The 144,179-nt window shown below is 44.9% G+C and overlaps 1 protein-coding gene across 1 annotated transcript; it reads left to right on the top strand.

Moving 5' to 3' along the window:
- The first annotated feature begins 69,254 nt into the window (after positions 1-69,254).
- CXCL12 (C-X-C motif chemokine ligand 12) lies at positions 69,255-86,778 on the top strand. The gene is made up of 5 exons (XM_032191062.1): positions 69,255-69,336; positions 73,477-73,594; positions 76,968-77,054; positions 80,721-80,818; positions 82,897-86,778. The coding sequence occupies exons 1-5, from the start codon at positions 69,276-69,278 to the stop codon at positions 82,926-82,928; spliced, it is 396 nt and encodes a 131-aa protein (XP_032046953.1). The 5' UTR covers positions 69,255-69,275; the 3' UTR covers positions 82,929-86,778.
- Positions 86,779-144,179: the final 57,401 nt, after the last annotated feature.

Genomic DNA, 144,179 nt, shown 5'->3' with positions numbered 1-144,179 from the left:
ATCATTTTATACACTGCAGTTGCCTGTTCAGTCAGTGCGTAGCTAATGATCAATCCTCTCTCCTGTTTCTGCACTTGATCTCTCCTTGTGATGGTGGTACAATATACCCGAACTTACTACGTTTCCTGTTGGTTAGGACCATCTCTCCAATTATCAGGGCTCTTTTTCTAGTTTGATCCTTTGAGGAGTGGCAGACTTTCATTTTGCAGTACTTTGCAGAGCTTATAACTGAGTTCTTTGGCTGATATTCAGAAAGCTAGGAGAGAGCTGTTTGTTCACTAGGGACTAGAAAAATGGCTGAGATTTATAATAGACAATAGATACATATATATAGACAATAGATACATTTTCCCCATTCACTTGCACATCAGCATTTAAGTAGCTCCCGGTTGTGGTGTCCTTTCATTCCTGAGTTATTAAAATCATTAGCTTATTTTTCCAGTTGTGTTGCAGTTGTTCACTAGACATCATGTAAAAATGAATGCTCATGTCTTATTGCTGTTTCTTCAAAGATTTATCTTTCCATTCCTTGTCTCATTGGTAGTATAGACATATTTTGGGGCTCAAAATTAGATCAGTTTTCCATGTTATTTCTATTTAGGGGAAAAGCTAATTTTTTATTTGAGAAGCAGCTACTATAAAGGAGTTCCTGAAGCCTTCGGAGAAGGTACTTAAGGACTGTGGTCTGAGACAAGAAGTCCATGCAGATCTTCAATTTGGTGTTCTTGTTTCTGTTGCACACTGTTCCATTCACAGTGAGTGTCTGCCCCAGGAAAATCCAGTTACCTGAAATTCCTCTTCCTATGTGTCACAGGATTTCCTCGTGTGCAGCCTCCTAGTATAATTTCTTCTTAATCTCTCTTGGTCCCATACTAAAAACATTCCTTCCCAGGCTGTGCATTTATTTAACAGATAATGGAATTCACAAAAATAGTGGGAAAGTAGGAAGTCATTTAATTTCAGATGATGGAAAAGGGATTTCCTTCTTCTCATCCTTACAAATTGCTCACTACAGGCTAAGTTGCTCCAGCAGGCTCTGTGAGCACCACGTGACGCAGACCCCATTCCTGCAACATATTCTCCTGGCAGTGTGCTGACTGACACTGCTCTGGCCTGCAATTGCAGCAAGGTCCCTGTCTGTCCAGCTGTCGAAGGAGTATTTGAGCGTTTTCAGTGAATCAGCTTTAATAGCCCCACCATTTCATCTGTGCAAGGTCATTAGTCCCCAGGTAACTATTGAGAAAAGCTAATCACCTCCTGTCTGCTGAGCCATATATCCTCATTTTCAGTCTCATGTCTGTGCTGGAGTCAGTCTGCAGCTTTCCCATGATGTGGTCATCAGATCACGTGGGGAATGCTGTCAGCTCTCCAGTGCTTCTAAGATGATGATGTTGTTTTTTTTTTATTATTTATTTTTTTCTTTTCTGAAAGGTGCTCCCTCCCACCTAGATTTTATCTGCCTGCACATAGAAGCTTCTGGGAAAAATCCTCTGACCAGGATGTCAGTGTAGTGTAAGGAGCAGAGTGGTTCTGGATGGCATTATGGACATTATGATCCCATTACACTTTGACCTAGATTATGAGGGTCTGTGTTCAGGGTCTGCCCAGATGTTGACAGCAAGCTCTGGTTTCCCAGCTTTCTGCCACACCACAGACAGGGTGCAGGCAGCTGAGGGTGTCAAGGAGTGGTCGGGGTGATTCCCAGGGCAGCAAGAAACCCCAGAGCATCTCCAGCTGCTTAGGGCAGAGGCAGTTTTCCTGGATCTCTGCTTGCACAGGGGTAAAACTGCAGTGTACCATGGAGGCACAGAGACAATTTTTTGTCCCTTGGATTAGCAGCTAGATGTGAAGGGATTACCATTCAAAAGGATGAAGGAAACACTGGTGGAATAGAGTCAGAGGCTGCCCTGTAAATTTAGGAGATCTGCATGCCATCAGAGGGCCCATGTGCTGCCCTCATCTCAAATATTTCTCTTCCACTTTCTCTGCTGTTTGGGAGTTTCTAAACATCCTTTCCCATGGGGGGGACTCACTTGCTCCTCTGCTGTGGCAGAGCACAAGGAGGTTTCGTGACTTGTCTCTGGGTCATGGCTGAATGTCTGATACCCAATTTGGTGGCAGTCATCTTTACATATAAATAGTCTATCTCTGGAGCACTTTCCTGATAGAGTGTCATCTGCACAGCTTTTGTTCCTCCCTTCTGGTCCTATGGATCTCAGATTTTTCCTGCTCTGTGGCAGCCTTCATCAGAAATGATGAGTGCCTTGACTCATCCCTTGTATGTTTACACACTTGCCAGCCTAAGAAGCACATGGATCCCTCAAGTGATCCTGTGCAATATATCTGGCTTTCTGCCTTGTCTGGTTTTGCCTTCTCAAGCAGCAGTGGAGTTTGGTCATCCACTGGATTTGATCGACAAGTGGAAGGAACACAGTCCAGGATGGTGTGGCTTTTGTTACTCTCATGTCTAAAGATGTCTCAGCTTGTGCATAGCTGAGACAGCTCATGTTGCCCCAGTAACTGAGCTACTCCATCTTGGCTCCTCTTCCTCCTTCAGGGGCAGAGCAATGCAAGCAGCTCCCTTTCCCTGCCAAGGGACATCCATCCTGGGATTTGTATGTGTAAAGCAATTGTTATCTGTCCTGCCTAATCGCTGCAAACCACACGGGCACTGGGGTGGGGAGCCTGTTGTACTTGTCAAGATGAATTAGGAGGATGTCAGGAAGATCTCTGTTCATAATAAGGAGAAAGAGGCAGACTGGGAAACATTGGACAAAAAAAAAAAAAAAAAAAAAAAAAGGAACAATCAAGGAGAAAAACTAGTTTTGGGCAGGGATACTCAGCTTGGCTGCCTTCCCTGTGGGCTTGTTCCATTAACATTTGGATGTTCAACAAAAGCTGTCTTTGCAGAGGTAAGGAGATAAGCAGAAATGCACTGATGTTTAGTTTAAAAGTAGCAAAGCTCCAGGTTTCAAGTACTTTCTGGCTGTTTGCTTCCTCCCCTCTCTAAGAAATGTTCTGGCTTTGCTGTATCAAAATATGTGAGTGAGCCTGGGACAAGCCTGTGTTCCTGGTGCACACGTGGTACTGCTCCCCTCGTCTGATCTCATCCAGATGTTTTTTTACAAGTTATTATTATTAGTATTGAACTATGCTACTATTAATAACTTGGAAGTAGTCTTGCTCCTCTGAAGAGCAACTGGATGCAAAATGAACACCTCCTTTATTTTCTAGTGCTGGCTTCTTTCTTCACCTATTTACCTTCCTAATATTAAAAGACTGTTCTCAAAGCAAGGATGATATATCTGAGCCCTTTGTCTATCTGAGCTGACTCTTGAAGGTTGCTGCATGCTCAGTCAACTGAAATCAGTGTGTTGATTTCTTTGAGTTGATGTCAGTGTTCAACATCTCACAGAAGTGAACCTTCTCTTTGGTTATCCTGCCTGGTTTGCAGTATGCACAGTAGCTTGGCTTCACTCAGTGTGCAGAGATCCATTGTCTGGTCCTCAGCACAAGCAGGGAATGTGCTTACATGATTCTTCTTAAATACAGGTTTCACCGACTGCAAAAGGCTGCTGCTGAGCTTTTGTTGCAAGATTTGGGACGTGTCTGGAGGGATATTGCTTCTTCCAAAGAGACTAGCTACCACTGGAAGGTTTGCTGCAGAGGAAATGCTGCTGGATTTATTGCTTTGCAAAGACCAATTGTGGCATCGTGTCTGAAGTCACGAGGGGAGGCAGGATGCAAATGTCAGTCTGATTTTGCAGATTAGGCCTCTCCATGGCAGAGCTGAGATGGGTCCAGTGCTTAGCATTGATCAAGTTATCATTTTCAAACTTTTGGAAATGTATTTCAACACTTAAATTAATGACCTGACTATTCAGTTTTACAGAGCATTGGCAACTCCTTTTGACTAAAGGCTGGTACCTTGAAGTTGAGTGCCTATATGACTGCAACCATCTGCTACCAATCTTTATGGAGAAACCAAACATGAGCCAAGCCTTTAGAGACCGTTCTACGTGGTGCTATGAGAAGTGGACTTGATGATCTGGCAAGTCCTTTCCAGGCCTGCATTCCTCTGGTTTTGAAGCTGGAAACATGAAACTGGGTGATTCCTGAGGACCCTATTAGTTTTGGCTTTACATGGTAGCACGTATCTCCTGAGAACCATTCACAACATGAGAAATCTTTCCTTTTTCTTAATGATAAAACCTAAACACTTTTCTCAGCAGTGATTTAATGAGTAGAATATTCCCATTGTCAAGGTCTGATGCTAATAATAGACAGGCAGCTGGCAGTTTGAAAAGCAGTCAGCACAATATTTGTTATATAAAAGCTAAATCATTTTAACTTGGAAAAAAAAGTGCTCATTACAGGGTCAGGTTGTAAGTATTGGCAGTAAATGCAACCTACTTACAAGATGTTTTCAACGCTATTGTGATATAAACATGTAGTATAAAATGGTGCACCTGATGTGAAATGAATTTATATGCACAAAAAACAGAGGTAGGAAGAGAGAACTTGATGGAGGGTAGGAGCAAATTAGTGATGGGAAAAAGGAGTAACAAAAAAGGGGGAAAGGGGGATTTTTTAGTAAGAGATAGTTCTGCAAGTTTAGAATAAGGTAGCAGTTATATTTGGTGCTTTGTATTATTAATTTAAAAATTCACTAAGAACAAGGTCCTTACAGGTGGTTTGGCTGGCTCAGAGGGCCAGGTGCACAACTGAGTAGTGTTATATGTCCATTAATATCCTTGTTATTTGTTCTTTGGAGTAATCAACTCAGCCAGATTGATAACAGTCACATCCCAGAGTCTGGGGAAGCTGAGAAGTTACATCTTGAGGTATTTCTTAATTACCATGGCCACCCTTGGGTCATTTATATTCCAGTAGTTTCTCAGGGCTAATTCTCAGTGCTCAGTTCATTCCTGGCAACCCCAAATCCCAGATTTGTTTCCATTCTGTTATCTCTAGCCTCTCAGGTTCTGAGACGTAAGAGCACAGTCTCCATGGGGAGCCCAGTAACTCCAGTGCATGGGATCTAGACTAGAAAGAATTTCCACCAGAGCAGGAAGTTCCCTGGCATTTTCCACTGCTACTTACTGCCTGAAATAAAACAAGAAAAGCAGATAGAGTCTGCACAGCATCCCTTCTTCAAAGATGTGTCCTGCTGTCTAATAGTCATGCTAAAGCAGTCCCAGGTGGGGATTCGTTCATTAAACCATTCTCCAGATGAGCACTAGAGAAAGGCTCAGCAATTCAAAGACCCATTCTGTTCTTGCAAATGGGCAAAGGACAGGAGCCACAGAAAGCTCAAAGTGTAAAAATGCAATACATTAGAACAACAATAGGGCTACTGTTAGGGTTAAGAATTATTGACTAGTCCCAAATTAAACAATCCCGCCCCACCCTCCAAATCCCCACATTGGGAAAGAAACAGTGGAAAATATCATATTGGAAAAGGCTGTTTGAGGCAGAACAAGAAATATAGATATCTGTCTGGATTTATTAACAGGAAAACTGTTTGTGCAACAGCACTGTCTTGTTTACAAACATATGAGAATCGGAGGGAATGTTTAGACAGACACAACAAAAGCAACCTCTGGAAAGACTGTACGTAATCTCTTACAAAGGGTAGTTTTGCAGTAGAATAATTTTCAGCACTTAATAAATCTTTCTATTTTGAAAATAATAGTAATGATCAATCCTTAAAAGGAACAAGTTTCAAATTTAGCCAATGCAAAAGATATAAGTGATTCTTCATTCTAGAGAGGATCATAGAAAGGCTTGGGGTGTGAAGGGACATTAAAGGTCACCTAGTTCCAAACCATAGCCCTATCAGCAGAGGCATTTCCACCTTGGACATGTGTTATGCAGTAATACAGTGCATCTCTAAGGCTTCCTTGTGCCCATTTGTATCTCTGGAGTGGTAACACCGCACTTACCATCACTGGGAACAGGCTTTTTTTAGCTGCTGTATGTGCACACATTTCCAGAGTTTAGTTGTACAGTTCGGAAGTGAAACATAAATTACAGCAGAGGCAGAGAGCAATTGACAGGTATGGGGAAAAGGGAGAAAGGACCTATTGTGTGAGAAGCAGACAGCTCTGCTGACCTGAAAATATATAATTCTGTGGAAGCACAAACCAGAGGGGCTGTGGAATTTGTTCTCAATTCACCATGAAAACCCTGGGCTGGGGCGACCATCCATTTGATGCGGGTGGTCCATAATGCGTGTCATAATTTACACTTAAGGCATATGCGATCCCTTGAAATTCCCTTCTTAGGAGGACCATAAAAACAGTGCTGCATATGGAGCTCACTGGAGGTTTCTGCAAAGCTCCCCCATTGTCAGACATAAACACATCCTATTATTCTAGTTTAGGTCAGAGTTCAATGACTCCCCAAGCTTAGTTCAGTTCTGAGCTGATCCCACTGCAGTCCGGGTGGGCAAAAGAGAAGCATTTCTAACGCAGCTACTTTTCCTTTGGCTGCTCTGCTTAGCAATCGGAAGCAAACCTGACTCCTCAGGCTGCAGGTTAATGCACAGCTTATCAGTGAAATCATCCTTGCTCATCCTCAGGCTGTTTTCTGTAGGATTTTGCAGGCATTAATGAAGATTCCTGTTTCTGTATAGGAGATCCTAGGACTATCGTTAGCCTCATCTTTAAGAACAGGAATCGGAAGTGAAAGGACTTCATGTGGGGAATCCTTGTTAGCACAAGAAATAGATCACAGATGTGCCGTTGCCTGTCTGCTGCCAAGGCAGAGCCCGGCCCCTCACTGCACCCTGTGGAGCTTGGCCCCCCGCTTGGGCCCAGATGTCAGCACCATGCTGCTGCTGCTCTAATTGTCCTCTGCTCCTGCACAGCCACTGCCCCAGGGGCTCCTCAGGGGGCTGGGTGGGCCTGTCCCCTTTCCCCTGGTCCTTGCTCCCATCTCTAGTGAGCAATTGGGGTGAACAGTAATGCACCTGGTTGGTGCAGCATGGCAGCTCCTTAAGGCTGAGGTACTGCTTGCTCCCTGAACACCAAATATGCTTTCCCTGCTGTTTGTTTCTTGCTTGTGAGAGTGGGAGAGGAGACACCTGGCTTGGGGAGCTCTACAAAGGGCGTTCTGCAAAAATGTCCTCCCTCCACACTTACACCCCTTGGGGACTGTGTCTTCAGGGACAATGGCCTGAGGGCTGTTGGTGCCCAGCGCCAGAGGGTTATGGATGGATATGGAGGAATCCATTTTCTGCTGATATGAATGAGATGAAAGTGCAGAGAGGCCTTGGCCATATGAGGTGGGGAGGAGGCACAGTGTCCTGCCCCTGGGAAACGAATGCTGAAGTACATTTACTTAGTGCCTTGGCTCAGCTGACAGGAGGTATTGCCACTACTTTGGTCTTTGTGGCTATGCGGAGAGAGGGATTTCCCCACAAGAACAGGTGAGAAACAGTTTGGCCTGGTTTGGAAACAGCTGCAGTTTGAATACTTCAGTGCTAAACAAAGCAGTAAAGAAAAAATTAAAAAAAAAAAAAAGACCACCTATTTGTTTAACCTGAACTCCCAATGTGCATCAGTAAGCTTGACTGCTTGAGGACTGAATTATTTGCATAACTTGAGCATCAAGTCTGTGGTGGCCTGCCTTCTTCGTGGGAGTGCCATCCATTACACCTCTAAGAGTAAGCCCATCATTATTAGCAATGTCTGCTGTTTATTTGTAGTTGAAGCAGGGGGATGTGTGCCTCCCCACCTACAGCACAGCCCATCCATGGGGTTCTCCAGCCCCTTTTGTGTTTTTAGGGACCTTTTCCTGCCCAGCTGCCTACTAACAGTCTGCTTTTGCTGTCTGAAATATTGCCCCATCCTTTACTAGAAGGTTCCTGTGTTGACTGAAATATTAAGGAGTCCAAACAACATGCGTGGAAGTTTGTTTATTTGTAGGGTCACATATTCATGCCTGGTTTAGGCTCTTCATTCTGAGGAATTTCAACTATTTTCCTGAAAAAACTGGGGACATTTATGGCCCTGGTGGGAAGAGAAGGCCTGCAGTGGAGATCAGGCTCATCTGCCTGGTGCAACATGACCAAGGGGCCATAAGGGCTATTGTCTGTGTGACACCTAAATACATAGTGGCACAAAGTGCTGTATCCTGGTAACACATACAGAGGTCTACAGGGAAGAGAAAATGAGTGGAAACTGGGATGGACCCTCAAGAGCTTAATGCGAAAGGGGGTGAAATGGCACATGGTCACTAGAGGGGTTAGTGGAGAAGCACATGGGAGAGTTGTAAGACAGTACATGCAGAGGAAAGTGAGCCTCTTGCATCGTGAGGTTGTTATATTTAAACCCATTGTGGCAGTGATTAATGTTCAGCTTAGACCTCAGTGGCAGCTGGGCCTCTCTCAGGAAGCCGGCCTGGTCGGTGTGGCAGAGGAGGAGCAGGGGCACCAGGGCCGCCAGAGGCTGGTGCTGTGGGGCACCTCCTCGTGTCCTTCCTCTGTGGTTAGCAGCGGTGGCTCCCTGACAGCAACCACAGCACAGCCACTGCCCACAGCACGGGGAATGGTAGCAGCAGCCCTGGTGCCAGTGCTTGCCGTTAGGAAGCTTCCATCTAGATCTTGGGAAGCATCTGGGCTTCCTGTAACTGTGGGGTTTCAGCACCATCATGTCAGGCAATGAGTCTGCAGTCAGGCTGCAAACTTCATACCTGCTACCAGGAGCACGGAAGTGGAGACGCTCAGCACGGGCTAAGCATCAGTTTCTGAAGCCCTTAGTCTCTATGAGCAGCTGGTACAACAAGCTGTATCAATCTGTTTCAAAGAACCAGATCCAGAGGAAATATATTGTTTTGAAACAGACAAATAAATTGGTAGCAGCAGAAAACTGTGGTGTTCATTGAGATTATGAAGACTGGAGCCCAGGACCCGGCAAAGATCAACATCCCCTCATGCTGAGGACTGTAGGGGCCCAAATAAACTCAGAACTGTTTCCTCTTGAAGCTGTGGAGAGATGACTGAAGCTCATTATCCAGTGTAGTTCATTATTTGGTACAGAACTGAAGTAGGATAAAGGGCTTGTTCTGTTTGGTGCTGTGAAGTCACGGTCCTGCTGTAGGCAGGACACTGCAGATGTGCACTAGGAAGAGTGGCTCATGATGCTGCCAACTGTTCAGTTCCATCCTGCATCTGGTATCCCTTGTCTAGGTGCTGAGGGTGTTGGTTTTGCAAGTTCTTTGCTGTTAACGTTATTTCAGTGTTGTTTTATTTTGTTGATATTTTCTACCACTCCCCCCTCCCCCTCCCAAAAAAAAGTTTTCATTAGAAAATGCCATAACCTTTCCCAAATTTGTAGTGTTGAATCATGTTTGAGTTTGTGTGCTTTGCAATCAAAACTTTAAGAGGGTACAGTTACTAAATAAAATAAAATAAAATAAAATAAAAAGAAAGAATAGAAAAAGGAAAAGAAAAGCCAACAACTAATATTGGAGAGGGTGTAGATGTTTTCAGAAGAAAGATTAGCTATTGCTTCTGAAAATTGATTTTCTGGCAAGTGATTATATTACAGCCATTTTTCATTAAAAAATAATCTACTGACCAGCTGTAGCACACTCATGTACTGAGAGGAGGAAGGAGGAGACCTCCATGTGCTGCAGTTTGCCTGGGATAGTCAGAAGGTGGGAGGGGAAACCATAGTCCAGAGTCTTTCCTGAGCGCTGGTGCAGGCAGCGCGTGCAGCAGTAGGGGGATCAGACACTGGGGGTGTCCCACCAGATTAACCATGTGGCCACATGATGAGCAACTACATTGGCCCCTGGGCCCCCAACAGCATGCTTGGTGCCCCTGGAAGGCTGCAGGGACACAAACCCCACAGCCCCTGGTCTGCTGGGCTGAAGTTTAGATGTTTGTCTCTCTTGGGGGGAAAATCTGGGGAAGTGCTTAAAAAACATTGAACTATGGAGAGCATACCTGCAGCCCCTGAGCCCTCCAGTGACCCTTTGGAAATCACTATGACCATGCACAGGCTTGAAATTATGGCGCAACCTGCAGACACATGATGGAAGGTAATGTAGAGGTGACTTATGATACACAGTAGCATCAAAATAACTGCTGGCTAATGCTGCAGAGCACAGTTGCACAGCTGTGAAAGCTCCTGATCTGTGTGCGATACCCAGGCACTAAAAAGCAGCTGCAATCCCTGTAGCATGCTGCCAGAGCTAAGCCACTGGATCTCATGATCCAGCCTGGAGGCTTGTCAGGTCAGGATCAGCATTACAGCAATGGGACTGAATAAATGGTAGCTTTCTGTTTTCTGAAGTCGTTGCTTTACATTTGATTTCTTTTTCTATAGCCCTTTCTCCTTGTCTCTCCAAATTAAAGTGAGCACATGTAGCTAAGGGTGCTAAGATAATCATCTGCTCCTCTGATCATCCCAGAGCTAGGGGATACTCCATCCCATTTTTCTACGCAGGAGTTTTCCTTGTTACATGCAGTGGTGTTTTATCTTACGCTGTAAGCAACTGGAGCTCTTTGGGCTCAGAAGAGAGGCAACAGGCTTGCAGGAGAAACTTTAAAAACAAAAACAAAACAGCTTAAACACTGCAGTGTTTCCAGCTCTGCTACTCTATGTTTGTAAGCTAACTGGTGTTTGCCTAGTGTATGTAGCAATTGCTGTGTTAACAGGCTACTGCTGTCACAGAGCCCGTGACTATGCCATGATTATTAGAAAGAGAGAACTGAAGAGGGCAGTTTGTAAACTCACTCTTTATTTGCTATCCTCTCTTAGAAATCAGAAGGGTATGAATTTCTGCTGCCTCTTTGTCTGTAAGGCATGGGCATGGGCGGCCCATTCTAACAGCATGGGAGGTTGAGCCAGCCTTGCTGTGGTGACTGGTGCTAAACCTTGGCAAGCAGCCGGTTTGAGAGCTGGGGTTAAGGCAGCTGGACCCTGCCTTGCAACTAATAGCAAACTGTGCTAGGCTTTAGCCTTACATTGCAGTGTCAGTGTGTGCAAAGTCTCAGCCTACTACAGAAGGTACCACTTAATTCCACTGTTGCACATGTGGGGTACTGTAGTAGTGGTACCAGCATAATAATAAACACTTGTATTGCTGGTTTACATTTTGCAACTGGGAAAATATTCCACTGCTTCTTTGTGACATCTTTATCAGACTGGTGAATCTATTAAAGGAGGGAAATACTGAAATTTGAGTGTGACAAAAGCTGAGAAGCCACGTTCGTGCTATTCCCCACACTCAGATGCTCTCCACAAATATTCCTGCGAGTAAAACTCTGGCCACAAGAATGCTTGCAGAAAGCTGAGAGCTTCCTATCAGCACTCCAGGAGCTTGTACCATGGCCAGCTGCCCCCTGTGCTGTTTGCTTCATTGAGGGTGGATGGGTGCAAAGAAGGGGAGCTGAATCCAGCAATGTCATGGTAAGAATTATTTTGCTTCCATATACTGTTATGCTCCATCAATCTTCTTGGTGTTGTTGGCAGAGCATGCCGAGTGAATGTGTGTCCTTTGGCTATACGCAGTGGTTGAATGTTGGCATTGCACTACCAGCATGTAATCAGGTAATTGACTTGCAGCCCACCTCCCACTACAGAGGCACGCTGCCAGCCACCCTTACTGGGTTACAGGAGGTGCGGGCTGGGCACCCGAATTTCCCTGGGATGGCTTTAACCATGCAGCTCCAAAGCTGGAGGTGCAAGCTGGATCCCGGTGGGACAACCTGGTTCTCCCCTGCCCGAGCTGCCCCTGCCACATGCCAAGGTGGGTGGGTGCACACCGCACAGCCTCAGTGTGCAGACCCAGGCGGTTCAAAAGCAGGCTGAGCGATGCCTGTGGGTGATCGTGGTGAGCAGCTGGGAGCAGCGTGCTGGCTGCCCTCACCTGAGACATCCCCCTTCTGCTGTGTTTTATTTACAGTGACTTAGATAAAATAATCCTCTAATAAAACTAAATCAAAGCACATGTGGGACAGTAAACTGGAAGAAATGGAGATAAGCCTATGTGATTTACTGAACTAGAAGGTACAGCTAATGAATAGCAAGATCCAGCATAAAATGGGAGTGAAATTTCATTTATAAAAGGAGAGGACTAAGGTGGTGCAGGGAAGTAGGACCAATCCTTTGAACAATGTGTTTGGAGTCATTCAGGGCAAGAATCTGATTTTCTCCATAGCACACCTGGCTACTGAGTTCAGCTCTGCTCTACAGTTTCCTACAAACATTCTGGTGGTGAAGCTGATTTCAGATTTGCTAGCACTTGGTGCATTTCAAATTTGGCCAGACTCTTGAGATGGCTTTGCTAGTCAGTGCATCTGAAACTACCAGGTGTCTCTTCTAGTGTGGGTGACCTGCAGGGGATCCCTGTGGCTGGCAGCTTTCTGTGTAGGAGTCAGCGCTTCGTTCCGGGAGGTGTCAGCACCCCAGAGCACTCCTGCCTCCTCTGGGGCTCTCACTTGTGTTTGCTGTCATAACCTTGTGAAGCAGTGGCTTTGTCTTTCTGCACCTGTACAGTGTCAAGCACAAAAGGGGTCCTGGTGTGTGGCTGGTGTGCCTATCTGCCATCATAGTAAGAATAAGCATAGGAAAGAAGCTTGTGATATTTGTCAGGGAAAAACACAATAATCTGCTCTGATTTTTGGCATTTGGCTATATACATCACTGGAAATTTTGCAAAAAGCCAGCCAAAGGAGTTGTATAAACTGCCATAAATGTAAACCAGATACTGTCAGTTTAGGGCATTTGTAGTGGTGATGTAAACTGAGCCAGAAATGCTGAGCCTTGGGTCCAGGAGACAGCCAAAATGCAGCCAAAAGCTTTTTCCCCGTGTTTAATTTAGTACAGGTGTGACTGGATAGGTACCAAGCCATGGTCCTGGTCACGCTCTGTGCAAGGAAAACTTAGAGGAAAGTGACTGGAGACTCCTGGTGAGAAGTCACAGTACTTTAACTAAGCTTTATGAAGAGAAGACAAAAGCGGGTGAACGGATGGTTTCTGGAAAGCCTGCCCCATGGCCTCATGCATTATGCTTATCCAGGTGTATGCCTGTGAAGCATTGTGCAAGTAGATGTGAGTTCAACCTGCCCAAGCAGACAGGAACCCATGCAAACATGAGGTGATAAACCTCTCCAAGGTTCGGCTTGATGCCTCCAGGTCCCTGGGCAGTGACACTGGGGAGGTGCCCCAGGTAAGGGGTCACTCTGCCTCTCTGGGGTTTTATATTTTTACTTAAATATTATGTCTGAACGCCCTCAGAGATCAGGCTGGAATGGGCTTTGGGCCTGATTTATGCATTTGCCTTGCACTGTGGTTGGTGCAGTGCATGTGGCTGGGTGGGGTTTAAGTTCCTTTATTAAAAGGCTTTGCAGATGTGCTTCATGCAGAGCATAAAGGTGACCAGATCCTGGTTTACAGGAGCTGCCAAGGGAGAAAGCTGGATGCTAGAGTGCTTCTCTTGGAGGTGTGGTCCAAGCAGATCCAGGGGCTGGAAGCTGCAGACAGACAAATCCAGCATGGAAATAAGGTGCAGATTTTTTGACAGTTAAGAGAATTAACTACTGAAATAATTTACTGGAGGCTGTACAGGGTTCTCCATCACATGTAGTCTTTAAATCAAGACCAGGTGTCTCTAAATTGCATCTTTCCTCAGCAGAAGGATGGGTTTGTCCCACCACAGGGGATGATAATCTCTGACCAGTGCGATGCCAGGTACTAGATTGTAACATTTCCTTCTGGACTTGAAGACCCATGGATCCTGTGGACAGAAAGAGCTGTGTATTCCTTAACAGGGAATGGCACTCACATACACTGAGAACATCTGGGAAAACCTGGCAGATCTATGAGAAAAAGGGACTGGAGTTACCTCTAGCAGTTTGTGGGAGAAGAATATCTTCCTACGTGTAAAACCTAGAGGCTGGATAGAGGCCAGGCAGGGCAGCTGCCTCCTGGGGTCTAACTCTGTTAACAGCCTAAAGAAGGACAGAGTTGAGGAATAATGGTGTACGCTGAGTGCCTGCTGCTCTGGTACTGGATGGGATTGGGAGAAGTGATAGATTTTAAATGTGGGCTCCTGTACTGGCATTTGTGCCAGGAGCTGCTGTGGTGCTGCAAGGCGATGGGGTGAAAAACACGGCTCCTTCTGGAAAATGTGTGTGTGACAGTGTGGGTGGGGAAGGGAAAAGAGGAAAGGAAGCAGAGCTCCGAGGTGCACTCAGCTGAGGATGGAGTTTACATGTAGGGTTTCACTTTCATCAGTGGTGTCCAAACCAGCTTGGAAGATAGGCATTCAGGAAAGTGTGTGTATATGTGTTCCCCTAGACTGCAAAGGAGCTTGGATGCTGCAGGAAATTTATTAAATTCAGACACACTAAGTGAAGCAGTTTTGGAGAGAAAATAAAAACAGCAAAGACAAAAAAGAACCCATCCCTGCCAGAAGATGAGGCTTTTCAGGGCAATCTAATGTGAGCTGCAAAAGCCACTTAGTCAGCAGTCCTGGTTCCAGTGGCACTGTGTCCTGGAGAGGTGACACCATGCAAACAGAGCTGCGCGGCAGGTGTGAGGTGTCGGTGCACAAATAGCTGCCATGCTCACCAGCAGTGGCAAACCTCTGCAGCTCACACTGTGCAGCCAGCACTGTAGCTATGGTGCTCTTGTTCATCCCTACAAATTGTGCATGTCCTTCCAAGCTGATTGTTTCTTCCTTGGCTGGCTGGGGATGTCCATAAAACCCAAGATAAATCAGTCTGATTTAGTGAGCAATCTCTCACCTAACTACCTCTCCCCATCGCAGCCATCACGCTGGCAGGCTTTGTTGACAGATGATGCTGTATTTAGCAGACAGATTCCTGACATTTACAGCCTCTGCCTTGGTTCCACTAGAGACAGCGTGCATGGCAACACAACCCGACCCCACCAGGTTTCTGGCTCGGCTCATCACCATTAGCAGAGGCAGCCGCCAAAATCTCTGCACCTCGCAGAGCACCTTGCAGTGTGAATGCTGCAGCATGCTTACAGATGGGGAAACTGAGTCACAGCAAAACGCAGCCTGGTTCTGGGATGCTTCTTCAGAAACACTCATGTTGCATATGTGTCCACAAGCTCTCTGCAACTGGGGCTGTGTTGGAGAGCACATGTTGTCCCCATGTTGCCCTTGCACATGAAGGGAAGCAAGTGCTTTGCCAGCATGGCTGGGGGCCAGCAGGCAGAGAACTGCCAAGCATCTGCAAGTGCTGTTCTGGAGATGCTGCAGTTCCCCTCACCCCATGGGCAGTGGATGTGTGCTGCTCACTACAGCTGGTTGTTGATCCCCCTTCTGTGTTCATGCAGGGAAGCCACCTGTGGTTTCCCCCGGTACTCACACCTTCCACGTGGGGACCTTCCTTTGGCTGGGGGTCAGGACAGGTGGAAATAGCAGGAAGGATGCCTGGGGGTTCATTCAAGGGACCCTCTGCGTTAAGGACATGAATGCTCTTTCCTCCTCCAAGGAGACTGTGGCAGCTCAAGTGCAGTGTGGCAATGAGCAACATTGCACAGAATTTTCTAATGTATATAGGCCAAAACCAATTGACTTGAGAATAGATTTTTATATGACTTGTCTCAAGAGCAGGACTCATAATATTTTAAAATGGCAGATGTGTTATAGTGTTTTCATTCTGTTTACATGGCTGGGAAAGTGACCCATCTTACTTTTCATAGCTACCATCTGTTGGTCGAATTCATTCCAGCGCAATCAACCAAGACATAGGCTTTTTAAATGTTGTTTTTTTTTTTTTTCTTCTTTTTTCATTTGTTTTGTTCTGGTTTTAATTATTATTGTCTCTGGGAATTTAATTCCAAGCTTTCGGATCAGTGAGTAGGACAAATGTTTCTCTCGTTCTTACAGTGGTTGCTTGAAAGGGCTAAATGACAGTACAAAATATTCCATCTTTCTGCTTGCTTGCATGTTTTTCAAAAAAATAAACCAACCAAAACCGAACCTTTGAACAGGTGAGCACTCAGTCAAAGTGGTGGAATGATTGATTTGAAGCCTTCTCACAATGCTTTGTCCAGGTCAACAGAGGACACTAATTAAAAGATCCATATCAACATGGCTCAGGTTTCAGGCAAATTGAGAACTGAAGAACGCCAAGAGCCTCTTGAAAAAGAGAGAGAGCGCATATTATTGCCTAAAGTAAAGCTTCTTCCACAAATTCCCCAACAATAAGATCGTATCCAGCCCATTCTTTTTAAGTAATGATTTGTTTTGCTTATTTTTATCAACAGTTCCTGCTTCTGAACTGTAATCTTGTTTTGAAGGGAGCAGAAACAGAGCAGATTTCCAGGGCTGGCAGCAGAGAGGTGGGCTGTGCTGCTTCTGCATGTCTTTGCACCTTCTGCATTTAATGCAAGTCCAGCTCTGATGCAATGGCTCTTGCTATTGGGAGAGCACCTTTCTCCAAGGACAGACTGCTCTCCTGCAGCTCCCCAGTGGTGCTGGTGGCCCAAGGCCCTTAGCCCCTAGCTAGTGCTGCAGCTGCTGCTGGGGTTTCTTCAGCATTTTCCCATCTGCGGACAGCCTGTTCCTGAGTAGCAAGCTGTGCACTTTCAGGATCACATGTCCCAGGCTCAGCTTTGGAGCCAGCAGGGCATGCTGGAGCCTTTATTCTGTTAACAGCGGGTACTCGGGGAGGGTGGCAACAAAGTGAGTCAAATCCCCAGAGTGATACTGGGGACTTCTAGAGAAGAGCAAATGACTGCATGTGAAGAAGAGTGTAACTCTCTTTTTGTAGTGTTAAGAATTTAGGAATGATTCTAGGGCAATGGGGCTGCTCTGATAGTCACAAGAAGCAAATCAATGCCTCTCTTTTCTCAGTATAGGCAACAGGAATGTGCTTTCCCTCCCTCTGGCATTGAGGAATGGGATAGAGAGAATTCGTCTTTGTTTGAGAGCATTGGAAATCAGAGACTTTCAAAGCATCTGCAGAAAAATGCCGATAATTTAAGAAGATTGTAGGAGAGTTCCAGTTACTGTAACTGTTCAATTACTTATAGAAAATGGAATTTATCATGTAGCAAAATGGATGAAGAAGAAAAAAGAACTTCTTAAGAGAAGCTGAAGATGGTGTTACTCAATTGGTTTCAGAGTGATCTTATTTTTAACCTCCACTGAGAAATTTTGCCTATCTCTGTATTTTTAAAAAGTCCTTTGGGATCCTCTGTAAGTTTCTTGTACTTCTGGGGATGTGTGTGGTTGTTATTTTCTAAACCAGAAACCCATCATATACTGTTTATTAGTTTTTACCTGCATTTAAATTTCCATCAAAGTTCTGATAATCACTGTAATAAGAGCTGTGTTTATTTAGCTACATAAATTTTCTCGATATAAAACATCTCACAGGAAAAACATCTGTTTGAAAAAAAGCATTTTCCTCTGACAAAAAAAAAAAAAGCAAAAAACGCAAAAAAAACACCATCCACTGTTTGTTTAAAAGTGTTTAGCTTATTTCAGTGCAGGTCAGGAAAGAGAAAATGAAATGAAAAAAATGTGGGCAGCTGGGAATAAAGGCAGCAATCTCTTAGACTGGCTACATGTGTGGGTGGTGGTGGTAGTGACTCTGCTCTTTCTTTATAAGTACAAATGAAATTTCATCTTTATGATCTTTGTTAAGGCGGACCAATTCTTCAACAGCAACCTGCCCAAAATACCCAAGCACTTTTCTTCCACCTTAAAACAAACGTTCAGTGAAGCGAAGCTGAATTTCAGGCAACCAGGCACAGGCCAGTGGCGAGTTCACCCTCCAGAAATGGAGGTCAGGGTAACATGGCTTTGTCTCGCATTTCACCTAGCTCCTCTGGCCATAGCTGGCAGAGGTGGGCACTGGATGAAAGGTGGGGAGAGGAGGTGGTGAAAGGGGTGATGACAGATGGGTCCCACCATACATTCCTTCCCAGATGTGTTTTCACATCTGTTTGGCATTTCAAGGGTTATTTTCTACTGAGCATCACTCAGAGACATGCAGGCAGGTGAGATCGTGCACTTGAAAGGCCAGGAAGGAGAATATACCAGGGAGGTACATCTTACACGTGTGGTAAAGTGTGGCTGTATAAATTAAAGAGCTGACTGAGCCTCCAAAGAAATATGGGCTATCCAGCCTCTATCCCGAAATCACTGGGGTCTCTGGGTTTTCCTTTTCCTCCCAGGGAGAAGGTATTTTTCCAATGGTCTGAACTCCTGACCCAAACTTTTGCAGATCCATAAGTGGATGTATTTTGTTACTCCCCAGATGCCATTATTTTAAGGTCTGAATCATCTATAGAAAATAGGACTCAGATGCTCAAAAGTCTTTGAAGGAACCCTTCCTGGGGAACAAACTGTTCTCTGCCTTTTTAAAGCTCCTTTCACTGTGTGGGTGTTGCTGAGCTGTGTCCTCACAAGCAAAGCCATGGCCCTATAAATGCTTCTATTGCTTGCCAGCAGTGCAGTATGCCAGGGCATGAAGCCTCCAGCCCCAGAAATACCAGTGGGTACTGTATGCTGCAGAGTTCTTCCTCTGCAGCCCTGGGCAGAAGAGCACAACCATCACATCCTCTGTCTGCTAGTGTCTGTAAGGTGGATGGACAGAGGCATTAGTTTGGAAATTGAGCTTTTAAAGTGCTTTTAAATACTTTAGTTGAAAATCTTTGCTCTCTGAGTTACCAGTCCTGCTGCAAATACAAGAAGCAGAAAAATATATTTTTATGAGAGCATTCAGTGAATTTTATGAAGGAATAAACATATATGTGCAAAATTCAGTAAGCCCAGCAGTGTGACTACTGCTATAACTTCACTTAGGTAACACAACAGCCAAATCGGTGTCATAATTCAGTCTGAGGCAATGAGCTGCCACGAAGCATCAAGGACCTCAAGTAGCAGGTGTATGTTTCAAACCGTGGGATTCCAACACCAGTGAACCTGTGTACAGGTGCCCAGAGGAGATGCTTTCCTTCAAAGAGTCATCTCAAATATTTTTATGCTCTTTGTAGGCCCAGGGTCTAATGGCCTGTAGTGATTTTGGATCCTGTACCCACGGCAGAAGCCCCAAGTGTGAAAATCAGGTTGGCTCTGGCTAAGGCACAAGAGAAGACAGTGACAGCCTGATCAAGGACAGAGGCAACTTCTGCTTTGGCTCATCTGGTGATTCAGTAGAACAGGATCTTCTGTTCTGTCTTGGATTAAAGGAAACCAGCTGCTCAGATTCACAAAGCACCTATAAGCTTTGGGATCAACAAGGTGGCCTAGTGTTTTTGGAAACAGATTTGTTCTATTCCACTTACTAAAGGGAGATGAGAGGTCACTACTGAAGGCCCACTCACTCCTGGCAGTTTCCCTGCAAAATTTTCTATTGAGATGCCATAGACAATATTCCTTCTTTATGATGAGTGCTGAACATGAGTTTGGTCTGTGGGGGAAAAAAAAAAAAAAGGAAGAAAAAAACCTTCAGTCTGGAACAGCACATAAGATTTTTGACTTATTATTGGATTTTCTGTCATTATCTCATTAACTCTTGAAAAATATTGCCTGATGGTAGATTAGGAAAGAAGGCAAGTTTAGAATTTTTTCCCATGATGTTTAACGTGTAGACAACGCTACCTTTTCATTTTTGTCAGGACAAGAGCCACTTAGGATACAGAAATTCAAGGCTGCGGCACACCAGACACAGGCCATATTTGGGTAACTTTCCTCATGAGAATCAAGTACAAGTTTCAGACTAAATCTTCAAGGCACGCTGTGGCATGGATCCAGCCTATCTAAAAGATTGTCTGTAGCTCTGGAATGAGGATAGTGAAGGAAAATGCTTTCCCAAACCACAGTGAGACTTTCTGGTTCCCAGCTCAAACTCCTCTGTGTGGTAAGACCTCCTCAGGACTGGATGCCTGTGCTCTCCTCCATGGTGACAGGGCCCCAAATACTGATACATTGCTGCTGGGTGCTGCTGAGCTTTGGGAGGTCACCATCAAGCACCACTGTCCCTGTTGTTCTTCTTTACATAGGAGATATGTCTCTCCCAGGTCCTTCTGTCTGGGTGCTCATAAAGGAGCACAGCTTTCCAGCCAAGCAGTGAGATTTTTGCATTATTTCTCAATCAAAAATGTGCTTTCTCCACTGCGTACCTATTAGCCAAGCTCTTACAGAGGGCAATGGGAAGCCTCAATGAGAGTGATGGGACTAGCGGCCAAACTAGATTGCTACTTCATTGGTCAGCATCATGACCAGGGACACGTCAAGAGTCTGTTTTGAAGGAGGATGTTGCATATGATCTTTTTTCTATTACATTTTTTATTTCTTTTACTAAGGCGGTCTCTGCTAGGTAGTAGTAGTGGCCTCAGTGTCCTATCAGGGAAGAAGGGCAGAGCTGCATGGGAAGGGCAGTAGCTAAGGTGCCTCACTGCTATTTGAAGGCAGTGCCACTTGTGTCTGACAGGTGAGGTCTAGGGGGACTCTCACCAAAAATGTTGAAGTTCTCACAAGGGTTTTAGTTCATAGCTAGTCAATGACTAACATAAACCCTGGGCTCAGAAAATAATATGTAATAAAGGTGATCAGGGATTTACAGCCTGCATTCCTAAAACTCTAGAGGGCAAGGTATTAGGTGGAGGCTAGAACCATTTATTTTAGTTATATTAAATGGAAACTCTAGACACTGTCTGAGTCTGCCTATTCCTACCGCTGACACCACCTGGCAGAAAGGTTATATTATCTGCTGTTTACTTTTCTTCTTTTAAAAATCTTTCAGCCTTCCAATCAGGAATAGGCACAATGCCATGGGCTCTATGAGACCAGGCTCAAATGAGGAAAGGCATTAGATACAGAAAAGTGGTTGCAAACATTTTTCATCGGGCTATCTGGGCAATCCTCAGGAATGCCAAAAGGATCCGGATGAAAACAGTCTGCTATCTGTGAGAAGGGATGACAAGTCATATTTTTCACCAAGATACAGAGCAGCTGTACTTGTGAATCTGTAGTTCATGTTAGCTGCCTCACCGATTCCCCCAGCAGCTAACCAGGACCATTGGAAGGACCATTCCTGGGTGGTGGGCACCAGGCCTCCTGGCCTCTGCCAGCAGGTCTGCAGTCTTCTTCAGGGCAAAGCAGGCTCACTGAGCTCTGTACCCTTTGTGATATACTTAGTAGTAGTAGTTCTCTGTTGTGTGGGGTTTTCCCCGGTATGTGGCAGTTGCAATGGGTGAGAATGGCAAGGGCTCAGTAGGGCTGCTCTTAGCATTGTGTGGAATAGGTGAGAGCTGGTAGAGCACAAGGTTACTCTGAAACCTCTCCTAGGGCCCCCAAGCCCTGCCAGTTCCTTGCACTTCTCCTGCCTCACCCTGCTCAGGACCCTTGTGCTGCTTCTGTAAAATTTGCCACCCCAAAAATGAAGATGAAAGGGGAATTTTCCCCATCCTATTGGAAAGCATTGAGCCAATTTGCAAGCACCTTGGGAGAAAAGTTCCATGCAAGTGAATAGTTCTCTCTACTTTTACAGCAGTACAAAGCGAAAATCTTTCAGGAACATTTGATGCTCCCTTTTGGACATGGTGGAGTGAAAGCCTGCTCAGGGATGGCCACTTCAACCCCATGTGACTGTGCAGAAAATAGCTATGCTGTTTCCAGGCTCTGTTGCTCTGTCTGTGCAAGGTACATCCAAGCTACAGACCTCCACCCACTTAGTAAACCAAGGAAACCAAATCCCTTTTTCTCCCTGGCTTCTCCCATAAGAGTATGATGCTCACAACAGCTCTTTTAGCATGGCAACTGCAGCAAACCCACAAGGAAGAATAAATTAATCCTTAAAAATAAACAGCTGGCCATAAAAGAGGCCAGCAAAACCCTGGCCTCTGCTCTTCTGATAGCCTAGGGGTCTCAAAGACAAATCACCCTTGCTACCTACCCCCAGTGAATATTCCCAGCTTGTCAGCCCAGCTAATTGTTTTGGAGTGGGTGTAATACATCTCCTGCCAGCAGAGGTTTGTGAGGCACATGATGCTGTAAATGATCTTCTGTTTATCTAATCTCTTCTCTTGCTGCTATCATTGCACATATATACAAACTCCCTTTATAGCTTCCCTCCAGCCACTGCTCTGGTTACAAGTTTAAACAAGTACTTGCTCATTTTAGAGCTACAGGCTTATTTAAGGAAATTAATGCAATAGCACCAGGCTGTTGTGCCCGGCAGGTAAGGTTGTGTGCTGGCTATGCTCAGCCTGCTTTCAATAGCAAAGTCATGATCTCTGCAGAAATTTCTTTCCACTTAAGTGTTGCTTAGATGTGATACGGCTCTGTTGCTTTTTGCTCATTTCACATGTCCATAGATTATGTAACATATGGAAACAAGACATAAAAACAGATCAACATACCCCAGGCAGAGGAAAGTGCAAGAAGTATGTCACCAGGAGCTGGATCCTGATTTTTACTGGTGGGATGGCAATGCAGCTCCCTAGAAAACACACAGGCAAAAATGAAGAAAGAGGGGACTTAAACACACTATCCGGCACTCAATGCACATTCTTAAAACAAGTGCTTAAGCCACAAGCATAAACTTAAGCTACAATCTGCAATAAAAGTGTGGCTTAGCATGTAGGCTAGTACCATAACTGACCTTTTCTCTGTGTTGCCATAGAGAAATATGAGAGCAGAGAATGTTTTATGATAGCCTATAATCTCCCTATCAGTTTAGCACTGAGTGATTGGGCAGGCAATTAAGTTTTAATTGAAAAATTGGAGCAAATGGGGAGAAAAAATCAGAAAAAATGAATGTTCAAGCCAGCTAGTCACATTAGTGACAGCAGCTAATGTTTCTAACATGGGCTTTAAATCCTTAGCCTCCCTCCAAAGCAAACATATTATGCATTGTTCATAACACCCATCATTGGAAATATTTAGCCATCCAAATAGTAGAAGTACATTCATTTATTTGCTCAGTTACTGGGTGAATATTAATAGGTCATCCTAGGGGAGATGTATATAGCTCTCATTTTAGAGATCACCTGCACAAAACTTTTTGAGCTCGTAAACTGTGTATCTTGGTTTCCTCTGAAAGCAAGAAGCTGGCTGAAGGGATTCAGGCTTGTGAAGGTGAGGAAAATGAACCAGGGCTTTCCTGCTTCAGCAGACAAGGTCAGCCTGAAGTCACATAAGACCTGGTCTCAGGTGAACCAGCACCTGCAGGAGTGATGGATTTGCTCCCTCACAGTCTGCAGCTCTGTGTCTGTGTCATTTGCTTCTTCAAGTCCCTCACTCCACCTGCCTCAGGTGAGGCCCCAGGAGCAGCACCCAGAGCACCCTGGGTGTGAGGAGACTCTCTCAGTGGCGTTGATCCACCAGCTGGCTGAGTGGACCAAATCACATCTACATCCCCATCTACAGCTATTACGGTGGGCGAGGTTGCTAAGAATAGAATGATGTTCAAGAGGGGGAAGGCTCTCTTTAAAGCATTGCCAAGAATTGCTGGCAGTGGTGATGACAGGAAATCACTTTTTCTGTGTAAAAGGAAAATTATGCATTTGGGCATTGTCATCCCTGGGAGAAGGAAGGTGAGTTAATGAGGGCATGTTGAAATACATCCACTGCCAGTGAGGACGCACTAGAAGAAAATCCAAACACAGGGAGCAAGCAGCTTAATTTCATTTCTAGGAACCAGCTCAAATCTAGCTCATGCCAGTGACCCTTTGCCATCTGAAAGCAGCCTGTGTGAGATCCCAGCCCTGTCCCAACGGCAGGTGCTGGCAGCACAAACCTCCCACCTGCATTCCTTGCAGTCCTTCGGGCTCCAGGGGAGCCCACTGTGGTGGAAGCTGGTTTCTCTGCATGGCTGACGTGTGGTGAGGGTGGTATGGCTGGGGCTAGAGGCTGAGAAGAGAAAATACTGAGGTTGTCATAGGCTGTAGCCCCCTGATAGTCAAGGACTTAACACATTTTTTAAGGCTTTTGTGTTTGGTGAATTTAACATTATGAAATTACTGAGGAATTTAATAGGACGGCTGCTTTTGCGCTGAAAGTATACATGGAAAAAACCTTAAGCTTGTCTTTTTAGCTTTGTATTACAAGCTCATTTTTTACTGCAAATGGTCTTTTTTCCACTCACTCATTCAGGAAACATAGTGATTTTTCCCACCATCCTGGGGAATGAACAGGAAAAAAAATGGATATTTCTATGTTCATAAAGAACAGAATATGACATGCACTTTCAAGCCATTTCAACCTTTGCTGTGAATACTTTCCCACTGTCCCCCTGAGTGCCCCAGATCCAGATGGGGTTTGCACACTGCTGCCGGGGCTCCTCAACCTGGGAAATACCATGGTAGGAGATGTATTTGCCATCGCAGCAGTTGTAAAGAGGACAGAGCCTGTCTTGGGCAGAGACTGGCCTGTGATTCTCTGCTGATAAATAAACATCTCTGTTTCCCTTTTGTACTATGCAACTTGATGGTAAAGGTTTCAAAGAAATGTTGAGCTGACATCAAAAAAACAGACTCTCCAAGGCAAATAAAGGGAGATTTATTTTCTTATTCAGGTTTCTCAAAGGCTCCTTCTCTGTGCCCTTTCTGTACACAATGGTTTTCACCATTCAGGAATGCTTTCATTTAATGTCTCAAATAGCTTTTTGTGTCTCCTGGTATCTTTCTTTAACCATAAAATAAACATCCTTTCCCTAACAGGTCTAACAATGTGGGTTTGGGGGCACCATGGCAATAATCGATCCAGAATATAACTTTTTCACTCATTGGAACCTAAGACTTTGTTTTTCAGCAGATGTCCCTGTTTCCAGGGACACTCTCAGTGTCCCTGTTTCCTCATAAAAGTTTGCTCAGTATAATGCTGCAAATGTGTAATTTGTTTTAAGCCAAAGTAGATATATCAACTCAGTTTTAGTGTGGAGGATGTGACAGCTTTTGTGTTGGCACAGCCCCTGGCTGTGCAGGAACAGAAATGGCAGCAGGCGTCCCTGTACACTGGTGGCAGGGCATCTGCAGGGGCCAGGGCTGTATTTGTGTGTCTGCTGGACAGCCATGGGGACAGGTAGAGAAATCCCTCTGATGGAGTGAGATCTGCAAAACGGTTATCTCACGGCTGCTTTGCCAGCCCTGCGCTGTTCTCCAGAGCAAGCTGCTGGGCAAGAAGGACCACAGGGCAGGACTAGTCTGATTGCAAATTTACAGCCTTCTCTGAAGTCTATTTTTTTTTTCTGAGAAAAAGAACAAACCATTCCCAGCCCTCCGGCACAAGCAGCTGCTGCTAGAGTTATTGAACCAGGCAGCACATGCTTCATGCTGCTGATGATTTTCTCTTTTAACTGGATAAATAAGATGCAACTATAATGATGATGAGACTTCAGTGTATTAAGCTGCAGACACTGGTAGGCAGGGATGCCTGGCTGCGAGATGAATTCCTGCACAGTGATAATGGGTTATGGGGATTTCCTGCGTGGCTGCCTGAATTGGGGCCATCTGTCAGCAGCTTTCTGTGGTGACAGGCCAATGCCGAAAAGACGGATGGAGGGAATCTGAAGAGAGAGACCTTCCCAGCTGCAGGGGAGGCTGAGCCATGGGCTGAGCTGGACAGATTTACAGTCTGCCTCGTTCTCTTTAGGAGTGATGCTTTCCTGAAATGTTTGTGTTGATGTGGTGTTTTTTTGTTTGTTTGTTTGTTTTTGTTTTGTTTTGTTTTTTGTTTGTTTTGCTTTGTTTTTGTTTTGTTTCTGTGCATGTGATATTCTGGTACTAGGGTGCTCCCCAGGTACTGCATGAGCTGCTGGGGGAAGAGGACTGGTGGGTCTCAGCTGAGGGAACTGCTGGACATCCTGGGTAGCTGTACCTCAAAGCCTGCCTGAAGGTGGGAGGATGTTTTACCCCAGTCCTGACTTTCAAAGGCCAAGGAGAAGACAAATCAGGAAGAGGCTGAGAGAGCTCAGCCATTATCTGTAGCAAGACAGAGATAAAAGGTATAGCTTAGAAGTAGCTCCCTTGTGCTCTGACAACAGCTTATCAAAACATTTACTGTATCCCCTTTGACTTAATGTACTTTTTGGTGATTCTCTGTGCTATCATGGGTAACCAATTTATTGCAGTTCAGGCATGCCATTGTTGGTTTTGAACTCAAACAAGTGGTTTTAGTGGTGATTTATGTTTAAGTAATAGGAGCTATCAAGTACTGGTGAGCTATCCTGCAACAACAAACCAGCCCAGGCAGTGCAGTTGTTGTAATAATGCTGTTTTGTGGCAGTACAGATTAAATGTCCAGCCTGTCTAAGATTTCTGTGCTTTCTTTGTGGTACTGAAATTGCTGAAGCTAAGGCAGTTTAAGGCTTACAAGCAAGGCAGGGACGCCAGAGAAAAGTGGTATCTTTCATTAGGCAAAAGCCTTCAGTAACTGAAGACTTGCCTAGCTTTTCCAGCTATATCATTTAGACTAATAAAAGATAATACACCCCCTTCCAAACCTTGTTGTGGACATGTTAAAATAGGGCATACTTTTAAAGAAGCAGAAAAATTAGAGAGGATGCAGTAGAAAGTCACACACACTCACTCCAAAAAAAAAAAAAAAAAAAGATTGGAGAGTTTCTGATTGCTTTTTATGCAGCATGAGAATTAGAGAGCTAAGAAGGCTCATCAGGAAGAAACAAAAGAAGCCATGCTCAGAGTGGTAGGTGCTTTCGTGGGAAGAGCTTACCCAGTTACGAAGGGGTTTTTGCTGTGGTGGTGTCACAGCAAGAACCACAGCTGTGACAGTGGAGATTAAATATGAACTATAAATAAGGCATTATCATACTGTTGCAGTAGGTTGCTCTCTGTAAGCTTTTCTTTGCATTCAGCTTGCAGGCCCAATATGACAGCAACAGAGTGAAAATATAGGCCCTGTAGATCATATTGACTGATCCTTTCCCCTCTTAGAAAGAGTAATTCTGCAAGTGAGTTAAAAGAGCACAGGATTAGCTCCAAAGAGTCTGAAGTCCTGCAGAGTCTCGGAGGCTAAGGACGCAGAGCATGGGACTCTTGCGTTTGCTGTCCTCCTCCAGAGCTAATGAAACACCATACAGCCAGACACATGCTATAAATAATGAATGGCCAAAAGAGCCAGTTGGAGACCACTAAGCATGGGAGGGATTTAACAGTTAGCTGAGGATTTAAGAGGCCGGCTCTGTCCAAGAGCTACTCTCTCCCCTTCCCTCACGTTTATCTCTGAAGATAGATGTGTAAAGGCTTGCAGGAAGCTCTCATGCTGCAAAGTGAAGGCCAGGTGCTTAAGAATTAATCAAAAGATGTGTGCGTACAATAAACAGGTTGGTGACTGACGGGGTAGGCTTTCAAGAGGCCTTTCCAAAGCCTTTCTGCTGCAAAAAGCAGAGTGAACTCTCACTGACTGTTCCACACTGTTCCAGCAGCCCTGGTTTGCTGAGGACCAGGAGAGCATCGGCTCGTCTCCCTGCCCATGGGGGCGTGAGGCACAGTTCCTGCTGCATAAAGATTTTGTCTGTGTGAGGGGGCTGGCAGGAGACCTCACCCAGGGAAGGATGCTTTTGCAATGTTGGCTTGTACATTTGCAGAGAGCAGAAGCAGCAGGCAGGAGGGTGGGATACTTAACGGGAATTGCTGTTGGCAGCACACAGCTGCAGCAAAGCAGCCCATGGCAGTGGCTGCAGCTCAGCCCAAGGCTCAGCTCTCTGGGGCTGTTATTTCCAGCCTGTGCAGTAAAGGTCTGCCCCCCAGGCTGATTAAATCCTTGGGGTTGTGCATCGGGCTCGTGCTCACAGGTGCTGCCTCTGGTGCCCCTCCAGCACAGGCGGGGGAGCTTGGAGAAAGAGGGACTGATAAAGCCAGCCACAGAAGTTTGCTTCCCACTGGCCCTCTCCTGCTAGGCAGAGGCCCCTCCGCTGCTGGCCTTCTGTCAAAGGGTGTCAGGTGCCTGCTAATTACAGCTAATGAGGAACTTAATTGCCCTGCAGCACATGGCTGGCTGTTCAGGCTGCTGTGTGGTTGGGGCAGGGGGTTGTCTGTCTGTCTCCTTGCTCTGCTCTGGCCCACACACATGGTGGGAAGGGGCAGGAGGCTCCCCCTGCCCTCAGTGTGTGGGGCTCTTTGGGGAGGGGTTGTCCCAGACCCACAGCCCCGAGCACGTGCATTTGCCCTCCTGATCTGCTGTGCTTGCATCTGGAGGCTCCTGGATATGGTAGCCCTTCCTGCTGGCCTCTGCTCAACTGGCAGGGCTTGTGAAGGCTCCCTGGCAAGGTATGTCCTTCTAGAGGGGGCTCTGGGTTTGTGCAGTGGCTGCAGGTATGGGGAGTGCTGGGCTGGCAGGAATTGGGATGCTAGCGTGCTTCAGTGCTGGTGAGCCCCTGCTGACAGGCTGAGTCCCCCTGCCTCGTCATACTCCACATTTGCTTTGATCTAAGTGGGCCTGTTTGGTCTGTGTGTTTGTGGGGTGGAGCTAGGTGGGAAGGAAGTGTTTGTGGAGCATGCACAGGAGGACAGACCTTGCACTGGGCCTCTTACAGACAGACTGCCAATGTGGCAGCCAGGTCCTAACCCCATCTCTCATGTCTGTGTCACATGTAACTATAATTTTATAAAAAGACTGGCCTAATGGGGGATAACGTGTTTGTGTGTGTGCACTAGGTTGTGTGACTCCAGAATAGCTCTGCTGGCTGGGGAGCACAGTTGTGTGTTAGAGCCAGGCATGTTTTACCTGCAGCAAAACTGGCTGGCTCCAGCACAGTGTCCTTGTCTGTTTGATTGCATATCAATTGAATGTGTTTTCAGAGACTTTTTGAAAACTGATGAGGCTTGGATTTGGCTTGACAGGACACAGCCAAGAACCTTGTAGCATTTTTAGTAGCATTTTTTGACTGCTAGGAAGTTCTCCGAGCCACCTCATCTGACTAGATGACTAGCATTCTTTTCTTTAAAAAAAAAAAAAGTGAATAGCAAGTAATAAATGTAAGGAGATAGGATTGTTTCCACAGCTACCAGGTGGAGGTTTACCAGAAGTCCAAATACCCCTGTGTTAGTCCAATGTACAGCAGACAGCTTGTCTGGCCCTGAGGGGAAAAGGGTACAGGCCAAATTATGATTACAGTCATGCTTGTGTAAGCCTAGAAGAAGCCTTCCATCCTGGACATGTTTAGAGAAATGCCTTTGTTTTGAGCAAGTCAAATACACTGTTTCCAGAGCTTTTTTGCAGGCAAGATGTTGTGAATGACACAGGATAAAGCCTGCGTTGGGCTGTTGGTGCGGTGTAGAGGTGCCCCATTTGGCCATGTTTTTAGGCTTCCCTTCAGTGGCTGGCAGGCCGGGGCTGTGTAGGGGCCTTGTTGCAGCTCATGTCCGTGTGGTGACATGGGCTGACACTGTTGTGACACATGGGCACAGGGGGAGGCATGAGCTTTTATCTGCTCTGAATGCAAGGCTCTGGGACAAGTCTCAGCTGAGTGCACCTGCAAAATGCAGGAGCAGCTGAGCACCGCGGTACAGAAAAGAAAGGGAAAATGTTCCCCACCACAGAGACGACCCATGCTGGAAAGCAGGACTGGCGGGGCAGTTTCCCGAGCCCTGTAGTCCAGATGGAGTTGGATCACCTGCTTCAGTCCCTTGTGTTATTCCTCCACCCTGATAACTCCTTTGATGTTGTTCTGCAGACAGGCCTTGGCCAGCCCCCTGTGCTGGGGTCGGTTCAGTTCATTTTTAGCATTTCCACTAATGCAGGAAGCCTGTGGTTTCTGGCTTTGGTGTGTGCAGTTGGTGGAGGTAGCACTGGCAACGTACAGGACAGGGCTGGAGGCTGTGAAGGCAGGCAGGTCTCCCTGGGGCATCGAGTCGTGTCCCAGAATTGTTTGGTGCCTTGGATTTCCCATCTGTGGGATGGAATTAGATAAAGTGAGAGAATTTATGCTGGAGGTCATGAAATACACAGCTTTCTTCAGACAATATGCAGTCAGTGCAGCCTAAACTAGTACTTAGGCTGTTGCTTCTATGGAAGCATAGGTGGAAGTAACCCCTTGCATGTGGGTCAGCCTCTCTCAGCAGATCTCTGCCAACACACTGCAAAACGAGGAGAGAAACCACCCCAGTAAGGGCAGTTCGGATGCTGCTGCCAAGGCCAATGGCAGGGATGGAGAGTACTCAGTGTGTGGCAGAGAAGGCTGCAGACCTTCATTTCTGAAGGCTCTTGGATACCAAACTGCTAATAATTTTAATAGGAGAAGGATCCTTATCTGGATAATGAGGATTCTTCCTTTTCTGCCTGAGAGAGAAGCCTTAACCCTGCATATTGCAGGAAAAGAGAAAGACCACAGCTTTCTTCAGCATCACCGTTGGCACTGGTGCTGGCCTGTACCAGCTCTGCCCTAGTGACTTGCAGATAAGAATGAGTTTTTAGTGACTGCCATGTCCCACAGCAAATTGAGGTCTTGTGTACTCCCTGGCACGCTTGCAGGCCCTGAGAATCACGGGACAGAGACAAAGACACATCTCTTGGAAGTGCTGTGTGGCTATCCTGGCCCTCTGGCTGTGCTGGCTATTAATGGAAGAACAAACAATTTAACAAGATGAAGTCAAAACTCTGCTTTGGTTGCAGGCAGGAACTTGACAGGACATGTTATTTGCGTGTCACCTAGGTGACAAGTGTGCAGCTGCCCGTGGACATCTGATCTGACCGGCATGGGCCTCTCTTTCTGCGTTGCCCTGGGGCTTTGCACCCTGTCGTTGATGATTATGTCATGTTACATGTGGATCTAGAGGCTGACCCTGTATAACATGATATAAAGCAATGCAAGCAATATATTGGGACAACAGGGTGGATCCTAATCAGAAACATGTGTGGAATATATTTGCTCTAGTCAAAACTGTCCTGTCTGGAGACATACTTGTCAAAGGAGAAGGCAGCTCATTAAATGCTGAAGTTGGTGGGTCCCAGAGCCTGAGAAATGCAGGACTTGAATTTCCCTGGCTTACTGCTATGTAAGATGGTGCAGAACAAAAGACTAGTACGGGGTAAAGCTGCAGGGAAGGGTGGTGGTGGAAATGGGGTGCCAAGATGAAGGACCTCTGATTGACTGCACACTGCTGTCAGTACTCGCAGTGTGGCTGTGGAAGGATTTTAATTTTTTCCCTTCTGCTAGCTGGAGTGGGGCAATGGTGAGATTAAGAGCATGCCCTTGCTGCGTGGACTGCCAGTGCACTGTGACCTGGATTTGAGCATCTGCAGGTCTATCTGTTAGAACGCACGGCCTTTATCAGGTACAGAGGGTGCCTTTGGTCGCAGGGATCTGTGCTGGCCATGCTTCCTTTTCTTCATCTGATATAACTCTAGCATGCCCCAGGGGGGTGTACGAGTTGTTTAGGCATGTTTCTTCCTCTGAATGACTCCTGGCGAAAAGGTTCAGGGGATTTTCAGTCAACATCATTCTGTTTAAGAAACAGTAATTAGCAGTAAAAGCTTAACACCACTGTCCTGTAAAACAGGAGCTTTCTCAGCTGTTTCCATTTTGCTGTAACATCTAGAATACATACTGTGAAGAAGGATTGCTACAGTAGAGCAGTGCTTACACTTCGCTATCCCACCAGCCATGAGCGCAATGATGGGCAGAGCTGAGACCTAGCAGTGCTTTAAGAGAAGGATGTCCTCTCAGCATGAGAAATGGGTCTCTTGGGAAGTATGCCAGTGCAAGATCTTCATGTCTTGGAAACTGCATAGGAAGCTCTGGGTTAAGATGCTGAAGGTATTCATCCTGGTTGTGTTTTCTGCCTCCCTTGAGGGCCCTACACTAGAAGCACAACCTGCTCTTTGAGTTGTTTTGATAGCCAAAATGTTGATGCCACCTGCTCCAAGTGATGGACTCTGTATTAGCAATGGGTTCAACTCTGCCCACAAACAGCTGTTTGGAAGTTTGCTCCTTTGAGAGCTCAAGCTTCTCCATAGCAACTCCTGGGCAAAATGCAAAGTTCTTGTAATTCAGCAAGTCCTAAAAATCAAGCCACAGAAGCCAGTGTTACGCATGCTAAGGATGTCAAGTTTATAGATAAAATGGCATAATTGTATTCATTCACTTGACATAGTGATTTATCATACATTTAATCTGAGATAAGCAGACCTCAAATGCAGGGGTGACAACGTTGGATTACTTATTGTATGAGGAGATTAAAAGCTTTGTTTTGGAAAATATTGCATCTAAAAAGTGGCTTGATTGTAGAATTGGGTTTTAGGGTCTGCTTTCAGAGGTGACTGTTTTTAAATTGAAGTATATCACAGAACCATGGAAATGCAGGTACACTGTGTGTGTGTGTATGCTCTGTATGTTATTTATTTAAATAGGATTCAGGGATTTAATTTCTTGAGCAAAAGAGCTGCATGTATGTTCAGGGGAGTTGCTACTGAGTTGATTCACATGTGTGTAGAGGATTTCTGGCTGCATAGGTAGCCCTGCATGAGTTCCTGTACTTTCAAGGAAGCATTTGACCTACAGGTATATCAGATGTCTGCACAGCCTGGGCAGTATTCACCCTGATAAAGAATCTGACTAGAAAAACAGTTCATTTCCAAGGAAACCCAGCTGCCTAGTAGTCTTACCTGTAATAAGTACCATTTTCATGGAGCTTTAAAGAATTAAATTAGGGTATTATTTTATTTTAGAATGATTTCAAAATTAAACCCTTTATAAGGAAGGATATAAAATTGGTGTCTAACGAAGGATATAGAATTGGTGTCTAACTGTATTTACTCAAGAACAAAATCCTTTTCGTTGTCTCCAAGGTTTTTCCTATGTTCAAGTGAAAGCATTTTGCAGCTAATCAGTTTAGGTTCCTTAGACCTGGAAGTGCTTTGCCACTGTTAGTCATTGCTTCATGGCTAACTTGTCCTTTTTAAACTCATAACACTTTTATTCCATTTCTCATGATTTTTATGTTCATGCATTTCCTCATATCATTAATACAGAAGGGGACATCGTGAAACACATGTTACTAATGTACTGCTCAATATTATGTAATCAGATAAGATTAAAATAATTCTGACATTACACATGTCGTACAAGGATGTACATAAACCATATGTTAGCCATATGTTTCAGCCATTTCAAAGATGATTGAAATAATTGTTAAGGAGTAAATAATGTAATGAAATTAGCTTACAATGTTCTGAAATGTATATGCAAGTACGGATAACGACATTTCTCAGATGTTCTTAGAACTGAGCATAGGTTTCAATTTTATATTCAGGGTATCGAATATGACTTTGCTGTTTGAATAGCATTAATACAGCAATTCATCTTGAGTTTTGTTTCTTCACTCTTATGGATTTATATATATTTTTTTAAAGTAGTAAGTCTTAACTAATCTAATTAATGCTTTCTGATTTGGATGTATTTGCTTGGAGTGTCCTAGACCTCTCCAAAAGTCTCAGCTCAGCACAAAGCCATAGTGTGTTGTGTTAAGAGACAATCAGGTGAGACTGGTCTATGGGAGCTGTGGATGTGAACCAATGCAAAGAGTAAGGGCAGAGATCTACTCTTGAGAGGAGTAGAGCTGGGAATTGAGGTTGGTTGTCCTAAAGGCTGCATGCTTTAAGCCCCAAAGTACCCTTTCTTGTAACAGGGTCTCCTGTCTCATACCTCCTTGTGGGAGGGACACAGCGTCACCAGCCTGAGCTGAACAGCTGCATGTCTTTACTTCTTGTACAGGAGTGGGAGCAAATCTGTGAGGCAGGTCTCTGAGATGAACTACCAACCTCTGCAAGCAATCACAAACATGCTGTAGGGTTTAGGTCATTCCTGCCTGCCATCATGTCCCCCAGCAGCTACATCTGCCAGATGGATAACGCACAGTGGTGGTGGGTGGGTGCAGAAAGGGGGATTGATGCTGGGGATTTGCAGGTATTTGCTATCCCCCTCGGCTCATAGCTCAGTGTGCTCCGTGTCCTCCCCATGTGCTGGGGGATTGTCAGGGCAGGGACAACACGGGGACAGGGAGTGGCTGGCAGTGGGTGATGTATCATAGCGCTGTCTCAGCAGGGTGATAAGGGTGAACAAAGTAATCTCACCCCCTCCTAGGGTGTCAGGGAGAGAATATAACGTGCAAGACTGATGAAGGTTTTGGCAGTATTGCTGACAGGTGGAGATTTCAGCAGCCTCTCTTCCTTGTGTATCTTCCCCAAGCGACATGAAACAGAGCAAAAGGATCATACGCAGAGAAATACCTCTTCTTACTCAGTCATCTCTGGCCATAAAACATCTGTTCCCTTTCTAACTTCTTTGCTGTTTCCCCTTTCCATGGCTAGTTTGATTCCTTGTGGACACTGGATCTGACCTTTGTTTTTTCTAGCATTGCCAATGCTCAATCCTTCGCATGGTCCCCCTGCTACTGTTTGCCACTCCTTCCTACGCTTTGTTTCCTTGCTGTCCCTTGCATTCACCCTTACATAGAATCATAGAATATCCTGAGTTGGAAGGGACCCTTAAGGATCATCAAGTCCAACTCTTCTTTTCTAAAGTGCCCTGATGACAGAAGACAGAAGACAAGGCCTATGGAAATAAACACCTACTAGCACAAAGACTGAAGATTACAAATCCAAAAAAAAGATATTGTAGTTCTGAAACAGTGTTGGCTATTTCCATGCCACCACACACACAAAGGAGTGAAGAATCCTTGTTAGCTTTTTACTGTTTGGTTGGGTTTTGACTTTGCTGTAATTCAGCCATTTCAGCTGCCTTGGACACTAGTGTACATCTTACTTGCATGCCAATAAGCTTGTGGGATGAACTTACGTTGATGCAAAATGGAGAGCTGGGAGCTTGTGGTGATACATGTACAACTTAGCATTAAACCCCAACATGTAGATCAATTGTGGGAGTCAGCTGCAGAGCAGAGAAAGGACTTTCTTCATTACTAGTTTTATCTACAGAACTGCTCAAGCCAACCTACCTTTCAGTGTACAACCCCCATTTTCACTTTTCAAACAAAGTATGTATCTTTTTTCCTTGTGGAAAAAACATATCTGTAACAAAAAGATAATTTTTAACTAGGAACATGGTCTGAACTTTTGGGTAGACCTGTGCGGTGTCAAGAGTTGGACTTGATGATCCTTAAGGGTCCCTTCCAACTCAGGATATTCTATGATTCTATGATTCTAGGAGAATGAGTCCTGCTATGATATCTATATCCTACAGAGGGGGGAAAAAAAGGAGGGCACGAAGAAGCTGACTTAAAGAGAAAATGCTGAAATCTTCAGTCCCTGCTGAGTGCTAGGTGAACTGCTTTGCCTCACAGAACTTGTATTTTTGAGTGTTTACTTTTCTTTGAGGAAGAACTCTTCTGTTTAAATAACCAGAAGTATAGAGATGTTCTTGCAGTTGGAAAGGCGTTGAGCTTGAGGCTTTGTGTCAGCTCTTTATGCATCTTCTATAGCTGCTCAAATATTTTTTTCTTCATAAAAGTTTAATACAGAAAATTAATGAGGAGCTGGCTGCTTAGTGAAATGGTGCGGTAACTGCAGCCAGGCTATAAGTAAGTTGTCAGCTCTGGACCTTCCCAGTCCAATAGGTAATTGCAGAACTGTGTGAGTGAGATACAAAGGGAGGCTCTGAAAGGTTCAAAGAGATTTATAGAATATTTCAGACCACAAAAACACATAAAACAAAGTCCAAAAGGCTGCAGGAACAGGACAAGAGGGACATGCTGTCAGAAGCAGCTTGTCATATAGTTATGATTTACTGTCCTCTCCCAAGCGATCTGTACAATCTCTGTCAGCAACATGGCAAGCAAATAGCATTCAGGGGGCTTGAGATGAGTGTTTGGGAGAGAAGGCAGCATGACAATGACCACCGCAGACTTTGTCAAGGAAGCCTTTGCACAGCTCTTTTTGAACAGAAAGCACAGAACACTCCTTTCACCTCTTTCTTTTCACTGTGAAAGGACAAACCTAGGTCAAGTAAAGGAAATATCCCCAAATAATAAGAACTTAACTTTGAGGTTATTCAAAGCCTACTGGGGAATTTAGATATCCATTGAAATTAATGGAATGGTGTACCGAAGTCTCCACTGTAAGGTCAAAAATCCCAGCCTAAAATTTTCAAAACCATCATCTTCCCTATTTTCAGGTGTCGCTTGTTCTTTCTGCTAGCCAGACATAGACCTGTGCTCTAACACGATTTGTATATGAAGCAAAAGTCAGGTCTGTTTAGGTTCAGTGCCAGCTGGCCCAACCCCTCCATTTCTGCAGCATTCAAAGCAACAAGAGGCAGTAAAACAATTTTCCTTCCTCATCTTCCTATTTAAGCTTGGGGAAGGGTGGGGGGTGAGGTGTTGTGAACCCAGGTTTAGAAACTAGGGACTAAAACTTAAATTTTGAAAAAATCCACTTTATGCCCAGAGAGCTTGTGCTGTATGCTTTGCCAGGAGACCCTGGTCTTGCAATAGCTCAGCTCACTTAAGAACTGATGTTAATCATGACATTAAAAATAATCTAGCAAAACATCCCCTTTTATGGTTCATCCACAGGCATGTTTCCACTGGTAGATGGCTTGACCCAGGTGGCAGTGATGAGGTTTAGGGAGGCTTCTGCATTTGGGCATCAGTGTCTGAAAGGCATCCTTGTCACATTACCAGCAGGACTGCTGTGCTTCATGTGCGCTTGTCCATACAAGCGCTACCTTTCTCATTGGTTGATGCTGACCTATCTCCCCAAACCTTCCCCATTTTCCTTTCTCTCTGTCCTTCCCCTTCATCCTGTTCTTTCCTTTTGTCTCTCCATGCTTTGCTATACTTTCCTCAAGCATCCTATTCCAAGTCCTTTAATCCCAACCCTTCTTTCTAAATCCTAGACTTCTTGTCTCTGCCTTCTTAGATCTGTCATCACCCTCTTTTTATCAGGAAACCTTTCTTCCAGCCAGCTTCATTCTGCAGGCAGGCAGCTTCATTCTGCTCCCATCTGCACCCATGAATGAGTTGTGTGCTCAGATTCATGCTCCTAGCTAATCCTGCCTGGCCAGCACTTTGCTCCTGGCCTGCTGTTGTTCTGTCCATCTCTACTCCTTGTCAGTGCTGCCAGCCATGCTCCACATCAAGGGGCAGGTATTGCTTGTCTGTAGGCTTGGCTGGATCATGATCAGCAACAGTGCAAGGAGAAGAATGGGGAATTTAGGATGTAGGTAATGTTATGACTTGACTGTCATCTTTATAAGGGACTCTGTGGATGTTTCCAAGGGAGAAAACCTACTTCTAAAAAAATTCTAGGAGAGCCCAAGGTGGATGCATCACTGATGTCTTTGCTTCCTCACTGCCATGCAGCACATAGCCCTCTTACAGCAGGAAATGAGGCTCAGCAATCCTGCTTTGGTCGGACTGGCCTTCTGGTACACAAAGCCTTTGTGGGGAGAGAGCTAGGGCTGCCAATCTGTTCTGGAAGTAGGTTTGGTAGGTACAGGCTTGGCATCCCAGGAGCCCCTCTGCTTGTCAGCAGCTGGAGGTGAGGGCAGGGACTGAGCAGCCAGCAGGACCCACGCCAACTGATTAGCAGCACAGCATGCATGAGATTCCTTGGCACGTTGTGAGGTTATTGAGAAGCTGGGCTGAATCCCAAACTTGCCCCTGGCAGAATTGGCAGATCACGTAGCTAGTGTTGCTTTCAAGCACTTGGCTAAGCGAAACCTGCCCCTTCTGCATTCCCAGCTCCCCTCTGCTTGGCTGCGGAGTGGATTTGCATAGTGGGTTGGCTGCCTCTCCACCCGTGTGTTTGCAGCATTTGAGGCGTGGTGGAGTGTGTATCTCTGCAGTAATCCAATTCCATCTTTACAAAGATGTGTGATGGTATCAGAAGCTGCAGCTTCTTTCACGTTGGCTTTTGGCTATGGCTATTGTATGAAATATGTATTGCAAGGCTTAATTCCGGTAGACTTGTAACAACCTTAAAGTTAGTAAAGTTTATTTTAATTTGCTAGTAGAAATTAGAGCTGGAAGAATTCCAGGTAACACTTGCAGTGGCTGTGTAACGGTTGGGGCAGGACTGCTCCTGGTGCCACAGTGCAGCTCCGTCCTCTCCAGTGCACGGCTTCAACACAGGGCTGGTGTTACTCCCCAGGCTGTGCTGTCAGGAAGAGAAGGTCCTTGGCAGAGCTGGCTTTGATAACACCAGTGGTGTTTAGCTAGGGAGGCCTATTTTTTTTGTGTGTGTGTTTTTGTGTGTGGGAGAAGGTGCTCAGGTGATGTTATCATTCTCCCCCTCCTAGATAAGAAAAAATGCAAGCAACTGCTTGCTGGTGACTAGCAGATAGATGCTTAAAAGGCTCCTTTCTAAGGATGAAAAGAGTTTGTAATTAGCCACTTACATTTGCATTTCAACTACAGAAGAGGAGCAACTCCAGCCTAGTGGTAATTCTTGTGAGCCCTTTGATTCAGGGTCACAGTAGGTAGCAGGCTGTTACAGTCTGTCACCAAGAGCATCTGAAGAGCTAGACCTGGGGCAGTCAACATACAGCAACGCTGCTGAGCAAACCGTGGTCATGGGGTACAATCAGGTGGCTGGCAGACTTCTGTCTTCCTCAGAAGGGACAGAAACCTTTCTGTTTTGAGGAGCAAACAGTCAATGACTTGGCTCTGCTATTACTTTTTCTGGATGTTTGCTCTACATTTTCCTTTGAATTACCTACTGAGGTAAAGGGACAAGACATCAGCCACACCACTTGGGAGCGCATGGGTTTTATCTAAGAGGCTGTGTGGGAGTCCTGGCTGCACACAGTGAGGATACAAGGGATTGGGGAGGGAGATGCTTGTTCCCCTCTCTCCTTGCTGGCATGGTCACCAGCACAAGCCTCAGCATCTTCCCACAAGCCTGGTAATGCCTGCCAGCTAACCAGGCTTTGGGGCATTAAGGTCTTCTCTTAGGAAAATTATCTTCCCCTTTCCCCTCACCCGCAGCCCTGAGCATGGCCTTGTTTTGATTGTTGTGCTCCCTTGAGCATCTGGTTCTGGCTTGTGACTCAGGGGGCTATTTTTCTGCCACATGCTCTTGAATAGAGTTGTTTAGCACAATTTTAGCCACTTGTGGCTGTGAGCCCAATTGAAAACATGTGTGCTGGTTAAAGGCAGGTGAAGGGATTTCTTTTGTTAATTAGGCTTCAAATTCCATTGTGTTCCCAGTAACCAGTGGCCCAGGCTCAGATTTTGGTAACACCAGACAAACCCCATTAGTGAAGGAATAACCCTGGATTTGCACTGCTTATAAACCTCATAAGCCTTTCTTTCTTTTGCTTTTTTTTTTTTTTTTTTTTTTGTCTTTGCTTAAAACAGACGCATATGGCACTGATTTTTTTTTTTTCTTTTTTCTAAAAATAAAAGCCTCTTCAAGCCTGGAGGGGTTAAAGATGCTTTCTGGGGCTGCATGGCCAAGGCTGAGGTGCTAGGATCGGACAGGAAAAGCAAGGGCTTCTTTCCCACCAGCATGCTGTCCAGTCCCCCACCACCCTCATGCCCAGCCTGTTTTCCCTTCTGCTCTACACCCAATTGCTAATCTGATCTCTGAAGCAGGGGACTGCTGTTTTGCACTGGGCTGTGAGCTGCTATCCACCCCCTGCGGGCTCCGCTAGTAATTAGAGTAACACCTTGTGTAATGGTTTAAGCAACAAATGCCTGTAGCTTCAGCCCACCCCTGATGCATCTCAGGTTCATTATCAGCTTAGGAACTCAGACAACTGGGGGGGCAGTTCTGTTGTCAACAAAACGTCTATGCTTATAGCATAAATGGCACAGAAATCAAAACTAAAAGTTCATAGAAACCAGAATTCAAAGGGAAGTGGAGACTTAGATCTATTGGCAGCTTGGGGGCTGGGGGAAAGCACAAATGAGCTACCTATGGTGCAGCTACCTTAGCTGTCTCTTTTTGGTGGACAGAAGACTTCAGGCTTAACTCCTCAATGGCACAAATTCCCTGTGGCACAAGGGTTCTCGATGTGAGTTAGACACCTTAAATACACTTACATATTGCTATCGGGTACTTGCTGCCTATTTAAATCAGCACATCTGAAGAATGCAAACACCTCTGAGGCTTTGGTCTTCTGTCTTGTGGATTTTCACCATGATGTTATTTGCCAAAGTTGTTGAATTTTACAAAGAAGCTGCTGCGGTGTTGAGCCTTGCTCCATCTCGCTACTTTCATATTATTTTCAGACTTTATAAGGAAGATACCTATTCTATCATTTAAAAAAAATGAATAGTGCCAGAGCTAGAACAGACCGTTGAGTAATCCTTCTCAATATATCTTTCTAGGGTGAGTCTAAGTAATTGATAACTCTGAGGGTTTTTTTTGATCATTTTGGCGTTGAGTCTTGAGTAGTTTCACTTAGCCTTTGTTTCTTTCATTGTTAATGAAAATGTCTTATGGGGTAGTGTCAGTAAGCCTTACTGAAGTAAAGATATGCCATCTGCTGCTTCACCTCAAGGTCTGAGGAGAGGTGATCATGCACCACAGGAGATCAGCCCAAGGTAGGAACATGCCCAGAGGACAATGGGAGCATGAAGCACATAATTCGAGACAAATATTTTTCAAGTCTCAAAATTTTAGCATTAAACAAAAAAAGCACAAGGAACACTAAGTGGCTATAATGCACCCCCAGGCCCTGTATGTACATGGCAAAAAAAAAAAAAAAAGGCCCTGTTCTAGAATGAAAAGTTAATTAGGCCTCTGATGCTCTTGGTCCTTGGTGTCTAGTAAAGTGAAGTATGTATTGGTGCAGAAAACCATACTGAGAGCTCAAATGCATTGTAACAGAAGGTTTCGATGACGGGTGTTTTCAAATTTTTTCACCCTGTGAAACTGCTAATGTGCATGAACTTTCTGGTAATTTTTGGCTATATCTGGGGCCTGATATTCTAATCCTATGGTGGACTATCAGGTTGAAATTTATACTCAAGTCCCTCACATCCTTATTTAATGAATTCAGGTGACTCTCAAAGCCAGTTGCTCTATCACTGAAAAGAAGGGATCTATACACTTCTATAGCTATATGCTATAGGGAATGTAGTCAATCAACATATTCTGCCCAGCAAGCAGTGTAATGACTCTTCAGAAGTGCAGCAAAAGTTCTGGTCATCGTATGTGCTCCTGTTACTCAGTGTCTAGTTGCTCTGTCCTGAATTTAACTGAGAAGTAGGCACAGTGGACTCTGCAAGATTCAATTTTCCATATTCAGGGGAAGGAAAAAGGGCAGGAAATGGTCCTCTCAGCTTGAATGCAGTATTTCTATTTAAAGAAAACAGCTAAGGAAGAAAAAACATGAAAGCTCCATGTCAGTATTACAGCATGTTATTTCCCATCTTTGATCTACTAGCCTTAAACAGAGGTGACACAGGTGAGGAACAGGGTTGATATGATAGCTTTTACAGTATGTGCTGTATTCAGTCAATGACCTTTCAGAGTGACTTCGTGTAACATGTGAAGGTACAGAAGATACAGCTCAAAGGTGAGTGCTCTTGACTTTAGTCTTTGTTTTGACTGTATGGGGATAAAAACAGTGTTTGGAGAGGAGTGCTCCTATCTCTGTCTCCTAAGAACAGGCAACTGCTCACTGCAGACTGAAACCTTCGGTTTCTTATTTTTCAAATAAACCTGCAAGGGAAATGACCTGCACTTGAGAGCATGAGTGGAGGGGGATGCTTCCATCTGAGTTTATTTTGCTTAGCGGGTAAGATCAGAGGAGGCCTAAACAAGGCTCTTTATTTTCGGCAACCCCGATCATCTGTTTTGAAGTAAGATCCAAAGAAAACATACTCCCTCCTTTATCCCAATTAAAAAGCAATAAAGGCTATTTTCATTTTTTTTTTTTTTTTTTTTTTTAAATATTGAAGGTAGGAGATGTGCCAAGAAATCCTTTGCCTTCATTGAGGGGCAGATGTCAAATATTGTGAGGCTGTATCCTCATGTGGTGTCATCCAACATCACTCCACTGAAGTTAATCCAAGCAGTTCTGAGCTGTGCTGCCGAAATGCCTGGCTCTTCATCTTGCAGTGCCATTCTTAGGCACAGCTCCTCTGAGCTTAGTTGGCGAGGGAATATGCAAACATGGTATTTAGAGATAGAGGACCAAACTCATTCCAGGAGTTTTACACAACAAGTTCTGTGTCCTGCTGCTTTTGGATGATGTCCTTTTTCATCCTGAAGATCCAGCAGCACAACATCAGCTCTCTGCAGATCACTTATATGTCAGTAAGGGGTAGTCACTCCTCAGGCAGGTCACTGAATTTTTTTTCTGGTGACTGGCACAGGTCAGAAAAGACAGGCCCTATATCCACCTAAAACAGAGCAGTTTGTAGAGGCAAAAAGCAGTTTCCACACTGGGATCTAGCAGAGAAATTGAAGCTGGCACACAATTTACAAAAAGCCCAGATATGGTTAGGGGCTCAGTTTTAGTTGAAGCGATGGATTCAGTTTACTTTTGTGTTCAAGGCAATTGCTTCTTTCTGTCTTGCAGTGTGTCTAATCTTGTATCTGAGCTGTAGCTGTTCTTCTTTCCTGCTGAATGTATTAGACTGACCTGTGGGGTGTATAAAGGATTTATTTGAATAAGAGAGTGGAGAATACAATGGGCATAAGGAGAAATAGGTGATAGGAACAATCTACTCTATTGTCATGAAAGGCTACAGTTTGTTGGATTTTGTTTTTTGTCTTCTAGTTTCTGTGACTTCATAATTAACCACAGATGGATATGTAACACAGGCTTTGATATAGGAATGGGTCCCAAAGTAAGTGAACCACTCTCCTACTGTTTCTTCCTTTGCATCTCCTGCCCTCTCTTTCTGGGGGAAGAAGAGGGTAATACAGCTGCCCACAGTGGGAGTGATAAGGCTCTGCTAGCACAGGATTGAGTCAGTAGGGTGGAGGCACACAAAAAGCCAGGACTCTGTGTTACTCTTACAGGTGTTTGTAAATGTTCTTCGTGCTTATCCTCATGTATATCAGTAATAAATCCATTGAATTCAGTGGAAGAGAACTGTTAAAATTAATGTGGGAGGAGATGCCAAACAAGATTGCTGCTCCAGTCCCAAACTAATTCCTAAAAAGGAGAAAAAAAAATCCAATTTGAACCTTAAACCTTGATCTAAAATCCAAAATGAAACACTTTTTTTTTTTTCCTGAGCCCTATGGGGTTTTTCCTAGAGAGCTTGGATGCTTGCTGCTTCATCGGGTGTTCTGAACTCAGTGAAGAGTAAAGTTCTAAAATAAGCCTATTTGACTTCACATCACATGTTGAACATGGATATGGGTAGATCAATGCGCACACAAAGCTTGCCAGTTTCTAAAAATCGGACTCAAACTCTGTTCTTCCACTTAGAGACAGATGCCATGCTAGCGAGAGACAGTGGCACTCAATGGTTTCAATGGCATTTGCAGCCTGATTCAGTAGGCTCAAGTAGTATAAATACAATCATAGAATCACAGATTTTATATCAGAAGGTACCTCTGGTGCTCATCTAGTCTGTCTGCTCAAAGAAGTCCCAGCTTCAATGTCAGATCAGATTGCTCAGGGTCTCATGTAAGGAAGTTTTGGAAAGTCTCCAAGGATGGATATTCTATGTTTGTGTTTTTTTTGTTTGTTAGTTTTTATTATATGCTGTTTTATTCTATGTTCTATATTCTATCTTTTGCCAACTTGTTCTAATGCTTACATGTTCTGTCTTTAAAGGATGTTTTCCATATATCCATTTGGAATTATTCTTGTTGCAACCTTTTTCCATTGTCATGTCTTTTCACTATGTACTCCTGAAAAGAGTCTGGTTTCATCTCTACAAGCCCTTTCAAGTAGAAGATGCAATCAGTTCCTCCCCTCCCTAGCCTTCTTTTACCCAGATCAGAAAAACTCAGAAAAAATCCTTCAGCCTATCCTCACACTTCATGTGCTATAGACCCTTGACGGTCTTTGCAGTGTTCTTTGGGACTTTCTACAAGTTGTGTCTCTCTCATAAAGGGTGGTGCAAAAGTGAACTTCAGTGTTATTTCAGGTACTGATCCAGACATCTACATTTTGTAAAGCTCATGCATCACTTGCTGCATAGCCTGTTGTCTTCCTTGCCTTATTTTCCTTTATGTTCTTTTGATAACGTTTAGGAAACCTAAAAAAGCAAGATCTGTGTGATCTTTAAGCTACCAATGACCTCTGCGCTGATAGCAACACTTGCATATCTCTATTCAGTCTGGATGGAGGTGTACCCTGGTGTTGCCCTGAGATAAGGAAGAAGAGTATCAGACCCATAAACTGCATGGGAGACCAGGAAGCTGTTTGGTCCAGGCATTCCTTCTTCCCCCAGGCTACTTCTTTCTGGAGGAAGCCATTGATCTCTGGCAGGCGGACATGGTCAGGCATTCAGTCAATCTATCAGTGACAAGCTAACATAAAGCAGCGGTAAACAGCCTCCAGCAGTCTTGGGGATGGGCTCCCTGGCTGGAGAAGCACAGATTCAGCATTCGTTCAAACTAATCTTTGAGGATTTTTTTTTTTTATTGCAGGAAACAACAATGCTAATAATAATCTGGGGAATCTCTGTCAAGAAAGAGTCTTGGATAATCTCAACACAAAGACATCCAGGCAGGAAGTCCCTCTTGGTTTTGTTCATTTAACAAGACCTTACAGGTCTCTAGGAATATCTTTTTTTTCTTTCTGAATGCAATTTATGGTGGAATACACAGTAGTAGACAAATGTTACTGAATTCTCCTTTTCATAATTTTGAAGGAGCATTCCCAGAAGATCCTGAATTTCAGAGAAACCTGGAGATGATAGAAAGAGCTTCCTGGGATCTCAGAATCCACACTAGGAAGTTGAGTCCAGTTTGCTTTTTCTACTCTATATTTTTTTAGTAATTCTTACCAGTCTAGTTTTATGTGTTTGAAGCAGGGATGAGATTATTCCTCTGAGTAATATCAGCAAATTCCTCCTGATAGCCTTGCTGTTTTGTTCATTTCCTTTCTGTATCCCTTCTTATCCATCCTTCTAGCACCTCAGTAAATGTGTCTGTCCTCCATAGGGCTCACACACAGGCTTTCAATATCTGTAAATAATTGCAGTAACTCCACACCTTCCCTAGATCATGCTATCAAGCTGCGTGGCCCCAACCCAAACACTACTGCACATCAACACTCTAGCAGTCCCCCATAGCCAACCCTAAGCAATTGCAAGGTGAGGGGCTTTACTAATGTGTGCTATTCCCTCCGCTTTGTGATTGCTTTTATTGAAGTTGAGATCCGTGTTTCAGGGGAAATCTTTGGCACTGAGTTGTTTGTGGCCATACGTTGTCCCACAGCTTTGAATGGACCATATGCAAAGACACAGCTATGCCTTTAGGGACTTGTTTCTAGGTTTGGCCTGACCCAGTGAGGTTGTGTTCTGCCTTCAGATAGCACAGAACATGACTCACATCCCAGGAGGGTGGTTTTAAAACCACCTTTACACCTGCCCAGTGTTTGATCACTCCAGAAGCTGGAGAGAACCCTACTGCAGCTGTGATGATGCTGTCTTCTGGACTGATGTGCAGCTCTGAAACTCCTCAGCGCTGCAGACAGAATTTGCATACCCATATATACCAGTTATCCATGACCTGAAACCCTGCACAGCAGATGCAAGGAGGCAGCAGGGGTCCTGGGAATTTTCTCACTAGTGGCCCTGTCATAGTGCTCTGATCCTCTCTGGGGTGTAGGGACTAATGCAGGAAGATCTCACTCTGTTACTCCTGGATTGAGCAGACCCTAGAAAATATCTGCATGGGACCCACTATCTTCTAACCTGGGTGAAATTAGTATTGCTTAACATGGTCTCCATTTTTCCCCAGTAGGAGGCTTGCTACCTTATTCCACTGAACTCTCCTTAGCTCTCTTGATTAGAAGTAAAGGTCATAAACTGTGTAAGGGAAGGGTGGGTCAAGGACATCTGAGTAATTACCAGTGCCCAGCACTCAGTTCTGACATCACCAAGCACATCTGGGAGGTCTCCACTGCAGGAGCAAGGCATCTGGGGGCTTAGCCTGGCTGTGTAAGTGAGAACACAATAGAGCTGAGTGTCTTGTGGTACTTTCTGGGCTAGAAAGCGTCTGTATTCTTGTGAATAGCTGAGGTGGCTCTAATGTAACTCATATGGCACAGGATGAAGAGAGCTGTAGGAATTTGAGCAAGTTGTATGAGCTGCACCAGATTTTCTCTCAGCAGGTAAGGGTGGGTGGGGGTTCAGCAGGATGGAGGCTGAGGGGTGCCCGGTGTTCCCTCAGCCCTGCTCCCTTAATTTATGAGCAGAGTAAAGACAGAACTCTGTGAACTGGTGGTTAGAAGGGCCCTTTTTTTTTTTTTGTGTGTGGTTTTGAGGAATAGATTAATCAGGATACGGACTGCTAACAACCAGCAAGGAGTACATTCATGGATGGTTTCAGCTGGTGATACTGATATGTCGTCAACACCTCTGCATTTTTTCACCTTTTAACTGATACAGTCATGCTCTGTATTCCTGATTACTCTTCTCTATCAGTTCAGAGGCCAGTCAATTGCCTGTGCCTATGATCTAAGATCAGAAAGAAAATGGTGTTATGTTCTCATTGCACATTTGCAGGGGAGAAGCTGGTTACGTTACACAGACCTATGGGATCAGACTCCTTGGAACATGAGACGTGTGTGGGTGAACTTGGCCAATGAGGCAGCCAAGAAGACAATTTACTAGCCCACCCCTGAAGAACATGATGGGACTCCAGAGGACAAAATCAGGGGCCCATACAAATACTTAGAGAAGTTAATAACTTTTCTTTGTATGTCGGTGCTAGAATTTTAAGCCTCATATCAATTATCCTTCAGCAAAGTGTGTTTTACTATGGAAAAACAATTACATGCATAGTGGGAGCTCTCCCAACTCTCAACTGAAGCAGCAAGGGTGTTGAAATTTTAATGAAGACCTTCTTTTCATGCAGGATTTCTCAGGTGTTGAGTTAAACCACTGCTAATAAAAGAGAAACAAAACCAAATACAAGATTAAAAATATAATCCAAAACCTCTGTTCACACTAATTTCAGCATGAGTCTAAAGATTATTGTCTTCAGGTATCATAATTTTACTAGTTCTGAAAGTATCCATGAAGTTCTATGTTGGAAAAGGCGTGCCACTTTCACAAGTAGTAGAACAGGCATCCCTTTTATCTAACTAGGCAGCTAAGCTCTAACTAACGGTCAAGCTCCTACTCAACCTGGTTGTCTTAATCCCCAGTTAATGCAGAGAGAGACTGACAGGGCCAAGAAACAACCTAAACCGGGTGAAATAAGTCACTTTCTAGGGCAGTGTCAACCTCCATCAGCTGGTGTCATCTGGATACAGGCTGCTTAGGAAAATTTTCTTCATCTGGATGTCTCATTGTTAGAAACCTAAGTTTTGACTGGCTGAATCTCAAACTGAGTGTGGTGTAGGTCTTTCATTCACCAACAGTTAACTTGTGTTGGAGCTTTGACTCTCTTTGTTTTCTATAGAGTCCAGGAAATGTTGCCTGCCCGCATTACCTCAGTTCTGCTTAGGATCTAGGGTTGTAGGAAAATATCCACTTGTAAAAATGTCTTTTAGGCCCTGCAGTGCCTGGTGGAGCCTTTCAGAATCTGGACTGGCAATCTCTGCTTGCATGTTCTTGAAATTCTTATCTAGAATTTGTATTTCTGGAGTGCAGTCTTAGTCCTCTTGAAAAAAAGGAGAGGTTTTGCCTTTGGCTCCAGCAAGGTGTGTGTATCATTCCTTATATAGAGCCACAATGGAGAATTACCTTTTTAAGCTAGTAGTAAACATTTCAGATCGACTGTATCCATAGCAAAGAACCAAAAAGGAATATATGGTGATTTTTTTTCATCTTATTCCCAAGCAATGGGATTCTCTAACATGCTTTAAAGATATTACCTGCTTCAGGCAGAAGAGTTGGTTTCCAGGACATGGAAAGCTGATGAGTTTTTACAATGTGCTCTTGGGCGCCAGATCACAGGAGTCCCAAAGGAAAGAGCAGCTGCTTAAAAGAGATAATACAGAAATAACTCATTGAAATCAGGGCCGAACTCACACACTTCAGATGCATTCAAACAAAACATTTCCCTTTCTGTTTCCTCTCTAATTCTAAATGAGGATTCATGTAAGTTTGGAACTGAGGGCAGCATTTGTCAAACAAATCTCTGCACTCTTCTCTAGCCACTGTGCATTTAGTATTTTTAGATTCTGCTCTAACCAAAAAATATTGGCCCATTAAATCTAATTATCCACCTCTGGGAAATGGTCTGTACCTTGAGGCTTTTGAGGAAGGGAAAATTCTTCAGTTGCACCTGGTCAACTGGTTACACGTGAAGGAAGTGACCCCTTGACCCTTTTAGGTGCTCTGAACATAAAACTTGTTTAACTCTCTCTTACCCACACTGCTACGAACAGCATTACTGCTCACAAATCTATGCAGCCTATATATATATATATATATATATATATATATATATATTTGTGTGTGTGTGTGCGTATATATATATATATAATGTATTTGACTGACCTTCAGAAGCAGGGATTCTTCTGGGTGGCATGGGGCAGAGATGTAGAAAATAAAATTTTCTTTAACCTGAAAGTCATAAGGTTAGGATCTGTTAAAGTCTGTGTGTGGGTGCAGACCTCAATACAGTAGTATCCAGGTCCGTTCTGGAAGCCTCTGGGCTGAATGCAATGCACACAGTACAAAATCAGAAAAGTTGTGACCCAGCCATGCTAGCTGTCATGATGAGAGGGCTGTTGCTACTTTTTCTGATATGATGCCTTATTGTCAGGACATATTGTCTTTATATGTCTGTAGGTGGCAAATCAAATATTTTCATTCTGAATAATTTCATCAGTAATTGGTGGCAAAAGTAAAACCATTGCAAAGCCGTTGTATGAGAGTGTTGTCCTTGCTTTGTCTATTGAGAGGCATCACAAAACTGTATTGGTGAAGGAAGGCCTGGTGTCATAGAGAAAGTCCAAATTCTCATCAGTCACGGCATCCTCCTGGCCTGTTGGAGTATGTAAGGTGGGAGAGGGTTGCTCTGGGACTTCTATTTTTAGTCCTTCCATATTGATTCCCTTATATCATCTCTGGTTTGACCTAAATTGTTTATGTAGCTAAGGGTATGTCAGAGTAGTGTCCAGTCATAGGTTGGTGTAATTAATTACCTGAGTGGTAAAGAACAACAAAAATATAAAATAAGAGGAGCATGTAAGATGCCAGTCAGACACAAGTTTTGTAACTGAAAAGATGCTAGTTTCTGCTCCAGGTACATAATTAGACTGTTTGGTGTATCTGCCTGGGGCTGTAGTTAGGTGATTAAAAAAAAAAAGCATAAAAAGTTCATCTTACACTAACTCACACATAAGTCTTTGAGTTAGGTCTATGGAAGATATAGGAGCTCTGGTCACTGGCTAGAAAGAAAAAAAAAAAAAAAAAACTGAAGGAAAAGCAATATTCTCCCACCCAACCAGAATATATACCTCAGAATAACCATGAGTAATGAGGTATGAAAGCGCAGCAGTCAGGAGAGAAGCTGTAAAGATGTGTCAGGCAGTCACAACCCGTCCATAAGGCAGGGCACTCGCACGTCAGGGTTACAGGTCTGTGCTTTCCCATGAGACGCGCTCTGTTCTCAGGCTGCAGGAGAAGGGCCCATCGCTCCGGCAGTGTCCGTCCTGCCTGCTAGATGAAGGCGCTGTCATTATTTCCATTATTTCTATTTCATGGCACTCTGCATTTGCTGAGATGGTTTGTCCAGGCATAGGGGATCTTGAGCCAGAAGCAATTCTTCCCTTCTGGTAGAGTTTTATGTAAAATGGATTTTTAAAAATAGCAGCATCCATTCCCACAGCAGAGCTCTACAAATCCAACCTGCTGTGACAGCAGTTGTTGCATCTAAGAGCTTACACTAGAGCATAAAAAGAGCATCAAAACTGATGGGGAACAAAGTGTCCTCTCTTGAACATAGCAGGGCTTGCCACGGCAGGTGGCACCTGCTGGGATCTCAATGCTTTAGTAGCTAATTACCAAATCCTTTTGATGCTCTGTCAGCTGGATGTGAGCTTGCCAAGCGAACCTGGAGTGGCCATGGTGCAATGGGCACAATAACACAGGCTGCTGCTGAGCACCAAGTTGTGACCTGGCTGGTCCTGACCAAGTACGGTGTCAAGGGTGTAAAGAGCACTTCTCTAGTCACCTGCATCCATAAAAGCTACTCCCTTGGGTACATACTTAGTTTTGGGATGTTTAAGGCAGTTCACACAGTGTAAGAAAAGAAAAGGAGAGTGTGATTGTGGTAGAGATGGTTTCACCTGGCTGTCAGGTGAAGACCACCACATGTCCCAGGGCTGAACAATGTCAAATGGCTGTAGAAGATTCATCTTTGCCCTGACACACCATTAAAGGCCATATACAAGAGTCCACAAAGACAACTAGTTGGCCAGGGAAATCAAGAGCTATGCTATGAAGTGAGTACTTTTTTAGTTTGGTAAATTGATGTGTACCGTCATGATTGTTCTGTTATACCAAGGGCTCCCCTTCACTTCTTAGGGGCTGCTGGGGCTCAGTGCCAGGCCTGCTTCAGCTCATGGGCACTTATTACAGGGCACTGGAGAAATGGTGTGAGATTGAAGTGCACTACAGTGTTGATAACATCATTTCTGCACAGCCCTAATCAGATTTGAGTCCAATATTGCAGATTTGGAGGAGGCTGGAAGATTTGGAAGGCCTTGTGAGGTGCCTTCCCAAAATTAGTTCTACATTAGGATGTAGGGAGGAAGCCTAAACTCTACCTCCTGTTTGCTATTATTATACATCTCTTCCCTTTGAAAGCCAGTTTCAGAGGTGAAGGGATATCTTTCTTGAAACAAAAAAGGACACAGAAAAAGAGCAACCTGAGGTTGGTACTTTGTATTTAAATGGGCCCAGAGTATCTCAGCCTTCATGCTCCCCAATCTTCGTGCAAGAAAAATCAGCAGCAGAAAATTACATCCCTCAAATCCATAGAAGATTTAGCTGTCTTGAAAGTAAAATTTAAAGTCAAAAGTTCCCATTTTCAGCAGGAGATGCTAGCTGAAGGAAATAACTCCAACAGAGAGAACACACATGCTTCTTCACAGCCCCAGCAGCATCATCTTTTGCTGACCAAGGATCTTTCCTAGCCTATCTGACTAGCACATGGACGCACCAGCTGCCTGAACTACCACCATGAGTAAATACATTTGGAAATGGATGTGCTAGTGCAACACCATACACATACATCAAAGTGTGCTATGTGCACAGCTGGGATTTGTCTCCCTGCCTGCTGCCAAGTGCATGTAAAGGTTCCAGCTTCTTCCCCTTGGTCTCTTCAACCTTATATATTCTTAGTCCTTCCTCCACCATTCAAAAGCAAGCTAAATGACATATTATTAATGATGTTTTAGCTTAATAGTCACAGTATTATGGAAAGTCTGAGAAGAGATCATCGTTCCACATGCCAATAATCTGCCCACCAATGCTTCTTAGTGTCAGATGAGCATGTAAAGCATCTTTATTACTACTTCAGTTAAATTTAGTTCTCAGGCAAATAGGAGGCCCTGACTAGAGCTGGGGGATAGTGTTGGCAAGCAAGATGAGAAAGAACAAGGCATTTCAATCCCAAACTTCATAGTTAGCAAGTGATATCACCTTGGGCTGCTGGCTGTGTTAGGATTGGTCCAGCAGCCAAGCCTGGGGAAGAACAGGATAGCCAAGCACCAGGGGATTCTGTTCTGGATCAGGCATGGAAATTTTCAGATCTCCTGCAAAAAATGTTAACGCTACATTGCAGACAACTTCCTGTAATCTGTGTGACACGGTTTGTGCACTAGGCCCTTGAGAATCTGTGTGTCCAAAAAGCTTCCCTTGGTGGCTTTCCAACGATGCAGCTGGGGGGACAAAGCTGGGTTCATCTCATTTGTAGCAAGGATTATTGCAGTCTCCGTTAATTCTCCTTTCCTGTGTTAATGGTTTCTTTCCGACAAAGCTCCGAGAATTTTTTCTTGCAGCACGAAGGGATAAAAGCCCACCCCCCGCTGCCTTGGGTCAGCCACCCATTTCAGCTGAGCCAGAGTGAAGATAGAAGCAGAAGGTTTTTGTCATTCTGAATTTCTTGGACAGTGCTTTTTATTTGTTTGTTTTGCTTCTCCCTTTGTGGTTCGTGGATACCTTTTACCCATTTGGAACTCAAGTCTCTGTTTCGTATGCCGGGTGATCCCAGCCAGGATTCTGCATGCAGAGTGCTTACAGAAGTGAAGGCTGGGATCAGGAGCCTTTAGCTGCCTGCAGAAACATCTTCACCCACCTTGAAGCTTTAGATAAATAACTGAGCTATGCAAGCTGGTGCCAACTTTAGATTTATCTTAGGAACCTGCATAGACCCACCTGATGCTAATTTTTGGCTGGTTTCAAACTAGTGAGAGCAGTTCTCTGCCCTCTGATATCCCGTCAACATCAGCCACAGTGAGTTTTGGTGCAGGTGAGCCCTGGGGTAGAAGGGCATTTCCTCAGGAACTGAAAGGAGAAGATTGCTGCAAACACACAGGGTTATCTGTCACTCGTAAGGAGCATCTTACCATTGATGACCAGGGGCCATTCTCACAGATTATAAGATTGATTATAACCACAGTCACTAAGGGCAGTGCTCATCAGTTTTCTGTCCTATAACTGAGGTTGGCACTGATGCAAAAGCCCCTTCAGAGCTGCCAGGTCAGGACTGCCTTCAGACTGCTCTCTGAGTAAACAGATATCAGCACGGGATACGCTGCAGTAACTTTGCCGTGGGTTGCTCAGAAAAGTTGTAAAGTTCACATTTCTCAGTCATTCGCTGCAGTGGTGCCCATCTGTTAAGCACTGGTAACAACTGCAGTGTTTCAGAGCAGATGTTCCTCTCCCTGAACAACTGCCCACACGGGGTTTGCTGATTTCCTGGATCACAACTGTTTATCCCAAATAACTCTGCAAGTAATTGCCTGAGGTCAGTTCAGAGTAAATGCCCCTGTCTTCTGGATTTACACTGGTATGAGCAGCGTTACTCTCTAGCCCTGTTCTCAAACGCTGGTGCAAATCAAGAGGGGAGTCAGTGAAGTGTAAAACAGATGGAAGTGAGATCAAAATAAATCCCTCCACTTTTTCCTTGCAACACTTCAGATCACAGATGGGAGAGCTGGGATGCAGACAGAATATGACAGGAGGTTACTTGAACATCTGGAGTCCAAACAAATGCTTCTTTATGTACAATAATGTTTAGCAGAGAATGCCTAGGAAATGTGAATACTGGACCCAGTCCTGGTCCCATGGAAGTTGCTGCCAACACCGTTATTCACGTCAGCAGTCCTGCTCTGATGACATTACAAATGTCGTGTCTGAGTTACATCCGAGGGTAAACACAATCCTAAAAGCTTTCTCTGAATCTTTTTGGCAGAATTGGCTTTGCCCAAAAAAAAAAAAAAAAAAAAAAAAAAAAAGGCAAGGATATTTCAGGCAAGAGCCAAATGACTGGTATTTGGATTCTCTCTTCAAGGCCACAGATATCCGTGAAGTGCCCAGCTCCTCTGAAGAGCTTCTAAGAAACATGCCCTTAATCCTGCTTTCTGCCCTTGGAAACGTCCCATCTGATTAAGATTTTGATATAGTTGTTAAAATGCCATGGCAGTTTAAGATAATACAGTTGTCCAACTGTTTGTCGTTGAGCCTCTTTCACTGGGAAGAGATTACCGCACAACAGTCCAGCTGTGAATCAGATTTGGATCAGCACTCTTCATGGCTTTCAGTGCAATACCAAGCTGCAGTTTGGAGATGGTACATGCTAGTCTGATGGGGAGCAACAACATGGACTGTTGTTGCATTAGAATACTGCAAGAAGAGGCAGCCATGCAGACCCACGGAGTATGAATTTCTTAAATCAATGCAGCTTTTTTGGCTGTGAGTGATTGATGCCAAACTTACCCTGTACTGCTCTCTGACAAAAAGCTTCGAGAAGCTTTTCCTAGGTAATTCTGTGTGCAAGGAGATGAATCTTAGCGATGTGGCAACTCTCTCAGGGTACAGGCCTGTCCCCTCTACTGTCATTAGCCCCCTGAATCACAAAAGGCTGCTTGGAACAAATCATTTAGATCAGTTAGTTGATACCTTTGTCTAAGAACAAGAGGATACAGATTCAACTTTTGCTGTCAAAAAGCCAGTGAGTGGATAACATTACTTGTGTTCTCATGTTCAAATCCAGCATCAGACCTTGGAGGGGGAAAAAATATGCTTTTCTGTTCTGGAAAACCAAAGCTCAGAATCAAGTTTACTAAACATTAAGATCTCTGCAAGTTATACTTCTGTACTTACCCAAATGACAATGTCTACGTGCAGCCTCAAAAGCAGCTTCTCTGGGAACCTGGTATTTTCATTTCTTCAGCAAAAAGAAGAGAATGGGATGAGAACAGAAGTTAGTTTGTAAACATTTTCAGGGAAGGATGTGATAATAAAGAAGGTCTTGGTTTGCAGTGGAGGAATCTGGAATTCTTGATAGATGTTTAGGATGGATGAGCTCTGTGTGTCTGAATGTGTGTTTATGGTTTGTATAATGAAGGACAAATAGGCAGCCCAGCCTCTTCCCAACTGGAAATCTGTGTGTGATTAAGGAAGGGAGATGTGTTCCCCTCACTACCATTAAGCAAGGTTCTCTCTTATATCACTGTCATGGACCAGAATCTGATTTAAACCACGTGCTGGAGCCAGTAACCTCAGATAAATCAACACTTTGTGCCTTTCTAAGGTATTGTCTCTCATTGTAGGACACTTAACAAACTGCCTGTGTGGGAATTACTTGTTTAATGTAAAGCAGAAATACAGCCATCCTGGGGTGGGAAGACAGAATTAAGACCAACAGGACTCATAACAATTAAGTGGAAGGTATTAAAGTGTCTGAGACCCTCCACTGCAGGTGGCATTCTGCATGCAGACAGAGGGGGGAAGTCTTCCGTGCTGCAGGTCAGACTTGCACAGGCAGGCATGCACAACCAAACATAAGCGGAGCTAAGACTTGTCTGCTGGGTAAGGAGCATAGTGACAGAGCTTCCCCTAGGTCTGCACCTCTGTAAGGTGCCTTGCTGACACCTGGAAATGGGAGCCTGATCAGAAGAATTACCTCAGCTGTGATGCTAGTCACATTAGTCTTTTGGGTGCTTGGTAGGTTTTAGTAAGGCTGTGCTGATCTTGTAGACCCATTAGGCTTGAGTGGTTGTCTGAGCTTTTGGTAAGACTGTCTGGGAGTTTATAGGCTTAAAATTAGCAGGTATTTTTCTCATTTTGCTGCAAACTTTTAAATGAGGAAATTAGATGAAAAGTAGATTTTCAGGCAGCTCTAGCTGAACAGTGTTCCCAGCTGGGATGATCATACAGCTCCTGAGAAAGTCAGGAATGAGAAATCACTGGAAGAGAACTGTTTTGTTTTTTTTTGTCTGTTGCCCCTTCAAACGTGAAGTCCTCAGCTGTTGTTCAATGGGGAGTTCCCATTTAGTGTTCAGATGCGGCCTAGAGGAGATACGTACCTGCACCTCGGATTGTTCTGTGGTAGTTCGTGCAGGCTCAGATATAACTGCAATTTCATTTTGCATTTCATCTGCCATTTAAAGCAACCGAAGTGGGAGTCACTAGAACAGACATGTTACATACAGTGAATGGCTGTTGTTAAATGCTGTTAATTGCATTGGCTGGGCAGCCTGCTGTTCTCTGCTTGCTTTCTGCTGTGATCCCAGCCTTTGTTCCTCTTCTGCAATGGAAACATTTCTCCCTTATTTATTTTTGCGTGAGAAAACATGTTTCCATTCCGAGCCTCTAGATACCACTTGGGTGCCCCCCTGACCTCTCCTCGTGGGCCTGGCCCATGTAAATGACCAGACGAAGGAATGTGGATGAAGGAAGTGCCATAAAGCAGAAATATTGCTGGCTCGTAAATTCCCTCCACCACAGAAAGATTTCAAAATAAACAGAGCTACAGCCACATAGGACAGCATAACTCAGCGGTGCAAAATTCATCACTGGCTCTCGTAAAGGAGAGAAGCCTGACATCAAAATGAAACTCCTCCAAGAGTCCCTTCTCTGCATGGTCTTCTGCCTCTGAGCCCTCACACCAGGTTTGCATTGCTTTTCCATACAGACCTTACCTGGTTTTGCTCTTTGCGCTATTCCTATCTTCACAACACATGTCAAGCTCAATGCATGGTGGTGGAAAGCTGAACTGCAGTTCTCATTCAGGTCACTGGGATTCGGTGGCCCTCTTATCATCCTGGTGGTTTTTATTGAAACAAAACAAAAACAAAGCAAACAAACAAAGCTTCTAATTTAGCTGTGTTCCTCCAGCTTGTGGCATCTGTGTGTCTGTACCTCCAGTACCTGGGAGTCTGGACGTAAGCACTACTGGGTATCAGAATTGCTTAGGCAGGTTCAAATGTCTTCTCAGGGCTGGATCTGCTCAACCACACTCTTTCTTCTGCTCTGGGGACACTTCTGTCTCTCTTCACAGGTGCTCAGGACCTCTTATTTCTGAAATAAGGTTATCCAGATACCAGAGAGCTTCCAGGCAGTTGAAAAAGAGGCAGAGTTTATGTACAACACTGTCAGCCATCCATGAAAAGAGGGAAGTTTCTCCTTGGACCAGGAACTTTTTAAACAGAAGGGAGCTTTCTTCTGATATTACACATGACCACTCTGCTAGGGAAAGAGTAGAGGCCCTCTTAACAATTTCCAAAAATCCCACAGAGTTTCAAGAAGTATGATCAAATTGGGAATACTTGAAATGAAATTTCTACTCTGGACCACTGGTACATGCATGTATTTCAACTTCAGATGCAAGTCCCCACTCAGATTCATGTTTGGGAGTTAACAGCAATGGAGTCAACAAACCAGCAAGCAGAGACCAGTTGTTAGTTGTCAACACTTCCTGGGATTGACATTAGAGATTTTCAAAAGCTGAAATTAAGGAACATGTGATGATCTCCTCCAGCTCGTTGAAAACTATTCCATTTTGACACAAAATATATTGCCTTTCCACTGAGACCCGGTATCCTCCCTCTCTTCTCCCCTGGCTGCTGTTGTTCTCTAAAAATAATGTGATTTGTTTACTTAGTGAAAAACTGAATGTTTCCAAAGACACTGAGACCTTTTTTTTTTTTGCTTCATCAAGAGCCCAAATGTACATTGAAAAAGCTTTGATGAAAAAATTTCAATCAAATCCAATTTAAAAAGGAGAAGAGTTAGGGGAGGAAAACACGACTTTTTATTGTTGTCATTGAGGCACACAACAGAGTTCCTTAACATCATTTGTGGGAACGAAGAGGAAAGTGCCTGCCTTTGATCTGAAGGGAATCCTATAGTTTTCTTGAATTCTGCCAGCTGCTCCAATTTTGCACTTCCACTCAGACAAAACCCTACATTATGATTGAGCCTTAAACCAACATAAACATTCCTGTGCCCTTTTAGCCTCGCTGTTAGAAGATGGAGTATCAGTGGAGCTGAGAATTTACTGAATACATCTAAATGAAGTGTAACCTTCCAGAGCTAGATAGCACCAGCTAGATAACCCCATTCATGTGGAAATATGATGAAGAAGGACATGGAAGATTGTATGACAGGACCATAGCTGATAGTCCTTCTTGTGACTTCTGTACTAACTGTGCTGGACATGTAAGCACCAAAACATTGGTGATTGCTAAATCTGTAAAAACTGTGCCCAGAAAACAGCTAAAATATCTGCCCTTCAGTGAGATAGAAGGGATTCCTTATGCCATAGGTTTTATCATGCAAGAACAAATTAGGAATAAATGAATGAAGGATAAACTGAAGCAACAATTAAGAGAAAATTCTTAACTATTCAAGCAGCCTGGCTTTGGAAAACTCTGCCAACAGAAGTGGATGAAGGAGGTGCAAAATCAGAAGAGTTTTTGTAGTGAATCTTCTGGTTTCAGCCCAGAAGATCCTTTCCTGGACTTTGTAGCCTTACAGTCTAAAAACCTTGAAACACTTTTTAACCCTAGAATGTTATTGCTCTTACAAATTATATGTTTTCTAAGAGAATGCGAGAGAGCTCGTATTGTCTGAAGGTCTCACAGGGATGCTGAAAGCACTGTCCCTTCAGACAGAGACACTCCCACAGATCACAAGACATGGATGGCAGATATTTCTGAGCCTTCCTTCCTGAATGCAGGGCCATTGCTTGGGAAGGACCTCAAAGGGTGTCATGGGCGGCATCTCAGAAGGGTGCAGGCTCTACGTGCCCAAGGACAACGCTGCTGCTTACACGTCTCCAGCAGCCCATGCGTGAGCTACTCTTCTCAAGTCAGTGTTTCCAAGGGAGTGGAGCACCTTGGAAGGGCAGGCTGTGGATGAGAAAGATGACAAGCAGAACAGAGTCTGAGCAGGACAAAGAAAGGGTAAAGGCAAGAAAAGGCAGGGAGAAACAAAGGACTGAAGCAGCAAAAAGAAAAAGGAAGAAATAAAAAAAAAAAAAAAGCCACAGAGTATAAATGGGTGAAACAGGCTAAGGGGTGAGAAGGAATAAGAGGGGGTTGCAGACATATGAAAAAGAAGACTGGCCAAAAAAGTCAGCTGTCAGGCTTGTCCTAGGCAACCTCTGGGCTTGCTGGCAATGGAAATTAATGAAAATGATATCTTTGAGTCAGGACCCAGGGCAGGTACTCGGTAGCTCTTGCTCATCTGTCTGTGCCCCTGCAGTCTCCTACCTTGCTGCTGTTTCCCCTGTTGAGCATGATCCTCCCACTCTCTCGTCCAGCCTCACAAGCCTGACAGAGTAAATGTTTGGGAAATTCCTGTTCCTCTTGTTTTGTAGCATCTGGAGTTAGGGCTGAATAAAGCCCTTCAGGCTGGGAGGTTTTGGAAGGAAGCCCCACACTCACTGGGCCCTTTGCCAGCGAGTTAATCCTTGCTGTATTGACCCTTCTAGAGGCAGCAGTCCCAGGCCACCAAGGATCTGATAGCCTTGAACTCTCCGTGCCTGGAACTGTGCTTGCTGCTTCTCAGCGCTGATCTCTTCCCAGCAATTTCCTCTGGAGGCCCCAGGCAGCAAAGCAGGGGCAGCACAGATCAGTGATAATCAATGCTCTGGTGCAATTGCCATCGTGTCAGTCAAGACAGGAGACACCATGCCATGTGCTTCAGCTGCTTTTGTTTATGTTGCTGCTGCCTTGCATATGTGCAGGCCAGAAACTTTAGGTTTCCCTGTAGACACCCAAGATACTTTCCCAGGGCCATTGGATGTAAACTGCATAGATCATTGCAACATGCTTTGCCCTGCTCCCCAAGCATGGAACTAAAACGAAATTGGGCTTAGGCAGAGCTGAAGGTGCATAGCAGTTAAATGGTACTTGCTGAGCTGTATGAGTAAATGTGTGTGTGTTTGTGGGGGTTAAATGTATGGTGGACCTGATCAGGGCAAGTCAGTGCAGTAGGCAAGAGCATGCATGCTCTATGTGTTTTTGTGGGGGGCTTGGGGTCAGTTTCATCATTTGTAGTAGGTAAATGGAAGACAGAATATTAATTACCTCTGGCAACGTCTGCAAGTCTCCCAGCTTTCACAAGAAGATACTGTAGCTCCAGATCACTGCAGCTATTGCAGTAAACTGTACCGCATGAGAGCACGGGCTTTAATACAGGCTTTCTGTGTAATCTCAAATTCCATAAATAGCTTTTGGTGCCATAGCACTCCTCCAGCAGCTGTTTGCAAAAAGCTGGAACACTTGTACCAAAACCTGAGGTCAGCTGGAGCTAGCAGCTCTCAGCATCTTTAGAAAGCAAGGCTCAGTGTCCCAGGCACTGCTTCCGCCAGAACAAGAGGACGCTCCTGCAGCCATTGTCCAGAATAGCGACCTGCCTTGGTTCCTCCATCCTTCAAATAGGAATAGGAAGCAAGGACAGAGTCCTTTGGGTGAGTTTTCAGTGCTTAGATATAGGCTTCTAGTGCCACACAGGCCTACAGTGACCAGATGTCCACGTGCAGGGAACCGACCCCTTCTTCTAAGGTCTATGAGGTGCTAAGACATTCCCATAAGGAACCCCACTGTGGTAATGTCTAAATAAAGATACATTTTATACAGCCAGCCCAGCTGATTTCTTCTTCACCTGTAGTGTAGACACGTCTCAGGCAGGTTTGCTCTCACTGGCACCTGTAGGAGTAGTGCAGAGAAGCATCTGCTACCACTTTTTTTTTTCTTTTTTTTTTTTTTTTCCTTTTTTTTTCTTCACAAATAAAAGCTGGGCCCAAGGGTTTTTATGACCTTTAAACAACTCAGTCTTGCTCCTGCATCCCAGCTGCAGGCAGTCCACCTGGTCAGGGTGTTTGCTTGGGAGGAAGAAGCTGCCTTCTGTAGGAGATCTGAGAGGCTTTTGTTTCCCCATTTCTGTATCAGATCTGCTGTTTGAGAGCACATGCAACACCTCCACAAAATGTAAAAGGGAAAACTACAGCCCCCCACAGAATGAATGAGGCTGTAAATCCAGGGAAAATCTTCCCGTGTCATTTACGAGCCTGCACATCAGATACTGGCCTCTTGTGCAGAATTGCTTGGTCCAGACACATTCCTTCCTCTCCTTCCCCCAGTTATAGGAGCAGAGAAAATTTTCTGTGTTGTTGTTCTGGGAAAGGAGATTGCAAAAAATAGCATTTATGTCCTTAGATGGTCACACTGCAGAAATTCTGTTTGTTCTTTGCAGGAAAAACTGATTAACTATAATCTGCCATCTAGTCATAGGAAGAAACTCCATCATAATGCTCTGGATTTAGTATTTTTAGGACCAATTCTGCAAACCTAAAGCCTTTCTCTGATGTGAATTCCCTGTCTTTCTGGTGTATGCTGTCCAGGTAACTCTACTATTTTAGCTTTCCCCATGAGATTATCAATAAGTATTTTATTGCATAGGGATACTGTAGTCAACTTCTGCTGGAAAAGCAAAGTTCAATATCATTCTTATCTCCAGGTATTCCTGACTTTATCTTCCAGACAAATATTTAAAATGTCCATAAATGCCTTCTGTGGTTTTTCAGATAATGCAGGAGTTCAAAAAATTATTTAAAAGTGTTTGTGTGTGTGTGTGGGGGGGGGGGGGGGGGGAAGAAGGGGGGAATGAAGCTTTGAGTTGTTTTTCAGAGACAGTGGAGCAGTCTTCAACAGTCTTTGTCATAGAGTTCCTTATTTTTTATTGAAGTTTCTGATGCTGTACAGAAATCAAATGATGTGACACCTGCTCAGAACTGCCAAAATCCATGGCAAGTCAGGACCTCCACATCCTCATTGAGGCTGAGCCTAGACTCTTGGCCACGTGCCAAGCAGGCACACTGCAGGCAGTTTCAGCCATGCTTGCCCTCCACCCTTGAACAACTGCTGTTGACCATTGCTGGAGGCAGGCTTCTGGGCTACGCAGACCTTTGATCTGAAATAGTGTGGCCTTTGTGCTGCTCTCATGCATCTTCCTCTGGGTTCTTCGTAACCGTTGTAGTGCGAGTTAGCTGGTTGTGCTGTCACTGATGTCCTGCCCCCTGAAGGCTGTAACACAGCCAGCCTGGGGCCAGCACCAGTCCTGCCCAAACCACCACTGAGGGAGCTGCAACAGGGCAGGATGAGAGCTAAGGCACCAGGTAGACTAGCACTGGGTTCCTCATTGCATGGGGGAAATTCCTGCTGCAGAGCTCAAACAAATGTTGACGCCTCTGTGCTGTGTTTGCTGTGTGGAGGCAGAGCAGAGCCATGGATTGGGCCCTCAGCCTGGAATACACAGGCAGAGCTTCGTGTACATGCTAAGTTAACACACACCAAGCAAGCTGTAAGTCAACTGTGATACAGATGTCGGGGAACTGATTGTATACATGTGTGAAGGGGGTGGCCATGCCAAATTTAAACACCTACTTTACTCCCTCGTGGGAGGCTGATGTTAGCGTTTAACTTAAGGTATATGTCATGAAACAAGACAACTCTCACATTTCTCGTAAGAGCGAAGGTGCAAGGGTGAACGTACATATGAGCACTTTGAGCTGTCTCCTTCCTGAAAGTGTGAACAACAGCGTAAATGAAGAGTAAGGTGAAACTGAAGTATTTTCTTCCAAATTGCCTTGTTTTCATTTCAGTGTTTTTTACCGAATGACGGAAGTCTGGAGGAACCAATTCCTGTACTCATATTGTTGTGAATATGCTGGGTTTTTTTCTGAGGTCAGTGATTTTGAATTGACTGCAACCCCTACAACTGAGATTACAAGAGCTCATCAAACGTTCGTCATTTGCACAACTGTATTGCAGTCTGGTTAATTAAAATCATAGGTGAACTTCTTGGCATGAAATTCAGACTGGATGAGTTCCTTACCTTAATGCTCTTTGCCTAGTTGAAAATAGCATGCCAAACTGCCTTTGGTGAGCTAACAAAGACACAAGTGCTTACCGCCTGCATATCAATAACTGTCGGTCCCTGTTTGAGAAATGAGATCAACAAAAACATTTTGTGGACTCACGATATAAGATAATGAAATGACACTGACAGTTATGATTTGGTTGTGTGAGTAAAAGAGGAAATAGAAAGCATCTCCAGAGACAGATTTTGTAAGGTAGTAAATGAGTGTAAGCAGAATTTATACACTCCAGGAGGGAGGAGTGAAAAATAGAGACATTGGGAAAAAAAAAAAAAAAAAAAAAAAAAAAAAAAAAGAGGTACAGTCTGTGGGACTATAGAAAGGACTCCCAAGGGAAGAAATAGAAGCTGTATCTATAAAAACTTTTAAGAACAGATTGAACACAATGCCAATAAATATTCTAGCAGAAACAACCCTGCGCCGAGACAAGTTGGTTAGATGGCTTTACTGTACTTCTCTAGGTCTTGTAACCGAGAGACTCTTTGATGTTATTTGTGGATGGTTGAAGTTTTATAAGCACCTGGGGATCCATTAGGATGAAAGATCTGTAGAAGCACCAACCGGTCCCATTCCCTCTGTGTTCCAGGATGTATGGTGATAATCTCTTGAACCCAGATTCTGAAGTAGTGAGGAAGAATAGCTGCAGCCACAAGACCAGACCTACTCAAAAGGGGAGGAACGAGGAGCTGATATTTCTAATATACTGGAAGAGAGTCAGGTCAGGGGTTTGTACTTCAAGGACTTATTTCTGACCAACTATTTCCCTCCAAGTGAAGAAAAGGTTTAGGAGATGGCTTTGAAAACCTGGGTTTACACTGTCTGCTGTTGGTTATGAGATCCGGTAAGGCTCGGAGCAAAGCGCACATCCAGTGAGTGATCAAACGATCAGGATTTGACACATCACAGCCACACCCTGGTTAGCTCTGGTCCTGCATGACACATGTCCTTGTCCTGTGAATGACACATATGTTAAGTGATGTTAATGAATGTTTATTACAAACTAAACATGTTTACCATCTGGCAACTCTAGACGACGAGTGTCAGAACAGTTCCAGCAAGTGAGAGGTTTCCATCACCACAAACAAGCCACTTGCTGGACCTCACTTCAGTGCAGGAGTAATTCAGCTGCCTGTAGCCCAGAGAACAACTCTGTAAATGCAGTATGGATTTAGTTACAATATCTGCCTCCTCAGCCCTCCCTGTACCTGCTGCCTGAGCACTACGCCCAGCTGCTGGCACACAGCGTGCCTTCCTTCCCCTTCCCCAGACAAAGCCTCCTACCTGATTTATTTTTTTTTCCCTCACTTTTATCTTACCTACTAATCTGGGCTTTTATGTGATATAATTCCATGGTTACTCTTTTCTCGGATGGCTATTATTCAGTTTTAATAGCTGATAATATTTTTTAAAACACCACTAAAATAATGGACTTCTTAAATGATAAGAACGCATTTAAAAGGAAAAAAAAAAAAAGATTAATTTTTCGACATTTCCTGAATATTAATCGAAAGAAAAAAAAAATCAAAAACAAAAGCGAAATAGAACGAAAGTTTGAGTCTGTCTCCAGATGCTGCCAGGCTTTGTATGATGGGTTTTCAAGCAGTGCCTGGTGTCCAGTCGCTAGAGGGCACCAAAATACACCTAAACCGCCGGCCCCCGCCTCCCCGCGCCGCTGCGGCAGCTCCGGGCGGGTGCCCTGGGGATGCAGGTGGGTGATGGACCTCGGCTTTCTTGGCCCTGGGGTTGCACTCACGTTAGGACTTTAAATGGGATCAGGTATGTGCCCTTGGAGTGGACGTCCTGAAGCTATATCCCTACTTACTTTGCATCGCAGAGTTGTCTCTGTGTCTTCAGTGTGAACTGCTTTGCGTTGGGATGAAACAAAATTGGGAAAGCTGCTGCAGAAGGGCACGTCCTATAGTCACTGAGCAGGCCTTCAGTCTGGGACCAGACTACAACTATGCTGAAATAAACCATTGAAATGGGCTGGAGTGACTGCTTTGCTCTCTAAGTCTGTTCTTACTACACCACACAAGTTGCTAATGTAGACAAAGTCGTGAGGCCCCTAGACCTTGCTGAGGGAGAAGGCAGCTGGAAAGTTTGTTTCAGAGCCTGAAAATCCCTGTGGTGTATAGATATTTGGGTTATGGCTTTTTGTTCATGCCTATCTTAAATTAAAAACAAACTTTAAAAGTCCCAAGAGACAGACGACTTGTATTTGTGCAGTCAAGGGAAATCCTAAACGAAATGAGATGGGTGCCATAGGACCTCTGACCATTTTGACCTGGCAGTTGGGCTTAGATCTTTTCCCTTCAGACACAAGTCTGTTCTGTTGTGATGCTTTGGTCTTCTCTGCACCAGTTTCCCATGGAGAGAGCATAAAGGCAGCACTGAGCTTGGCCCTGGCCAAGCATCCCAGGTGCCTCTTCTTGCTGGGAACAGCGAACCTTTATTGCTGAGGTCTAGGTTCCTCGAAGTGGCCTGCAAGCTCAGTGAACCTGAAAACTCCAAGCGAAACCCAAGCAAAGCCACACAGTTTTAGGCACTCTTGGAACCAAATCCCCTCCGCAGCGTCGGGGAGAGGCAGAGCACGCCAAACTTGGCTCTGCTCTACCCCAAGCTTTCAGGAAACTCCTCATAGTGAGGCCAAGAACGATGTTTGTAACAAAACCTAAAACCAAGCAAAATTTATCACGTTTTGAGTTTCTTCATGAAAGGTTAGACCATCTTGGGATGTGCTCTGCTGGGATGAGAGGAGGGATGAATTTTGCCCTTAAGGGCCAATTTCACATGCACTGGAATCACATGCAAAGCTCCCAGGGAAGCAACTTTAAACCTTTTAAACTGTTAGAAAAGCAGCTACCACAGTTCTCTGTCACTCTAGTTAACCATCTATAAACAGTTATTCACTTGACCTCTATTTGATCTCTCCCTCTGCCCTCCAAGGAATCTTTTGGGGCCAACACGTGTTATGGATCTCTCTGCATACATGAATATTTGAGGCTGTTCTACTGCAATGAGAGCAGACCTCTTGCGATTCTGTTTGAAAATTGGTGATCTGGGGAGATTATTTTTTTTTTCCTTCTGCAGGGCAGACAGATCCAACAAATCACTTCTTGTAGTTCATGCTACTTTGCTGCAAATACTTAATACTAAAAGCTCTGTTCACATTTGTAAAAGAGGAGGCTGGAACCTTGACAGGACAATAGGGAGGGAAATAATCTTTATTTTAAGCACTTCAAACAAGAAGGTCAAAGACAGGAGTCAGGAAAGATCTTCAAGCTACTCCAGAGTTGTCCTCTTATGGCTGCTGCTTGAGTGCTCAGCAATACTGGAAAGCTTTCAAGCTTTCACCTGGTTACTAGTGCAGACAAAAAATATCACCCATGTAGGAAAGTTGCAAAAACAAGGCTTATTTAAAAAAACAAAAGAAAACAAAACTCTTAAGCAAACAAGAACGACAGTAAGCAGTAAGACGGAGGTAAATGTAAAGATACATAGTGAGTAACTAAAGAAAGAAGAGCTTTGTGTGGATGCTTTTTTATTATTATTGCTTGAAAGTATGATAACACAAGGAATTTCAGTGTTAGATTGAGTTAGAAAAGAATATAAACACACAGAAATATCAGAACGCTGAAATTCTCCAAAAACTCTCAGCTCTGCACTCTAAGGATGCCATGCAATAGTTAAACAATTTCGATGTTAACATTTTAGCTTCTTTCATTTCTTTTCTGTCACAGCTTCGTAGCATGTGGAAATAAGCAGTTTAAGCATTCTTTAAAAAATCGTGCCTTGAAAAGAATCTGCATCAAAGATACTAATCTGTGCTAGTTGTTATCGTCAGGGCTCTTGCATGATGTTACAGCAAAGCAGAGATAAGGTTGATTTGGTATCTTAATTGTGCAGTCCCACAGCCTAATACATAGAGATTTCTAAATGTAAATTACCTTAACTCTAGATCACTGAATTTCCTGGGATTTACATGCTTGATTTGTAATGTATTTTATTCTCAATTGCTGAGATGCACAGTGAATCTTAACTCCATTTAAACAGAAATCCTTCATGAAAACTGTGGCCATCCAAAAAATGATACGTTTAGTTACAGATAATAAGCCCAGGAAATATTATGGGAGATCACAGTCAAATAGCATTAGTGAGAACAAGATGAAATCAGGGATACTATTTTCCTAACTCAAGGACACTTAGCTTAATCCTTAACTCACAAAAACAAAACAAAACAAAACAAAAAAACTTAATAATACTGAGTGGTGTTGTACTGGCCAGAAATGGCTTACTGTAGATATAATCTGTGGGGATCTAAAGCAAGCTCAGACGATAATGATTTCAGTGCTGAGTTATGCCAGTCTAAAATTCTAAGCAGCAGAAATGTTATCATCTTCCCGTTTAAGAAGAAATGTAATTTGATGCAAATAGGCTAAAAATTTGTAATATGGTATTATTAGAAAAGGCTCTTAAGCTGCATTGAAATCACCAGCAGGTCTATTTTTAAGATTTCTGAATTCATCCTTTCTTTGTTAGTGTTCAGATAAGAGATTAAAGTTAGTGGCCGCCAGGAAGCTCTGGCTGCCGTTGGTTTGGGAGTGGGGTGGGATTCGGCTCACCGAGGGCTCAGGCTGCCTGTTCTGAGCCTTCAGAAGAGCATGAGGTACTTCTGTGGGGGTTAACATGAAGTTAAAATGAACTTTTTGTGGGATTTAACCCTTACCAAGTCACTCAACTTTCTTTTCAGTGTATAAATCGTTTAGATTTCCCTGAGATCATAGTTTTAGATTGGGGGGCAAATGACAAGACCCTCATTGAGTTTCTTTTTTCACTTTTTGATTTGTTTTGCTTTGTGTTTGTTGCTTTCCTGCTGCTTAAATCTTAAACACAGAATCGTTGTGCTGTAGGTAACGATTTGTTCTCAGTGGAAAAAGTATCGCAGCTTGCACAAATCTCTCGTTGTTCGGGTGAGCTCAGTTCTTTTATGAAGATTTTTTCTTCATCCTAGCAGCAGGACTGCATCAGCAAAGCAATGCAGGCAGCGCTGGGTGCGGGTCAGCTACCCCAGCTTGCCCCTGCAGCCCCTCTGGGGGAGCTGTTTGAAGCTGACCGTGTGTGGAGGTGTAGGGGACCCCTGTATCTGCATGCTGCAGCTCTGAAGGGCACCAGGCACCTCCTAGGGTCCCAGCAGTTTTCTGCTTCGGCTGCAGCACATGTGTGTGTTCGGGGGAGCAGGGGGAAGGGGGAACACTACTCAGATGTAACTCTGAGCTCACTCTGTGTCCATCCAGCCCCTTCGATGAGATCCTGGGGCTGTGTGTTTTCGCCGTGCCGGTAGCAGCTGCAGCAGACACTCGTTTATGGCATGGTGGACGTCCCCGTGTGCCAGGCGGAGCGCTGGCGGGACAGCAGTGCTCCTAGCAGTGTTTGCGCTGGGATTAAGCCTGCACTTCTCCCATCCCTGCAGAATGTCACAACTGTCAGAGCACCCGCAGCGAGCACCAGTGGCAATTATTGGCCCCTTCAGTGCTTCGGGTTCCTACGCTACTGTGCTGTCTCGCCTAGGGAGAGGGGGAGAGCAAGGATCAGCCTGAGAAAATTCAGGGCTCCTTGGCAAACAGAGCCAAGGAAATACAAATAGCTAGGTTTAGGGGAGCTGGGTGTGAGAATTGCCTTTCAGCTTGTGTCCCGGTGGAGGAAACCAGCCCGGTGTCAGTGCAGGCGTTTCCCTCGGGCCAATGCCTCCAGCCTGCTGTGCTGTGGCAGAGAGAGCTTTACCCGGGGTAAAATCTGGCTGTGCTGCTGGCTTTGGTGCCTTCGTGGACCTGTCCTTTGAACACCTCTAGGCCAGGATTAGCTTTACCCAGTGGTCCCCTCCCCATCCCAACCTTTCTGAGGGCGCCTGTTTTAAATGCAGCTGAGGGGTCCCAGCTCAACCAAAGCCTCGATGTTTATTTGAAGTATTGAATGCCAACAAACAGGGCCCCATGGTCTCGGACTGCAGGCAGCGAGGACATGCTTAGGTCAATTACACTTGACAATGCTGCGATAGCTCAGGGGAAGCGCACCCTTGGGACCTCGGGGCTCTCGATGCTCTGGGGGTTTTCAGCCGAGGTGCCAGGGAGCCCAGCAGCATCTGCAACACAAAGGGGGCGAAATGGGGCAGCAGATGGAGAACTGGGACCAGCTAATACGGTGAAAAGGTGGTATTTAGAGCTAAGCATGCAGAAGCAAAACTGAAAGCTTCCTTCTCTTTGCCCCCCCCCCCCCCCAAAAAAAAAAAAAAAAAAATCCCCGAGAAAAACTTCTTCGAGGATACTTCATATGAGGCGCTGGATGTGATGTCCGGGGCGCCGGTGTAAGCCTAGATTCTCGCCCACGGGAGCGAAGGGGGATTTTTCTCCTCCGGCTGCGGAGGCCGAGCCGTGGCAGGATGCGTCCCCGGGGGAGCCTGGCGGCTCGGGGCCGGGACCTGCGGGGTCGGGACGCCCGGAGCCGGCCGAGGCTGGGGTTTTGGAGCAGCAGTTTTCTGCCCCGGCCCGGGCTGGCTGCAGTGCCCGAGATCCCAGCCCCATCGGCCGGGATGGGGTGGGGGGGAGCGGGGAAGGCTCTTTGCTTCCCGGGGAGGGGGGAGACCGCGGTGCTGGCGGAGCGAGAAAGCCCTCGCTCTTTTTTTGGTCCCTTTCCAAGCATTTTTTAACAGAGGAAGGATGTAATAACATGCCACGGGCAATAAATCATAGGCTGGCTACTCCCCCTGCTCCCCTCCCCCGGCCCCTCTATAGAGGCAGGGGAGGAGGGGACTCGCTCAGAGCGCGGCCGCCGCCGGGACGAGCAGCATAGCGCCCAGCATGGAGCTCCGCGCCCTCGCCCTGCTCGCCTTCGCCCTGGCCCTCGTCTCCCTCTCGGAGGGTAAGTGGGATGCCGCCGGGACCCCCCTGCCCGCCGGAAAGCCCCAGGCAGAGCAGGAGGGCGAGGGTATGCGGGGGGTGCTGGAGCTGAGAGCCTCCGACAGCGCTCGCTCCGCAGGGAGGCGTTTGGGCTGCAAAATGTGCGCCTTGATTTCCACTAAAGAGAGCGAAAAAAAAAAAAAGTTGCAAGAAATGAGAACCAGGCGGCCGGTCCCGTGCCTCGTCTGTTCCCGTTCCCTCGATCGGGGCAGGGCTGAGCAGCAGCGGGCGCTCGGAGGGCATCCCCTGCTCGCTCCCGCAGCCCCGCGGGGAGGTTTTGGGGGGCTCTGAGAACGAGGAGCAAAAAGGGGACCCCGAACTGCACCGGGACTATACGGGCAGCACACCGACGAGCGCCACAGGGCACTGCCACCGCGGCCGCCTGTCCCCGCTGGGTCCCCGGACCGGGCGGGGGCTTCTGAGCCGCGGGTCCCCTTCCCGCAGCCTCCGAGGGTCTCTCGGCCTCGGAAACTCCGGTCCTCCCTTGGTACAGGTGTGCCACGTTTGTCCCCTCTTCGGCACCGAGCGTCCCCAGCAGCCGCCGGTCCCGTCGCGTTGGCCCGTTCCGGGGACCGAAACTTGGGTGTTCTCCCCCCCCGGGGCGGGGAAGGGTCCCCTCCCACTGCCCCTTTGTTTAGCCGGAGCGAAATAATTGCTCCCGATGATCCCAATAGCTCGGTGCCGAAGGCGGGGGCAGGCCGTGTGGCCGGGGCGCTCCGCTGCGGTGTCTTCATGGCAGGGCAAGCGCTGGGGGCCCGGCTGCTCGGGCGAGGAACGGCTTAGAGCTGTCGGAGAAAAACTGGTGTAAGGGGACTGACACCACAGGCTTGTGGTGCTAACAGCTTTTTGCCTGTTTCTTTGCACATCAAGTAGTGCTCTCAACCCTGATCCAGATGCAGGGCTGTCTTGTCCTGGAGGGCAGGTGAGCTCCAAGTTCTCGGCCGTCCTGGTAAAGCTGGTTTTGCCTATCCCCATCTTATACCCCAGGGAACTGGAGCAGTTATGGACTTAAAAAGTTGTCAGTCCTCTCCTGATACCACCAAATGTAGTCTTGGATGAACAGGAGTAAAATGATGTTTGCATCATTTCAAATGGTTTGTCTTCTCGTGCCCAGCCTGCTTTCCTGGTCAGAGCTTCCCTCGCTCTGACCGGCCAGCCTTGATAAGCGTCCATCCTGCGGGGCAGATTTCAGTGAGCACATTGGGTTAGAGAGAATTTGTCAGCAGGGGTGGGTGTTCAGAGCCAGCAAAACTCAGCTCTGGGTCAGAAAACAGTCAAACTATTAAAAACATAAGTCCTGCTAGTCAAGAGCCAAAAAAGTTGCTTTCTTTTTCTTTTTGTCTAAGGATGTGTGGCTGCAGGAGTGACAGTGAGGTGTCTGAATAGCGTCTAGCTCTTCTGTCACCCGTTTCAACCAAATGTGCTAGACAGATAAAGTTCCCAAAAGCTTTATGCACAATCAGTTTCATGAAAGCTAAGCTGGTGTTTTCATGTAACAGTACAATTAACAGACCATACGAGAGAGTAGCCTCACCTTGTGCTCAGTGTTCATTAGACATCGGGGAACCCATGGAGCATCCACTCCTGCAGTACAAGCCCATAGAGTTACTGGCTTAGTCAGCTTTACTACATGTGGAACAATTTGTTTCAAATTTTGAAATGTGATAAAGAAATATGCGCTTGTCAGCCACGGGGCAGGACCAGCAGTGTCCTGTCTGCTTCTTGCTGTAGGGGTTCCCGTGTCGGGGAGCACTGTGTGTGCTGGGTTTCCCTGGCAGGAGGTTTGCTGTGAGCTCGGTGAGCCACAGCCACACTCCGAGAGCCGGGCAGGGGCAGGGGATGTCGGTTCCCTGGGAATGGTGCTGAGAACTGCCCCGGTGCTTGTGCTGCCATCCCTGCTGATCCATGCCTCTTGCTGGTCAGCGAGCAAGGAACATAGAAATGCCAAAGGGATTCTTGTGCTGGCATGGGAACTGTCACTGCGCCTTGCATTGGGTGACAGAGCACCCAGTGCTGGGCACCCCCTCTGCCTCGCGGTGCTGGATGCCTTTTCCTGGGCAGGAAACAGCTTCGGGATTTAGAGACATGTTGGTCATGGTTAAGCTTTCTCTCCTGATTTCAAGTGAGTGGGATGGGATCGAAAGTCGCTCTCCTGGTCTCAGAGAAGATGGGATTGCATTCGCAAGTCACAGATCTGAATGCTGTTTAGGGTAAAGCTTAAACTCACTTTGTCAGTATGAGCCTGCAGAGGTGCTTCCTCTTCAGTTGTGCTGAGAGTTGCTATATGACTGCATGCAGTTTCAGCCTCCCTTTCCTATATAAGTGCACTTATGCATAGCTCTCAGGCACAGATAAGCAGTGAGAAATCCTAGTGCGCTTTTCCCTCCCTTCCTCACTAGCACTAGTCCGTATAGCACATGTTTGGGGGCTCACCCTGCAGCCCTCCTGCTCCCTTCACATGACAGATGGGAGCTCCTTCTCCCATTTATTCACTCATAAATTATATCGTTATTTGGACTGATGTATTGCCATGAAACTGGTGGAAAATGTCCTCCAATTTTGTTAACTTCTAGTCCTGATTCAGGTGTGAATCTGGAAGAACCCCACTGATGAATTTCTCTGTGTTTGCCTGTCTGTCAATGGGATCAAACCCTGGCTCTTCTCTCATTAGAAGTGCTCAGGAGAAAAAAAGGATTTTCCTTCCTGAGGACAGGGTAATGTCACCAGGTTGTCTGTGGTTATGTGTGCTAGGGACAGGTGTTAGTAAATATGCAATATGTGCAGATCAGCTGCACTTTGAAAAGCTGTGTCATTTCTCACCTTCCTAGAAGAGAGCTTAGGGATTCCAGGCCTTTTCCTGCTCTTTAGCTCTTCATCTAACTTTAAGGGAGCAGGGCTTGGATGCTGCTAGTGCTCCCGTGTGGCTACATACACAGGATGGCAGATTGCTGTGTGGGATCTAAAGCCCTGTCAGATACAGATCTGACCATCAACACCATGAGCCAGGCCTCGTGGCTTAGGACCTTCTCTATGAATTCACTTCTTCCCAGAGGCTGAAAATGTTAGGCAGCTCCTTCTAGACTCCCAGGCAAAGGTGCTGTGTTTGTGTTGTATTGCGCATGGGGCTTCGAAGCTTCCACACAGAGCAAGGACTTCATTTACGTGCACTTGGTTGCCAGTGATTAAGTCCTTCCATGGAGAAATCATCTAGCAGGGCTGCATCATCAGATGCTGTGTTGAAAGCCAGGCAGCTTTCCTCAGTTCTGCATGTATATATATTGCTGACTTTTAGCCCAGGGGATAAACTTAATTCTGAGCCTCGTGATGCTGCTGATGAGACTCTCCTCCAGCCCGGTGGTCCCTGATGAGTGCCCGGGGAACTCAGCGCCAGATAGCTGTCTCCTAGAGTTGCTGTTACTTTGCCATGGGCTGGAGGAAGTTCAAAAGACCCCAAATCTCTCCTGCAAAACCACTGTGATCTCACGTCTCCTGCTCGCATCTCCTTGTGCGAGCATCTCCGAAAGTAAGGGTTGGCTGCGGTGGGGAAAGGTCAGCCACCGGGCCCTGGGAAAGGCTGAAGGACTCGGGGCTTTTCTGTAGCAAGTCCCTCCTGAAAGCCTGCACCTGAGCTGAGCTGGTTTGATCTGATCTCTTTGGAATTCATTGCTTTCTTCTGGCTACCTTCTAATTTGGCCTCGGGTCAAAATCATTTGGCAAGAACAACACTGAGGACAAGTGCCCCCTCTTTTGGCCTTTATCTTGTCTAATTACCAGGAGCATCCCCGCACAATGGAGGGGCTCCTTATTCTAATCTCTTCTTCTTTTCTTATCTCCATTTTCTCTCCCTCTTCTTTTGTCTTCCAAAATCCCACGCACCAGGATTAAAAGGCTGGGTAGTGGGGTGAAAGAATTGAGCTGTGAGCTGTGGACAAATGCTCTTCCAAAGCTACAGCTTTTCTACTTTTTTTTTTTTTTTTTTTTTCTTTTCCACCTGCATATTTGGGAGGCAAGAGAGGACTTTGTCGTGCCTGGTCTGTGTGTCTGTGCTGCTGCCCCGGAGCAGGAGGCAGTAACATGTCTTTTCTCTCCCTGTGTCCCACAGAGAAACCCGTCAGCCTGACTTACCGATGTCCCTGTCGATTCTACGAGAGCAACGTGGCCAGAGCCAACATTAAGCACCTCAAAATCCTCTCCACCCCCAACTGCTCACTTCAGATTGTGTAAGTCTCTCACTCTTTCCAGCTGGGTGCAAATCTAGGGGGTCAAAAGGGAGAATCACAGAGCTGGTTCCTGCTCTGCTTGCTGGTCAGCTCTTCCCCTTGCTGCAGTTAGGTCAGTGTCTCATGCCATGATTCCCAGCTCACCTCTTTACCCTGTACACTGCTTAACCCCCCAACCTGTCCCCAGAACCCAGCTCTGGATGTGTCTAGTGGTGTTCCATCTCTGAGCTCCCTGTGATCTCATGTTTCTCCCACAGGTATGTGAGTAGGAACATCAGGCAGGAAGTCCCTTGCCTTGTACATACAGCTTCACACCTTAACTGAAAAATTTTTACAGTGATCTGAGTCTGGTCACACTTAGCAGGCAGTGTCTGGCTCCAGTACGTCACAGATCACAGCAGGAGAGAAAAGGTGCATTCCCAATGGAAAATCACCTCTCCGTTTTTGCTAAAAAGAAACACTGGTTTTCAGAAAAATGGGGTTGTTGATTTTTATTTTCTGTGTGTGATTTTAAGGGGGTAATTTGAGTTCATTTTTTCATGGGTGACTCCCTCCTTCAGAGGGACAAAAATCAGCATTCATCTTTTCATTGCAAGGGAGCATTACTACCATCAACTTCTACTGACCTTGGAAGGGGGGTCTCAGTGACTGCACTGGGTTTCTGTGCAGTGCTCCCAGCACTGGCTCTGTATGGATTCACGTTGAGCTGTTCCAGTTGTAACTTAAATGCTGTAAAAATCCATTCTTTGTCATCCAAAACATTTCTGCATTAAGAAAACTGATGTGGTATTTTTCAGGAATATACAGATGTATTTAAGGGCATGCATCAATTCATGAACAATTTGTTATTCATATGATTTATTTTTTTTTAAACCACTCTTGTGTAGATCATCTACATTTTCATGTGTGGTTCTGCCTTAGGACTTGGTGGAGGACAGTGAGAAAAAATGTAAAACCCAGCTGAGAAATAATTTCCATTCAGAAAAATGGCAAAACCAGCTGTGACTAAGTCTGATCTATACCTATAAACAATTTTGGAGGCAAGCATCCAAAAGGCAAATAGTGTATGGATTTGTGTTCTGGGACTGTCAGTCGGTGTCATAAGGGTCCCAATGCTAAGGCTTTGTAGAAGATCTGGAATTTTCTCGAGTAGATTCAAGAAAACAGCAGGCACTTAATATTGGATACAGTATATAGTTCTTCTCTTAATTAATGTGGGATCATAGTCATTAGAGAATGGTTAAGAGCATGAAATACAGAAACACAGTGTGTGTTCTTGCCCCATTCCTGATCCAAGTGTGTCTGTTTGGAACAGGATCCAGTAGCACACAGAATACATGAACCTACAGGTCACCATCTTTCTGTTACTTACAGATGTGAGGTACTTAAACCAAAAACTTCCCTCCAAATGCTCCTGAAAGTCTGAGTTTTGCTAAAAGAGGAGTTGAAATGGAATCAAAACTAATTTATCATTTTGATGCTTGAAATGGTTTCTCAGCTCAACCGCACTCTGAATTCATTAGATACATGTTACACAGTGAAAGTCTGAGTGACTTAAAAGCTGTTTGCAAGAGTAGAGAATGTCACTGAATTCATACAGATTTTTACGGAAAGAGCTCAGGCTTTTTCAATCAAGTACATTTCCCTTTATATTTGAGGGAAATTGTACCTGAACAAAAAGCGTAAGAGCAGGCCTTTGTCTCCAGTTCCACCGGGAGTCATCTCCCCAGATCCAGAACTCTCCTTTGTGGATGTCTGCTTCTACGAAGCCCATCCCAATTTCCCTGCTTTTTCAACACATGGAAATAGGCATTTTTAGCATGCACTTAATTGCATCCTAAAGAATACACCAAAGCCCATTCAGACGAACACTCCTTACACATGCCACAGCCATGCAAGCAGCAGGGGCTGCCAGACTCTGAAATAAATGTCTAAAAAATCAGTGTCTTAATCCTTGATGAGGGGAGTTCCATCTCCTGTGGCGGGAGGGTGGTTACGTGTGCTTTTGGTTCTGTACTCCATACGGCCAGCTTAGTACTTGCCCAGCACTGCTAACATCAGCAAATCCATTCTCACTGTTGGTATCACTTCACTGGAAATTCTCCAGCTTGGCACTACTGTAAGGGAAATATGAATTAGGCCCATTCATCACTTTATTGGCACGGGGCTTGCAGGACTGGATCTTCAATGTGTTTATGTTACAACTGTGTTGTTGCATAACTTCAGACCAAGGAGCCTTTTTGACCTCTTCTTACTCCACATTTTTATATTCTGCAGACTTCGCTTTATGAAGTCGGGAACATTTTGGCCTCGATTCAACAAAATGCTTAAGCAAGAACTGAACTTACTCCTGTGGGCATTTCCATGAAATTGCTGTTCTTGGCACTTTTACATGGCAAGGCTGTTTAAGGGGAGGCTTCTGAGCAGCTGGGGCAGAGGCAGGGCCTTCTGAGGAAAGCGAGGGGTCACCGCACTCTTCAGAGGCCCTGGAGGGTCAGACCTCCTCGTATGGGTGGCAAGCTGTTCATACTGCTCCTGTATGAAAAATGCAGGTAGCCCAAATCCCAGGTCATCACAGGGAATTTTCTTCTGACAGGTGTCCCCTTTTCTGCGACTTCTTAGCAGATTCAAATTAGCTAAAGTATGGCTGGGAAGGAGCAGCTCAGACATGCAGGAGAAGCCCCTCAAGAAATTTCTGCTTTTTTTTTTTTTTTTTTTTTTCCAGTGCTGACTGAATATATAAGGGAAAATTTGTCTCTGGTACTATGGTGGAACACGGTTATCTTCCTGCATGTAGCCTGATAGCCTTGTATAGAGCCTTGTAGCCTTTGAGTAGCCTTAGAGTAAAACAAAAAGTGAAGGAGTGACCAGACCCTTTCAGGACACTCAGGAGAAATGGTTTGGTGTCCATCTTCAAAACATGCAAACATTTACTTTGTGGTTGAATCTGAAAGATGTTCTTAATTAACTCCTTGCAGAAATGACCTGTATTTACCACACTAATCTTTTCAAATGAAATTTAGTTGTTCCCAGCACTGAACATGTAGCAGCCTAGATAGGAATTAGAAAACTTAGATTCAAGTTCTGCATGTCATCTCCTCAGCATGCACCCCAGCACAGGAATCAGCACTGGGGATGACAAACCCTACCAGTGCTCTGAACTGTATTTAGAGTAGGTTCCTTGAGGGTGGCAGGGGTCTCCCAGCCTCTTCAGGAGTCATCTGAGAGCAGCACTGACACCCAGGGAAGTTGGACACAGCTCTACTGTGTGTAATAGGGTTGCAAACCTGTGTGCAGAATAAGGTGTGTGTGGGGGGGTGTGGGCTGAGGGGTGCCACACACGAGACTCACCCTGACTTTTCTCCTTTGGCAGTGCAAGGCTCAAGAGCAACAGCAAGCAAGTGTGCATTGATCCCAAGCTAAAGTGGATCCAGGAATATCTGGAGAAAGCTTTAAACAAGTAAGGCAAGAGACAAATGGACTTAACAGCTAACACATCCTGAGTTATTCAAGGGTAGAACATTAAGGGCTGGCTTTAACCATGCGGACAAAGTACTCGTGGAATCAGATATTGTTTTGAAGATGGGTTTGGAGTTGACCTAGTCTGTATTAAAACAACAGCTTCTAGTATATCCTAAATGTTAAACTAAGAGTTTTGCCGGGATTTGAGGCAAAATCCATCCTAAAGATTCTGTGCTGAGGTCCCCAACTCATCCTTTTTTAAAAAGAGCCGTTCTCCCAAGGAAAATGCTTCCTTTACACCTCCTCTTCCCCAAGCAAAACTACAATTACTTCAAAATCTGTATTGTTCCAATTTCTTTGGAGCCCCTTCTCCATGTTACACTGGGGGTCTGCTTGCACAGGCGGATGAAGCTGAGTGAAGCTTGGCAATAAAAATTGTTTCTCTGCTGGCCATTGTGGAGTGCTAATAATCTCGGCCAAGGCAAGATGTGCTGCCATGAGTAAGGCTCTCCCACAAAGCCAGCCATGCTTGGCGAATTCATACTCTTTTCCTCCAACTTTATTCCCCTTGCGAGTGGCTGGTCATGGCTATCCTGAGGAGGACCCAGCCTATCTCAGTCAAATTTTATGGTGAGCAAGAGCAGCACATAGAGCATTTCTGTGCTGAATTGCAGGGGAGTGCTTCAGCTTTGCTGGAGTAGAAGATGAGAAGAAGCAATGGGCCCCAGGGCCCCAGGCTGCAGTTGGTCCTGCAGTGGCAGTTTGGCCAGCAAGCCCACCTGTGCACTCAGAGTCCCTCCCACCATTGCCACCACATTGCCACCCCTCAGTAACCTGCTGTAACCGTGCTGAACCTTGTCCCCGCTGCCTCTGTAGGGTAAAGGCAGGGTTGGAATCAAGTCATTTGCAAACGCAGTGAGTTCTTGGAGAAAGGTGGGGAAGGGTATGGCCCCAGGGCAGGTGTGAGGCCGTACAGGTAGCTGAACGCCCTCCACTGTCTGCTATGCACACACATCCTCTAAGAGAGGAGTAAAGGAAGAAAAAGTCTTTCTTACCCTGTGGTTTTACAATAACCAAGGGGAAAAATGGTACCAAAGGCAGAGACATTCTTCTATCTGGCCCTTTTGGGATCAAGAGTGAGGAGGAGGAGGGAGGAAAGCCAGCTACCAACTGACTGTGATTCCAGCCCTGCCAGCTCTCCCCATCTCATCTGATGCTCAGTGCCTTCTTTGCTGCCAGCATTTGGCCCTCTCATCCTTCGGGCAAATTCTCTGCAGAGGTAATCCATGTTAATACTGGCAGGATGGCTTTGGATATGGGCACAGCTGAATCTAAGAGCAGGATGTGGCCCATGCTGACTATTCCAGGGGCTTGGGCTACTTTTTTCCCCATCCTTGGAAAATCCTCAAGTCCCTGCCTAAGTTTCTGTTTGCTGTCAGCCCCAATGAAGCCTTTGGTGCCATTCATAAGACTTGAAACTTAGGAGGCAGTTAAGAAATTTGCAGGGTTGGCTAAATGTGATTATAAGCTCACATCCTGCCTGCCAGCCATGGGGAACAACACAGCTGGAGCACCTTCTGCTCTCACTTCCACTGGTGAAGATCTGGGGCCAGCTCTACTGAAACCAGTGAGCCTACACCTGATCTCCAACCAGTTTCTGGTTTTTGGTTAACCTAACTTTCATCCAGAAGCAACTCTGCTATTTCTGTGGATTTCATCCTGATTTACATTGATTAACAGAAAAGAATTTGGTCCCAATTCTATTAAATAAGATCACAGCATACATCTCCATCACCTAATCCCAGTAATCATGGCATTATTTTCATTTTCCAACTATTAATGCTAGCATCAGTGGCATTTTCATGCTCCATAGACAGTCAGGGCTCTGTCTGTAGCATTTTCACGAGGCATGTTTTTGATATATTTTAGTGCACAGCTTTGACTTCTTCAACAAAATGTATTTGGAATATATTTATAGCGCATCAAGCAATTCATATATTTGAATTGGAGCCATATGAATGTTGGTAGTTTAAAACACCGATATCCTTCTAAACTACTAACAGCTTGTAAAATAAATCTATATAGATCTATAAATGTTAATGTAGCTATCAGTTTCAATCAGCCATATATTATATTTTTTCACTTGTACTGAAATTGTATGAAATGTGACATTACCCTATATGCACTAGCAATAAAATGGCTAATTGTTTCATGTTATGAAAACCCAATTGTACATGGGAATTTATTTTTCTGGAATAAAATCAATACGTTTTGTAGAAAGGGCTCTTGTAATTGCTTAAGTAAAATCCAAACTGTCAAGACATCTTAATCAATACCAGTGCTTCCACTTGAGAGTATATTCTGTGTTATAATTTGCAGCTAAAGGCAATCAAAAGGTCATAGAGCATAGTAGTCTAATATAGGTGATTATGAAAGTAGATATGGTTTTTAATAGGGAATTATTTTGCTCATTAATCCTGCTTAGCCTTTATTATTGCTTGATATTCATCACATCTCCATGTAATATATGTACTTATGAGACATCAGTAAAATACATTCAAGCTGTCAGGAGTCCAAACTCCTTAACTGGCTTTAAAAATCATTGTGCAACTGCTGTGGCCAACATCATCCAACACTCATCCATTTTATAGACAAGGGGCAAATCAGTCCTTTCTTGAATCAGCTAGCAAATCCTTTACCACTTCGAGGCAATCCCAGTCCTCATTTACAGTCCCACCTTGACTGTCTTTCCCTTTTCCCTTCATGCAAGGATTTGCAAAATCAGGCCCTTGTGGAGTTCACAGAGCCCAAAATAAGCAGAGATCAGAGAATGATCCTGGCTTGTCCATTGTCACGTTGACATAGTCCCAGCTTAAAACTTCCCCTCAGCCCAAGATGTTGGAGTCCATTAAGCTCAGTTGTTACTTCTGGCACAGACAAGAGAGTTGATGGATCTGGAGAAAATAACAAAGCCAAATAGGAAAAGCTTTTCCTCCAAGCCCTTTGGGAGAAAGGAAAGGAAACTCCTGACTTCCAGGGGCTGGTTATGAGGAAAGCTAAGCCCTGTTGCTGCCTTCCTCCGTAGCACTTGTAAACCCAAGTGTGGCAGCTCTTCCTCGTTTCTAATCTCATTACTAAATAAGGGCCGGAGTGCAAGACACCAAAACAACAGCCTCCTGGTACTTCCACCAAGCATGTGCTGGGTGGCTGCCCTGCACAGTGGGGTACAGTGTAGGCTAATGTTTCCACAGCCTCATTTTAAGGCGCTGACTGCCCATAAATCCCATAGAAAAACAACCGGCTCTTGTGGATATTGGTGGAAATGGTGGGTGGGAAGCCAGAAATCCAGCCCCCTCCAATCTCGTTGTACCTCATTGGGTGCCATGTTGATAGAGAGGCTCCTGGCTAACAAGTTCTGGCAGGCATCTGGGGAGGTGTCAGTGTTTTGGGGAAAAACTTCTGGCCCCAGGACTTGCAAATGGCCTGTCACCAGGGCACGTCCATTTGCCTTGTGTTCCTCTGAGGCAGAGAGCATGTGGAGGGGGATGTTATCTTCATTTTCACCCTGCCAGCAAGATGTGAAGGGGACATAGAATAAATGTGAATAAGGCCTTTGTATATGGATAATTTACGGCAGTCTCTTTGTATTTTTCTTTTAATTTAGACCACGTCATCGCACTCATAAAAAAAAGCAACAGAAGAAACGGGGCCCACTCTGCCCTTCCCGTGCAACACCACTAAAGTCTCCAGGGAGAAAGAATGGTAGGAGGCATTAGTTTCTGAGCTGGGATACCCCAGGTTCACATCCCTGCTCTTCCACAGACCATCCTATATGATACTGGGCGAATACATTAGCCTGTCCAGGCCTCCATTTTCCCCCATGTTTGTTGAAGATAACAACTCTACCTTCCCTGCAAAGGGGTATTATATAGATAAAGCTCTTAGAGCAGGGGAAAAGTTCAGCCACAGTGGCGGTGGGGGTGAATGGGACAGAATTTTTGAACCCTGGTGTAAAGCTGTAGTGTGGCTGTGTTGATGTCAGTTTTGTCACACCAAGGGGGAGTTTGGCTAAGTTATTTCATTTCAAAGTGGCCATGCTTTAATGGCACTGCATATTTCAGTTTTCTGAACACGAGGAATGCAACAAAATATTTGGCTGTTTCTCACTAGGTTGCAATCATACGTAGAGTAGGACACTGATTCCTGTCCAATCTGTATGCCTGATTTCCTCCACAGGGAGACCAGGGCAAGGAGGGGACTGGGCAAAAACATTTGGGATAATGCATTTTACCCATATCGAACTTCCCAGAGGGATCTGTGCAATATCCCCATGGTTTCTAATGTCAGCAGTCTCTGGGCAAGAGCTGCCTCATTCTTGCAGTCTCCTTTGTAGAGATGCTGCCTAAAGCCTGGCCATCCCATTTTACAGATGGGAGAACTGATACCCAAAGAGGCCAAAAGAGCCCTGAAGCAAAGCCAAAGTCAAAAGTATAGTAAAGGTTGGGATGCCCTCTGTCTTTTAAGCTGTTCTTATTCCTCCACTACTAAAGTGACAGAGTTAAACTATAAATAACAGCTGTGAATTTGGCACTGGTGTTTTTCAATGACAAATGCAGCATTGGGCAGTGACAGCATGAAACATTGCATCAGTGGTGAGTTAACACCAATCTCAGAGATTGGTGTTACCTACACCAACCCTCTGGGTGTCCCAAGTTGTTTTGTCCCATCAGGATAGTGTGTCCTGCCTTTCTGCACCAAAAGAGTTAGGGCTACCAGTGTGGGATACTGGAAAGAATATTTTCAAAAGGAAAATCTTTCTTATGGTTTAGTCACCCTCTTTATGCCTAGATGAATTTTCTGAGGCTACCTTCACCAAGAGTAGCCACAACCATTGCTGGCTGTGTTCACACAGTCTTACTTGCCCAGCAGGCATTGAAAGGGATCTTTGTGTAGCTCCTGTAGGCGAGGCAAGACATCAAGACATCAGGGTTTTTGAATACCTGGTGTTTACCCTCTGACACTCATAGCTCAGCTTTAGTAACCTTGTCTGGATGGTAAAAGATCAATCAGTTGGAGCAGGAATAGGGGTCACTTCAGACAAAAGCTGGAGGCCACCAGCACAGCCTGGCTCCTTGTTCTGAGTGAACCCAGTCCACATCCACACCCACAAAATGCTTGCACTGTGCTGTGATCCCTAACCCACCACTCTTCCTGGGTACCATGCTCACACTGGTCTGAGGCCTCCGCTCTCCATCCTCCCCATCACGGGAGCTGAACAAGAGCAGAGTGTGGGCTGTTCTCTGTGTTCCTCCACCCACACAGACACCTGGCACCTTTGCAGACCCCTGTGGAGCACAAGAGATGCAGTCCAGGTTCTCCAGCAGAGCTGTGGGGTGGGGAAGGAGAGGAGGCACTCCCAGTGCCACTCGCTCCGTTACAGGGACCTCTCACAGATGATTAATCCGTCCTTTTCCTGCCTTTTTTTTTTTTTTTTTTTCTAAGTGTCTTTGCCCACCGATAATTCTCTGCTCTGGCTTTCAAGTCCAGGATAAGCTTCCTAGCCAGCCTTCCTCTTATATTAGCTCTGAACACCTTACTAACTGTGACGAGCACAACCTGCCCAAAATAACTCCCGTGGCTGGGTTTGCCCTTCTGGGCCCCAGCAGCTCCTTGTGGAGAACTTTTCCCAAACTGTTTGGTGCATACTGGTTGGAGGGACTGCAAAAGAAATGCCTTTGGGTTAGTCCAGATGCAAATTTGCTGTTTGACTAGGCCTGATATCAAAGCTTTTGCAACTGAAATAGACCTTAATAGTGTTTCACTCTGTTCTTCATCAACAGGAGGTTCAAGATGTAAGAGGCAAGCATTGTAAGCCGTCTACAGGAGTTCTTACTGTAGGACCCAGAGAACAGATAACCAGTATTAGGGAATGAATACATTTCACTGTTATCATGCAGCACAAAAGCAACGCTTCATGCATTTCCAAAGGTGTTTTTATTTTATTATTTTTTTTTTTTTCACAAATTGGCTTGCTTTCACAGTGCTATTTTTATATAGTAAGATGTATTTGATTTCGAGAAAAATATGTTTTTATACAGTTGGTTGATTACCTAGCACTGAGGGCAAATATGAATTTAAACTAACCCTATGTTATTATATAATATTTTATTTCCTTTGCTATGTAGAGGTCCTGCTTTATTTAACTTTCTTTGGTTCATGCAAGTCTCCTGGAGATTTAAACCTAGAAGGACATGAACTGTACAGTGCAATGTTGTTGTGTAAGTAGTGGAAGAGTTCCTTTCCCCCAGAAGTCATTGAGGCCAAGAACATAGGAAGGCTAAAAAGCATCAGATAGCAATGCAAGTGGGCAGCATTATTAGGGGTGGTGATTATAGGTATTTTGGCTGGAGGATTGAATTCAAGGCTGCAGGGCTAAGCCATTCTCTGAAGACCATAGACCTTGGTGGCAATTATGAGCAGCCGGGGCAAAGCACATCTGGTACTGCACAGTGCTAGTACTCGGTTTGTAGTAGCTGAGCGTGTTAGGAGCCACAACACTGATCTGATGTCACTTGGCATTTCCTATGTTCCTGTGTTTCCGATGACAAATTTTAGCACAAAAAAAAGGAATGAGTTATTAAAGATCTAACAGCTGGATCATGTTGCAAACTGCTGGAGGAGTCAAAGATGCTGCCATGCACCAGGTGTCTGTTCCCACCTGTCCACAGAAGGTGATTTCAGATCGGCTGGCTTTGTGCTGAAGTAGATGGAGGAGCTTTCGTGTGACCCTTCACCAACAGCCTCAGATACTGAACAGTCAGTCACACCTGCCTGAAGGCAGTAACATTTTTGATTGCTCTGTGTAGATCTCAGAGAGGTTGTCTGCCATGTCTTTGGAGGAAAGAGATAACTGGGGCAAGAGAGAAAATACTGAGTGTCTGCCCAGTTTGGGTGCTTCTTGGGTGTGGAGATGAAGGCTAACAATCACTGTTCACTGGTGGTCATGCTTCTGCTTGCTGGTGAATGGCACAGCCTCTGGGATTTTCTTTGCAAAGTACACCTGGGAACAAATACCACTTCTTGCACCAGTTCCCTCTCTCAGCCAGAAATTTATTTCTCCTGATTCCCACCTGTGTGAGGAAGTACCTTTGCTATATAGTATATGGCAAAAGACACCTAAAGTACCATGATAACCACATTGTGTTGCACACAGAGATCTGGGGGGAAGCACATCTGTGCAGCACAATACTTGTGTTTGTATGTATCTGTGTCTGTATTGTAAACAAAAAATGTTGTAACTTGTATGTTTTTTTGGAGGGTTGCTTCAAACAGGATCTTCCCTCTTACCTACAGCCTGTGTCAGGAACACTGAAAGGGGTGTTTCATTAGACACTCCTTTCTGTGGCAGGCATCTTTAATGCCAAAGAGGCACTTTGGCTACCCGGGGACTACCTTATTTCCATGTGGATTCAGGTAAAAATCTTGTAAGTACTTTCCTCTCTGCAAAAGGGTGCTATTAGAGAGAGTGCTTCAGCTGGGACCACACCACCGCATTTACTTTGAAGTAGAAATCAACTGCTGTGCCTAAAATGTGTGTGTGCGACTTTGACATTCCTTCTATTGTTACCATCACCACACTGGTGCTTTAAATGTTTTTGTCTCCAGTTTGGAAGGTCTGGCACCACTGCACTTGGTGAGCTGCTGATTTCTATGTGAGTAGGGTCAGCACCTCAGTTGTCAAGATAAAGGCAGGAAGAAGTTCTGTGAGAAAACCAGAGTTTCTTGTATCTTCCCTGGGCTGTGCTGTATATCCTAGGGTCCACTGCTGTCCCTGCACATGTATCTGCAACAGCTAGTGGTTTGCCAAGAGAACAGGACTGACTTTGGGGAAAGTGGGCGAATCTTGATGCTGACACAGACATGAAGTGTGTCCTTCTCACCTAGGAAGGTGCATCCTTCACAAGCTCACATCCTTTGCTTCTAAGGGGCACACTGGCTGCCCAGTGACAGGCTGTGGCTCTACAGCCTTGCCAGTGCCCTGCTGCAGTCCCAGTTAACAGGGAATGAGGTCAATGCCAGCAGGGAAGGGCCCCTGGGTACAGGCCAAACTCACATTGCAGCCTGGGCAAACAAACTCCTCTTCTAGGGGCAAACCTGTGGTCATTTCAGGGGCAGACTGTGCTAAAGACAGGACATTTGCTCTTGAGTGGGGAGGAAGGGACCCCCTGCGATGCTACGGAACATTTACAGCCAGGTGACATCCTTCTGGGTGCCTGTGGGCTGTCTGTCCTCAGGCATTTATTGAGACTCTGTGAGCGGGGCCAATGACAATTCATTGCTCATGTAGCTAAGACCACTCAGGGCATGGGGCTGTTCCTGGGGCCAGCACTGTGTCCCTTGTTCAGCTGGAGCACAGCTCCACAGGGGTGAGTTCAGGCACAGAGCGAACGCAGGGGTGGTACAGACCTGGCCAAGAGTAACTGAAGACTTACATGAGAACCTCATCAAAACTTTTTCTTTCTTTAGTCCAAACTCCAACCCTGAGAGGGAAGCTTTGCTTTTTGCTTGGCATTACTTGCAAGAGAACCATTGTATCAGGAAGAGCAGCTGTGCCCTGCACACAAGGGACATTGATCACACAGCTGCATCACACTTCCTCACTGCCCTGTGCCCTATTATTCCTCCTGTGCACACCGCAGTCCCAGCAGGCTGAGAAGCTGCACTAACAGAGCCCCCCTCAGGGAGAGCACTAGGTTTTCCTTTCTGCCTCTAACTGTTGACCAAAGACCAAATCAGGGAAAGGAAGCATGTGGAGATGGGAGTGATGTAGGGACCACACGTGAAGGGAAGGAGGGAAAAGAGATAACACTGAACTGGTGCTGAAAAAGCAGCTTCCATAAATGTGAAACTGTCATGTCACGTGTGGTATATTTCAAAGTGCAGCTGTCAAATCCTAAGGTTGTTTTTTTTTTTTTTTTTTGTCCGTTTGTTTGTTTAAAGAAGAATAGTTGGTATTTATTGCTGTGCCATTTTTTTAATTATTTATACTAGCTTTATACTTGTATGTATGAATATTTTATCTGAATTCTGCCTGAGGAAGGATGAAGGATCACTTCTTGATGTGTTTTTAACTAATGTGGTGTTTGAGCAAATGTTCATTGGTCTTTTACAATGAAGGCTATATTCCAAGTAAAGTGTACATATTTTGTTGAAAATGCAGTTCCTACAGAAGTTTTTGTTGATATTTTCCCTTTGTCAGAAACAGAGGGTCCTTCTTTTCTCTGGCAATTTGTTTTGAGTGATATGATTTACAGTAATAAGGGGTGTCTGAGAACTTATTATCTAAAAATCTATTTTATTTTTTTAACCAACTTCCCACTGACACAAGTCTTGCCTGCAAACATGAAACTGGTGGCCAGAGAAAAATATTTATCATGAGGAAAGGGCTGCATGAACCTCCCATCTTCCACTCCTTAAGAGCTCAGTGTTGTCAGAATGTGGTGAATACTGTACTTTATATTTTTATTAAGTAAAAAAAAAAACAACTTCCCAAATAATGTGAAAAGGTTTTTGTATTTGTGTTCCTGTAAGGCAGCTTTTATGAAGGAGTTTTATTATGCTTCTGAAATTACTCCTTTCATAGAATATTTTGAAAATAAACACTTTTATATTGTTGTAATTTCTCCAGTAAATGTGTATGCACTTAACATTTTCTTAATAAAAAAGGCTATCTAAATGAGACGATTACTTGCTTTTCATGGTTTGTCATCACACATGAACAGCTAAACACTTCCCATCAGAAATCCATTTGGATGTAGCACAAGCATCCACTTTCAAGGACATTTCCAAGCAGCCTTTTGGGCTCTGACCCTTCAGGAAACCTAAGGCCTAAGGCAAAGCGCCCAGCGGATTGCAGGGAGCAGCAGCCTACCAGACTGGCGGTACCAGTGCTATCTTCAGAAGGAAAAGCTTAAACACTTCCTTCCTAGACAGATGCCTATGCTTTTTTTTTCCTTTTTTTTAACAACTTTTCTCCCACATTAAGCTGACTACAGTGGGTACAGTGGGAAATGGCTCATCATTTTTGCTCCAGCATCCCAGTCTCCCCAGCGAAAAGAGGTCGTCATCAGCCAGCTCCATGCTGGGGAAGGGACGGTTTCTCTGAAGACCCTGAGGAATACCAAAAGAGCAGGTGTTGTGAACAATGCCCTTCTGGGGGCTGCTTTTTCCAGGACACAGCAGGGTCAAGGCAGGCAGGCAGCAGGCTATGGGGCAAATAGCATGCTCCCTCTGCAGCTGCCCTGCTTGAACATGCCAGTCCTCAGCTCATCACAACAGCACAGGTAAATCCCATCCCCATGTACAGCACTGGGTAGAGCAAAGGCTGGAGATAATTAAGTATCTCACGACAGTGAAACAGCACTTGAGTCTTACTGACCTTATTCAATAAATATTGGACAAATTGACACAAGGCAAAAGACATGCAAAAAAGGGAAAAGGAAGCTCAGATGCCTGATGGTCCCCTTGCAAATCCAGCAATGATTTAGTAAGAGATTATGAAAAGCTGAGCAGGTAATTGTGTGTGCAGATGTTCCGTGAAAGATTCCCAGGCCACCAGGAAATGCACTGGGAGTAATTAGCTACAAAATTACACATTAATATTAAGGAAAGGCTGCATGTTCAGTGGAGCATTGTGCTGTGTCATTCATCAATTATTTTCTCTAGAATGTGAAGGTTTTGTTTCTTAATTCCTTGGCAAAACATCATGGCAATGTATCCATGAACTGCACATTCAAGGGGCTGCCTGGAATTAGTGGTGAACCCACCTTTATTAGCACATCTGGCCCTCTTCAGAGGCAGCTTTCCAATATTAACAAGCTGAAGGAAATCAGCTGCACTCATGGCTTCACCCATCTTGACACTGATTAGGAGCAAGATAAATTAGGCCCGAGCAGGTCAGAAGACAGCATGGGAAATGTCCCTCCTGTTTATCCAGGCTCATCACCCATGTGAAGGCCTGGTCCTGCAGGCAGAACCATCCTGATAGATCCCTGTGCTCTTTAGGAGCCTGACTAAGGTGAGAGAGCCTGCTTTACAGTCTAGTACAGCAAGGACAAGACACATAGGGAAGGTGCTTGCAGAATATGATTTAAAGTTTCTTGGGAGGAGTGACAGAGTTGCTGTCTTCACATTTTAAACAAGGAGCCTGATTTGAGTAAGAAAACTCCTGTTGCTTGTCTACATGTCTTTCATAAAAGTGCTCGTTCCCCATTTCCCCTTTTTGAGCAACAGAAATAAAGAGCGCTTATGTCAAGGGAAAACAGGACTCCCTTTCTTGAAGTTGTGGGTTAAATGTACAGAGCAAGAGAAAAAGGTAAAATCTTTTTGATGGGTGATGTGAAAAGAAGTGAGCTGGAGAAGAGACCTTTGCATGGCTGACAGCAAGCTTGAATGGGAAGATAGGGATGTGTCCGTGGTGGTGAGAAGCATAGGGTGAAATCCTCTGTCACTAGAAAAAAGGAGGATATGGGAGACCGGAGACAGGGGACAGAGAAGGGCATGGGGCCCGCCTCAGAAAAGGGAGAAAGATGAGGACTTGTGAAGAGAGGTGTGGAGGACACTGCAAGAGATGGCGGGGATGGAGTCAAGGGAAGAAGTCAAGACTGAGGTAGGCAAAGAGAGAGACAGAGGAGAGTTAGGAGAGAGTAAGGAAGCAGCCTGTGGAGAGGTAGGGTAGCACTGCGAGATTCAACAACCACCAGGCTGAATAGGAGCCTGAAATGCCCCCTGTGTTTCCCCAGCCCTGTCCTGCATCAAGGGGTGCCACAAACGAAGAGCCAGGAAGGAAAACTGCTAAAAGCACAGAAGCAGAACTTCATCCTCTTGGAAAGACGAAGTGCTGAGGATGTCACCTAGGAGCTGCTGTGATGCTACATGATGAGGGTCAGTCCTGCCTTCCAGTGAACATCTTCCTGTTTTATGAAACTACTTGCTTTCGGTTCATCCAGAGCCTCTCAGACAAAACAAATAAGTAGTTTTGAGATTAGCAAAGGCAAAATAAAAAATTAAAAAAAAAAAAAAAAAAAGCAAGATCTTGAAGCTGAAGCTAGAGACATTAAACTGAAAACAGATTTCTAAGCGTGGAACTGATTAGCTTTTGGAACAAGTTCCTCAAGGGGGGGCGGGGGAAACCCCGGTTTTTTCTCTGTCTCTAGAGCAGTGTTGAATGCCACTCTGGTGTTAGCCACGTACAGCTTGATGGGCTCTCAGGGGACACTGGGTGAAGTTCTCTTGCCTCTGTTATGGATGGGGTCAGACCCGATGAGCTAACAATCCTTCTGGCCTTAGAAACCCATCTACAGAAAGCCCCTGCTCTGAGGGAGCATTCCTCAGCCTGCCTGTGATTAATAACACCAGTACGTCAGCCGTCCCAGCTCTGCTTGGACCGAGGCTGAGGATGGCTCCTGCTGTTACACAGGAGACAGCTCTGGGGTAAAAAGCCTGTGCTTTTTGTCAGGATGGTTGCCCTCCAGCTGAAGGGGCACAGGCATGGCACAGAGATAAGGCCACGGCCCTGTCCCTGATCCACAGGTCCTGCTCACGTAGGTGCTCTCTGGCAGGAGTGCTCACACTGGTGGTCTTGTAGGAGCATCTTCCTCTGTCTCCTTTAGCCCTAGACCCTTATTTGTCCTTCATTCTGTCCTCTAGCTCTTTGAAGATCTCTTCTTGCCTCCCAAGCCTGGCAGCCACAGCTCGTGTGGCAAGTCTTGGTGACTCAGGGTCATCTGTCACTCTGCCACCCAGCAGTACCACCATGTCCTCACCCTTGTCGGTGCTCTCTGGAACAGGGCCAGGGCTCTGTTTCCAGAGGTGGTGGGACATTTCCATTTCTTCTTTGTATCTGCTGTATTGGAGCAGGATCAGAGTCCTTTCAGAGAGGAGCTGCCTGAATATTGCTGCTGAATTGCTTGGCTTATGTTCTTGGGTCCATTCCCACCAGTGAAGTTTGAAGTCTTTCACTGCCTGCCACAGTACCACCCTTTGGCACATCAGCATGCCCTCAGCTCACATTCCTTCCAGCTTCACTCTCCATAGCTGTTCCTCACAGAAGCTGCCTATGAGAAGCAGTGACCTCTTATGATTTCCTTCTGACTGCCAGCACCCAGGCAGCATGACCCTGGCCTGCTGGCCTTGTGAGCTGGCAGAGCCCAGAGGGTGCTTCAGGCTTTTGTCAAGCCCAGATGGGACCACATTGGCCCACCTCCAATTTGAACTGAGGGCAATGTCTAGCACAGGCTGTCAAAAGGCAGAAAACATAACCTAAGAACAGGGCAGAGGTTTAAAATGCTGCTGTAGCTGACTGAAACCTCAAAAGCTTGTGTGAGTCTTCCACCCAAAGATCCACAATCACTTCCAGCTGCCGAACGTGCTGCATGATTTATTGCAGTGCCTGGAAGAAGATTTTGGCTGTGGTGAAACATGTTTGTACATAGCCTGTAAAAACAGAGAAGCTGAAGAAAGGACGCTCTGGATGTTGTTCAGAGTGTGTAACAAAACTCGAGTTGCCAGATTGCCAACTCCTTCAACACGCAGTGCCACAGCTACACATAAAAGCAACAGAAGTTTAATATTCGGCACACGCTATCTGCCTACTTCTGAGCACCACAGAGGCACATAAAAGACTTCAGATTATATAGTACAATTCCTATGCAAAGGGAGGACTACTTACGTGAGCAAATGCCAAGCCCCATTGTATAGGCGGGCCCATGTTTTCCAAATTAGAGCCTTCCCACAGGGCAGAGCACTAGTAAAATAGTTCTATGTAAACTATTTGGAAGAGAAGGAAGAAAAAGAAAGGATTTTTTTTTCTTTCAAAATATAAATACTATGAATGCTAATAGGAATCAAATGCTGCATGCCAGAATCTACAGCCACAACAGCAGATGGATGACTGCCATTATGCTCAGTGTCCACACTCAAAATTAAGGTCCTCATAGTAACTTTCAGTCCTTTCCTTAGCCCAGCTGTTCCAGTGTTTCTCTTGATTGCCTGCAAAGCAATCTACCCCTACCTACTGTACCAGTCTGCACTCTCCTCTTCTTGTATTTCATCTCCCAGTCTGATTTTGTCTTTGTCCATTTTTCTTGTAGCTGTGATAAGGCCGCATTGTGCAGGAGTTGCACAAACACAGAATGATAAAGAAAGTCCCTACCTGACAAGTCTCATGGTCAAAGATCTGCTCTTCTGGGCTATTAATCGAGCTTACCTGTTGCAAGGAATGCAAATCTCTAATCTCCTCGTTGGGTGCTGGAGAAGCATTGCACCAGCTGTGGGATGGCATGTCAAGCAAGCAAAGAAATACAGAACATCTCATTTCACATTCTCCTTTTTCACCATCTGCATGACTTGGCTAACAGGAAGTATTTCAGTCCCTTGGAGAGGTGGAATAATGCAAAAAGATAGCAGAGAAGTGACACGGAGAAGCGGGGCTTCCCAGTCATTCAGTTACAAGAGATAAAAGCCTGGAGAAGGGTACTTGCAGCAGGAGATGAGCAGGTCTGTGTCATGCAGCTCGCTCTGCACAGCTCCCGTGTGGCCTGCTCTCCTGTGAGTCTCAGCAGCGCTCACCCTGAGTATCACTGCTTTGGGCACCCAGCCATCCTGGCTCCTCCTCTCTTCCCCTTCCCCTCCCTCCTTCCTCACTTTTAACTGCTTTAAGATTTCTCTTTCCTGCTGCCATATTATTTGTTGCTGACTTTGGACATTCTTTATCGCCTTTCATCAGGCTTCCCAGTGCTCACACACTGTATGCTGGTTTGGCCTGCTCTGCCTTTTGTCTGTGCAAAAACAAAAGTTTTATCTGCTGCCCAGAGACCACGGGGACTTCAGGGCTTTCCCAGTGCCAGCACCTAATTGCAAACAAATGGAAGTCCCCAGCTGCATCTCCAGCAATACTGTGTCTTGGGTGGGAGGGCCTGATTCTGCTCATTTTGTGTTTTGGGATTGGTGAAATGCTCTCGATTCACAGCAGTGTGTCTTGGAGTGCCATCTGGCCCTCAGCAATCTATCTGCCTTGGAAGAGAAGGCAGAAAAGCCACAAGATGCTCGTGACATGAGTATCTCAAATGTCTGGTTTCCCTTAACCTCAATGAATAAAGGCTAGTTGATTGCAATGAGCAATCTGGACACTGTTCTGAAAACCCTCGCAGGGCACAGCAGCAAACGGTACAACATTCCACTCCATTTTTGTCTCCCTTTAAAAGCCTCAGAGGGATATCTGCTATGTGGCAGGGACTGCCGGAGAGAGACGTACAGAGCAGGGCATCAGGCTGGGAGTGTGTGGCTCACGTGCATGCAGACACTCCTCAGCCCAGCCAGCAGGCAGAGCTGCTTGACGGTTCGACTTTCATCCAGGAGAAAGAAGGAGAGACTCCCAATACTTGGATATTTGTTTTCATTCCAAATTAGGACAGAAGTCTGAATTTAATGTTTTCTAGTGCAATGAAGAGTTTGGAAAGAATTCAGTCAGGAGATGACAAAATTGTTTGTTCTGTTCAAATTATCAGAGAATTGCATCTGTCTACATATCAGAGTGACTCATAGGAACTGTAGTTCCAGCAATCCACCCTGACCTTGGTTTCCCAGGCTGGACCATCTCCTGTGCTGCACTGCTGTTGTGGCCCATCTGTGGCTTATTGGAACAAGTGGGGTTCATGGGGTTTATAGTTTCTCCACAGTGCCTAGCTCAAGAGAGACACTGAGAGCATGAAGAAGGATCTGGGAGCTTGTACAGGCACCGAGCAGAGTCCATTTCATCTGCAATCTTTCATTTATGATTTTACTCCCTAACACAAAGTACAAGCATTTCTCCAAACTTCCCCTGAAAAACCTGACTTTCACAAAAACTATTTTTAATTGCATAAATATTCCAGCAGGAATTCTCATTCACCTCAGCTGCTACTCACTTTTTTTATTTGCCATTCTTCAGATTATTCTACTTTGCTGGGGGAATCATTCACAGATATTGATCATCAGGTAAACAATCCCACTTTCTGACAGCATATTTCTTCCTCTGTTGCTCTTAAGCACCTCCTCCATCTCAGAGGATTCCTAGCCCTCATGTGAAGTGCACTTCACAAAGAGAAATCACTCCTGAGGCCCTTACTGCTCCTCTACCTCTGTCCCATGGCACCTGCATGTGCTTATTCTGAGGGTCTGTCTGCACAGGCTCATCCCAAATAGTAATGCCATCACCCTCTGAGGGCAGGTAGCACAAAGACAAGAGGGAGGATTATACTTGCAGAATGTGTAGCAAACAGATCTTAAAGGAATGGTTATCTGCCAGACTGATTTCCTTGGAATGCAGCATTCAGTGGGAACATGGCCATGCTGGTTAACCTGCAGTGGGAAAGCCAAAAGGCTCCAAGGTAACCATTTCAGTGCCTTTCAATAGTGCTTGAATGTTTCATATTCTACATGATGAAGCCTGTAGTTTTCATGAGGTAAAATGGCTTGTTTTGACTTCATGATTTCAAATATGATCTAACAAAATAACATAGAAGAGCAACATCAAAAGTAGATGTTTTTATCTTTCTGTAATGAAATATATTCTTGAATCAAATATTTTTTTGCAGAAATTATCTTCCTGCAAGAAGTTATGATATTCTGACTTCCCCTGAGCCAACTAGTAATGGCATGAAATGGCAAAACATCAGCAGTTCTCAGGAAGAGATTTATTTTATTTTATTTTTATTATTTTTTTAATATATATTTTTTACTGGTTCTAACAGCCTCCCACGACCATGGAAGAGAGGGTCTGCAGAGGAGCATAAGACCAGTTATTCCACCTAGCCATGCTGAAGCACTGAGGGCAACTCACTGCAGAGCTGCTGGAATCTGTCCCTAGCAGCAGTGAGCCTTAGTGGTTAGAAGGTGAAGGTATGTGGGTGCCCAGAAGTGATGCTTTGGCAACATCAGTGCCTGAAAACCATGGAAAGAAGTATGTGCAGCAGCCAAACAGGACAAGTCTTTTATGTATATTTTCCTTCAGGGACTGTTCTGTGATGGATTTGAATTAGGCTCAAGATATGAATCTATAAATGTGGTATTTTTGGTCACGCTGCCTGTTTTGTATTAAACCTCTGCAGCTTGCTTTTTTTCTTTTTCTTTTTCTTTTTCTTTTTTTATTTTTTATTTATTTTAGCAGCTGTGCAGGGTGCAGAGCACTGCCTCAATATCATCAGAAAAAAAAAAAAGAAAAAAAAGAAAAAAAAAGCAAGACAGCCAGGTGAGTAGGGGAAAGGTACATCATGTGCTTTTATCAGCACGATATTTGTGTCTTGGTGATGGGCAGAAAATCACTCAATTGTGTTCTGTGGGTTTGGGGAAGGAGCCTGGGTTCAGATCTGCATTTGCCTTTCCTGTACAAGATAGTCACACTGGTTACTGGTAGGTGTTTTTTTTTTCTTTGATTTTTTGTGTGTGTGCTTTTTGCGTCTTTTTGTTTGTTTGTTTGTTTTGTTTCTTGTTGTTGTTGTTGTTTGCTATGTTTTCTTTTGTTTTATCTCTGGCACAAGATTTCATCAAAAACCAAGGCAAAGAAACAATTTTTAATGCAATTGTATTCCAAGCCAGGAAAAATCTATTCTTTTACCTTACCTGACTTCTCAATCCAATATATTTGTGAAAACCACAGCTCCAAAAACATTGTATCTGAAAAAGAAATTGAGCTAATGCTTGATTCCTTTTACACCGAGAGCTTATCTTTAGCACAACTGCATGCTATCACTTGTCATACACACCATGCTCTGTAAAAACAGAATCAGGTCCAAATGACTGCAAGTCATTTTCTCCATCTTGAAAAAAGATAATTAAAAAGAAGCCCAAATAGTTTCAGGTATGTGGATTTAATGACATAAAAGACAAAGTCTGTGGGCTTATTTTGGATTTATGCTGTATAACCAATGTTAGAACTTGGCCAAGAATGCTCCCCTTGGACTTTTCAGTTGCTTTGTTTTACTAGTTACTTAGGACCTGCAGACCCAAGCTCTTTGAACATTTGCTTTCAGAGGAATTAAATTAGATTATCTCTGCCTTTCATGCTGCAGTCCCAATTGCTCAGACTTTGGCAAATGTCCTTCCACAGAGGAACAACCTTGGGGACCTGCGGAGCCCCTCACCGCCCAGACACAGACTCCGGGTCAGGATTTCTTGTCAGGCCAAGCGTGTGCTCTGTGTCTGCTAAAAAGTGAAGTTCAGGGAAGGCTGAGATGAAACCTATGCTGATACCCTGTGAGGAGCTTGTCTCTGGAAGCAAAACAGTGAGGGTCGGAAGACTTCCTGCAGCTCAAACACAGCAGCAGGCCAGGTCTCTTTCTGGAATCTTCCTCTGAATCTCTGTAGCTCGTGCTGCAAAAAATCCCAGTGCTTGTAAGGTTGTGGGGTGGGATTTCTGTAGGTGGATAGCACACGTAAGCGCAGTTTGCTCTCACCTTGTTTCTCCCAGGGGCTGCACATTCAGCAAAATGGTGCAGCCAGGTGCTCAATATCTCTGCGCTGCCTCGCCACTTCTCACCACTGCTTCTTGCTCTGACCATAAGCATTTCTAGAGAAGACACAATCCGCTTTTCTAACACATTGTCTGAGCTCGCATGAGCAAGTCACTTTAAAGAATTGTTAAAGGAAGTCATTTAGGAAAATTCCTACGGAAATGAAGTGTTGTGTGACCCCCTCGGTGAGCAGCGCTTGCAGCATTGCGAGGCACCGGAAGGCTTTGCTCCCCTCAGAGATGTCTTCTCCTGGAAGCCGGCCCAGAGCGGGGTGGGAGCAGCCAGCGCCTCTTGGCAAGGTTTCTGCAGATCCCTTACGACTCTGCAGAGATAAGCCATCAAACTCTTCGGAAAAGTCCAAGCCACACTGCTGTGGAGTGGCAGCACGCAGTGATAACCCAAGTGGTGTGTCCCACCACCATCACTGCCAGCTCGCGACGTGACTGCATGTCTGTGGTGCAGCAGGAGGTCCTTCTCTCTGTGCTGATTCACCAAACAGTTATTAAGCTCTTAAAATCTCCTTTACTTGCCTCCGGTGTCCTGGAGCAGCACCTCTCAATCTCCCACCAGAGAACTACCGAAGTGCTAAGGTTATGAAGTGGCTGCTGAATATGAAGAGTCAGGAACTGACACGCTCAGCAGAACACATCAGCTAGGGACTTTATATTTCCTGCCCACTGAAAGACAGGGAATATTTACAACTTCTTTATTTTCGTATTTTATTTTATTTTATTTTATTTTATTTTATTTTATTTTATTTTATTTTATTTTATTTTATTTTATTTTATTTTATTTTATTTTATTTTATTTTATTTTATTTTATTTTTCCAAGCAACAAAAAAGAACAACTTCATGACAATTTACTTCTTTGTTGTTCTGCTAAAATTTATTTATAATATCACCTTTGCATAACTGCTGCCGTACCAGAAAGGGCCCAGATGCAAATGAAAGGCACAACTTTAGGTCCTGGGAACAAACACAGAGACTGGCCTTTGCTTTGCTTTCAGGAGTGCAGGCCTGAAAACCCTTCAGTGAGCCTGAAAACCCTTCAGTGAGCCTGAACCAAGTACAGCAGAGCAAAGGGCACAGCAACCCAAGGAGAGAAGCATTTTACATATGCATAATAACACTACTACTACCACTACTAGCACTACTACTACTACTACTACTACTACTACAGGTGAAGCATTCCTAGAACAGTGAGAGGAAGAAGGAGCAGTGCAAGTAGAGGCCTCCTATTGCAGTGGGCAAGGCCTGGGAACTCTGGGAGCCCCTTTTCCGTTGTACTGTCTGCAGGGATCGACAGCAGCAAGCCTTGCATTTAGCTTCCAGGCACTGGTGAGTGTGCCTGGTTCTGCAGATTTCCTCACAGGCACCTTAGTTTCTTGCAGTAGGCATCTCTCTCCTTCCACAAGCTCGCCCTGCATCTTCCTACACGCATGGCTACAGCCCACATGGCAGTGAGACCATGACAGCTCTGGGAAATGCAGAGGGGATGCAGCAGTTGACAGGAACTGCACCGTGAGTGGGAGATGATAAGAAAGTGGAAGAGCAAGGAGCAGATGGCACATGAGGTGAAGTTACTTCTTTCATTTGGCCCTTGGATTTTCAAGTCACCCTGTAGCTTCAGTTCAGTTTGTTCTTGACTCTGCCAGTTGGCACGCTATGAATGTTAAGAAAACAAACTGATCAGTCCTGATTTCTTTCCCACTTACAGAAGCAGGTCTGAGTTTATTGCTCTGAAAATTGCATTTATGTGTGTGAATTTAAGCAAGGTCACTGCATACTTCAACACTCACTGCCTGCTCAGTTGTAAAGAAACAGGAGTAAATATGTAAAATGTGTGTATTAGAGTCATATGTGTATACATACATACGCAAATGTGTGCATATACATATGTTTGTATGTGTAGACAGTCCTACATATAACCTGTTTTACATTTGTATAAAAGGTGTTTGTAAAAGGCAGCTAGCAATCTAAAAGGCCAATAAAATCACACCCTGGGTGCTCCAGCTAGGAAGCAAAGAGAATTTTATTAAATCTGCTATTGAGCTTGGCGTGTAAATCAACTCTTACCTAGCGCTACCCATAATATTAATCAAGAAATGGCACCGTAGAGAAATATGAGCTTCACTCCTTGGAAGGGACACATGAGATCTATATTAGAACATCCAGTGGGAGCTTAATGGAGAATGTAAACTCCCCGGCAGAGCTGTTCTAGGGATCTGCTGGAAATTAATGCTTTTTCCCATTGGAAATCGGAGCTGTGTCAAGATTGACGTCTTTTGTGGAAATAGATTGATTTTGGCAGCATTTTCCCTCTGGGAAAAGTGAAGTGAAAATGGCTTGTTTGGAAGCAGCAGTGTCTCATCCATGCCAGTCATCCTGTGCCTTGCATAGCTTGTTTTCTCGTGGGGCACTGTGGCAGGGCTGAGGGGGGGATAGTGCTGCAGTCAGGGGGTGGGAGGCCGCTGGAGACCGAATCCAGTACAAGCAGAGCTGGGGAAGGCTGTAGGACAGGCAGAGAACATCGTGTCAGCCAACAGCAAACAGCTCCCCAGTGCCAAAAAGGGCTCTTTAGTTGACCTCCTGTTCTCTGTCATTACTTTTCCTCACGGTTCTGGATGAAACAATGTAGAAAATACCGGGATTGTCGGAGGGGGGTATTATTTCTTAGTTAGGCTCTAGCTGTTAAGGCATTTGAAGAATTGTGTTGTCTGTGCAAGAGTATTGGGGGGGGAAGGCTCACTTGGTTTAGAATTAAACAGATGTGTATATGAGGCTATTGTGCTACAAACCCCTGTGGGATATGGCGTGCAACAGTGGAAGCAGAACTTCTATGGCACCTAGACCTGCAGGCCATACACACCACCACCTTCCCAGACAGCTGTCCTGAGGGCAGTCTGCTCCAGGTGGGAACTGGCACTAACGTGAGAGGAATGGGGCAAGTTTACACCATGTGAAGACATGGACACCTCAATTCCTGGGGAGGGAAAAGTGCTTTTTCTTTCTGACACCTCACTGTGAACAGTTTGCTGTAGTCTGGGAGGCTGCCAGGGACAAGGTGGAGTAGTTGGAGGCACCAGAAATTTGCTTTCTCATCCCATGCAGCTTGTGCTAACACACCCCGTGTTACTAGTGGAGATCCTGAGCACCTCTCTAGGTATGCCTTTGCCTCTGCAGGTCCTTCCTAGCTTGCTCCTTGTCTGCAGCAGACAGAGCCAGGGCTCCGTGCTGCTCTGACATCCCCAGTCACTGTCTGTGACATCTTCTCCTACAGGGTATCTGTGTGTTGGAAACAGCCACTCCACATCTGTCCCACAGTGCTACTGGGTGACGGTTGCCTTTTTTTTTTTTTTTTTTTTTTAACAAACAACCAAAACTCAGGTAGATTGAAATTAGCCACATATTCAGCTGAATCCAGCCAACAATTTCAGAAGTAAAAAATGAAGCAAGCCTCAAAAATTCTTCAGCATCTCAGTTTGCCATTTTATACTGAAAATAGTCTGATTATTAGAAATCTTCCTTGTCTAAGAGGTATTTGAATCAGAAAGATAGTTTGAGACAAAACAATAGGTTCTGTGTTGATCATTCTGTAAAATCTTTTACTTCTCCTTTTGCTGTTCTATTACAGAAAATCAGCTCAGTCCAAATCCCATTCCTTCCCTAAATTTCCTTATTCATCTACTAAAAAATCCATCCCTTTCCAGCTCTTCTCCACCCACATTCTCATTCAATATCCTCTTGCTGATCTCACCACCTACTGTTTACTGAGTCTGAACAACTGGACTGCAGTGGAAGCTAAATTACTCTGGGTATTTCCCGTCTTCCCTTTCTTGTCAGCAGGATGTATTTCTTCCCTTCATCCCTCCTTTGATGAATGTGTCCCTTCACCACCAGACTTCTTGGTCTCCTCCAATGATTTTTTTCTGAGACCCAAACCTTTTTAGTAACTCTGGTTCAATTTACACATCAAGCATGTGGCTCATGCACACCAGGGCGGAGTATGTCCTGAGGACTGGTCATTCACAGAAGATCCTTTTACTCGTGAGCGTGAAAATGGCCAGACCCTCAACTGCTGTGACCTGGCACATCCCCAACACATTCATATGGGTCTGAAGTGTTTTACACTCCTCTGAAGAGATGGTTCATCCAGAAAGACCACGAGATACTTTACAGGAGGAGAGCTAAGGGTCACTTTGCCTGTGGCTGATGTGTAGCCAGCTCTGCTCTGTTATGTCTATCACTTTTATTAGACTTGCTTTCCTTACAGGCAAACCTCTTAGAAGCCTCCTATTTGGGTAATCTGCTCTTCATCACCCAGTGCGTTTCAATCCACATATTTACACGATTGGAGCTATATGGGAAATAAGATCCACATCAGCCCACATCTGTACTCCCACTCTGGAAAATATTTCACTGCTGGGCTGTCAGGAATCATTACAAATCCGAGGAGCCAATGCCCTCATATGAATGCCGTCAACTAGCCTCCAGGACCAGAGATGATGTATGAGCTGTGTTAGGCTCTTTGCTTTCCCCGGTGCTCAGAAATGCAGCTCCTCTCTGGGAAGGAGGATGCTTTTTGCTGCAAAAGTCTAAACACATCTGCACTCAAGGAGCAGAGAGAGATAAAACCCTTGAGCCTCCCATGGCTGTGAAGTGCTCCATGGGCTGTGCAAACCAATGCACCCCAAGAGCAGGATAGCCATGCAAATGGTGCCCCCAGTTAGGGAGGGGACAGGCACTGGTCAGACACATCCTCTTTGCCTTCTGGGTAGAACTGGGATGACAGTGTGTCATCGCGGCATAAAGGCATTCAGAAAGTAAATGACCTAAAGAATGAGAATGTTAAAGCCCACATGAGTACTTCAGGCAGATGCAGCTTCTGTAGTTGTCTTTTAAATACACAACAAACAAACAAACAAACACAACAACAACAACAAAAGTGTTTCGATTTTCGCTCCTGTTTCTCCCATTCATTTTGAAAGATAAAACCCCTCCCTTTCAACACTTTTTTTCTTCTGATAATTGTCTATAAAAAAGAAGGACATGGAGAAGGATGAAGATCATTGAGAGAAGGCAGATTATTTCCTCACTTTGATAGTCTTCAGTGTCTCTTCCTTCATTGAGAAGAAATTGTGAAGAAGTTTCAAAGCAAATAATATTTTAAATAGATTTTTTTTAATTACCTTTTTGGGGGAGAAGGGGAAAAATGGTTGGACTAGATGATCTTGGAGGTCTTTTCCAACCTTAATTATTCTATGAAAAATCCACAGAAGCACAAGCTTTATGTCTATGTTTATGTCTAGCCATGGGATGTCCTCAGGGACCTCTGCTACCTGCAGCCTAGGACAGAGGTGGCTCCTCTGCAAAACGCATTGCCCTCAGCAGCTTCCTGCTGTGCACAGTGGCAAGGGTGTCCCCTCATCAGCCCCTCATGCTCAGGTTTACATCTCTTCTTTCTCACCACTCACCGTGAGAAGGGATTAAAAAAAAAGGGGGGGGGGGAGGGTAGCTTATGAGTGACTTGGAAGGCATTCAGGTATGGTCACCCTCAGTTTTCTATCAGCACATGAAATCCAAGCCTTCTTTTCTCTGAGTTTATTGCCCATTTAAAAGGGTTTCCCTGTTTTATGTCAGCTCACGGATGACACAATGTCACATTCAGAATTAACGAGGCCAGTGAGGACGAGAGAATGTCATTAGACTAAATGCAAATGCAGTACTCAGAACTGGCTCAGACCTTTGCCCCAAAGCCAAATGAATTCAAGGCTAAATCCTGGATCCAAATAGCCCAGGGCATGACCCATTTCTTGTTCAGACTAAATCCAGACCTTGAACTTGAGAAACTTTGTTAGTTTTTTGCTTTTAATTTTCATGCACTACTTAGTTTCTGTCTGTATGCCAGATATGAAAGAAGAAATGCAGAAATACTGCAAAGGAGGTCATCCTTCAGCTCCCACTAGCCAGACCAGAAAGGGAAGTGGCTAGAAAGTCTAGATGCGTTTGAAAGGTTTCCAGCACTCATTTGCAGACTCCTCAAATCTGGATCCATTCCCAGTGATCATCCAATCTGCTAGGCCTTTCATGCAAATTGATCTCAGGAAGGTCTACTCCTTTGCATGGAAAGACACCCTGTCTTTTCTGTCTAAATGATGTCTCCAGGGGCTGAGACCAGAAGGAATGGAAGTGGAGGTTCTGAGGAAAGCTGCGTGCATGGTTTCTACCTGATGTGTTGCCTCTGAAATGAACTCAGAATGGCCCCAGCCTCCAAGCAGTCCACAGCTTCTTTTGTGGTGTAGGTGGGCAGAAGCAATATTTTCCAGTTTAAACATAATTCACTTTTTTTTTTTTTTCTTCATTCTGAAATGGAGCTAAACCAAAAATAAAACATCAGAAAAAAATACTGAAAAACAATGATGAAAAGGAAAGACAGGTGTTTTTTTTGTTTGTTTGTTTGCTTGTTTGTTTTCCTTTTTTCTATTTGTAGATGTGCAAGTTCCTGGTGATTTATTATGGCCAAGGGTTTCACTTCCAAATTGGCAGTTTTCAAAAAGGACAATAAATGCCATTCATCTTCTGTGATTTTTCATTTGCTATAAAATCCAGAGGGTTAAAGCAAGAAGGTTACTTCTTCCTTATGGTTGCTGATTTCACTTCATGTGTTTCTTTTCCTCTCAGACAGCTTGAGTATTTGCTATGTTGAAACCATTGTTTTTGCCTTTCCAGTATAATTTCTTCCCTTCCCCACACAGCAATCTCTGTTGCTGGCCCAGGGCTGAGCAAATGATCCTGCATTCCCAGAGCATCCACAATTGCTACTGACATCAGCATCTTCACTGAAGCTAAACTGCAAAGTAGAGAATTAACATAAGGTTCACATTTCAGCTATACTGTTTGGAAGATGGGTTGGGTTTTAAATGTGTTCAAAATGCAGGGCCAGACATAGGGCTCTCAGCTGTTAGACACCAGGCTCTAAGAGCTTTGCCTAGCACTGCCCCACGTACAGAAATCCTGTGTCTGGGGGCTGCTGGATGGATAACTCAGCGGACAAGGAAGCTGGTTCTTTCTCAGAACACTGGATAAAGCTTGCATCTGTGCATATCCTTCTTATTCTCAGGTCTGCATTTTTTCCTGATGGCTGACTGCCAGGTCAGGGTTTACTAGTGAAACTCACGTGGGAGTAGTTTTGAGAGCCTAAAAATCCATCATGACTTTTAGCTTTTTGCCCCCCTTTTCCACAGGAATAACACCCCTCCAGCACTCTGCCTTCTCCCCAGTTTGCATTGCTCTGGTAAGTTATTTATCAATAAAAATTCCTTAGCCAACACATAATTGGATTTCTATAAAGCTTTCAAAACTGAGCTGCACCAAGCTGTGAGAGGCTGGCAATTAACCTGACAGAGGGGTTAACACTTCCAGCTTTGCATCTGTTCTCACTGCCTGTTTCTTTCAGAGCAATTGTTTTCTCACTTTATTCTGGTTGCAGAAGGAGCAGGTGAAAACAAGCCCCAGTTTTTAGCAGACAGATAGCTCTGGTGGTTGGCCGATACTTGGTGGAGTGGCAGCAAAAAATGCACTGGAAACTGCTACTGGCAAAGGCTTTTAAGCTTGTGTTTATTGAGAAAGGGTGTGGGGAAAGAGAGGAATATGCAACAGGCTTCAGAAGAATTTAAAGGATTCTCTGTTTAAGGGTTCCCCTCATCTGGACAATCTGGTGTCATAGGTGAGATAGTCTATGGAAGCTGGGAGGCATGAATTGTTTGGGCTTTACCTGCAGCATTGGCATGGGTTTGGATGAGAGCAGCCTCCCTCTGATGATGGTGTGAAGTACAACCACAGAGCACTGTATCCTCATGTCCACCACCACAGAGATTTCTGCAGCACAGGAGAGATATCTGGACTGCTCAAGCCAAGTTTCCAGCAAAAACAGCTCAAACAACAAGAAAGATCTGTCTTTCCAAGTTGCTTTCTCTTTCTTTCCTCCAGTCCATCTTTTCAAGCCTTTGCATTGGGTGGGGGAGGCTACACTCTTCCCTGAGGCAGGTAAGTGATAGAGATGATGGAGATGGAAGGCACTGGGATTTTGCTATTCTCCCCACAACACTGTCCTGACTCCAGCTGGGCTCGGCACAGCCCAAGGGCAGAGGTTCCCAAACCATGGGGTTTGTACTACCAGGGTGCACAGCCAATCCAGATGGTACTTGGCCTTACAAAAGTCAGGGTGTCACCAGTGTCACAGCCAGCAGTGTAACTAGTCACTAATGTCACCACCCCACGATGCCCAGCAAAAGACCTGCTGTGCTACGCTGTGCGATGAGCTTTCAGACTACATTATATTTGCAAGAAAGGAGAAGCAAAGCTGGGAGTTACTTTGTGCTGCTGGGTGGGTCTGTCTCAGACCGCAGGGTGAGCTCTGCCTTTGCTCCCAAACACAGCTCTTGTGTGGAATTGGTGTTTTGTCTCACTGGGGCTGGGCTGGGTCTCCTGCAAGACAACATAACCAGTGTCTCCCATCCTTCATGGCCCGCTCCATCAGTTCCCTGCAGTGACCATCAGAAGTTCCCCTATCCATTACCTGTTTCATCAATTTTTCTTTCTCAATTCAGGCCTGAAGGTGACAGCTCTTCCTGTTATCAACATCCTTCAGACATTCACTCTTCTCTGCCTGTCAGCTTCTATGATCCCAGATCTGTCTCCTTTTCATGTTTCCCACAGCCAGATCATCCATCATCCCTGAAGCTCTGACAAGGGCTGGGTCTGAGTTTGATTTCCTAGCTGGCACCAGAAAGGAGCAGACCACCTTGGGGCTGCAGGGACGTGCAGACATTTCTGATGAAGCAGATGGAGCTCACAAATTAGATTCAGGTCTAAACCAAACTCCAAATGCCTCTGAAATGAAGCTTGAGACTGTGTCTGAGCTTAAGGTTTAGCTTGGTTCCTGTTGTGAAAGGGATCTAGAGAGCAAAGCACTCCAAGCACTGAGCTGGGCTGTCTTGGACCCTCCAAATGAAACACACTGAGTATTTCTTGACTTGTCTGTCTGAGGGCGAAGAGCTGGAGGCTGGGGCAGGGAAGATGCAAGGTCTGGGTGGTGTAAGATGGAAGGTGGAAGGTCTTCCCAGTGCCACTGTCTTGGCCTGGGCCACCCACCTCCATGTGTCCAGCAAGCGCTGCCTGAGAGAGAGACCTGTTCTGCTGCAGGAAATGTAATTGCTTTACACTTTGCTTCCTGTTTGAACAAAACCAGAAGACCGAATTACTAAACCATTTTAAAAGGCAAAGGATTTCAGGAGAATTGAATTAGGGGCATGGAAACTGTATTTTCTGAGGCATTCTCAACAAAGAAAAACAACGGCAAAACCGATGAGAACAGCTTTTTCCATCTTGTATGAATGTTTTGAAACAAAATAACTTTATTTTGCTCCAAAGCTCAAGTGGAGGCAAGTTTTCTTTTTGCTTCATTTCATCTCTCTGGAATATTGAAAAACATCTGCCACGATGGCCAGATCCCCTCTGTCTCCCCTTAAATATTGCTTCACTTAAAACTATGTTTTCTGATAGGGAGAAATTTTCAGGCAAAAAGTCTCTCTTGGTGAGAATGGGCCCGGAGCTGTCTGGGAACAAGCTGTAGCTCAGCGCAACATCTCCGTTCATGGAGAACTTCCCTGGGCACTTGGTTCCCCTCTGCACACAGGCTTATAAATAAAACAGAAAGGCCTCCTGCCCCTGCAGCCTGAGCAGATGGAAATAATCTGCGTTGGTTTCATATCATTTTACATTCTGGGGAAATCAGGCAGGTGGTGACACCGTTACCTTTCACCAGGACTTTAAAGCAGTCCCCTTTGTGCCCAAGGACAGCCTCCCCTGCCAGCAGGCAGAGCTGGATGTAAGTAACAGAAGGAATGGATGGATAATATACACATTTTTGGCAGCCCCCTTCTGGTCTTCTGAAGCTGTCTGTGTGTGTGGGGACGGGGAGCTGGCAGCACATTGGAGACTGTGCCACCTGAGGAGACAGCTGCCTGCAGCACCCGCAGCCTTCAAGGGGACTTCACCTTCCAGCTCCAAGTACAGACAAGGCTGAATCACAGATTCTGCTTCCAGCCTCTAAACTCATCCTTTTTGCCTGATTTCAGCATGCCAATTCCCAGTCTAGAAGTGCTACATTTCCTTACTGAAAAATTCCTCTTGGCTACAAGACTATTCTTCCCCTGCAATAAATGTTATTTTACTTATTCATGTATTACTGGAAGGTCAGCCCAGAAGGCAAGGGTTAAGTTATGTGGTGATTTTCAGGGGAGACCACGCAGCTTTGGCAGGGGCTGAGCTCTCCACCCCTGCTCCCTGTGTCTGGTGAGGTTCAGGTCAGGGGCAACCGGTGCAGAGTCAGCGTAGGGAGGAGGAGATCTGGGATCTGCTCATCTCCTTAGCTGCTCGATTAGGGAAGATTTCAGAGCTTCCCCATCTCTGACCCTCTGGCTGTGTTTAAAATGTTCCATGGGATCTGGAGGGAAAAGACAATTATGTTTCATAAAAGCATCATCTGGTTTTATAAAACAATTTTACAGTCTCTTCTCCTTTCTCAGTTTTTCAAGGAGTCACAGAAAGGGAAAGAACAAATGAGTGGGCTTATTAAAAAGCTTTTAAAGAAAATGTTTCAGGTTTTGACTTTCAGTTAAAAATAAATAAATAAATAAATATCTCTAAAATCAAAAAGAAAGGAATATGGGGGAGGGAGGATGCAGAGGAGGGGGAAATTCACATTCACTTTTGACCAAACCAAAATCCACTTTAAACAGTGAAAATCATGCAACCAATCCCTCTGCCCATCATTCCCTTTTCAAGCACAGAAACAAACCAAACCTTTACTTATATGCAATCTCTCCACGTGTTGTTTTGAGAGAACAAATAAGCTGCACATATCTCAAGAAATTTCCTTTTTTTTTTTTTCCTTACAGAAACACACCTTTGTGGATCATTCATTCCAGCATACAGCTGGGGATACACTATTCATTTATAATTTTGTCCATACCAGGTGTTTTGTTGCATGGCCTTCTGGCTCCTATCTCACATAGACCAGGAAAGCATTAGGCCAAAGTGTATTTCCCCTGGTGAAAGAAGCTCTATCAAGCAGATACTACCAGCACAGCACCAAGAAAAGGGTGCTTGTCTTGCACCGCCTGTTGCACTGCTCCTTTCAGCACAGTTGATATGATGGAGAATAATACAGTCAATAGCATAATGCTACTGCATGTATCAGGGGGCCCCGATTGCAAAAGGAAGCTCTGGAATCAGAAGTGCAATTAGAGGCAGGAAGAGTGATTAGAGCCCAGGAGAACACGTTGTGTGAGAAGATACTGCGAGCACTGGGACTTTACAGAGGAGATAAAAAACAGGGGACATTATGGAAGCAGACAGGGACATATCGAGGCCAGATCGTCACAGAGCTTCTGTTGCTGTGTCTCCTGATGCTTGAATATCCTGGATGTGCACAGACACTCATGAAGTTGAGCCACTGCATGTGAATGTAAGTAGGGGAATGGCTTCTCCGCTCCTTGCAAATAAATATGAGTCTTCCGATGCCTGGAGATTAGTGAGGTTCAGAGTGAAATAGGACATTCCTCAAAGCTAAGGGGAGTATTCACAGTGATATTAATTAAGTTTCAAAAACAAGAGTTTGGGGAAAGTTATAAAATATATTGGCAGACAACTGCTAATAAAGAAAATTAGTAAGGCACTTCCCCAGCGGGCAGTTTCTCTCTTTCTTAGCAGCACCTGGTTCTGAATGTAACTGGAGTTGAGATATTGGCCCAGATGTCTCAGGCAATTTGGCAAGCCTGAGCTTCTTCCCTTCTGAATTTACTCCTATAAGTCAGCTAAGGTTCAAATGCTCAGTTTCTGTCTTCCCTGCCGTGCATTTTCTCAGCATCCGTAGCTGGTTTCCTTATTTACACACCCAAGGCTAGTGTTTACACACCAGGGTCCTCTAACCAGCACTCGTGCGTCTATGAACTGCAGAGTCTGAGTTTGTAGAGGGGTGAAGAACATTTTTTATGGATTTTTGGTCTTAGGCAAGACTGGGTCCTTCCTGTGGCATTTCCAGGCCAATCACAAACCTCTGGAGGAAGCAGGGGCTTGAGAGATTTGCAGCTTAGCTTTGCTCACTGTAGAAGTTGGAATAACTTGGATAAACATTGGTTAATCAGCACAGCTCCTTGGTGCTTATCGCCGCAAACCCAGACTGCTTACTCCTTACTATTCCCCCAGACCTAGTTTTTGCCAGACATAATCACAAACATTCCTGTTTCCTGATAACACAGAGAGAAGCAAAGTTGATTCAGAAAAAAAACTTCGGTGTGTGCAAGAGCACAGGCAGCTGGCGCTGCTGCTTGCACCCTGTGGCTGGTGTTGGGTGTGGACTCACCAGAGCCAGCCCCACTTCCAGCCCAGCGGCAGCTGGGGAGATAGGGAGCAGGGGAAGCATGACTTCTGAAGAGCACAGATAGCCCGGGATAATCCCTGCTTGTCAGCCACTGAAGGAGGTCTCTTGAATTTCACTTCCTGACAGCGCTGCAAAGTGTGTGCGTGAGATGGTGACGCAAGGGAGAGGAGCGAGTGACTGGTAGGAGCTGGATGCTTCTGAGTAGATGCCAGACTGTTGCAGATTTTTGGCAAGCCTGGTGAACTCAGCAGATTTTAGCTTTACAGAGAATTTTTTTTTTTTTTTTCATAATTATTATTTTTTGAGAAATAGGAAGGTAGCTCTGATACACCAGTTGTTGCTAAAACTCCCCCACCAGATGTGCTGGTGTGCTGGGAAAACAATGGGCACTTCAACCCTCCTGGCCCCTCATCTCTGAGCATTCTTTGATGCCATCCTCAGAGCCAGACCTGTGTCCATGGACACTGGGAACACTGGAGCACAACTCCTGAACTGCAGGAGAGTACATCTTCACACACATCAATGTCTACAGTTCTCTTGGCTTTTTTGAGGACATTTCTACTAATCTATTTTCTCATGTTACCAGTGACATTAATAGCCTCGCAGCAGCTGCTGCCAAAAGAATGATCCAGTTTATAGGCACAGTGAAGAACAGCTTTTTACATTGTTTGAGATAAATAAATCTTTGTTCCCCAAGCAGAAGAAATGATTTGATTCAGGAAGGTAACTCAGCAGAGAAATGCGTTCCCTCAAAAGGGTTCAAGAAGTGCTAGTAATAAAGAATGCAATCACCACAGCAGATTTATTTATCCATTTTCCCTCCATCACTTGTCATATACTTCTAAAATGGAGCTGACTCCCAAAGGGACCAATTCACAAGACATTTATAGTAAAAGTTATGTCCAGCCAAGACAGATGGAGAGCAGATAGTGCAGTACACGGCGGGGGAGCAGATGTTTTCTAATCATTCCTGCATCATTCCTGGTCACTAGCCAGTTGTATTGGGATTACCCAGTCCCCATCCAAGAGCAGTATGGCTTTGTGCTCTGCCGAGACACATGCTAATCCAGATGCCTGCTTGGGAGAAAAATCAGGAGACTCAGCACTGGTGTTTTTATGATGCATTGCTGTTGCACCTCATTTAATTTTTGTGTTGATGGTAAACAAAGGGAATGAGCATCAGAGCTGAAATCACACTTTTTGCAGCTATCTCCACCACTGGTATGGCCGCTCGGGAGCTCTCTGCATCTCCAGATCTCCCTGCAAGGCTGTGTGTGGCTCCACGCCGGCTGCAGCCTGTTTTGCATGGACCTGAGGACAACTGGCAGGAAAGCAGGCGTGATGGCAAATGCCTCAGCAGGTTGTGCTCAGGATCTCCAGGGCTCTCTGCAAGCTGCTACAGCCTGAGGAAAACAACAAACAAACAAAAAAGCCAACCAAACTTGGCTGCTTTCTGAGTTGGAGCTGGAGCAGTCTTAGGTCCTGGGTGCCAGGATTGCAAAGGGGGTCTGAGACACCTCAGGTGGTATGAGAGCAAGCAGGCACAAAAGATATGAGGGACAAAAAACATTTTTTTTGCATACTCACTCTCATTTCTAAGTCACCTTGAATTCTATTATTATTATTTTATTTTATTTTATTTTATTTTATTTTATTTTATTTTATTTTATTTTATTTTATTTTATTTTATTTTATTTTATTTTATTTTTGTGAGGGCTGAATACTTCTTCTATCTGAATTCTGAGAATAAATTGCTTTTGTCTTCATTTAGACAGTGGATAAGATCCAAATGATTCCTGGAAGCGAAAGATTTATTCCAGACGGACCTGCTGTGAAATCCTCCCATCCATTTACACACATACATGTATGTAGGGATAGACATGCATAGGTGCCCGTGTACATCCTCTATATCTTTATCTATATCTGTATCTATATTTATATACATAATCACACCCCATGTGCTGTAAAGATATATAGAGACAAATTAGAGCTTGTATTATGCTGGAATCAAACCAGGATGACATTTCCTGAGTTAAGACAGAGCTGCTTTCATGCAAGAGGTCATATGGAGTAGACAACATTTATTTTTTTCCTTGGGAAGCCATGATTTTCTCAGGCAATCTCATTCATGTGTCTGCGACCCACATTTTACTGTATTATGGCTACTGTATGTTTACATTCCATTGGCACCTGAAGTGGGAAAACTGACTTGTTTTTTCATAAGATCCTGGGTAAGTTGGTGCCTCCTGGGCTGAAGATTATGCGTGGTGCCTCCCTCATATCAGTCCCTCATCCAGCTCATCCCAACTGTACCTGTGGGTATTGTGCTCAAACCTCAGGGCTGCAGAGCTGCTACAGGCTGAGGGCTGTTCCTGGTTTAGGCACTTCTGAAAATAGTCCTGGTGACTTCTTTATAGTGCACTATGCACATACACATACATATACAGATACACGTACAAATACTTAGGTAGTTTTTCCCTTAAGGAGGCCACCTGACAATTTTCTGCTTCTAAAACAAATCCAGAAATGCTCATAACACTTTGCACGTGAAGGACTGTGATTTTGGTGCAGACGAGAACCAGTCTGAGAAACATCCCTGAAGGAGGTGCCTGCATTAAGGATACTAGATACTGCAGAGAAAGGAGCTGGTGGCCCACTGTATTCTTTCATATTGTGAGTGCATTTATTCTCTTCTTTATCTTTCCTGCCTTATTCAGCTAGGGAAGGGCCTCAGCACTGAGGATGCTTTGTAACAGGCTCTCACCACCTCCAGGTAGAAGGGGATTGCTGGGCAAATGGGATGGAGGGTCTAGCAGCCAGCTTCAGCACAGAGATATTGGGCTGCTTGGGAAAAGGCAGGAAGGCAAAATCCTCGTGCTCAGGAGCCCAGCAGTATTTACACTGCTGATATGGAGACACAAAGGGCCAAGAGCAGCTGGATTTGTTCTGTGCAATCTCATGCTGGGGCTGCATAGGTCTAACTGTTTCCATCCCTTAGCTGGATTCATCTGGGACTTGGCTCTCAGTAAGCCATCATCAACATGTGTTCCTTTACACTGCTCTGCTAGGGAGGAGAGTGGATGGCACACTCTGTCCCCTTACCCCATATTTGTTGGGAAACACTCCCAGGGAGTGAAGGGTGTTCAAGTGCTCTCCTGTCCCCAGCAGGAGGCTTGAGATGCCAGCTGGCAGGGGCAGAGTGTGCTGGGGGTAGATGGAGCATCATGTTTGGTTAGTGCCTTGCATCAGGCCTCTCCTGGTACTCAGAAATCTTTGCTCATTAGGCCCCTCGGCCAAGCAGCGCTCATGAGGGTGCAATTTACAGCAGACGTTGCGTGGGTGGGACTCCTCAGAGAAGAATGATACTAACCCAAGCACAGAGCCAAACAGCTTTGCTTTCCCGAGGATGACGTGAAGATAAAGCAAGTTATGGCTAAAAGATATTTTGCAACATGAAATCTGGAAGCTGTCATGGACATGGAATTGCAATTAAAATTCTGTCCTGCTCGCAGCCTCACCATTAAAGAGTGGGTCACCAGGATCCCTCTGCTGATGACAGCCAGGACATTTGTCTATTACTCTCAGTGTGGTGGCTGCAAGAATCTCATTAGGCAGAGGAATTTCTTTGCAGAGAATGATTTCATTATTTCAATCTAGGAAATGCTGCTCATCTTAAGAGTTAGGCCCATCAGAAGGAATAAACTCTGCAAGGGTGATAGACCTGGCTTGAAAAATTCATACCCACACCCGACCTTTCTAGTTTCATCTCTGAGAGATTGTTTCCAGGGGATAAATAACATAGTGTTTCATCTGCTGGGCAAATACAGCCCTTGTATGGTCTTCCTGAAAACTTCAGTTGTCCAGAGCTGATGAAGATAAGCCAGCATCTCAGGCAGGGGTTGCAGTGGGTAGAGCAGGGGACAAATAAAAAAGTCCCTTAGGTATTGCCTATGGCTTTAATTCAGGAAAACACTGAGGCATGTGCTCAGCCTAAGACTGTAATACTAGCAATAGTCACTTGTCTACTTAAAGGTAGGCATGTGGTTAAGTACTCTGTTGGACCAAGGCCAGCACATACAGCACGATGCTGCTGGACGAGCAGTCAGCAGCAGGGACTGCATGCATACATCGTGGCTGAAGGCATGCCCCCGGCCTGCCAGCTGAGCTCCGCAGGCAGGCAGCCCTTTGGGGCTGGAAGCTGTGACTCTAACCCCTAGGAGACAGCCTACCTGCTGCCCGGGGGATGCCTTCTGAAAAGGATGAAGCCCTCTGTGTGACCTGCATGTCTGGGTAGCTGCACAGGGGGTCCCATGAGCAGAGCAGTACCAGGAACAGGAATAGCTCTGCTGGAGAAGCACACTGACATGCTCTCGAGTCAGGGAGCATGGCTCTGCACCAGACATTGCCACCTGAGCCACAGAGGTGTAACCACATGGTGCAAATGTCGGGGGAAATTGTTCAATACACCTACCCAGTGCTGCTGTGTTTGAGGTCCATAGCTTAGGCCATGATGCTTTGGGCTGCCTCGTCCTTTTAGCTGTGTGGGTGTACTATAGCAGAGCACAGAGTATGTGGGAGAAGCTGAGAGCGAATGTAAGAAGGATATAGCTCAGTACCTGAGCTTTGGGTGGTGGCCTGGAGAAAAACCAAAACGGCAGGGGCTACCTGGCACTGGAGCTGAGAACAGAGAGACCTCTTCCTGCCATGCTCAGGGAAAGGAGTTTTGCTCATTCTCTGCAAATCTGTGGATGGGCAGGCTGTAGTACAAACATAACTCTCAGCAGCACTGTGTTGCTGGTTTTTGTTTTTGTTTTTGTTTTTTGTTTTTGTTTTCTTCTTGCCAGAAGTAACACTCATCTTGAGCACTGCCAAATGCTCAGGACAGGGTGGGCTGCCACTGCTTCAGCATCCAGACACTTCAGGTGTGTTTGATGCTGTCCTTTGGGGCAAGGATGTGCTTGGAGGTTGGCTGCCATGCAGAGGTTGTGCTGGGATCCCTGGAGCTGTGCAAAGGGATGGATCCTGCTCTGTGAACATGGCAAGTAGTCAAAGGAAGGGGAAACTTTTTTCATGAAGAAGCCATGGTGTGTTTTTTATTGCTCCACAACAACAATGACCAATTGAAAGAAAAGCAGTCTTTTGTTAGTAAGAAAATGAGATGCATTTGCCCATTTAAACACATATGAGATTAGACAAATGTGCATTCCATTAAGAAAAGTTTTCTTTGAGGAAAATACCTCGTGTTAGCAGAGAAAAAAATAGCTCAAGGAAGTAACTTCTAGTATTACACTGTGTCGCCCGAGTATTCTAGGTGACGGAGTGCCAAAAGCTAGATTTCATTCATTAAAAACCATGCACAGTTCGACTGAAGTCTCTGAATGAGCAAGGATCTGGCTTTTGAGTCTTATGGAAAATTCAGCATGGGATGTCAAAAACATTTCTGTTCTAAAGTGATATAAATAAAGACAAATTTGGGATTGCTAAAGCAGTGTGTGTGAAAAGATTCAAATTATTTCATTTTGCCTTTTTAATTTATATATTTTTAAATAAAAGGACTTTCAAAAAGAAAAATTAATCTTTCCCTGAAGTGGTATCATTTTAAAAAGATGTTTCCATGCTTTTGAAATGTTTCATTTTAGAGTTTCTACCTTAAACAAAATGCTAAAATCATCTTCTAGATATTTTCCATGTTGAAGGAAATACATTTTCTTAGCTAACAATTCTTTCATTAAAGAATATGAAGCATACTCTGAAAGCATACTTGATGAAAGATGGGCTTATTTCACTGCACACTGGAAAGCAGTCAGTTCTGGCAAGGGCAGTGTGAAGGTTTTCAAGGGCTCAGGAATTCACAACGATTAGACACTTAAGCTAAGATGCTTCCCAAAAGGGATTTGGAGTATGGCGCTCTCAGCTATGTTTGGTCATAAATATTACTCCGATTTTAATACCATGTGTGGTAAGCAATCTTAGACTTCGGTGAAACTCAGAAAGACTGTCTTGTGTGCTTAAAAGAGATCTTTACTGCCAAATACTATGTCTTAAAAATGTATTTAAGAATAGCTCTAGCTTGGATTTAGCTGAGCGTATTGGGATACAGCTTGCCCAACAAAATAAAGATATATTCCATCAGGAGATTTGAGACTGGTCCGTTTTTTTGTTTGCATGTGTACATTTCTTTGGGTGGAAAAGTAATATATATAGCAAAGGTGAAAAAAAACAGAAAAACAGAAGTTGCCAGAACAAATCTTTCAGCTAAATTTGTTTTGGTGAATGATATCCAAACTCAGTATTTTTTGCTTTTTTATATATATATTTATATTTTTTTAAAGCTATACACACATACATATATATATTGCTTTCAGATACAAAGTGCTCTTTGTTAGGAAACTTTCTGATTTAACCCTGATCTTAGACAGAGGTCTTTTATCTACACAGTACCCAGTAATGGAATAATCCAATTAAAAGCATTTCAGATACAGGTAATTTTAGGAAAAGCACCGAGCTATTCCAGGGCAGGACTCCTATCTCACCATTTAATTATATTTTCTTTCTCTACAGAAATACAGCTATCTGCAAGTGTAATGAAGTGCTTGCTGTGAGGAAGGGACGCTCACTGGTTCATTAGCAAAGCAAATGATTTGCCTTTGGCATTGGTTAACCCTAAGGGCCATATGCCACTCTCAAGTACAGCAACAGAAAAAAAAAAGCAAAACAGGAGGCAGTCTGGATTTACAGTGCTTGGAGTGCGAGAAAACTTCGGTCCTTACCCTTCAGTGGGAAAGTAAATACAGTATTGCTGCTTTCCATCCATCATGTCAGGTAGCTAGATGGCCTGACTAGATTACAGAGGCCACACTAACAGTTACGTATATTAGATCAAATTGAAAAATGCCCATTAAAATGGGATTCCTGGAATTTAGCTGGAAAACAAAATATTTCCTCTCCAAACTCACTATACTTACAGAAAAAAAAAAAATGGGGTGAGTAAATGAGAAAGCCTTAAGGGACCCTCCTATCTGTTTTAAGATTGAAACCATATAAATATAGTTGGGTGTTTGATTTCTTTCATGGATTTGTCACAATTGTTTGGATATTTCTGGCTTAATTTTGGGAAAACTTGTAAATGTTAAACCTTTCAAAACTACACATTTTTATCATCTTCTCATGTAGAGTATATACAGAACATAATGTTTATCCCAGATCTGGAAGATGGAATAGATCTTCCAGTGCTGGCTTCTTGGTGGGAGAGACATTCTTGTCCTGATAATTTGTTGATTTTTCATTCAAAATGCTCCACACATGGCCCCGATTTTGACACTGCTCAGGAACAGCTGAGCACTTGCCTGCTTTTCAGCCAGCTCACTTTCCTTGGCTGAGGGCTGGAGGCCCAAAATTTCGGCGATGCACCACTCATAACAGCTGACCCTTCTCCTTCACATCAGGGCAAATGGGCTGCCAAATTGCAGACGGAAGACAAGGGGATGAAACAGGCCTTGGACAGGCCTGCAGGCCCTTGGCTCACTTGGACCAAGTGTGACTCAGAAGAGCAAGGGGCACCAATCACCGAGTTTGGCAGTGGCTTTCAGGACTTTTCAGAGCACCACACAGGGTGTGCAGCAGTCATAGCTTCTCAAACTGGATCAGGAATTTCACTTGTTTCCTCAAAAGTTTCCAACATCCATGTTTTAAACTCTTGAGAGGCATCCCACCATCAGTCTCCCAGTTCTCACCTGAGGCTTCCTAAACTCTCAAGTTTTCCTTCCCTCTGTTCAAGCTTCATATCCATCTACATATCCGTTTGCACAGCAGCCCCCCCAAAATGCAGAGGATTTCACCAAACTGAATTTATCTAGAAGTCAGGCCAAACAAAAGGGATTGCTAAGTCCATGCAGGGCTTTCTGTACCAAATCAGGGAAGTATGAGTCTTTCTGCTCTATTTCTGCAATGTTAGGTTTATATTTCAGTATTGCTCTGCACTTGAAACCAGCATGGAAACATCTCACTGTGAACACAGGCAAGGAAAAGTTGGTTGTCAGCAGAGAGTGGAAAGGAGCTAAGGAGGTGAAGATACGTGGTGGTGGAAAGAACACCAAGTCATTTTTAGTCATTGGTTTTGAAGGTCAGAAGTCACTTCTAGGTCATCTGGGCACTGTAAAAAAGAACACCAGTACATGGTGGGCACTGAAAATCTCACCCTGTTTTTTGAAGTTTTCTACTAATATATTTTTTCTTGATTTAGGCTTCCCCTCTGTATGCCCTTGCATATATCCCCTTGTGTGAGGTTTCCCTGTCATTCCCATGTGCGTTTTCCCTGTCTTCATTCTTGTCCACATGCACACAGCAGGTGGGCAGAGATTTATCATCCAGTGTGATTTTTAAAGGTACACAGGGAAGAATTCCAATATTATTAAGCTTTCTCACATTAAACAGTCTAATTTATTGCTAATATGTTACGGTTTTCTCTTGGACTCACAGTCCTTTTGCATGTTGTGTTTGAATCCCTTTACTGCCAGTGCAGTAAAACTTTGACTACATCTAAAAGCATTCCTAATAAATAATCTAGAACTCCACTTATTTCCTATTAAAAAGGTCTCTGTTTGTAAAATTCTTTTCTTCTTTAATGGATTTTTTTTCTTGCATTCAGCATTTCCATCATTTGTAACTGGATCCAGTGCAAAACCTTGAGGAATAAATTTTAATCCCCCTGTATAAGCTGAGAGCAATTTAAGTGTCATCTGAAGGGCTACTCCGGATTTGCGCAAGTGTAACTCTGAGAAAGGCCCATTGATAAAGCAAACTGAAGATCTGAATTTGCAAAATAATGCTTCACAAGAACTACAAAGCTGCAAACAGACAATTCAGGTGCAGTTTGCAACGCAGCTAAAGACAGTGTTTCCTAAGGGCATGCCAGTGACTTAATCAAGGATCTAAAACAGCCCAAATACCGAGATATATTTGGGTGGTTAAATATACTTGCTTCTCCAGCCCATTCCTAGAGGTTTCCAGCTTCTTGTGCAAGAGGAAAGCAGGGGCTGTGGGTCCTTGCCACCTTGCAGCACTCACAAGGGCAGGTGGAGCCCTGAAGAAGCTCCCATACAACAGAGCCAGATATCTCAGCTGTGCTGAGTTTTAGCTCCTCATCCCCTCCAGACCCCAGGGGCTGAATTACTGGGAAGTGAAAAACAGAAAGATCCCTCCTCACTCATTCCTCTAGTGTCCTTATTTTCCTTTGGGACAAAGCCCTCGATGAGTGTGCAGATGTATGTATAGCCACCTAGGAGCAGAAATGCGGGAAAACCCACCTCCCTGCCCCACAGCTGCCTGACCCTGCCCTCTGAGCCCCCCTCGGTTGGATCCACTGGTTCTGCATCTGTCACCAGGTGGTTTCTGCAGTCAGTACAAACATCTCAGAGGCAGTACAAACATTTCAAAGTTTTGCTTTGTCTTATGCCAAAATACTCATTTTCTGCATTTAGGAAAGCAAACGAAGAATAATGAAGAAGAGCTACCTGAAGAACAGATACTTGTACAGGCAACATCATACCACAGGAATGCAAATGTGCTTTAATCCCAAAATCATACAGGTCTTCTTTCTGCAGTTGTTGCCACCCTGTTTGAGAAGAGGATATCTAAACCCTGTTGTTTGCAATTTCCCCAAATTCTAACAATTCTGAAAACTTTCATTTAAAATTTTAAATTATTGTAGCAAGAGCACATGCCCTCCCAGTGAAAATTCTAGGCTTTGGGCAAATCCAGAGTTTCTTAAAATTACATCTCACAGAGATTCAAAAGCAATATACTTGAAATCAGTACAAATGTACATGTATGTGTGGGGAGAGGAGGGTGAGCAAGTGTCTGAAGTGATTGGCAAAGGAAGATTGCATCCAGATGATTAACTTCACCAAACAGCCAAGATTGGATCCTTCTTAACTCCCAAGAGTTTGACTTCATGATTTTTCTAACTTAACTTATTTGCAGGTAATGTAAGAGACATATCTGTAGTTACAGATAGCTCGATAATAAAGCAAATTTCAGAAGATTGCTGAAGTGTGTTATTAATGATGGCCTGTTCCCTGCCTCTACAAATGGCTCTGCAGACAAGTCCCACGAAGGAGGAGGAGCACGGCAGTGTGGCGGTACCTGTCACCAGCCTTTGTAAGCAATGCAAAGAAGAGAAATTAAAGCACAGATTGTTACAGTCCAAGCTCTCAGAGGAAAGACTTCTCACAGACACCGTCTGTTTATCATCCTTAAGCAGTGCACAGCAGTCTCTGGTGCACGCAGTCCCGTTGTCTGCAGGCACTCAGGAGATAAGTGGCAGACCTTCAGAACCTCGCAGCATCTTATGGAACAGCACTGCAAACTGCAGTGTGCACAGCTGCCAGTATCTCCTCTTCTGGTACCTTTTACATTCATATTTTCAAGACTTTCAGTGGCAATGCAAGTTCTATAAAATACATCAGGGGAAGAAAAAGCTAGTTGAATTCCTTGTAGAACCACATTATTTTGGGACCTTGGACTTTACACAGCTTCAGTGACTGCAGGATCAGGTGATAGACCCTCTGCAGGTGGGTCAGCACGGTGTGGTGGCCCCTCTTGGTTCTGGTATTGAAGAATGACTGACCAGTTGCTTGTGGCTCAGTGTGTCCCTGCAGAGGCTGTCAGGGCATGTGCTAACCTCACCCTCCCGATCTATGAAGCCCCAAAACATCACCTCCCCTTCAGAGCATATGTGGCAGGAGACAGGCATGCTTTAGATATTATTGGCCACATGAGACATCAGTGTATTTCCAGTTCTACCCCACATCTACGCATCCCTCTTTTTTGCTTACTAGACTGAATAGGAATATTTATGGCTTCTGGAGATTATTGTTGGCTTTCTCTCTTGCCATCTATCTATGTGGGGTGAATAAATCCCAGGTCTTGTCTCAAAGGAAAGGATATCTGTTCATCATTTTACAGTGAATACAAATCTTCTTCCTTTTAAAGTCTCTCTTAACCACATAGTCTCCAGCTTTGGCTAGCTCAGGGCCACGAGCCCAGTGCACATTTGGATAATGTTAATCTCTGTGGATCTTCTGTGCAAGCCATTTCCTTATGCATGTTCGGCAACAGAGACACTAGTGATGAGTTGGTGATTGCATTAGCAAACACTGTATTTTCAAGCTCCTATGGGGCTAAGAAGACCCTGATAGACCAGGAGAAAAACAGGTCCAAACAAGCATCTCCTAGGCCATTATCCTGACTCACAAGCAGTTGGGTCTATGTTCTTTCCTTTAATTTGCTTGGACCATGACAGCTTTTAGGACTGTTGTTAAGGTGAGATCCCTCAGACAATTGGGCTCAAAGTATGATCACAACTACAGTTACAGGTGCTGGCCCAAGCCACAGCTCCAGCAGCACCAGCGTTACTGCCAGATAACAGGTACAAGGTTTTCCTGGCAGCCAAGAAGAGAACAGGATTTAACAGAAAGCAAGATACAGATAATCGTTTTTTTCTGCCAGATATCACCATCCACCCTGATCAGCAGCCAGAGCAGCTTCTGAGGCTGCTTCTTAAATAGCTCCTCCAAACCAACCTCCCGCTGCCAGTCTTTTGCGCTGAGTCTGACTCGTTTGGAAAGAAATAACTTGGAGAGGAGCCTGCTGAGCAGCTTTGCAGGCAGACCTGAGTGCTGGCACCCTACAAGGTGGTGGCAAGCAGAAGCCTCTGCTGTGTCCCAGCTGCCTGCAGTGCGTACATCTGTCTGCAGCATGCACAGCTGTCTGCTGGGAGCACAGCTGTCTGCAGGATCACAGCTGTCCACAGGGCATGCAGCTCTCCACATGGCACACAGCTGTCTGCGTGGTGCGCAGCCTGCAGGTTGTCCTGACGCGCACATGGCACGCAGCTCTCTGCGTGGCGCACCGCTTTTGCAGGGCACACATCTGGTGCAGACCAAACATCTGGCACGGGTTGTACAGCCGTCTCATCCAAGCTTGGGGTGCACATCCGGATCAGGGCACACAGCTGTCTGCAGCTGCAGAATCCCAGTAGCCTCATTCCTCCCTAAGCAGATTCACCTTAATGCAGTTTAATTGAGCCTATCCAAATTCACGCCTTCCTTTAGATGGGGTTGACTTTTTGGGGGTTCACAGTAGCTGAGCCACCAGGCACACTGGAGCCGGGCAAGGTGTGTGGAATGTGCTTGCTGAGGGATGCCAGACATTTCAGCTGGCATCAGCCACTGCACAGCCCATAGTTGCAGACTGCCAAAACCTTGGCAGAAGCCTCAGTTACCTTCCCATGACATCATGCAGGTCAAAAACTTGAAAGGACAGACCCTGAGAACAGGAATTGGATGTGACAAACTAATGTGACATGTGTCAGCAAGGCTTTAGATAAAGCTGGTCCTGCCCTGGGCAGGAGAAAAGATTAGATGATCTGTCAAAGTCCCTCTCAGCACTGCGAGAAAGAAACGAAATCCTCACACGAAGTAGAGAATGTAACTTTTTATATATGGCTATGAACAAAATGTTTAATAATACTGAATAATTAATGATACCACTGCCAGTTGGCTCAGTGACTCACTGGAGATGGGTGAGATGCCAAATCCTTTTCCACCCTCCCTGCTTTCTCACCTTCCCTGCACGCGTGGCAGTAATTCGCAGTGCAATGGAGGCTGCCTGGCCAGTGAGAGCACGACAGCCTTTATGGGGTCTGGTTTGAGTTTTCTCAGGACCAAAACATCCCAGTATGGATAGTCATCTGATGAAGAGAGCAGCTGCACTCTGCATTCAGGGGAGCAGTAATCCCGTGGCACAGCACACCTTCTGCAGGCTTGTTAACTTCAGACCTCTGCTCTCCACATAATGAACTGCTCTTTATGGACTGGTAGCTGGGTTACCTGCTCCGTAGGTGGCAGCACCTCCCAGGTGTGCAGGGGACCCAAGGCAGGAAGCCTGGAAAGGTGCTGGAACTCAGAGCAGGCAGGAGAGCGGAGCCAGGGAGCAGGGAGGGAGGATGGGACAGGCAGCAGGGGTCCAGGCTGATGGGGAAGATGGGTCCCAGGAGATGGCGATGCAGGACATGATGCTGGTGCCTGTTCCAGCTGGTGGCACACCAGGTTGGGACCAAATGTCATCAACAGTATTTAATCCCTTCCAGTTGCTAAATCCACTTGCAGAGGAAATAGGAAGCAGTGCTCTGCCCTAGGCATGCAGAAAACCATCTCCTGCTTTCTGTGTTGCGTTGGCAGTCGTGCGCCAAATCCCCCCCAAGTGTGGGCTTGCAGAGGGGCCATGCTGTGGGAATGACAGAGAGGGGACAGGAACAGTGGCTGCATCTGGGCATGTGGCAGGGCTGGTCTGCAATGGAAGCTGCTAAACCCAGCAAAGGCAGGAGTTCAGGAGAAGGGTGTTGTTCTGCTCCTGAAACTGCTGAGTAAACAGACTTTCTGCTGGATCAGGGAAGCGCAGTTTGTCCAAAGTATCCCAGGCTTAGATTTAATGGTTTGCATCCATTGCCTACTTCATTTACATATTGCAGCAATTGACTCGGATCCAGGTGAAATTCAAAACTGCGGGCCAGTATTATTTTGTTCCTCAGGGTTTCCTTGGCAATCACATGACATTTAATAAAATAGCTGGAGGTGAAATAATCCTATCATAATCCCAGAATAGTCCCAGCAGCTCCATAATGCCGGAATGCATATCTATTCCAGGGGATATTTCCTTTGCAGTAGGCAAGGCACTGGTACCTAGAGGGTGGAGGAGACGTGATGAAAAGGGCTTGGCATTTGATGTGAAGGCTTAGAGAGTGTTCAGCTCTGCTGTGGCTGAGCTCATTCTTGATTGAGGACAAGAGGGTAAAAGCAGCCAAGAAAAGATTTGTTTTTGAAAGTGATGGTTTCCAGCCCTCCTTACAGGTGCCACAAGTGTCCGGGTCTATCCTTCCTGCCCCTAGCGTAGCATCTGAATTTCAAGTGAGCACTTGTTCTCTTAAAAGTTTGAAGATTTCCAGCATCACCTCCTGAGTGACTTTCAGCTGCTGTTTAGTACTGGTGGAGCAGAGACAAGCTTCTCAAGGAGCTATGCTGTGATGCATTAGAGGAACAAAATTCCCCTCAAAATGGTTAAGTTGACCAAATCCTTCCTGGAAGTGTAAATATATCTCACTTTCTCCCTTGTCTGACACTGCTGGTGGAGTAAGGAGCTTATTGAATGCCCCCTGCACTGTGCAATGTTAGATAAGACAACAGCAGGAGGGTCTTTTCCTTTTGCCCCCGTCATGGGCAAGCCCACACCACCAGATAGAGCCATCCCACAGTGATCTGTTATCGTCCCTGCCAGAGATTATTAGGAGTATTCAGATCTGTGTTAGTACATGCAAACATTAATGAGAGACACCTGAAAACACTGAACCTCTATCCTATGGGGACTTTGGGTATTCTAGCTTCTGCTTTAATCTTGAGACAAAAATGAAAGAAAGAAAAAAAAAAGAACAAAGTGGAAAGAAAAGTCACAAGAATTAACATTTTTGTTGGATGGGAAGTCTCCAGAGATGTCATCTGAAACCTCACATATGTTAATTTTCTACAGATAAGGAAATGCTGAATGCTTTGATGTGACAAAGCCTCTAGTAGAAGTAATATTTGGTGTTTTAAAGGGGTGATGTGAAAATGGGGTAGGAGCACAGTTCTGGTGCTCAGCTCCACTTTGCTGCTACCAGAGGCACGTGTACTGTAACCCCAGTATTTGCTTAAACACACTAAGCCCAGTTTTAAAGTAGATTTATTTTCCAAATTTGTTACATTTGGAATGCCTGATCTTGAACACATTCATTTCCATTTCTAGTGAAAATACATTTATGCTTATTAGTTCTTGTACCAGCACTGCTCTTTGGCTCTTCCTCCTTTGCAGTTTCTGCCCACCAGCATCCAGTGCTTGTGGAGGGAACAACCACCCTGCCTTTTCACCTCTGTGTTGTTAATCTATGCAAACCAAGCAGCCTACTTTAGCTCTCTCTCACAGTAGACTCTCCAAGTTCCTAAGCATCTTTGTAGCTCATATGGAAATAGCTCTTCTCATTTCTCTCTCCTCAAGCATCCGCTTTCCTCTTTCAGTATTGTAGTGGTGACCAAGACATCCCATATCTGAGAGCTGCAGGGCTGCATGGGTTCTCAGTGATGGGCTGTCCTCTCAAGGTGTAATTCTTGAGCCCAATGCCTATGCAAACAAATCTGTGTGAGGTGTTTTTGTCCCATTTCACTTGTTCTAGTCCTTAAGATCATCTGCTTCTTCCTGCATATCCTATAATTGCATGAAAACTGACACTTTCCTGTGTATGCATTCAATTAAATCTGTTTCATAAGAAGTTTTTAAAGGGGTATGTTTCTTATTGTTTTGTTTATTGACTCAGTTTTCATAATTGTTTGCTTTTTTTTTTTTTTTTTTTTTTTTTAGCTCTGTTTTGTTTTGACAGTATCCTGCCACTGTTCTGGATTGGTCTTTTGGGGTTGATGTCTGCTCTTGGAAAAGCTGTGTATATCTGATGTAATACCACACAAACACAAAACGTGTCTTCAGGTTAGAGCTGGAATAACAGACAGCATCACTGAAATGGTTCTCAGTGCACTGAGTCTGGAATCTGGCCTAGTGATTCCACTGAGATAACCTCTTACAGCAAAAGAAGCAGGACCTTACCCAAAATGTAGATAGCGTTGCACAATAATTTGTTGAAGGCAACGTTGAAGGGGATGTTCCTTCTTCAGTTTAAAGCCAGTGCGAGGCTGCTAGCAAGTCAGACTGAAGACCTGGGATCCTGTTTCTGTCCTAGTCCCTCTGACCAACCATGCAATGGACTAGCCATCAATTTTTCCATGAGTTATTTAAAACCTTCTGAGGACTGGAGCCATGAATTCAGCTTTTCAACAGATCTGCAGAAATAGCCTCTTGCCTGGTAGGATCTGCAAGAATGGGAATAACCTGCAGGTTCAGGTTATGGGGAAGGGCAGCTAAAAGGGCCGTGTGCTCTTCCCACCAAATTTCCAGCCCTCTGCTGATGCTGCAGGTCTTGTGATATGGAGGAAGCCAAGAGCTGCACGGGCTCCCCATGGCTGCATCCAGCCTCGAGATAGATGTAGTCGCTTCTGAAAAATCTCACTGAGTGTTTGGATGTATTTTTAGGCTCTAAGTATTTCTGGCACTTCAGTCCCTTTTCATTTCATCAGCATTTGCAACTGTAAGAGGGAAACAATTTCATTTCTCTGCCAGGGTGGTTGCTAGGATTAGTGAATTCGTGAGCGCGAAGGGCTGAGATACCGTAGCAGGGAAAGTAATAGAAGTCCCTGAGACGTGCATCTCTGTGCAGTGAGCATGGGAATTTGCCAGCATTGTGGCAGGGCTGATTGTTTGAATTAAGCCTCAACATATTTTCAGGAAGAAAACTGTAAACAGAGAATACAAATGTAACCATTGTTATTTGCAACTCAGCTTTCAAGACTCTTGCCAGATTATAAATCTTGACTGCATGTACCTCTGCCGTTTCTCAGGTCTGAATCAAAAATATTTACCAGGGAAATAATGTTTGTAGCAATGATCTCAGAGCAGTGCAACTCATTAGCTGGTAATATGCCTGCAGGCAGTACGAAAGATTCGATCCATCTGGAATTAAACAGCAAGGGATAGCTGGAAGCTGTATTCAATACTGATGGTGGGAAAAGCCTTAAAACTCCTTGATTGCAACACATGAAAGCTGTGAGCCATCAATAACCAAAAAAATATGATGTGCCAACTATAGCAAAAGTAATGGCAGGGTAATGCCATTATTTGAGGTCATTCCACCTTCGTCTTGTCAAAAAGGGATAGTGGAAGGGCATGACACAAGCCAGATCTCTAGCCTATCCCTCCCTTGTCAGTAGGACCTAATTGGCATTAAATGCTGAATGTGTCTGGCTTTAATATAACTCCTCTGCTCAATTACTTCATCCACTCAAGCAATGGAAAGCTGCCCATTTCAAGTTTATAGGGGATAGCTTGCCTAAGTGCTTCAGACATCAGAGGCCCAAATGACCTAATTGATATTTTATTAATAAATTCTCCAAACACTTCTAACTTGTGCCAAACAGGAGAGGCAAAACATGTCGGATTAGGAGGGAAGGGGCTCTCTTCTACTTAATACATCTCTTTGAAGCTGCTTAGAAGTGAGGGCAAATGCTGGAAACCTGCTTCCATCCCTGTCAGCAGGGTCATTGGGAAATACACAAAGCACAATAGGGGAAGGAAGGGTGAATATTTTATGCTGCACTTCTGACTGGTGAGCCCATTTTAGGGCAAGTGGGTAGCTGAGCTCCACTGCCTGTTTGCTCTATGGCTTTTCCACTAGCAGAGGAGAGAAGGAAAAGTGGCATTGCCTTGTAGAAAATTAAGCATTTGAGGTACACCCCAAGTTCATAGCAACTTATATTGAGAAGCAGAGGCCAAATGCCAAGAGGAGGGATTTCCTTTTGGATTCAAATTTGATGGTCAGCTCTGGCCACAGGCATGATGAAACCATTACTGCAGTATGACCACTACTGGCTGTTGCCCCCCACTCTGTCTGGGAACTCCTTTATCACATAAGGCTCGCCAAGCAGGACATCTGTCTCCAGTGGGTCTGGGTGGGGTAGGACAGGACTGTCACACCATGGAGCTGCCATTGTGCCTTGCCAACCTGGTTAATACTAATAGCGATGGAACAGGGTTTGACCCCATTAGTTGCCAGGTGTTGCTGCAGCTCCTGAAATGGTGGGGCACTGACCCCAGCCAAAAGTCTGCAGTCTGCATTAATAAATGAAACATTTTAGCAGCTCTGACAGATTGATAGGCTCATAAAAAGCAAGATGGAAAGGGACCTCAAAGCACCATCCAGTTCAGTGTTTCTCTGGTCTGCAAGGCATCAGGAGACTGTTTGTGAAAGCAATGCAAAAAATCTGTTGTAAAACTGTACCCACCCACCCCATATGCTCTTGTGTGTGCCAAAACTTAGTGGGGGAAACTAAACACAGCAAATGAGTGCTCAGCACTCAGCTTCATTTTCAGCCAGTTATAAATGAAAAACATGGTGGAAAGCTACACGGGAGGACCTGCAGATTCCTCTCAGATGGCTTGTGTAACCTTTCATTGAAAAATATCCAGAGGCATTCATCCATTCTCTCCTTGTGCTTGCCAGAAAAGTGAGCTCTAACCATTCATGACAGAAGTCTGTCCAACATATTTTTTTTCTGGTGTTGCCTTCTTATTTTTTTATACCTGTCTCCACATTTTTCATGTAGTGTTATTTGACCTATTAGATGTGTAAATGGAGCCCTCAGTTACTGCAATTTTTCATGGTCTTTCATCTTGACCCTTGCGCACTGTCAGGCAGTTCTTTGTTGCTGAAGCACTAGCAAGTTCATGCTCATTTGTAAGCCTGATAAGAGTATCTTCCTGGATCAACCAAAACCTCTGTCAAGCTGTGTGTGCATCTGCAGCAAGCAAGTACAGGAACGAGGGAAAAGGAAAATAAGGAAGGTGTAGGCAGGAGAGTCTAAACAAGCTCCATCCTTCTGCAGCAATACTAATAGCACACTATTGCTTTTTGGAACCTAGTGAGATAAACTTACTGACTTGTTGCGATGTATGTTTTTATATTCTACCTTTTATATTGCACATATGAGTTCTGGTCCAATGTCAGGTGCAGACAACAGACAGGGTCCCCAGTCTTTAAGGAATTCAAGCACAGAATCACAGAATCACAGAATTTTCTAGGTTGGAAGAGACCTCAAGATCATCGAGTCCAACCTCTGACCTAAACCTGCCTGCTTATTCACAAGCATGAACGGCCATTTCCCTGGAACAATTCTCCACCAAGGTTATAAGGAAAAGCAAGAACATGTAAATGTTTCAGCTGTTGGCCATAGCTCACCTGAAAAAAGCCCAAATCTGGAATAATTTTTAAATTAGATTAGACAAGGCTTGCTTGATTTTAAAAAGGACATGTAAAGACATATAGTAGCAGTATCTGATATCAGCCATAAAGACAGTGCTATTATTATGTGTTATTCTCTGAAATGATTTTTTTTTTCATCTCTCTCTGGTATGCAGAACCACCAGCCATAGGCTACCACATGGTGATGACAACCTGCCCACAAGGTCTCCTGCCAGTGCTAGCGCATTTCTTGAATGGTATCTGAGGTAAGTTAAATTAAGCATGCATTGCAGTAGCCTGATTTTGGAATTCTGATTCGAGTGAGGAATGTACACACGCTAAGAAAGGAATACAAATGTTATCTGTCTTTTGGGTTTTCCGAGTCACGTTTTTAAAATTATGACATATTAAATTGTACTTTATTTCACTTGATTTTACTTCCAGTACTACATAAATAACATAATGTATGCATCACAGAGTGCATAAATTGTCCATGTGTGCATAGCCAGCTGTCAGCTGTCTTTGGAGGGATTTTTCGGATTGCATGGAAACAGTGCCTGTGATGCTGAGGCGGGAGTAGACACAGCTGGATGAGTGTTAGCACTAATAAACCTTCCCAGAACCTCTGCATAGTGCAGTGATGTAGTGATAACCAGCTGGGATCCTGCAGAGCCAGTCCTGTACTGGAGCTAGTAAGTGCTGGTGGGCTCTGGCCAGCCCTGTGCAGAGCCACCTGGCAGGCAGTGTACCCTGATCCCAAGAGAAGCCCCAAGCATGTACATTTTATCCTTCTGCTATGCAGGTATCCAAGCCTACTTCCTTTTTCAGTAATTAATTTGCTGAGCAAATTTCCAGGTGAGTGGTGAGATCTAAAATGGTTGTTTCTAAACAAATCTGGGATGGTAAAATATTCAGAAGAAGGACACTGCAGTATAAAGTATCGCTGCTTTGGTCTGTTTTTGTGTTCTGTCCTGTTGGGAATGACGGGACTGTGGCATCCCAAGATGAAAATACCTTCTGGATTGGAAGGCAACATTTAGCTCAAGGAACAAATAATCATGGCAGCCAAACCTATTAGTACAGCTCCTTGCATGCTGGGAGGTTTCTCTAGCCACTTCATGTTGCTGAGAACCTGCTAGTATTTTTACAAAGTTCCCTGGCCACGTTTAGGTTTCTCAGGTTTTTAAATGTGTCCAAACTCTGCACAATTTCAGTCCTTTAGTTTGAGTCCACACGTTCGTTTTGGATATTGGATCTGAGATAAAGATCTTACACTCATTTTCAGTGCATCCCCCTGCTACACAGGGTGTAGAAGAAGCCAGCAGTTGAGTTGTGGGGTCAGAGTGTTAGAGAGAGGCTTCGTGTGGTGCTGCAAACAATGCAGTTGGAGCCATCATATCCATTCACCCTCCCAGGAGCTTTGTCCTTGCACCATGTGCTCTGGTGACTAAGTTTACTATAACAAGTCAGAGTTAATGTGGTCCTGGAGACTTTCATGGCTGCATGTTTGTGAGGCTGGGTCATACTTATATGGGACCTTTCTGGGGCTAACACCAGCTCTAAGACACAAGGTGATTGCTGTGGTCCAAAGGCATGAAGCAATTCTGGAATTTGTTGCTGGTAGAGACCAGCTAAATGAATCTAATGGGGCTTTAGTTTGTCTCATTAGAAAATTGGTATGTGTGCACCAATAAAAGCAGGTATAATAAACTGTGCAGCATGTCACAGCCTTTTCTGGTTTAAGGATAAAGAAATGGACCAGCTGATTGATTTGAGCTCTCCATCTATTATGCATGTCTATAAATAAGCAAAGGAGATTTAAGTCACAGGTCTCTGGGACTTCCCATTCTTGTAGGCATCACTTCTTTTCCAACCCCTTTCAAATCCTGCCTGTCCTGAGACAAGGGGATTTCTGAACCAGCCATTAAGTTAGAATTGGCAATGTCTTTCTCAGTATTTTAATGCAACATTCTGCTTTGGAACTCTGGATCTGTTATTTGAGGACAAAAGCAATAACAGAAAACAAGGCATTCCTGAGAGGCAATGCAATTTGTATGTGGCATCCTTATGTTACCCTCCTTATGTAGCACTGAGCTCTTTACAGACCCCTCTTTGATCCAAGATGAACTTTAGCCCTTTGGAGTTCAGAGGTTACATAAAAAAACTTTCTTCATGGCTTTTAATGTCAGCAAGTGGAGATTTAAGCCCTAATAGTGACAAACTCCCATTGTTTTCCGCACACTAGGATTTAGATGGGATTAAATTGAAGGAGGTGTAGAGCAGGTCTCTGCAGCTTGCTGCTAGTAATGGTGTTTCTCCTGGGATCTTTAGGCTTTCAGAAAGAAAGTTGGTGTCTAGTCCTAGTCTTCATGCATGTCCTGACTGAAACTGCCTTATCCAAATACATTTTGATGAAACTAGTTGAGAGGAATCCCTGCTTATTCCATCTGCTTCCATTTTTCTATATTGATGTTGGCTGATGGTGTTTGGAGACATGTAACAAACCATCAGTGCCCAGCGAGCTTCCCACTGCTTGGTTCCCTGTGGATAGCCTTACAGGAAAAGAAAGTGCAAACACTTTGCTCAAGGTATCATTACTAAATTCAACTTGTAATACTACCAATTCAAACCCAGATGAGTAGATGCTGTATGTTTCCAACGAGCCTCAGCCTCTAATAAAGAAAAATATCAGAAAATGACAGCATATGCTGCCAGAAAGTATTTTTTCCTCTGGAGGAAAGGGAGAGAATGAAAGAGCTCAACTGTCAGTGCAAAACATTTTGCTTGGAGAGCTTTTGGAAAGCTTCCCTAGCCACAGTGGGCAAATTCTTATGTATGTCTCATCTGCACTCTGTACTTACAAGTGCTATTAATGTACTAACATGATCAAGTCTTTTGTAAAAAATCGTGATAACACACTTCAGTCCATCAGCCTGGAAGTGAAAGCTCGATCTACCACGAAATGCATGAGTGCAGAGCCCTGAACTGTAGAATCTGCTGTTTGCCTCTGATATGCTGCTCTGCCACTACCAGGGCACAGACCCCACCTGGGCAGCGCGGCACTCTCTTCAAAGGCCTCCATGGAGGGCCTCCTCGGAGCAACTTGAAAGCAAGGCAGCTTGGAACGGAAAAGGCCAGGGTCACGGTGGAGCATAGATCACTCCCCAGGAGCAGCCACACAGCATGCGAGACACTTGGCACTTCCTGGAGTCCTCTGAGCCCCGAGGTTTCCTGCATTAACCAGCTGGCTGCCGGATGGCTGGGGTGGGCACTGCAGATCAGCAGTGCGATGTTCGATGGTTTCAGCCGGCAGGGTTGCAGGAGGGCACCTGCAGGGCGGTGCGAAACACACGTCAGCCTCAGTGGCTATTAAAATGTTCAGGAAGGATCTCATGAATAAGACATGAGCTGGAAGGGGAAGAATCAGCCCACCATCCTGCCAAAGTGAAGAGGGGAGGACCTGTTCCCAGAAGACAGGGTGTTTCCCCATTCACAGACAGTCCTAAGGCAGATGCAGAGGCCACAGCCTGGCTTGGCAGTGGGACCTGTGGTGCGTCTGCTCTCTGCTGCTTTGGAGGGCCGGCCAACACATCTGCTGCTTCACACTTCACTTCCCTCAGAGATCTTGGACAAACATCTCCTCTACCCCAGGGAATTGCTGCTCTTGTGTCTCTCTTGCTGCTCACGGCTGCGGCCACAGGGGTTTTGCTGTGTGTCAGGGCCTGGTCAGGATGGCCACACACCAGGGACTTCTCCCGTGCCTTAGCTGGCTTAGGGGCTTCCCCGGCACATGGAGAGGAACAGCTGTCACTTCCCAGGGCTCAGCACTCTGAGGAAAGGAAATGCTTCCAAATGCTCTTTTTGTGTCCCCAGTGGGACAGCCCGTTCCCTGAGGGGCAGCGAGGGACAGGGACGATGCCCGGCACAGGGCCAGCTGCAGGCGGGAGCAGGCCATCTCCTGGGGCAGTGCCTGGCTGCCTCTGGCAGCTGCCAGATGGGGCCGTGAGGTGCCACCAGTGCCCCATGCCTTGCAGAGGACCAGCTGCTGGCAGGACGGGGCCCTTCAGCAGGCAGCCAGTAACAGGCAGGAGCTGGACCTGGGACACTGCAGGACCCTGGTGGTCTGCATGAACTGAGGCCTGCAGTGCCCACCGTGTCTGCAGTTGTCACTGGGTGCAGTAGGAGAGGAAGGTGCTGCACTGTGGTGTGGCAAAATGAAATGTTTTTTCTCTCAATAAACTTAATTATGTTTGGCTTTACTTTGGGAGCAATTTTCTGGAAGAAAACAAGTGTCTGAGTGTCTTTGCAGAAAGGGCTTTTTGCCATTAGTGGTGCAGAAGTTGTATCCTGCAAAGGATTGAATTGCGGGACACCAGCTCTTAGCACTACTGCAGCACCCTTTGTGGATGCAGCTGGGTGTAAACCCTGCTGGCAGAGCCAAGGAGCAAGCTGTTCAGCCTCCTCAGCTCTGCTATCCAAACTACTGCCATCCAAACCCACAAACCATAGCTAACCCATAGCTACCCCACCTATGGTTTTGGACAGATGTTCCTGACCTTACTATCCTGTTTTGCAGCTTGGCATTCCTCAGTTTCAGGCAATATCAGTGAGTCTGGGAAGGGATCCATTCACTTAACTTATCCAGTGTATAAATTTGCTGCTCTGAGTGAAATCACTTAGTAGTGGGAAACACATGAAGAGGATACATAAGGTTTAATGTAGCAGACTTAAGAAAAAGAGATTACCATACATATCTTTTTTCAGTCCAGATTTCTAAGCTATTGCAAATTTTTTACATTAATTCACTTTTTTTTTTTTTTTTTTTTTTTTTTTTTTTTTTTTTCCTGTACAAATGGAACATGTGGCTTTTTATTCAGTAACATTAATGAGTGCATCACAGATCACGGTGATCCCTGAAACTCTTTTCTCTCTATAGTCTTTCAGTCTTTTCACATACACCCACGCCCATCCTCACCGTGTCCTTTTCCCCTGCGAATGCTGTGACCCTGATTGATGGTGTGGTCTATGTCCCTCATAGGTTTCCTGTGCATAAGAGGAGAGTGAGAATGCTGCAGAGCTTCCAGACCTTGCTGGGGGTTCAAGGCAAAAGGCCTCTTTTGTCCCAAACAAAAACTTGGCAGCTGCACAAGCACTCTTATGTCGGTGGTCTCTTCTGGTTAGGGTGAGGGATTCCTGTACAGCCTTCACATGCTGCCAGCCCCGGCTGCTTTGGAGGGAGCAGTGGGGGGGCTCCCTGCTGGAGGACACCAGGTGCATGGTCCTGGACCACCAGAAAGCAGTGGTGAGCTGCAGGTTGGACCAGAGTCAATCTGTGATGTTCAGAAGCAGGAGGGAAAGAGATAAGGAAGAAAAAAGGCTGGTGTTTTTGCATTGGAGGACAGTGATGCTACAGCACAAATCCTTGCTGTGCTGTAGGGTGGCTGGCTGACTGCTAGGGGGGCAGCCAGCACAGAGCATCTTCAGGAGATCACCCTGTGCTGGGTAACTTTGTCGCCTTTTCATCAGGAGAGCATTTCTTGATAACTACCCAGTTCTTGGCATCAGTTTGGCAATAAAAACAAGTATGGCAATGGCTCAGGTACGGTAGATGCCCTTGCAGCATCTGCTCACTTGGCTTATACAATCCTCTCCTTGAGGTGAGCAAGGAGACGCTCCTTGCTCTCATCTAGAAGTACTCCAAAGAAAAAACAGAGCAGGGAGGGGGTCTTTGTAAGTAGCCACAGACCGTCTTGGGAAGAGCCACATCTGCTGCTGGGAGGTGTGGCTGCCACTCCAGCTCCATGTCCAGGTGCCACTGGGGTGGCCAGCAGGTCTGGGAGGCCACCAGCCTGCCCATGACAAGAGCTTGGGGGCACAAGGAGGACTGGACCAGCTGTGTGAGCCCTGGGCTTGATAGTCAAGGCTTGGTTAGCAGTAAGTTGTCACCAATTCAGCAGCTGGATGCTGAAGTGCCTCTGAACACCTGTGACCCAGAAGAAAACTGAAAGGATGAGGTTTGGGCATGGGTTGCTTACTGCAGAGTTGCCAGCTCCCAAGTCTTGTAACACTGTGGTGATGGTGTTTTGGTTTTTGTTTTAAATCTCAGCTGCCAGAGTTAGAGTACCATTGAGAATAGCAGTTTACATTTCTTAGTTTAGTTTCCAAGAGAAGCCAGGTTTACAGGATCAGTATACCTATCCATCTGTCTTTCAATCTCTCCCCAGTGGCCCCCAGACCTTCTAGCAGACTGGAAAGAAAGGCCAAAGTTTCAAAGGTATTACATTTTTATGAACCCTGCAACACTGGGCAAGGGAGGGAAGGAGCAGGATCTTGTTAAAGCCCTCCTGAGGGAAGGAGAAGCAGGACTGGGCTGTCAGCTGTGCCTTGTGTTGGCAGCTGCCTGTGCATGCTGTCAGCTCTGTCTGTCTGTTTGTCTGTCCATGGTGCTCCTGCCTGGATAGCTGAGGCACCAGCATCACTTCTGCTGTCTGTAGTGCAGCTTTAGCCTGCCTGCAATTCTTGAATGTTGCACACATAACCTGGAAAACAAGAAGCCTGAGAGCCCCTGGTTTCAGAATGCCAGCTGTGGTATATGCCCTGGATAGAAACACTTCAAAAACACGGATCTCTGAATGCTTTTCATTTAACTCAGCTTTGCATTTTCCCACATCTGCCACCTCTTCATTTGGTAACTCGTGGCTCAGAACCTCTGTACTGACATCTCAACATCTGTGTTGTACTTCCCATCACAAAACCTCTTATGAGCTGTGCAGAGCTGCTGCTTATTTTTCTGGTGATGAACAATGAGATTAAGTGACCTGCTACTGCTACCTCTGCCATGCCCCAGGCTCCCACACAGTGACATGTCAGACACACTGGTAAAGTCAGCTGTGGATAAACAAGGCATTTACTTACCATGTATATAAGAACAGCAGAAAAACTGAATGCATACAATCTTTTGAATTATATTGTAGATTCTTGCGAATAAAGGCTACCTTTTGTTTTGATTCTGCAACACGCTGAACAGCGGGAACTTGATCTCAGTTGGGGTCCATATGCTTAGTATTCCACCACCCTATTAACAATTAATAAATGAATAGCAAGTGATTGTACCTGTTCTCAAGGGGTTACTACAATGTCTGTTATTTTTGGATTCAATTCATGAATAACAGATTAGGAGCATAGCTTTTCTTCTTGCAGCCTTTTTTTTTTTTTTTTAAAGAAAAAAAGAAAAAAAAAAAAAAAGACACTGATAAAGTTAGTGAAATCTTATTGGTGTCACATTCCTCTGATAATTCTTTACCTGAAAAGAGAAAAAGAGCATCTCCACCATTTTGTCTCTTCTAATTGAGTTGTATTTATGGAGAAAAATTTTGTGAGGTATTTCTATTTATCTGAAAGAAAATATCATCCAAACACTTTCTCTAACAGCTGACTGGATCATTTATGCAACCTTTTTACTTTTAATAAAATACCTGTGTTTCTATAAAAAATATTTTATGAAGTGATTAAGCCCCTACATAAAAGTTGTATTTGCATTTCGTTGCTTGGGCACTGATTGGTCATCTCCACGCAGCGTTTATTCCTCTCTGTGTTAGCAGGCTCTCGGGTTTCACAATTACAAGGACACAGCCCTGCTACAAAAGCCCATGCTTGGAACAGAGGGACAGAAGGGGATCCACAGAGTTTCCCTGTTGCACAGTTCAGAAAAAGGATGTTCCTTCCTTTGTGCTTCCTTGGCAAGAAATACCTGGGAGCAAAGAAGTATCACCATTTCCAGGAGGGACAGTCAGCCCTTGATAGCTTGCAAAGGCTTAGAAGACATTTGGGAAGATCTATCAGCCTATGAGACCTGGCTTCACCCTGAGCAAATGGTGCCTGACTAACTAGTTTCCTGAGTAAATGGTTTTCTAGACAATGGCAAGGTGAGCTGGATTTATGCAATAAAAGGCAAGGTGAGCTGAATTTTTACAGTAGTGCTGTGTGGAGAAGGATCTGTTTAATTGAGAAAGGTGGCAGTGAGGAGAACAGTGAAAGGGCAGCAGTGAACGAGCAAAAGTTAACAGCCAGGTATCGGCTCCAGCATGGCCCTGGAGAGCCAGGGGACTTGCCTGGCTTCTTGGGAGTATACCTCCTTCTCTGTCCCCTCTCCTCTTGTTTAATACCAAGCACAATATTTATCAGCTAGCAATGCAAGAGAGTCAATGAACTGGTCCCAAGGGATTAATATAGCTACAGACTCACTAAAATGCCTAATTACCATGCTGAAGTATGTGAGACTGCAATAACTCATTCAGTTATAGCTCGCTTTTCATACTTCAGGATGAAAATCCCCCCTGTGGATATAAGTTATTAGTTGTTCATATTAATATGCACCCCAGGGCATCTGGGAGGCTGGGTCCTAAGGATGAAGAAACTCATTGACTCACCAGATTCTGCCACTGTCTGTGGACATGCTAAAGCTTGTAGTCAGAGGCAAATCTCTGTAAAAACCAAGTATTGATTTTCAGATGTGTCTTTTAAATGTTAATAGCCTCCCTTCAAAGCTGTTGCTTTTTTTTTTTTTTTTTTTTTTTTTACTGTCCGGTTGAAATATTTTGTGCTATCCCATGACTGTTTCATCTGCAACATGTGTGCCCACATGCATTTTCTAAAAGCAGGGTCTGCAGTTCACCTTGCAGCCCCATCACCACATGCCCTGGGCAGCCTGCACAGAGGGGTAGCCCTGGCACAAAGGATGCTAAAACCAAAATCTGCCCACAGTGTGTCTGTTTCCAGGCTCATGACCCCAGATCCAGACACCAGCTGCACTTCTGCAGCTGAACTTCCACCAGGCTCCCAGCCCCTAGTTTGGCAACTGCTGCTGCAGTTCATCGAAAGTTTGTCAAAACCCATCCAATTCCACAAACCCCGCGGTTCCAACAAATCAGCATTTTTCTACAGAAACCTGTTCTCCTGGAAACGTCCCAACCCAGTCCTACAGAGAGCCATTATTTCTGAAGCACTTTTGTAAACATTTATTGCAGGGTTTTTCTTAATGACAATAGCCACAGACTCTGGCAGAGCTTAGTTTGGCAGTTTGAAAGTCTCACTCTTTCTTGTGCTTTGGCCAGAGAGGGAAAAGGAAAAAAAAAAAAAAAAAAAAAAAGTGTGTCTTTCAACACCACCGCTGTGGTTTGGCTGCAGGATGTGCTGCAAACACAGTTTCCTGGAGAGGTCCATGCCTGACACAGCAAGATCGTGGCACTCAGGGCATTGCTCCTTGATAGTGGCAAAGATACTCAACATTAGTGTATCATCATCCTCTTACAAATCTTCACCATAAAGGACAGTTTAGCAGTGCCCAGGGAATTTCAAGGAGTTGGGAAGAAACTCAGCTTGAGGTGCCTCCATGGGTTTCCTTTGTTCTTTGCTACAGAAAGGATGTCCACCTTCCTTTGCCCTTTCCTTGCGGATACTTTCCATGCTGAAACTTTGTTTTTGCTTTGTGCTATCTTTATGTTCAAAACTCCTCTCCCTCAGCTCCCTCAGGTTTGGATGACCCCACTCTGTGCTCCTGAGCTCACCTCAGTACCTAGGACACCGCTGGGGTCTGCCTGCCCTCTATACTTGATCCCTGCTGAAGATCACCCCACACCTGCACGCTGCTCATCCATCTGGCTGTACGCTCCCAGATTCCACCTCTGAGCATCTTGAAAGCCATTTATTCAGTCCCTTTGGGCTGCTGGAGGCTTTCCCCTACAAATGAAGGGCTGATGGTGCATTTGATTTCTTCCTACTGCCAGATCACACTCTGAGCAGCAGACCATTGTTGCAGAAGAAAAGTATGCAGGAGTTTTACAACCTTGCTGCTCTTTGAGCATAATGGTTTAGTGAGTGTAACATATAACTGAGAGGAAAAGCAGCCAGAACACTTCCAGGGCCTTTTACTGATGAGCTAGTTACAGCTTGTCCTTGTACTGCTGCGTAGGGGTCAGGCAAGATGGAAAAAAGCATCATCTCTGCAGGGGTCCCTGTGTAAGTGCTGAATTTGCTGCTGATCCACGCCAGCCTGAGTGGTGACATTGCTCTGCAGAGCGAGACAAAGTGCTACAACCCAGCCATGTACTTAAAGCTCACTTCGGGCCTCCTTAATAAGTGCAGTCACATTTAATGTAGACACCGAAGTGAAACTAAGCAACATGTTTGTGTGGTTAGGGCAGCAAATGGAGAAAGTAACCATGATTTGCATCAGGTGCCTCTAACGTGTCCATTTTTTCTGTTTCTTGCAGTATCTGTAACACTGTTTGAATTACAGCCCAGAACACACTTTCCTCTAAACCTACTTCAGAGGTAGTAGAAACCACACAGAGCAAAACTGCATAACCCTCTTTCTTCCTTAAATCATTTCATATTTCACAGGTCCTAGAGAATGCTTTGCAGTTCAAGAGAACGGTCGCTCTGGGACACCACACATCCCATTTTAAATAATAGCCCAAGTGTTGCCTGGAGGAATATTAGTAACATTTGCCAATTTTAAAAGGCTTGTAAAAGAATTTCCCATTATAGGATTTCACAAAGCAGCTATTTCAGTATCATTTATGCCTTGTTATGTTTCAACATCTCTCTAAGTTTATATGTAATTTCTAAAATAGGAAAACACTTGCTCTAGTAGAGGCTTTCCAATATTCTATCTAGAAAAGATTTTACTCCAAGTGAGAATACCATGGTGGTTCTGGTACCTACGTTTGGATTGAGCTCTCTGGTCCTACAGAATCATTAGCATCCTCCATAAGGTGCCATGACAGCTGCCTGCACTGTTCTCCTTCCCTGTTCTGCAGGCTTTTTGCAGGCTGCCCCAGCAGCCCACCTGGCTGCCTGAGCACTGTACCGGGGGTGTGGGGAGCTGCACAGATGGGGAGCAAAAAGGAATGGCCCAAGGTGTATTTGCTGATGCACAACTGGGTCTGCAGCAGGTGTGAACATCAGGGCTCAGCATAAGGCAGCAGTGGGTGTGAGACAGCAGAAATCCTGATGACAATGCTGATGTCCTCCCTGCAGAGGCTGGCACAATGCTTTGGGTCACTAACTCTTAACACCTGTGTGAAACATGTTTTTAAATACTTCTGGAGAAGGCTTCACCTGTTGCTTTCTGCTACCACTTGCTAGGCCAGAGGGTGCTGCAGGCCTGAGTCCTCCTTGGCCTGCAAAGGAATTTGAATTTAGGGGTCTCAACTTCTGCTCTGTGCACCTCCTAGTTACATAAATGGGGGGAGAAGGATGTAACCTGAATTGAATGTAACCTGACTGAACGTCCGTAACCTGAATTTTTGGAGTGTGAACTTCTTCGTGAGAAGCCTTCTTCAAGCATGCCTTGTCTCTTCTGGGATTCAAGAGACTGGTGTCCAGTTTGACTGCCCTCCTTGGTATGAGGTAAGTGCCCAGTGGATCAGGCCCTGGGAATTTAGGCTTTGTTGAGAAGTAGAAATATTGGCATTGAGGGAATATAAAGCTAAGGAGTGAAGCTTTCATGTGGTTCATATGGTTGCTGAAATGAGAGTGGTTTTCTGGTCAGCAAAACTGGACCTATGCACACTGGATTATGCTTTGACCTTGAAGGGCTTGGTGGCACTCCCAGGAAAGGCTCCCTCACTGGGCTCATGGGAGGTCACAGTCTGGAGGACATTATGCTGTGCTGCTGGGTGAGAGCTCCTGACCCTTCTTCTTATCTTCTGGGACTTGTGTGGGGTACATGAGAGCTCTGGCTCCCTCCAGACAAACAGTACAAAGGGTCAAGGACATCCATCCCGCATTTACTGTATGAGAGCCAGCCCAACGCAACATGCCCATGCCTCAGCTCTTCCAGTTCCCAGACACAGCATAACCCCACCTCCCTGGAGATGCAAGCTAAGGCACCAGCCAAACTGCCTGGGCTGCTGTGGTACAAGCACGCTCTGTGCTGATGTCTGGGGCTTGTAAACTTCAGTGCAGAGGCAGGGCACAAAGCCACTGATAGTAACATCTTAAACCACTTCAGGGAGCCTTCCCAGAGCTTGTTTGTCAGAGCCTGAGGTCTTCAGCTGAACATGATCCTTCCTGAGCAGAAGGCATCAGTGCTGCATGAAAACACTGGAGATATTTTAAAGTGTAACCACAAAGTGCAAGACAGGAACCACAGCTGCTTTTATATACACAAACCTCAGGGGAGTCTTCCCGATTTCCCCAAAGTCCCAGGCATTTGAACCCTGAGAGACAGTTGTGCATGTATGGGTTGTCCCCTCTTGTGTGCTTTCACCCTGAAACAGGCATAAGGCACTGCTAGATCCAGCAGTCCTCAAAATGCTGGGGGAAAAAAAAAGGTGAAGATGAACATAAGGGATGTGGAGGACAAGGAGAGGAGGGACTTTCACTGAAAGTGCTGGGAAATGTCACTTCGCAATGAACAAGTACATAACTTAAAAGCAAATTGAGAGCATGGCAGCAGACAGTGCTAGAGCAAGCTGGAATGGCAGGCAGGATAGGTGGCAGCAGGGAGTTTGGTGGGCTGGGTAATAGCATGTGCACAATCCTGGCAGCAGCTGTGCCTTGGTTCCCTACACCATGAGATGGAGAACAACATTTCCTTATCTCACAGTACTATTGTAAGTTTTAATTCATATCCATAAATCACTGTGAGAGCTCATGTAGTAGTATCAATTTACTGTGGAGCTGAAAATGATACAATCATTTTCTTGATAAGGCAGAAGATAAATATTTTTCCAAGTGAGAACCCCAATTAAGCACCATTCTGAAGAGAACATAGCCTAAGCAGCCTAATATTGAAACAGGGTGTTAGCTAACCACAAAAGAGCTTTCCATGTCCAGAGCTGGATCTCCAACTTGTGAACTTACAGCCTAGAGGCATAATGGCTTTCTATCAAATCTGCCATGTGTTAGAATAAAATACCAGTGACTGTAATCCTAGGGAAGAATCCAAAGACTGCAATAGACCTAAAGGAGAAGGAAGTGGGCAGCAGAGCTCTCTGCATTTCGGAAATGTTTACTTGACAAATATTTAGCGAGCTTGGAGGTATTTTTGAGAAAAAAAATGTCATGGGTTCATGTTGATGAATGTTTTGCTACTGATTAAATCTGAGCCTGTATAAACTGTGTGGTGACAAAGAAACCTGAGACTGTAATGAGGAAACAGTTGGGTAGGATGTGAGAGATTGAAACCACAGATATTGCCATCCCCAGGAGAAATGCTTTATTCTAAGGACTGGAAATTAGTTTGGGACTATTGGATTCCATTCAAGGAATAAGTCCTATTATGTACAATATCTCCTAATCTTTATCCCAGAAATTGCCTTGAAAAGCCAAATCTTGTATCACAGTAATTAAAGGAAAACATATGTGAAACAAGATGCCTATTTCTTGTCTGGACTCTCATTATCCAGTCCACCATAAAACACCACTGCGGCTCCAATCAGTATAGATCAACATCCCTCTACGCATCCCCAGATAGAGAGGGGCTTTGAGCATTTTATAGACACGGGATTTCCAAGGCACTCAATTTTGGTTGTCCAACCTGGTCTCATTCTTCGATATTCATTTACTTGTGCAGCAGTCCCATTAATTTCACTGGGACAATGAATTCAAGCAAGTCCTCAAATTGTTGTTGAACCATCATGCTTGGCATTTACCTTTTAATATAGAGTTGTGGGTATTTTTGTTGTTTTGTGTGTGTTTTTTTTAATGTGTAGTTACTTTTTTAACATGGAGCCAAAAGTTTTGATGAATGCTAATCTAAACATAAGTACCCTAGCTCTGAATTGGACCCTTAATAAAGCAACACTCGATGTGCAATATTTTTGGACTTCAGGCTGCTAATATAATAGGTTCACCTGGTCATCAAAGCTGGTTAAGTTTTGAAAAGTTAGGCCTAATTTTATTCAAAAAGAACAAATAACTTTCTGCAATATGTTTGTCTTTATGGGGTAAAAGTCTGCCATACCTTAGGTAATTTCTGTTTGCCATTAATAAACATTTTATTGCAACACACTTAAGCCATGTTGTATATCTGTGCTCAGCAATATCGATACTCAAAGGTCAGAGCTGAGTGAAATGGCCTAGATCCCATGAAAATACAAATAAGATCTGCGGTAAACCAAAGTCTGAGTTTCACATGTGCACAGATACACTTGGTCATTGGAGTTTTTTGAATATTTCCTTCCAGAGACTTTCCTTGTAGCTCTGGTGGATGTTGCAAAATTCTGTTCTTTATAAGTAAAAGTTAATTATGCTAGTGCCATACCTGTTCTGTTTGTGAGAGGTAGGGCTGTGATGGGTGCAGGGGCAGCAGGTGGGGTTTGGCCAGGGCACATCCCCACTGGGCCATGAGGAGCACCAAGCAACCTCTCCACCTCCACGGGACTGTGGTGAGGGGTCAGTCACTGGCAAAACTCTCATCACCCCTTTTGCCGGAGTTGGAAAACCCATAAGGAGAAGAAATCAATGGTTAGAGCCATTTCTAATGATGCCTCGACCTTTTCCTGTTAGGATTTCAAGCCACAGGAAAGGAGTGAATGATGCAGGTTAAAATAGAAGCATAGCTGGGAAAGTTGTGTTCAGTGGGTAGCTTTTCAGACTCTGACCCTTCCTGCTCATGCTCAGATATTTCTCTCCTCATCACATCTGATATTATGAGCCTGCAATCGGAGATCACATTATAGAATGGGAACATTGCTGTAGTTAATGTAGAGACATACTCATTGTTTTCATAGTTAGTTTTCAAAAAATGCTGTAAAACCTCCAAGTTTGTACTGAGTAAACTACCAGGTTTGTTTGGGTAATTGTTATGCCTTATGGAGAATGTGAATTTGATCCAAATCTGGTGGGTTTATTTGTTTTGGTTTGTTTTATTTTTTATTTTTTGGCAAACATGGGTGAGATATGCACCTAACTCCTTCAAACTATGATGTGAAATCAACATGTTTTATTTCATATTCTTTTTAATTCACCTTAGTTCATTATCTGGAAAAGCTGTAATTCCATATCCAGGGTAAAGTCTGAAATTTAAAAATAGACAGGTTGCTGAAAGGGAATGAGAGAAGTTCAGCAGAACCAGACTCTCTCTGCAAGGCAGGACATTTGCAGGCAGTTGGTGTTAGGAGGAAGGGGTTGGATGCAGGTGCTGTGCCATGACTGCTGACCCTGAATCACCCCTCGGTCCCTTGCTAACCATGTGTTCTGCCTGTACTTAGTGCTCTCCCACTGCTCTCCTTTGAGTCCTTGGAGCAGTTTGGTCCAGGAGCAAAGCTTTAATTGCTAGCATTTAAGTGCTCTAAAATCCACCTGTGCATTTTAGAAACCTTTTCAGAGGAGGGAAAAAAAAAAAAGGAATTAAATGGTTTTAACACCTTTAAAACCATTATAGGACTGAGAGGATAGACTGAGAGACTGGTAAATATTGCTCTGGGTTAATGGACTCAGGCCCAGAACTGTAACAACTGCTTTTTTGATTTATAGATGAAAACAAAGTATTTTTAGAATAGTATAAGAAATAAAGTGTTTTGGTTTTGTTTGTTTGTTTGTTTGTTTCATGGCGTGCCATTTGAAATGTTCCCTGAACTAAAGTTTCATTCCAAAGCTTTATTTCTCCCTGTTTTCAAATAAATTTAGATGAAAGTGGAAACAAACTATAGTGGTCATGAAGAAACAGTAGTTCTGTCTGGAAAAAAAATAAAATGAAACAGCTGGACTTTATCAAAGTATTCTTCTTTTTTTTTTTTTTTTTTGGCAGATATTTTTATTCTATGACCATGACAATATTGGTGCAGATTTAACCGGAGGCACCAACCTTCCTCACAATGCTCTTGTTCCACTGTAGCTCCAATGACATCCTTAGCTCTGCTTCCTGGGGTCATTTGGCCAGGAGGCTCCTCTGCCCCCTCTTTTAGCCAGGAGCAGATTTTAATACTCAGACTTCTCTCAAGGCATGTGGCTGGGGAAATTGTCTTCAAATTTGGTAGGGCCTGGGGCAAAACTGGGAATGGAAACTAGGGATAATGTGATTAAGGGTCTGCAGAGACAGAGCAATCCCTCAAACAAACTGGGGCTTCATGTTCAAACTACATAAAATCTGGCTCAAGTAGATTGCTTCTAAAGTAATTATGCTGGGAAACAAGCTAGGTTTGCAGGAACAATCTGCAGCCACTATGTGAACAGCTTCTCTTCCTGACCAGCCCAGAGACAGATAACTCATGTGGCTACTTATCTTCATTGAGTGCCTAGGCATGACTGAGCATCTTTACCCTTTCCCTGCTCTGGAAGTTATCCAGGGAAAGCAGCCCAGCAGAAAACCTCCAGCAGTCATTGATCACACAGCCAGAGTCCAGCAGAGACTGAAGAATTAGGGTTAGGATAATAAGAGAGCTATGCTTTGCTCAACTGCTGCCTCAGCTACATGCAGCCAATATTCTGCCTCCTCCCAGCATCCTCCTCTCAGCCTTCAACCCTGTTGATTTTGGTTAAAAATAAATAAATAAAAATTGAAGAGTTTGATCTGTGCTAAGGTTTTTCCGTCTCTCTGGTCAGGAAAGGTGCTGATCAAATATACTTCATCTGTAGCAGGTGCAAGAGATTTAGTTGACAGGAGATGTGGAAACTATAGCCATCCAGCTACATACGTGGCTGCAAGAAAAACTACAAGCCTCGTGCAGCCAGAATCTGCCAGGAGCAATCCAGACCTGTGCTGGGTGCTGCCTGGAGGGTGCTGAGTTCCCTGCTCTCCCACAGGTGATTTTCAACTTCCAGTACCTCCCAAGAAGAGGCACAGAAAGGGTGCTGCAGCTCTGAAACCTAACTCATTCTGCTTGTGCCCCCCTCTATTTAGTTAGGAAAGTGGTAAACATTGTGGAGATTAACCTTGTAACCTCAGCTAATTCACGTTAAGTTAGTAAAATGGAGCAGAATCTAGGAACAATCAGCATTTGTGGCTTTCTGGGCCTTTTAAGCTTATTTCTTTGCAATGCAAACCTCCCTCTCCAATGATTTGTTCGGCTTTAAGTCCCCTGAATTCCAAGCTTTTGTGTTATTACAAGCTTCCCTTTACTGACCGTGTCTGTGCCAGCAGGTGCATGAACTGGGAGGCCCATGGCAATGTGCATTTTATTACTTCCAAACAGACTTTTTTTTTTTTTTTTTTTTCTGGTTCTTAGCAATTCTGGAGCTATTACTTGA

This window comes from Aythya fuligula, chromosome 7 (genome assembly GCF_009819795.1).
Source record: "Aythya fuligula isolate bAytFul2 chromosome 7, bAytFul2.pri, whole genome shotgun sequence".
Classification (NCBI taxonomy): Eukaryota; Metazoa; Chordata; class Aves; order Anseriformes; family Anatidae; genus Aythya; species Aythya fuligula.
This window is presented reverse-complemented; position numbering and strand designations above follow the sequence as displayed.

Coding starts and splice junctions, on each gene's coding strand:
- CXCL12 (XM_032191062.1), top strand. CDS start 69,276: ATGGAGCTCCGCGCCCTCGCCCTGCTCGCCTTCGCCCTGGCCCTCGTC. Junction 69,337..73,476: donor CCTCGTCTCCCTCTCGGAGG/GTAAGTGGGATG, acceptor TGTGTCCCACAG/AGAAACCCGTCAGCCTGACT. Junction 77,055..80,720: donor CTGGAGAAAGCTTTAAACAA/GTAAGGCAAGAG, acceptor CTTTTAATTTAG/ACCACGTCATCGCACTCATA.